The sequence below is a fragment of the Phragmites australis genome, chromosome 20 (assembly GCF_958298935.1).
Source record: "Phragmites australis chromosome 20, lpPhrAust1.1, whole genome shotgun sequence".
NCBI lineage: Eukaryota > Viridiplantae > Streptophyta > Magnoliopsida > Poales > Poaceae > Phragmites > Phragmites australis.
The window spans coordinates 4,271,177-4,415,355 of NC_084940.1; the positions used below are offsets into that span (position 1 = coordinate 4,271,177).

The 144,179-nt window shown below is 44.6% G+C and overlaps 7 protein-coding genes across 8 annotated transcripts; 2 read left to right on the forward strand and 5 right to left on the reverse strand.

Moving 5' to 3' along the window:
* Window positions 1-11,159: 11,159 nt before the first annotated feature.
* Window positions 11,160-12,541, forward strand: LOC133901729 (uncharacterized). The gene is made up of 2 exons (XM_062343187.1): window positions 11,160-11,629; window positions 11,746-12,541. Exon 1 carries the CDS (start codon window positions 11,270-11,272, stop codon window positions 11,612-11,614), a length of 345 nt encoding a protein of 114 aa, XP_062199171.1. The 5' UTR covers window positions 11,160-11,269; the 3' UTR covers window positions 11,615-11,629; window positions 11,746-12,541.
* A 20,407-nt stretch (window positions 12,542-32,948) lies between these two features.
* Window positions 32,949-38,083, forward strand: LOC133901840 (uncharacterized). Of its 2 annotated transcripts, none has more exons than XM_062343354.1 (8): window positions 32,949-33,110; window positions 34,581-35,659; window positions 35,761-36,055; window positions 36,194-36,400; window positions 36,487-36,660; window positions 36,824-37,024; window positions 37,111-37,224; window positions 37,359-38,083. In XM_062343354.1, exons 2-8 carry the CDS (start codon window positions 34,617-34,619, stop codon window positions 37,707-37,709), a joined length of 2,385 nt encoding a protein of 794 aa, XP_062199338.1. In that variant the 5' UTR covers window positions 32,949-33,110; window positions 34,581-34,616; the 3' UTR covers window positions 37,710-38,083. The 2 variants fall into 2 exon arrangements, with proteins under 2 accessions (XP_062199338.1, XP_062199339.1); XM_062343355.1 differs by lacking the exon at window positions 32,949-33,110 and adding an exon at window positions 33,166-33,233.
* A 23,189-nt stretch (window positions 38,084-61,272) lies between these two features.
* Window positions 61,273-62,861, reverse strand: LOC133902015 (serine/threonine-protein kinase UCNL-like). The gene has a single exon (XM_062343586.1). The coding sequence runs from the start codon at window positions 62,782-62,784 to the stop codon at window positions 61,465-61,467; it is 1,320 nt and encodes a 439-aa protein (XP_062199570.1). The 5' UTR covers window positions 62,785-62,861; the 3' UTR covers window positions 61,273-61,464.
* Window positions 62,862-83,296: 20,435 nt separating this feature from the next.
* On the reverse strand, window positions 83,297-84,120 carry LOC133901810 (zinc finger A20 and AN1 domain-containing stress-associated protein 1-like). Its single transcript, XM_062343317.1, has one exon. The coding sequence runs from the start codon at window positions 83,939-83,941 to the stop codon at window positions 83,435-83,437; it is 507 nt and encodes a 168-aa protein (XP_062199301.1). The 5' UTR covers window positions 83,942-84,120; the 3' UTR covers window positions 83,297-83,434.
* A 2,368-nt stretch (window positions 84,121-86,488) lies between these two features.
* Window positions 86,489-88,052, reverse strand: LOC133902371 (uncharacterized). The gene is made up of 2 exons (XM_062343957.1): window positions 87,982-88,052; window positions 86,489-87,697 (listed from the first exon to the last, which is right to left on the reverse strand). Exons 1-2 carry the CDS (start codon window positions 88,050-88,052, stop codon window positions 87,190-87,192), a joined length of 579 nt encoding a protein of 192 aa, XP_062199941.1. The 3' UTR covers window positions 86,489-87,189.
* A 5,545-nt stretch (window positions 88,053-93,597) lies between these two features.
* LOC133902175 (zinc finger protein WIP2-like) lies at window positions 93,598-97,243 on the reverse strand. The gene is made up of 2 exons (XM_062343771.1): window positions 96,355-97,243; window positions 93,598-94,256 (listed from the first exon to the last, which is right to left on the reverse strand). Exons 1-2 carry the CDS (start codon window positions 97,066-97,068, stop codon window positions 93,804-93,806), a joined length of 1,167 nt encoding a protein of 388 aa, XP_062199755.1. The 5' UTR covers window positions 97,069-97,243; the 3' UTR covers window positions 93,598-93,803.
* Window positions 97,244-117,800: 20,557 nt separating this feature from the next.
* LOC133902033 (tonoplast dicarboxylate transporter-like) lies at window positions 117,801-120,466 on the reverse strand. The gene is made up of 6 exons (XM_062343605.1): window positions 119,947-120,466; window positions 119,362-119,851; window positions 119,007-119,050; window positions 118,787-118,882; window positions 118,182-118,692; window positions 117,801-118,084 (listed from the first exon to the last, which is right to left on the reverse strand). The coding sequence occupies exons 1-6, from the start codon at window positions 120,379-120,381 to the stop codon at window positions 118,053-118,055; spliced, it is 1,608 nt and encodes a 535-aa protein (XP_062199589.1). The 5' UTR covers window positions 120,382-120,466; the 3' UTR covers window positions 117,801-118,052.
* Between the last annotated feature and the right edge of the window lie 23,713 nt (window positions 120,467-144,179).

Here is a 144,179-nt window from a genome sequence, read left to right on the forward strand (position 1 = left end):
CTTCCCCAACCCCCTCATTCTCCTTGCCTCCTTCCCGCCACTTTGCGACTCCGTTGCCTCCCCCCCCCCCGCGCACCCTCCAGGCCCATTGTCGCCGCCTCCCCGCTGATGTCACTCATCTCCTCCTCCATCACCACAACCCTGACTGGCCTGCCACTGCTTCGCAGCCATCTCCCTCCCGGGACTCCTTCTAGAGCCCTGCCGCATCTCCAAATGGTTCTTTCGAACCCTTTTTTTTCCCCACTATATTTGCCTCTTTGATTTGTTTGGTGGTGATGGTGAGGCTTATGTGAGTTGTTTGGATGTAGCAATAAGACGAAGGCACGGATGGCGTCTGCGCGGATGAAGCTATTACAAAATCGGCATAATGCGTAGGTGCGCCAGATGCGGCGTGACATCGCTTCACTCCTCTGCGATCGCTAGGAGGACACTGCCTATATACGGGTACGTATTGTTTCGCATGCATCAGACACTTTCGTTGAAATGTGGGGCTTCCTTGTGGTGGTGTGTTTCCTTCGTTTGGAGGAGTTGAGCCCTTTCCTGGGGGTGAGAGTTGAAGGGTTTTTGGTTTGAGGATTTCTGTGAGGAAGCTACGATCGTTGGAGTATCAATGGGCAGGGAAGGCGATATTGGCGTATAATGATGAATAGTCATTGATTTGGACAAAATGGCGAAACAAATTCATAATTTTATTTTCATCAAAAGAAAATCATGGTTTGATATCTCTGTTTTGGGAGAGATTAACTGCCTTGAATATGATGTTTTCTCTTTTACTTAGCATATAGTACATTTGAGATAAGGAAACTTCTTAAATATGCTTTAATTTTGAAGTAATTCGAGATTTTTATTTACATCCAACCAAAGTTAGCGGGTTTGCTATATAGTACAATCATGTAGACAAAATGGTTCTTTGGCTTATGAAGTTAATCAGTGATTACATTCCATGTTTAGCACTTTAGAATATATAAGATTGTTACCATTTAAGTGTTTAATTTAATCAAACACTGCAATTATTTCTCTTGTCAATTGTCTTTACACATTATAAATTTCCATGGTATTTCTTGAAAAAAAAATACATTCACATAGTGCAGACCATATTTCTCATGAAGCTATCTGGTTTCTTTTTGCAAGTTGAGCATGTCATTGATCTTTTTTGTGAACTGATTGTTACATGCCTTCCCATAATTGCAAAGCAGAAGTCTGTACTTTGCAATCTGTCCATGCTTTCAATTTGGGGCATTTAATTTTTTGTCATTGGGCCTATATGTGAGTGACACGATTTTTTTTTTTTTTTGCTCATTTCCCACTCTTATCAGGGATAGAGTGGCAAATTGTTAATTTCTCAAATTTTGTCTGTTCTGGAAACTAGGTTCTAATCTTGTGCTGTCAAATTATTTTTTAGGGAATGCCCAACATACTTAAAAGAAGGTATTTACAGTTTGATTTTTGCTGCTACAAGATGCTTAGAACTCCCTGAACTTGGTCGGATGCGCGATCTTTTTGAAAAGAAGTATGACAAATATTTTGTTTCTGCTGCAGTTGACCTACAACCAAATGCTTGTGTTAATAACCTTGTAAGTTTCAATATTTGTTTTGTTCGAATTATTCAATTGCGACCATCGCATGTTCATTCTTTTAACAACTGAACTTAATGCCCTTCTGAAGCTAATTGAAAAGCTGTCGGTTAAGAAGCCTTCTGGGCAAACTAAGCTGAAAGTTCTTAAGGAGATTGCTAAGGAGCATCAGATCAATTGGGATGTGATTGAGACTGAGCAGAAACTTCTCAAACCTCCTGAAGAGCTGATTGTATATGCTGCTAAAACTCTTTTGTTCATACTTCTATAAAATTGCAGAGTTATCCCTATTTTTCAAATTTCAAATTGTATTTTGTTATTTTCCTTCTCTATAAACGCATTTTGTCATTTATTTTTAAGCATATACCAACGACTACTTTTGCTTTAAGGCATAGCTCCTTGAGTTGACAAATTGTTTTTTCTGTTCTGAGAAGGAATATTATGGACGAAAGAAAACATCTTATAGTAGACCGTATTTAGGATTCTATGCTAATTTCTTAAAAGCATATTTAGATGGTGTTTGGTTCTTCAAAAAGGATTACAACAAAGAAAGTAACAGGTGGAATTCTTAACATAAATTTCTTTTTCTGTCAAAATATCATTGTTGTGCTCTTTTCAAATTTCTTGGCTCTATTTCAGATCATAGGTACTCTACTATGCAAATGAATCTGCTTGTCTATTCAAAAAAAAAAAAAAAAATTCAAATTCTTATGCCTATGCAAATGAATATGCTTGTCTATGCAAATGAATTATAGGCGTGGGCAGAAGTCCTTGTCGGCCCACGAATCTGGCAGTGGCGTAGGCGGAGACCCTCTTCAACATGGGAGATCGGCGATGGTGCAGCCCTTGTCGGCTCGGGAGATTAGCGACGGCGTAGCCCTCATCGGCTCGGGAGATTGGCAGCGGCGTGGGCGCAACGACGCTTCCTCATCATGCCTCCGCTCATCACGCGATCTTCGGTAAAAAACCAAAAGTCAAAAACAAGACACACGAATGTAGCGAGCCAAACCTGCAATAATCATCTCATTCTCTCTCTCTGTTTCTCTATCTTGATCGCTTGAAAGTCATATTTCATCATTCATTTGTTCATCATTACATGAATGCCCCTGTCTCTCGGAGCCCTCGAAGCCCCCGAAGCCACAGCCTCCTAGAGCCCTTGTCACCCAGAGCCCTCGACGCTCCCGGAGCCATAGCCTCCCAAAGCTCTTGTCTCCCGGAGCCCTCGACGCCCCTGGAGCCATAGCCTCCCGGAGCCCTCGACGCCCCTGGAGCCATAGCCTCCCGGAGCCCCTGTCTCCCGGAGCCCTCGACGCCCCTGGAGCCATAGCCTCCCGGAGCTCTTGTCTCCCGGAGCCCTCGACACCCCGGGAGCCATAGCCTCCCGGAGTTCCTGTCTCCCAAAGCCCTTGACACCCCTGAAGCCACGACTTTTCGAAGTTCGTGTCTCCCAGAGCCCTCAACGCCCCCGAAGCCACAACCTTCCGAAGCCCCTGTCTCTAGAAACCCTCGACGCCCACGAAGCCACGGCCTTCCAAAGCCCTTTGTCTCTCGGGGCCTGGGTAGGCTCCCTCGGAATCCGGAGGGAGGGGCCATCTTATCTTAGAGAAAGATCAACCAAAGAGAGCCCACCACCTATCCTCCTTCAGCAAGGAAGTGACCGGCATTCAATGCGATGTATGTGGGAGCCGTCCTGACATCCCAAATGCAAGTCAGGGCCAGACTGACACCTTAGACAATGCGGCGCCGCAATAGGCGACTAGATGGGTGCCACGTCCCTAGAGCCACTTGCACTAACGTATCGCTATGGTAGATAATATCTTCTGGTTAGGGGTAACATATATCCTACCTAGACCCATGCTGAGTGATTCGACCAGTTGTAGTTCCCTGCGGGATAACGATGGTTTGTATCGCTATCTCTGTAAGGGTATATTTGTACATTTACACCTTGCATGTCGCTATAAATACAGACCCTTAGTCATCAGACCAAGAAACCGATCCTTCTTGACCATCACATATCTGATGTTCCTCCCTCTCAACTTCTTCTCCAAGCTTGAGCACACTCATGTGAGTGTACTCTCACCGTATTTGTTCGTGCAAGACATATCCTTGTGCCAACAACGCACCTTCCGTGGGGAGCTAAACATAGAAGTACCAAGGGAGGTAGGACACCACCAAAAAACACCAATGCGCTAACCATAGCGGCCGTTCTTCACCGCCACACCCATGAAAAAATATGCATGTGTAGCATCTAGGCCCCTAGGTAAGAGGTAAGAGTTTCGGTGATTAATGACAACCGTATCATTGTGACTAACGTATGCGCTTTGAACAGTATAAAAGAAAAAGAAAAACATAATTGACAATGATGTCTTGATACTCTTGCCCTTTAAAGAGCTTATATGGATGATCAAAGGACCGGTACATGAAGGATAAGGATCTTTTAGTTCTAAGTGTCACAAGGAGATGAAGGACACTTAGAGTAGTATAGGTTCTATTTCTTTTTATTCTTTTGACCGTACTATAAAGAGGGGTTAAGAGTTGTAGCTTGACCTAGGTGAGTCTAGACATAGTTGATGCACACTTGTGACTTTCTATTGCTAGGTTGGCCATAAAAGCTTTTGGTTCAGTATCCAAGAAGTTAGAACTCAAGACGGCTTTGAATTAGATAAATTCAGCGAAAATTCAACTCACCGGATGATCCTCTGTAGAAAGAGTGATCTCACCGGAGCAATTTCCTAAGAGTTCTGACTTGAAAATTTGTTGAAGACCACGCCGGATAGTCCGGTGTTCGAGTGGTGAGATCACCGGAGAAATATTCGCAGTGAAGTCTCGGATTAAGTCTACACGCCGGATGGTCCGGCGTAGAAAAGAGTAATCACCGGATGATTTTATACAGAGATGTTGCAAACTATCATCTGGCCTGTTTCAATGCACCGGATGATCCGGCGTAAGTCCTGATTAATCACCGGAGCTTTAACGGCTAATGGAATAGTTAACGGCTATTTTGTCAGGGGTATTAGCACTGGATATTCCGATGTGAAGTGAGTTATTCACACCGGATCTTCCGGCGTTAAGAAAAATTCTGGGTTGTTAGGCAACGGCTAATTCTTGATCCTTAGCCTATAAATACCCACTCATTTGGACTTCTCAGTACCTCTTGCAACCCTGTAGCAGCTCATACAATTGGTGTGTCATTTAGAAGCAAGAGAGAGCACTTGTGTTAATTCCAAGTTCTTAGTTGAAGATTAGAGACTTCTTTAAGTGCTTGAAGAGTAACAAGTGTGAATCTAGCTATTGTCTAGGCTTGATCTTTGTCAAGTGAAGCTTGAGGCTTGTTACTCTTGGTGGTTGGCAACACTTAGACGGTCTTGGTGATCGGAGGTTCTCTCGGTGAGCTCTTGGAGGACTTGTGGGAGCCCTGGGAAGAGATGATGTACTTGATTTGATGCCCGTCAATCCGGAGATGGAGAAGGGGCAATCAAGAGAGAGCACTTGAGTCTTAGTGACTCAAGGGAGAGCTACATCCTTGGTGGATGCTCCAACGAGGACTAGGGAGAAGTGCCAACTTCTCGAAACCTTGGAAAAAAAATCGGTGTTCTCTTCTCCAACTATTTACTTTCCCGCATTTTACTTTGAGTATCTTTGCTATTGCGAGTCCTTCTTTAAAATTCTCTCTCTTGGCTATCTTGCTTGTTTAGTTGCCTTGTCCTAGTTTAAATCACGTAGTCACATTCTTTTTATCTAGGCTAAGGTTTTATTTGTTTAAGCGGTAGAAGTTTTAATTAGCGCCCAATTCACCCCCCCTCTTGGGTCATTCGATCCTTTCAGCATGGCAGCTGCGACCAAGCATACCATGTGCCCCCAAAAGCTTTGCGGCTAGGCGAAACATTGACTCTCCGAACCACACCGACCCAATAGCTTGGGATGGCATGGAGATCTAGGCTGACACGAAGGTCTTCTAGCAGTGGCACGACGAGAACCTCGCTGCACCCCAAGAGGGTATGCCCGAGGCCACAGCCAGGTAGGTCGCCCTCAAATGGTTCTGGGCACTCACACTTGGTCCTAGCCCCAAGGTGTCTCTTTTGACGATGCCCAAAGCACATTTATCGAGCCGACATCTTCGGAGAGTTTAGTTGTCCGACAACCTCCTCGGCCCCCTCCAGCGGAACGAGGCTCCGAGAAGGCCTAAGATCCCGGGGTGCACAGACCCCGCCTGCGCCGTCGACACGGCGGTCGCAACATTGACCACGTGCAAGGGGCTCCAAATCCACCATGGTCTCGAAGGAATAGCCAGGACCACTCAGGCTCCGGGGGCTTGGTTGCCTGGTAGTCGCATCAGCCTCCCCTGGTGGAAAAGGGACCCGGGAGGACCACAGGCTCTGGTATGTGCAGCCCTCGCCAGCGTCTATGGCACCAACCACAGGCTTTGGCACCACTAGAGGGGTACTAGTGCATTTTCATGGGACTGGACGTGGCCACAACACAGATGGTTGTCGAACCCTCACAACTTTCTAGGAGGAATACTTCGGGAGATAGGTAGGACACTTGATGGGGGAAAAAGCCGATAACAGGTGATCTAGGGGTTGTGAAACTGGAGCAGGCTGTAGGTTAGGTCTTTCAGCCTCCTTGAACCCCCTCGGTCAGCTATGCCACCGTCGACTCCACCATCGATACAATACCCCAGCGATGAGGACTGAGTCACACCAATAGCCCAACCTCAGTGGAGCCTGATAGGTCTCCCACATAGGGGGCCATGCCCTAAACTTCGGATGATCGAAGCCCTCGGTGATCCTTTCGGTAAAAGGATGTTGGGCCCTGGCCGGAAGGTCCAAGGTGCTCTGGAGGTCTGTAGCCAAAATCCTCCGGGGGCTGACCCAGGCCTCCAGATCCTCTGGAGCCTAATGGGCTCCGGAGACTTCATAGATCAGAAGGATCAGCCCTTCTCCCGCTACGGGCTATGAGGGCCTTCGGGCCTTTGACTCCACCAACGATGCCTCATTTTGACAAAGGTACACCTATAACCTCCTAGTAATAGCTTGCCTAGCTGACTAATCTTTCATATAGTAAGATCAGCGCACATAAAAGGTAGCAAGCCTAGATGTTGAAAGCCCTTACAGCCGATAACAACCAGTGAAACCCGTAGACAGTAAAACCGAAGTTATATCAGAGTTCGATAGTAGTGTATTAAACTTGGTTCAAATTGTGCCCTTGCTCGCAAATGCCATGTAGCACACAGCCGGCAAGGCCCTCCGACAAGTTAAAGGCATAAGCCTCGACGTCAGAGGTACATAAACTTAACTTAAAGATATATCTCTAATCAGTAGTAGACAACAAGACTTAAGTTATATCTTAGTTTGGCATGTGCTAGGAATAGCCGTCCGACCTAGCTATAACTTATGCTGTAACTAGCTTTTCACTTACAATAGTAGACTATCAAACTTAAGCTATATCCTTGCTCAAATAGTACACAACACTGGAGACACCCACATACCCATAGGTATAGCATGCCTATGTCACTTGGAAGGCATCGAGCCTAGGTTTCCTGGAGAGCATAGCATATCCTCGGTAGGCAGTGGACTGGAGACGCTCACGTACCCGTAGGCATAACATAACTAGGTCACCTGCAAGGCATCGAGCTTAGATCTCTTGAAAGGCATTGCATAGCCTTGGTAGGCAGTGAAGCCTACACACCTGCAGGTATAATATGCCTAGGTCACCTAGAAGATAGAGTATATCTAGGTTTCCTAGAAGGCATAACATAGCCTCGATAGTGTGGATGCCACACATCGGAGGGACATCCTCGGTAGCGGAGATGCGTTGCATCCGAGAGACATCCTTGGGTGGCGTATACGCCCACATACCAATAGGCATAGCATGCCTAGGTCACCTAGAAGATATCGAGCCTATGTCTCTTAGAAGACATTGCATAGCATCGGTAGTGGAGCTTACACACCTATAGGCACAACATGTCTAGGTCAATTGGAAGGCAGAGTATGCCTAGGTTTCTTAGAAGGTATAGCATAGTCTTGGTAGTATGGATGCCATACACCGAAGGGACATCCTCAGTAGCGGAGATATGTCGCACCCGAGGGACATCCTTGGGTGGCGGATACGTCCACGCACTGATAGGTATAGCATACCTAGGTCACCTAGAAGGTATCAAGCCTAAGTCTTATAGAAGGCATTGCATAGCCTCCGTAGGCAGTGGAGCCTATACACCTGCAGGCATAGCATGCCTAGGTCACCTAGAAGGTAGAATATACCTAGGTTTTCTGGAAGGCATAGCATAGCCTCAGTAGTGTGGATACCACGTACCGGAGGGACATCCTCAGTAGCGGATATGCGTCACACCCGAGGGACATCTTCGGGTGGCATATACGCCCACGGATCGATAGGCATAGCATTCCATACATCAAGTTTCTCGGAACTACCAAAATTTTTTTTTGAAGATATTGAACATCAATCATGCTAATGTCGGGTACTGGACAATTGCAATAATGAAGTGTATGTGTCAAGATGACAAGAGACAGTACTATCCGGATTCAAAGATGAGCATATGAGCAATATACAGATGGTCAACTGTATGTGCCAAGATGACAAGAGCAAGCAAAAATGACATTCATAATCAGTTACTGAAATTTGAGAATACATGTGCATATGGACATCACTGTTCGCTAGATCTGGGATTCAAGAGCACATGATCACCAATTCGTCACACATTCATCCATTTTTTTTAATTTGGATGCTGGATTTGTTCATGGTACTGATGAACTACAGATTAGTTCCCCAAATACATCAATTTCAGCCATCTTGGTAAGAGCATTTTGCTCACGTGGGCTGCAATTTCAGCAGATTTGAAGTATACGTAACAAGATCTAGTGCTAGTTAGGCCTCGTACAACAAGAAGTATTATTCGAATGGATTTTCACAATGCATCACCTGATCGGTTCCAACATGTGTGAACTCATTAGTTGATACAAGAAAAGAATGGATAGATCTAGGAGAGGGTGACCTCACCTTGCTGGCGGCGTGGATGACTTGGTATGGGCGGCCGGCGAGCTACGATGGGGTTGTGGCGACATGGGACTAGCGACAACTTCCGCCTAGCTATGATTGGATGGTGGGATCTGGAACCGGCAGATTGCCGAGGCAGGGGCAGGGCGGCGGTGCCGTCTGGGGCTCCTGCGGCCTTAGTAGGGGCTTCGTGCGATGTCCTTGTCACTAATGAGATTGCTCGATCCCTCACTGAATGGATCAGAAATCACTCCCTTCCTCTGTCAATCCGTCGGCACGACGTTCTAGCGCTTGTACAGGGCATCACCCTATCACCAAGAACGTCGGGAGAGATGGCCGGAGGAACTCGAAAACACGGAATTTATCAGTCTATGGAAGAACATGAGTATTCACAAATAACAATAAAAATTATCAACTTAGCCATGGGTAGCCTGATCTGTGCCCCCAAAAGTGCACAAAACTGGATTGGGATCCTCTCCGACGGTGCATGCACGGAGCCACGGAGGAGATCGGATCGAGACGACGTCCGGCGGGGGCAGAGCGGAGCATGTTCGGTTGCGGAGAAAACAATCGATGGGGGATTGGGGAGGGGGGGGGGTCTGCGGGATAATAGGTAATGGACACGGTGCTACTCAGCTTGTGCATCGTGCATGCTTAGTGGTTAGCGCCTGAGCCGAGTGGAGCGGGAATCAGAGCTGAGCCGGGAGAGGGGTGTGGACGTGGAGGCACGACATAGGAGTATGAAATCAAATTTTTAACTAGTAGGAATTTAACATTTTTATTAGAAATCTCTATTTTTACTATTTAAAAAAATACATAGCGATTTTCATGAGAAATCTGTATTCAGGTGTGTTTAAAAATACTAACTGTCACTGATCAGTAACTGTTGATCAGGTTTTATCTATTCTCAGCACAAAAAAGTGATGATCAGTTGTACTTCTCACCATCCATCATCTGTTGTTATTAGCAGACGCTGAGAACGTATAGTTTTGATTATGATCTTGACATCTTGCCGAATGGGAAATGCGATAGTTGTATAGTTTGTTTCTTAAACTACATACTCTCAAAGGCTTAGTTACTTCGACAGATTTAATAAATTGGATTGGTGGGTCAGTGGATAATATTGTTCAGCCATGGACACCTTTGACTGTAGCTCTTTCTTATTTGAGGATATAGCACTCTCATGTCACCTTCAGCAGAGGTAACTGCTCTTACAAAACTTTTTAATCTACTCAAGTAGACTACAGAAAACAGATGAAGGTCATTTTAGGCAAAACAATGAGTAGACTTGACAATTCTATTTGCCATCTCTTTGATGTTGCTTGATGCAGTCATGCAACATATCCGCAAGGCTCTTGTGTACCATTGTATTCACAATTGACTGGACAATGTCACCTTCCATGATTTAATTTGGCATCTCTCACTCAGTACCAGATGAGCAAGTTTGTCATTACAAATAGTGCATCTCTATGCTTTCGATAATTCACTCATCACACCATACCCTGTCCTCCAGAACTTACCAACAAACCTAAAAGGAAGTATGTATTGTCATTCCTAACAATTAGGGCCGTATCGAACCTCTGTACCTGGCCTAACTTATTTCTTTTAAACACCTTAGCCCAAGTTCAAAACTTTTACCTTATCCATGTTACTTTATCCAATTTCGTGCACTTTTATGCTTTGCTGTGAAAGAATGAAAAATTGAACTACTCTTTAAAAATACTAGGAATTGGAGTCAAGAATTTGGATTTCATATCTGGTCCAATTGTTGTGAACTTGGAAGAAAAATTGGATTGGTGGGAAGTAAAACAATATTGCATATGTAGGATAGGGGTGCTAGAATTAGGATCCGTTACAACACACGAGCATTTAACTAGTGTACTATTAAGGTGAGCATTTTCAAAGTAAAGCTCTGAATTCTGAGCTCTGGTTGTTCTGAGAATCTCTTTATTTTGAACTTGTTTCGATCTGTATCTGTTTATTCTTCTGTTTAGATCCTGCTGGTTCCGGAAAATGCTGCAAAGTTTAGGAAAATGAGTTTGATAAAGCCCCAAAACCTGAAGACCCAGTTGAGGACTCAGTGGATAAGAACACATAATTGTGCAATAGGTGTTTTCGAATGCAGTACTTTTTTATAGGAATTTTGTGTATGGAAACAATTCTGACTAAAACCCCATTTGGAAACCCTACTTTTTTCAAAGTTGCAATGAAAAAAGAGAAGAAAGGGAGACAGAGAATGATTGAATTCATTTGAAAGGAAAATGTATTTTTTTTAAACAGTCCCCTTCTGGACTTGAGAGTGAATACGATCATCTTTTCATTAACTTGATACACTTATATACAATATCAATAGACGTCCCATTCGTTGGAGACATCCCATGCCAACGGACGGGCATAACCGCCAATACAGTTGCTTTGATCATTCCGTTCATAACAATCCAAATAAACCAAAACCTCCCTTCCAGCCCATTGATGCCACCCACTTCTGTCAAGCCCAGCCCATACCAGCCCAGCCCAGCCACCCTCGACCAAAGCCCAGCCCATTCACAGCACTTCCTGCAAGGCTGCAACCGGGATACCGGCCACCCCCGCAGCCTCGTCTACTCCACGCTTCAACAGCGCAGGAAACCGAGTTCCCAAATCGACGACCTCTCTCTGATCTCCACGCGCACCAACCGGGCTCGATGCGGGCGATCTCGTCGGCGGCGGGTGGGATGCTGCGGGCGCAGCTGCGCGGGGCGGCGCGCGTCCGCGGCGGTGGCGAGGGGGCCGGACGCTGGACGACGCCGGGGCACGAGGGGCGGCCCAAGGGGTACCTCTTCAGCCGGCCGCCGCCGCCGCCGGGGGAGTCGCGGAAGTGGGAGGACTGGGAGCTGCCCTGCTACGTCACCTCCTTCCTCACCGTCGTCATCCTCGGCGTCGGGCTCAACGCCAAGCCCGACCTCACCCTCGAGACCTGGGCGCACCAGAAGGCGCTCGAGCGCCTCCAGCAGCAGGAGCTCGCCGCCGCCGCCGCCCACGCCGAGTGATACCACGCTGCTCAGGTCACCTCGAACCCTAGACTGCTTCTATTTTTCTTCCAATAAGATGGTTGGGATCTGCGGCCCTGAATTTCTGATGCGGCTGGAGCACGGACTGAACACCATGCTGTTGTTTCCAGTTTCGTTTTGGAATTTACCCAATGAAGATGGCGAATGCACAAAACATTTTGAAATGTTTCACGGTTGTATTTGTTGAGAAATTCTTGAATTTTAATGTTACTTTGGGCTCATTTTTTCTTTGGACCGGCCGGCCCACTTGCTTCACTGTGGGCCGAGCCCATGTACTGATGTATACTAGAGGCATGGATCTGCTAGGGTTGAGGATTGAGTTGGAAAACTTGCATGCGGATGAAGGAGAGGTAGGGTTGGCGGCTGGTGGTATGGTGGCGGCGCAACCGCCTCCGGTTCCTTTGGGAGCGTGGGGATGGAGGGCGCCGTCTTCGCAGCTATTTGAGGTCGGCTTCCTCTCCAAGGTCGATGCAGAGAAAATATACATCCCCATCAGTTTCGAATTCCTCTCTCTGATTTGGTTCATCGCATGGTGATCGGCTTTGGCCTTCTGTGCGTCGGTGCCTGGTGAATTGAGTGGAGGAGCTTCTGATTTGGGGGCTGATTGGAGCTGTGTTCGCCGAGATTCGCCTGTACTTGTAGTGACAGTACAATTGAGGCATTGTATCTCCGTCTTCCTTCTCGCTGGCGGCAACTGGCGGACGATTGAATTTCTGGGACAGCGGCTAGTGAGACGTGTCTTGCCTCGTTTACTTTTGCTTTTAAGCAACTCTCACTGTGAGCATTTCATTTTACTTTTTTTCTTCTCTTTGTGGTTCTGGACAATATGGAGTAACATGCTCGATGATGATGTATTGGTTTGAAACTGGGCTAGATTGTTGAGTACAATAGACAAAACTTGAAGTATTTCTCTAGTTATCTTACTAGGTAGTGGCTGATCCGTGTGACATGAAAGTCTTTGATCTGATTCTTCATTTCGAGCTTTGAGAATTTGTTGCATTCTCTGAGCATTGCCTAGTAGGCTGAATTCCTAGATTAGGGCTACAGAGTTGTGGTCTCTGTAGATTATGATAGCTTATGCTCAATTTGTTTGTAGGTCTGTAGCTCAATTTACACAGACCTTGTTTCTTTCTATCAGTCTGTTTGTTTTGTAGCCTTGTCCAGGAATACATGTTGAATTTCAGAGAATAAGTGTCATGTTCTATGTCTAGGTGTGATCTCAAGATCTTTGCCTAGTTTTTGATGTGTTCAGTTATAAGTTAGGGAGCAGAACATTAACTTATGGGGCCAGCTATAGCAAAATATCTGAGAGCAATCTCAATTTTACATTTTCTTGCTGTCAAGTACTACTGTTATCCATATATGGTGGTGGTTGTTGTTGTTGTTTCGGTACTGATATCACAGTATTTCAATATATCAACGTGTTGTTCAGTTCTATCTTTTATATACATGATGAATGATCTTGTTGTCGATGCATTTGTGGTTCATTCTTGTAAGTTCATGTATATACTATATGTTCTGTTGAGTTCTTGTATGTTCTTGTTGTCGATGCATTTGCAGTCCGTAGTGAGATGGATTCGATCATCACTAACGGAACTTGGGAATTAGCAGACCTCCCAGTTGACTGCAAATAGATCTTGAAGAGAAAGGGTAGACCCGATGGTACTATAGAAAAGTACAAGGTCTGATTGGTGGCTAAGGGTTTTATGCAAAAGGAAGGAGAAGACTACTTTGATACGTATTCTCCTGTTGCCAGGTTACCCACTATCCGAGTTCTGTTAGCACTGGTTGCTTCATATAATCTTCTTGTCCATCAGATGGATGTCAAAACCACTTTCCTCGATGGAGAGTTGGATGAGGAGATTTATATGCAGCAACTAGATAGATTCATGATAACAGGACAGGAGAGTAAAGTATATAGGTTAATCAAATCCTTGTATGGTCTCAAATAAGCCCCTAAGTAATGATATGAAAAATTTGATATTATACTAACCTCGGTCACTCCTCGAAATAGTGAGATGGATCTCAGATATTATCGCTATGGTGGGGACGAGGTGTCATCCTATGTTTATATATGGATGACATTGCTGTTTGGGACGGATCTGGAAATGATTAACCAAACTAAGTCTTTCCTATCTCATAACTTCGATATGAAGGACCTAGGAAAAGCTGATGTAATTTTAAACATCAAGCTGCTAAAGGGCGAGAATGAGATAACATTAAGTCAATCCCATTATGTGGACAAGGTGTTTACACGTTTTGGAATGACAAACTGTAAGCTTGTAGCCACGCCTTATGATCCAAATGCTAAACTGAAGAAAAATGTAGGCTATAGGAAAGACCAGTTAAAATGTTTATAGGTTATAGGTTCCCTCATGTACTTGTCAGTGCAACTAGGCCTGACATCTCATATGCAATATGCAGGTTGAGTCGTTGTACGTCCAACCTAGGAGATAATTATTGGATAGCACTGGAGAGGATTCTTAAGTACGTGTAGGGGACAAAAAACTTAGGGATTCAATTTTTTGGCCATCCCGCAATCATAGAAGGATTCAATGACTCTAACTGGATCAGTGACTCGGATGATATGAAGGCCACAAGTGGATATATTTTCACTCTAGCAGGCGGAGTAGTGTCTTAGAGGTCATCTAAATAGACTATCCTTACTCGTTTCACGATGGAGGCTGAGCTAGTGGTGCCAGACTCAGCAACCATAGAGGCAGAATGGATCAGAGAACTCCTTTCTGACCTGCCGATATTGGATAAGTCAATTCCGGCTGTTTTCACCTACTGCGATAACCAAACCGTTCTGGTTAAGGTGAAGAGTAGGAAGGACAACATGAAGTCTTCGAAGCATATAAAACGACGACTCAAGTCGTTGAGGCATGCAGTAGAGACGGGTATAATCGCTGTGGATTATATTCAGTCTGAAAGGAATCTTGCAAATCCTTTCACAAAAGGAATGGCTAGAACAATCATTTAGGTAGCGTCAAGAAGAATGAGATTAATACCCATTGATAAGGTTCACACCGGCAGTAACCTAACCTAGGAGATCCGAGATCCCATGAACTAGGCTCTAGGAAAACAAGTTGTGTGGACATAAGAGCAAATCTATCCCATTTATTGCTTCGCTCTTCTATAGGAGAGGGTGAGCCATTGACACTTAATGAATTCAATGTCGTATGGTAATAAATGTCGTCCGACAAGATATTTAGGAGAATTCACTTATGTGAGTGTGATTGTGTGGTCGCAAGAGAAGTCGGATATTTCTCTAGGTGACACTCATGAATTAAGGTACATAGACACGACCGTAAAGTTCAACCTGAGAGCTATGACAAAAGCAGCTTAGTACAGGGCGTTGTATCTGAGGAGGCTCTCACAACAAGGCTAAGGATCAAGGTGTAGTCCTCATCCTGTGTGAGCCAATTCATATGCAACTAGGTAATTTGTTCAAATCTGAAAGGTACTTGTTACTCAAACCCTGTATATCAAATCGATAACTCCAACATTAAAATTTGGTGGGGATTGTTGAGAAATTCTTGAATTTTAATGTTACTTTGGGCTCATTTTTCCTTTGGACCGGCCGGCCCATTTGCTCCACTATGGGCCGAGCCCATGTACGGATTTATACCAGAGGCATCAGTCTGCTAGGGTTGAGGATTGAGTTGGAAAACTTGCATGTGGATGAAGGAGAGGCAGGACTGGAGGCCGGTGGTGCGGTAGCGGCACAATCGCCTCCGGTTCCTTCGGGAGCGTGGGGATGGAGGGTGCCGTCTTTGCAGCTATTTGACGTCGGCTTCCTCTCCCTGGTCGATGCAGAGAAAATATACATCCCCATCTGTTTCGAAGTCCTCTCTCTCTAATTTGGTTCGTCGCATTGATGTGAGCCGAGTGGCGATCGGCTTTGGCCTTATGTGCGTCGGTGCCTGGTGAACTGAGTGGAGGAGCTTTTGATTTGGGGGCTGATTGGAGTTGTGTTCGCGGAGACTCATCATACTTGAAGTGGTAGTACGGTTGAGGCATTGTATCTCTGTCTTTCTTCTCGCTGGCGGCAATTGGCGGGTGATTGGATTTCTGGGACAGCGGCTAGTGAGACGTTCCTTGCCTTGTTTACTTTTTGCTTTTAAGCAACTCTCACTATGAGTATTTCATCTTACTCTTTTTCTTCTCTCTGTGGTTCTGGACAGTATGGAGTAACATGCTCGATGATGATGTAAGGTCTGAAACTGGGCTATATTGTTGAGTACAATAGACAGAACTTGAAGTTTTCTCTAGTTATCTTGCTAGGCAGTGGGTGATGCGTGTGACATGAAAGTCTTTGATCTGATTATTCATTTCGAGTTTTGAGAAATTGTTGCATTCTCTGAGCATTGCCTGGTAGGCTAAATTCCTGGATTAGGGTTGCAAAGTTGTGGTCTCTGTAGATTATGATAGCTTCTGCTCAATTTGTTTATAGGTCTGTTGCTCAATTTACACAGACCTTGTTTCTTTCTATCAGTCTGTTTGTTCTGTAGCCTTGTCCAAGAATACATGTTGAATTTCAGAGAATAAGTGTCATGTTCTATGCCTAGGTGTGATCTCAAGATCTTTGCCCAGTTTTTTATGTGTTCAGTGATAAGTTAGGGAGCAAAACTTAATGTTCTGGGGCCAACTATAGCAAAACATCTGAGAGCAATCTCAATTTTACATTTTCTTGCTGTCAAGTACTACTGTTATCCATATACGGTGGTTGTTGTTTTTGTTTCGGCACTGATATCACAATATTTCAATATATCAACATGCTGTTCAGTACTATCTTTTATATGCTGTTGATGCATTTGTTGTTCATTCTTGCAAGTTCATGTATATACTATATGTTCTGTTCAGCTCTTGTTACGTTCTTTACGGAATATGGATATATATGCTCTTATTATCGCACATACTACATCAGTATTATACACTTCATCCTTCACTTGTATTACATGAGCATGCTTAGGTTTGTACTTGTCTATCTCTTCTTCAGATAACCCTGTTGTGAAATATTTCTTATGTTGTTTCAGAGCCTCGGGCGTGGACACGTGGCTCAGTAAGCATTTTACATAGAGAAATTAGTTTTTAAGTGTTAGAAGAATATCATTCATAATCTGTTACTTAAGTAAATGTGTTGAGCCATGGGTATAGCCATAGGCCTGTTTGGTTCATGACTAATTTAGCCACATATTGCTGCCTAAGTTTAGTCTTGCCACACTTTTGTGGCAAGAAAATTGACTAACCTACCTTAGGTAAACTTTGGCAAAATATTGTGTCTATGGAAAGCGGGTCGTGAGGCTAAAAAGTTAGGTGGCAGCAACCAAACACTGTCTTACAAAACTGAAGCTGACTAAACTTAGTCGTGGCAAATATAGTTGCAATCCAAACAGGCCCAAAATATTTAGATCACTGCATAAGACGCGAGTCTAAGCTTCAAAGGTAGCTTAGCCCTTTATGACATTAAATAAAACAGAAGATGGTTTGTGATGGTTTGTCGTGAAACTGGTCATGCATTGCTCATATATCTTGAAAAATATAGCGTTTTAAGTGGGGGGAGGAGAGGACTCTGTACTGTGGTACTGATGTTACTTTTACTGTTAACATTTTCTTTGATTTATATTGCGTTAATTGGCCTATCCTTTTGTCGAGTACAACTCTAGTATGTATGCACACTATCACTACCAAGAGCATACCATCAACTCTGAGTACTATTTGTCATTACTGGTATTAAGTTTATTTTCGTAGTCACAAGCATACTCAGGGCTCAGGGGTCATTAGTTTTACCACAATATTTGGTCGGCTTTTCGAGCATGCTTACTAGTCATATGTTTTGGAAGCTTTTTTTTTTCTATTCTGAAAAAAAGTGGTGCAGTTATGCTTTGCCATCTTTTCATCTTCATCCACGAGCAATTCTAGACATGACAGCAGGGAGATAAGTGTTTTTAAATAGTGAAATTACTGTTCGTGATACTGTACCAATAAAATTGAAGATGAGAATAACAAGCATAGTAGAACTTAATTGTAGTGATTGCTGTGCCTAAGCTAACATTGAAAATTGAGATATAACCACTGTTGTCACTGATGGTTAGCGCCTTAGCGGCCCCACCTGTAAGTGCCTCTACAGTTTAGCACCTTGATATGCAGGCAGAGGAGCTGGGCTACCTTGAACACCTTGGGGTTCATGTATGCTAGAAGCAAGCGGCTAATATGTGATATACCAGAAAAATTAGCTTCTGTATTTGCTTAAAACCACTGAATGATTCTACTATAAGGAATACATGAAAAATCAGCTTCTGTTTTTTATCTAAATCCAGCAAAGGTTTCATTACCATTAAGGGAGCTTGTATAATGTATATATTAAAGACACTATAGCGCATGTAAATGTGCAGCAGGCTATGGGTTAAGTAACTCATGAAGTATGGATGACTATTTTTCAGAGGGAGAAATTCAAAGAAATCTGAAACTTCTCAGGAGAAAGTGATTTTGAGCGCATGCCTCCTAGACTTTTTCCAATCTGTTATATTGGCAGTGTGATTAGCAGTCCTAGGAATAAGTTTTTAAACTATGCTCTAGGTATAAGTTTGATTTTGGAAAAATAGTTGACTTGGTTGAACTTGGGACGAAATTTGACTTGGTTGAAGGTTCAGTATTCTCCAGCAGACAGTGATGAGTAAATCCAGACTGTTGCGGTCTAGTCGATAGTAACGTGCAATTGGACGAAAAACCTTGCACTTGGAAGTTTCCTCGCAGGAATACCTAGTTTAATTACATATAGCTTTGGAAATGCCTGTGTTGTATTAAAGCAGCTCTTGGATAGGAGATGTCCTACAAATTTTACTACTTTTCTGATGCACAAACTAGGCTTGAAGCTTAAGCTAATGTTATGATTGTTGAACATAATACAATTTTAAGCTCATCTTCTATATGCATATACTTGTACCAGTAGTCCCATGATACCCTGGGTCAGATTTTTGTGAAACAATTTCAGCCAAGTTAAGCTTTACAAAAATGAGGGTATTGAGGGACCTATTGATAGTTCAGGCCTAGATAGTCTGCACGCAAGAGGTAAGAGTTACGCATATTCTGTGTCTAAAATGTGGAATGGCTGGTTGACTAGGTAGCCCAAAACTACAGTTCTTTATCCCAAGCACCATCAGTTATGCTTGGTGTCGAAATGTTATCCAGTTGAGGACTGTTTAATTGGTCAGTGCACCTTCTTCACGAGTTTGCTGCAGTCACTTGCTCATGCTGCCTTGGCCAAAGCTGGATGGTAGCTGCCTAGAAAAGAATCACCTACTTATGCAGTCAGGCCATACGGTACAGTATTGACGCTTCATGTTTGATTTGTAACTGTCAATACTGCTAAGCTATAAAATTAATTTGGCAGCGATATCATTTGCAACATTCTTCACTTAATTGTTTTGTTGTTTCTCATAACTTTCTAAGGGCCTTCTCGTCAGATATCCGTTAGCCCTCGAAACATTTTTTTTCCATCAGCTTTGTGGTCTTCAAATTAGAACTGTGATGTCCTGCAACAGAAAAGCATACTCTGGAACTCTAGATTTGAAGTCCTTTATTTCTTTTAAGGGCATTACTTCTCTTAGACTTCTACTATCTGACCATGCATTTGCCGTTGCTAATAGTGAACCTGATTTGTGTAGACTCTAGATACCATTACCGCTGGAGCTTCCTTCACACAAACTTCTTGCCATGTTCACAGTAACCTTTGTACATTCTTACTGCATTCTTCCTTTATTATAATTTTCGAATTCCTTTTATATTATGTACACAGTAGGGTAGTTTCCAACACTTTTTCCCTTTTAAAATGAGTATTTTTCATGGATGCTACTTAAAATTGACTTGTCAAAAATGTTACTTTTAGCTAAACCAGGATTCTAATTCTTATGGAGGCTTGAGAACATGGTATAAACTGAACTAAAAACTAAGCAGAAGAGGAGTGAGACATGGATATAGAAGCCACACTGATTGTCATCAAATCTTTTACTTCTCACTAAACAAAGCATTGAACTCGGACTGCAAACATGTACATGATGCTTCTGTCTCCTTCCAATATTTTAGGTTTGAGCAGCTATCCCAGATTAGAACGCACTAGATATCTTTTATCTGATGGACAATACTGTCAATTAGTGCTGCAGGTGAAACCGTAGGCTATTCATGTGGACCAAGTGAAGATGTCTGCTTTGAACGTTTGTTCTTAATTTGATAGCTCCAATCATGAATCTTCTGAGCAGTTTGTTGGTCACTACTTTGGTGCAGATTTATTCTGCTTGCTTTGTTTTTCATCAAATGCATCTACATACAACAGTATGAGCTTTCGGGTTGGAGGTATATATAGTGTATGTTTGTTTTAGCTGTAGATTGTGAAAATCAGCTTGTAGATTGTGAATTGTAAAAAATTAAATTGTAAGAAGCTGGTTTGTACAATCTGCATAAGCTGGTGGAATCCGGATTACTGGATTGTTACCATCAAAGGATTGGATCGTTACCAACAAACAATTGTAAGAGCTTGTTTGTTCTATAGTCTACAAGCTGAAACAAACAGGATCATAGTGTAACCTGCATAGAAGTGCAAATGCTAACTTTTGCATAGGTCCAAAGCTATAGCATGTCTTTCTCGCGCTTTAGAACGGAACTGGGTTCCGCTTGTTATGTTTGACTTTACTGACGCGCATAAGCTTCTAAAGCTGGGTATGCCAGTAATTTATCATTCTGCAGTATGGTAGTTTATTATAAAGTTCTGCCCCATGCTTTTTAGTTGTGGCACAAGCATCTGGTCTGATGATAGCTATCTAAAGATGCTTCACTTGCCAGATCTGCTATAGCAATTCAAATGCCATCTTTAGTTTATGGGTAGAGCTTCATTTTTTCTTATATTTCACTGTGCTACCATTGGCTCTTGCAAATATACGATTGCAAGCATGAGATCAGGCTTAGCCTTCTCTCTTGTTCAGTTCTTATTTCATAGAGAACGATTATTATCGCATCCCAGATGCCCTTTTATTGTGGTCAGATATGTTGGATGTGCAGATGCAGAAACACTGGCCGATGGCTGGCAGTGCTGCAATTGCTAGCCAACCACCTTCCATTCTCTGACATGGATAGTCCTTTCCCGTAGCTCGTCATATGCCCCACTGGACCCTGGAGGTATGATTGCAAGCAAATGAATTGGTTGCTTTGCGTCTGTCTATCCTATCCTTCTCTCTTTATTTTTTTTCGTTAGGCAACTGCAGATTAAAAAATATTCGAAGATTCTCTATTGGTATGCTTTCAATTTTATTGTTCTGACGTGATCTGTTGAGACGTTGGGCCATTTCGTGAAGCAGCACAGACGCACGCACAGTGGTGTCGGTAGCATGTCCGTGTTGAGGGTAGTCGCCATCTTCGACCGAAATTCTTTGTCCGTAAGCTGTAATTGTCGCGGCAAATCTTTTAATCCAATAAAGCTTGTGCAAGGCGTCTCTCCCTATTAGACTACGATCAAATATAAAACTCTTGTTTCATGAACATTCCATTCCACCGTCCATGTGCCCGTTGAGGATTCTACTACAATAAAAAAACTTTTTAACTGACATGTGGGGCCTTTGTGCAGAGGTTCCTGACAGGACCAGGTGGACGGTAGTGATTACAGCTTAATTATGCTTTGGCCTCTTGTATTGGCAGGTAACCATCCGTGCGATGCGTCCATGCACTAGAGACCAGGCGGTGGTGTTCCGTACGTGTACAAGCGGTTGCTCTTTTTTTTTTAGAGCACAAGCGGTTGCCCTTGCTCACGCTGTGATGTACTACTGGTCCCAATAATTTCGTGCTAATCTCCAAAAAACAACATGAACAATAGGGGCTGAAGGGCCGAAGGCATATGACTCCACTATGGCATGTAGTGAATGTATTAAGCGTTTCCCCCCAATATTTTGTCTATTGAAGAAATAGAGATAAACACAGGGTTTGTCATATTGCTGGAAATGACTTAGAGACGATTTTTTCCTCAAATTTCATTTCAAGCCCCCCTTTTCTAGAGGAATCGAGGCCTGTTTGGATGAAGAGAAAATCAACATGATTTACAATCCTATTAGAATATTTAAGACATATAGTGTACATGTTTTAACTATAATATCGGGGAGGGTGGCTGGCTGGCTGGCTGGCTCGCTCCTCTCTTTTCCTCTAATATCTTTTATGTGCAGTTCTTTCATTTATTTGGTTTTTTCTTTTTTTTTTCTTATAGACCTAAACAGACTATGGTTTTTGATAATAGAAATAGATGGTGCCACCCCTACCTTGCCTAACAAATTACAAGCCAATCAAGCGTCGGAACATAATTGTAGTTTTGTCGGTTTGTGTTCGCATAGATGTATGGAAATTTCTAAATGCGCATCGAACTTATTGGAATGCCAATGGAAAAGACAATTTGTATGCTCCTCAATGATTGGAGAGGTCCCACTCAGCCAGCTGTTAGTAGATCTACATTTTGGTGGTTGTTGGACGAATTTTTTTAAATAATATTATTTATTGAAAAATTATAAAAATAATAACTAAAATTTGATAATTATATAAATAGGTATCCGTCGGTATGTTGAGTGTCGATCAGGAACCGGAGGCTTGTTGGCACTTCGTGTGCCGATATGTCCTATATCCCACAGATGATATTTAATAAAAAAAATTATACCTTTTTCATTTGATCTTGGATGAAAATGATATTTATATGAAAATTATGGCTCTTGATAAGATCTATAACTTTGTAGTTGAACACTTTTCCATTTGAATCCGTTTAGATGCCCAAAAATGGTTATACATTTCAGATCTGAAAAGCTATATCTGTAACTTCTAGCCACCTTCTGTGTATCTAAATGTATTCAAATAAAAAAGTGTTCAACTGAAAAGTTATAGATCTCGTTGATAGGTACAATTTTTATATAAATATTATCTTCATCTGAGATCATATAAAAAAGTTATTAATTTTTTAATATCGTCTACAGGACACATGACATGTCGATATGCGGAGTGCTAACAGACTGCCAAGTTCACCGCCAGGTAGGGTGTCAGTGTGAGAGTACCATCTGACCTATCGGCACGCCTATAAATATCATATTTTAATTATTATTTTTACAATTTTTTAATAAAATAATAATATTTTAAAAAAGCTCGTTGTTGGAGAACCCATGTGGACAATATGAAACCATACAAAACGAAGGTATATTTCGAAAGAAAAAAAGGCACAAGCTGACAAACATATGTACAGAAAAAGTCTCGCAGGCGTCCATGCTAGCACTAGTGGTACTTGTTGAAGATCATGCTAGCCAAACTAGAGCCGTCATCTCCTCCCTCAGATCCAGTAGAAAGTGCCGTCATCGCGTGCTCGTCCTCGCAGCTCGATGAGCAAATCGGGTGCCTCCTTTCACCCTGAGCTCCTTCTCTACCTTCCTCATGTTTTGTCCCACTAAATCGCAAGGGCAATGCCCCTTCTTCCTTCGTGTCGACGCGCTACTTCCGCCGCTAGCCCTCACCGGTGCCTAGTCGACCTGAGGCATCACCGATCAATTCGCCGTTCATGCACGATCTCTAGCATCGCATCAAGCCCCCCCAAAGTCCCGGAGGTGAGCCCTCACCGTGCGTCTGCTTCGACCACCGCTACCCATCATCGCACTGCTGCTAGAAGAGGTTGCCCTGCCACCGGCCAGAATCCACTGCCCACTGGCCAAATCAGAGCCATCCTGGCCTTGTGTTGCGATCTAAGCACGAAGGCGAGGTGCACACCATTGTGGTGGGCAGAAGGCAGCAAGGGCCTCGGCGACGTCCTGCTTGAGTTCGACGACAACCTCTTGGAAGCTTTTGTGCACATCGACGAGGCGAAGGAAGGCGTCGCAGAGGTGGCCGTTGCTGCTGATGGAGGCGCCAGAGAGCGCGACCCAAGCCTCAGGGAGGTTGAGGAGGTCGCCGCTCCCCTCCCTCCTATCCCACCCTCACCATCGCCTCCCACGCACCATCTCCTACTCTACCACTCCCCGTTCACCTCCCCGTGGGCTGGCCTAACTCCTCTCCTCCTCCCAGCTGCTGAAGCACCCCGGGTCATCCCCAATGCTTAAAACCTTTATTATACTAGTCTCTAGATCAGTCGCTGGTAAATAAGAGTCTTACAACAAGTAAAACCATAGTCATACAACAAAGAGAGTGGTAAAATAACTCCACTAAACTAATAAAACATACAACACTAAGCAACAGTCCACGACATCAGATTGTACAACAGGGACAACATGATGAACACGCCACTCCATAGGAAACTCAGTGCGAACATGACCAAGACTACTCGTCAGCCTCACCGTCTGAGTCGTTGAAGTTCAGATTGTCCTCTGAAAGCACAATCAAGGGTGAATACAAATGTACTCAGCAAGTCCCAATCCTCTCCCTACATCAAGGGGTATAAATACATGCATATGAAATAAGGTGGTTAAAGCTGTAGGGTTAACTTTTGCGGAAAAGCTGAGTTTACACATCCAAGGTTCATTTTATAAGGTGGGGTTTATGAAAACAACATATCATTGAGTGAAGGAGGTTTTCTGGATGTCGTGGAAGTCACCAAGGCCCAAATTTTAATGTTGTTAGACGCTTTATCCACAATAACTCACAGCACACTGTCAGACCTATTCTCCCAAAAATGGGCACACACTGCCCACTCACACTCAAGGGTACACATGCAACCCATGCTAGTTATTGTGACCGAACCGTAGTTTGTCCATGACCACAAATATGGTTATTCGAATAGTTTTATCTTTGCATAGTGGTACACTTTACCCACAAACTGGGTTTGGTAACATACCACCATCGTCGCAGTGCGACTCAACAAAACCATTACCCCACCCAAGCATCATATCACTAGCTGCCTATGGGAGCTAACCAAGGGTTTCTGACCTTTAACCAGGCCTCCAACCAGATCAACAAGTCTGCACCTACTTGCATCTAGTCCATGGTCATTGGACACCTACCTGCCTTCGAACGACCAGTAGACTAGCTGACGGGGTTTAGACTAAGCACAGTCACATACAGGGTCGAGTGACTGTACTGTAAAGACTAGGTAGGATATCACATCAACTCGGTCCTTAATTGAGCCAAGGCAAACATCTCCACATTGAGCCTGCCACACAAGCAGGGCCCAAAACTCCTAAGGAATTCCTCACGAGAACCCTAATTTGACCTAGCTCTAATCAGTTCTCAGTTGCTATCATTAACCGGTGGACATTCCCATCCCAACAACTCACACAACATAGAGCACAAGTTTTTACCTATTTTGTAAAGCTAATTGTAATTAAGCATGAAGTAAAAGTAACAATTACAGTACTAAGCATACTAGTATCAAGGGACTCGTCTTAATGTAATCAATATTGCCAAGACGGATATCTAGAAGTTATGGTCATCATGATGTCCTTGCTGTGGAGTGGCATGTTCATCATGATGTCCTTGTTGTGCACTATAATGTCGTAGACTATGCTGTTTGTGCATTGTTTCTTAGTGTTGTATGTCTTATTAGTTCGATGGAGTTATTTCACCACTCCCTTTGTTCTATGACTATGGTTCCACCTATTGTAAAACTCTTTTTTACCGGTGACTGATCCAGAGACTGGTATAATAAAGGTTTTAAGCATTAGATATGACCCAGAGCGCTTTAGGTGGTATTAGAGCCATACGTGGCTGCAGGACGAGACCTTACACTGTACGTGTTAAATTCTTAAAAACTATGTTACAAAGCTTCTTGCTCTTTTCCCTTCTATTGAAAAAAAAAAATCCTTTTTGACGAGCATCATCTTTCTCTCTCTAGATGGAAGATCAAGGTTGGGTAACCGAGTATTGCTTGCACACCCCTATTTTCTCTCTCTAGATGGAAGATCAAGACCGGCTGGAAAAGAAATGACAGATGGGTTGGACTAAGAGAAAGGGATGGGTTGAGCCCAAGAAGAGAAGAAAAGATTTGATAGTTGGAAATTGGTTTGAAAATGTTTTTAACTGATTAGTTTTGAACAAATTTTGAAATTTGATTTTGGGCTAAAAGATGGGATGTTACGGTTGTTTACCCCTTCCCTCATTTTCCTTCTCTGCTCCACGTCACGTAGCACACCGTGCTGAGCTCCATTCTCCCTAAGCAGTGCAGCTACTGCCCATATTTGTCGCCGACACCGTTTCCGTCGTCACCTAGCTGCGTGGAGCTCAGAGAAGGATCGTCGAGGTCTTCCCCACCCGTTCCCCTCCTTCCGTCGTTTCCTTCCTAGATCTAACTTCCCTGGCCCCCTCTTCACCAACTCCGACACCGAGGGAGGGGAGCATTGGAGGAGAGGAGGGAGGCAGAGCAGCGCAGGAGGTATCTTGGACCCAGCAGCCACTGACATGCGGTCCCAGTGCCCATCCCCGCTTGTGTGGCAAAACCAACGTAGTGAGGCGAAAACCACATGCGAAACCAGGCTAAGGGGTTAAGTAAATGGTTTTACAAAGTTTAAGGTCCATAATATCTAATTTTGTAGTTTAGGGTTTTAAGTATACACTAGTCAATAGTTGAAGGGTTATATGGACTTTTTATGCGTATATATAATCAAAGAGACCAAAGGGACTGCATAAACAAGAGGAGACCTTTTAGCTGGCCTTTTTTGCAGAGTAGTTTTCTAGTGTTCACAAGAGAATCATGACATTTTTTTATTATTACAAGGTCCGACCGGAGGTTTCTCCCAAATTACCCGGGACTTCAGCCGACTACGGTGTGCATGCCCACAACCACCCTTTTTAAATATATGTTCTACCAATAGATCCTTGTAAAAACAATTTCAAAAAATGGACCCTTTTGCATGGCATCATGACATTTGACACCATGGTTGATTAGTGCGATGCCATGATATTTGACGTCGTGCTTCCGATCTTCTATTTTGGACTTGAAAGATCATACATGGTAGCTACCGCAACATTAATTATTACTACATAGTGCTATTTTGAACCACGACACCGTAAAAGTCTATTTTTTTGACAGGAGAACAAACTCTACTTCTATTGAAAGCAATATTATAGATACAACCACTAGGTTCCTAGGAAAGTCTTCGAAGGAATCAAGGCAAAAATATTTACATATACAACAATGATAGCTAGGATAACACTCCACGAGCTAGGTTAACATTCTAGGACATGCTACAGCTCAAAGACATCAGAAATGGAGATCGAACTTGACTGGAAGTTGTTGCACCACTCCACGATCTGTTCTGCGGCTGGATCAATTTTCTCCCTGTCGCCCTCCTTGAGTAGGATTTTCCAACTCTGTAAGTAAGAGAGAACTTTGAGTATAGAAACAATTAGCTTGTTAGGGAAGGCCTTTTCAATCGTCATCTTGTTACGAACACATCAAATTGCCCAGCTAAGACCTGCAAAAAAGAAGAGACACAAATTTGCGGGTAGATTTAGAATCTGATTCAACCAGCTAGGAGAAAAGTTTTTTAAGGTCCTGGGTTGCTCAGACCCACATAGGAAACAATACTCACTGCCCTTCTAGTCTCTCTTCTTTAGAGTGGTGGCAGTTTGGAGTATATCGTTGAACATTTGCCAGAGAAAAATCTTTATCTTCTATGAGATTTTGAATTTCTAAATTTTCTCACTGATCTTACTTTGTATCCCACCATCGAGAATAAAGTGGTAAAGAGATTCATGGTGAATTTTCTGGACTTCTCCAGAGCCCAGTGGACTTCATCATCCAGATCATCCAAATTAATGGAGTTAAATAGAGTCTTCAACTCCTCATATCTCCTAGATTCTGAGGGAGTCAAAGCTCTTCTGAAGCTGATGCGGAAGGTACCATCCTCAAAACAATCAGCCACCTTGGCTATTGTATCTGAGGTCATTTTGTATAGATCAAGGAACTAAATCTTTATGGGAGTACTCTGGATCAGGTGTCTGTCCAAAATCTATCCTTTTCCCATTATACAATGTGTAGATAGCCCCCCACAAGAATAAATATTTAACTTTATGTAGCCCTTGCTAGAATTGTGAGGAACCTTTGCTCTTAGAGCCAAAGAAATCCCTGTCTCTCATATATTTTGATCTTAACAATCTGCACCAGAGCGAGTCCCTATCTTTGAGGATTTTCCAAATCCATTTCACCATTAATCATTGATTCATGATCTGTGTATTTATGATGTCCAGACATTCTTGGTCTTTTGGTCTGCAAGCTGCCTCCCACCTTATCATATGATATTTGAATTTATCATGTGCCCCTCTCCAGAAAAATATGGAACGAATCGAGTCCATCTTGACATGGGTTCCAGCATGGAGGAGATAGAAGCCCATAATATACACGGGGAGACTGCTCAAGCAAGTGTTGGTCAGAACAAGCCTTCCCCCTGAAGACGTGGTTTTCCCTTTCTAAGGATCTAGTCTCTTCTGAAGCTTTTGCACCAAAGGGTCAAAAGTGGTCAACCCTATACGCTAATCATCAATTGGGATTCTGAGGTATTTGATAGGCAGAACCCCTAATTTACAATTGAGCATATTAGTGCATTTCTCTTTAGCTGCTTGGTCCACCCCAAAAACAAAACCCTCGCTTTTGTGAAAATTGATTTTGAGACCTGATAACCATTCAAAGCAGTACACGATAATCTTTAGGTTCAAAATGGTAGCCTCTGAACAATCCGTCATAATCACGACATCATCAGCATACTTCACATGAGTAATCCCCCTTGGGATAAGGTGGTCCATCAGTCCTGAGATTAGGTTTGTGTTCCTAGTCTTATTCATCACTGACCCTAAAACCTCGGCCACAATATTGAATAAGATTGAAGACATGGGATCTCCCTATCTTAGGTCTCAGAAGGTTTTGAAGTATGAGCCCCTTTGGCCATTCACATTAATGCAAACATGTCCACCATGAACGGTTTGCATAACCCAGTTCACCCATCTTTGAGGAAAGCCTTTTATGATCACGACTTCCGTAAGAAAATATCATCTCACCTTGGCTTTTTCGAAGTCAATCTTGAGAAGGAGTCCCTGCTTCTTAGAGCGTCTTAGCTCATTTAAGGTTTCGTGAACAATGACCACTCATTCTAATATATTTCTCCCCTTGATAAAGGCCGTACTGGCATTCATAAATCACCCTGTCTATTACAGGGCTCAGCCTATCAGTTATTGTCTTGGTAAAGAATTTGTAGTCTACATTTAGAAGGCATATGAGTCTATATTGCTTAATATTATTGGCCGCTTCTATTTTTGGAATCAAGGTTATAACACCATAGTTAAGTCTCTTGATATCCAAATTGTCTTCATGGAAGTTATTTAGCATGACATACATATCACCCTTGATAGCATGCTAAATTTTTTGAGAAAAGGAGACATTGAACCCATTAAGCAGAGGTGCCGAATTAACTTCCATAAATTGGGTTGCCTCATCTAAATCCCCTATCCCAAAGGGGTGTTGCAAAGACTCCTTATCTAGAAGGGAAACCTGCTCATTCTGACTTTAGAAGTTTTGTTTTAGATGCAAACTTTTATTTAGTCAGAAGTCCAAGAGTTGTTTGTAGAAATCTATAATATGGTTCATAATGTCCTCCTGTTCTCTCACTACCTCTGTTTCAGTCTGCAGCTGTCTAATATTATTTTTCCTTTTTTTCTTCCATTAGCACAGAGGTGGAAAAACTTGGTATTCAAGTCACGATGAAGAATCTAGTCATATCCACCTCTCATCTTCTAGTATATTTCTTCTATGAGATAATTTTTTTTAAAATCAAGTTCAATTTGATATCTAGCTTTTCATTCTTCAGCAACTAGTCAAGTACTGTATTCTGTGTGGCCTTGTACAGTATCTGTACGCTCGGTTGTGTACATGTAGGTATGGGACCCGAGGGCAATTGTCGGCGCCCAGCTGCTGGCTGGCAGGTTCAGCGCAGCTCCGACGAGCGATTTCAATAAACCAGCTAATGAGGAAAGTATGTCAATTTGTGGCCGGATTAATCCGCCTAATCCGATTCTATGACGTCAATTGGTTACCTTGCCACCACCGACAGCCTCTGCCGGTCACCCATGGCACGGTACGGGCTGCGGATCCCGAGTGCGCGCACCACTCTTTTTTGTGTCTGAACACAGCGGACGGATTCAATCCAAAAATTTGTATTGTTGGAACCGTGGAAAACTTTTGGTGTGTGGCTACTGAACTTGCTCTTCTCAATATTGCTCATAATCATGTCTACAAATATAGAACATGTACAAAGCGATGTGGATGGCGTCCCCTACCGCCCAATTGTAGCAGGGCGATAGACAAGTCCAGTGGAGGAATAGTGACCGAGAAGGAGGAAGAAAGGTTGGTGACTGATCCAACGGCGGGAAGAGCAATGGATACAGGGAAGAAGAAGGCGACTACAGGAAGCTGGCTGTGGAGAATAGCACGAACATTAGAGTAATTTCGTATATTCATAGGAGATTGATCTTTCGCTGTCATGCGACTGACAAACCAACAACCTAAAAAATTAACACTTAACCAACAACCTAAAAAATTAACACTTATTTGATTGTCGTCAAAAGTTCAATGAGCACAAGTTTCAATAGTACACTATCACGTACATTTTTGGCTATCCAAAATCCAAATTGTAGGTTCTCTACCCACTAGTCTTTGGCTTGGGCGAGTAGTAGAGGTGTTTTATCTCTACTTATTAGAAATTAAATCTCATATTTATTTCTTATATATCTCATTAAAATAGAAGTTTCTTTTAGTAGCGGGTGATGCATCTGTCGATAACGAGATGTCTATGATAAGTTATTGATCTCTAAGCCCTATATCTTTAGTCTTCGGTAAGCGTTGTACGAGTACATATACGAAGTGGTGTAAGTGGGTGGGATGCGTGTTGTACTAGGATTTAAAAAAATCCAAATTGTATGGAACCTAGTTGGGTCACGATCCAAATTACTGTTTCCTGACGTCATAAGAATTTTTGCTTTTAAATTCAATGGTTTTTTTGCTCTTATCATTGTAGACCATACCACATAAATTTGCACGACGTTTTAGGAAGAATATGCAACGAACGATCAAAATCAAAGCTTGTAACGGTAACACTTGCATTCATACAGCACAAATTCCTTTAGTGTGTGTTTGCAATTATGTCATGTGGTCACTTTGTGTCTAACGCCTGAGTCAGGACAGATGTGTTGTCATATCATGGTTAAAGCTGAGTCGTGTGATCACTTCGTGTCTAAAAATCTGATTCACGATAGAGGTGTTGTCATTTCGTACTTAAAGCTCTGTCGTGTGGTCACTTCGTGTTTAAAGTCTGATTCACGACAAAGATGCTGTGCTGGCAGCAGAGTGTTGTCATTTCATGCCTAAAGCTGAATCGTGTGGTCACTTCATGTCTAAAACCTGATTCACAATAGAGGTGTTGTGCTGGCAGCAGGGTGTGGTTGCAGTAGTGTGTGTTTGCAATAGATACTGTCAACGACTATAAAAGACAATGCTGAACTGTGTATGTTATCCCTGCCTCAAACACAAGGTGAAGTACAGAGATGTTGAGCTCTGGTATGCCTACATTTGCTATACCACCGCCGTTGTGCAAGTGCGGTACCGCATGCGAAATGAAGGTATCCCATGAGCTTGAAACCTGTGAGAGGAGATTCTTTCGGTATTCAAACATTGATCCTTTGTCCGTGTGTCATGGGGTATTTAATTTATTTCATATTTCGTATGATCTATCAGCTTTTGTTTCGGATAGACACTAAATCGCGCGTACAGTCGTCCATTAGGCTTTGTGACTTCATAACGTGGATTGACTTCGACATCAAAGTCGAGAACAAAGAATGGGTGAACTTGTTGAAGAAATGGGATATGGAAGACCTTGAGATGAAGCAGTAAGCGGATGAGATGAAAGAGAGGTTGAAGAAAATGAGTGAGGAATTTGCGAGGTGGGAGGCGGAGAAAGAAAAGTCGTCTGATGAGAAGGGTGGTTCAACAAGTGCATACCATTGAATTTGTTATCGCCAATGTATTTCACGTAAGACATTCGTGTGCCATATGCTACATGTATCGTACTATCATAGTTGCAGTTTATGAGAGTGTTAATTCATGTTATGCAATTGAATGAATTGTGCAAGTCATGGATAGTAGTTACTACTGTTTCATTTAATGTAACCTAAATTGTGTATATCTTCTTGATAACATATATCATGGTTTGAACCTAAGAACATTAATGTTATCAATTGCCAATTTTTGATAAAATTAGAAATTATTTGCTAATTTAAATGTACATTTCAAAATTCCTAATTCACCTTATAGTTTCAAAGGCTGAGTAGCCTCAACACTTAGCCAGGTTTGAATTTAAAGTGTAATAGTCTTCCGAAAAATCATGCGTATGGTTCAGTTAAAATATTTTCTAAACTATCTATGTAACAAATTTGGTAAGATTTAGACCCCAAATGATAATTCTTTTTGCCTCCCCAAGTCACTAAGTATTACTGTTATAATACAAATGGTAAGAGATACCAACATTTGAAATTAAATAATTCAAATTCTATAACTCTATTAGATGTGCATGTTTGCAAATTGGATATGTACATGTTGCATTAAGCGCTAGAAAAATTTAGAGGAAAATTGAATATAATTGCTAATTATTTAGAGGGTGTTTACAAAGCTAAATAATATGAAATGATAAAAATGCATATAAATACAACATTGCAAAGGAAATCACTTTTCAAGTAAACTAGGGTCAGAAATAATTTTAAAAATTATTACGCTATATGAGAAAATATTAGTGAATTTTATTAGATTTTTAGAAATTTATTTAAAGCCTTTAAAATTGTTAGAAGTTCTAAAATAATTTTTTTAGAGTTTTTTTATTTTGAAATCTACATAGATGGAGTTTGAGGTGAATCTTTTAAAACGGATTCATCATTAATTATAGGACTTGAAAAAGAGTTTTATGAATTTTGGAATATAACAACCTACTGTCTAAATAGAGAAGGAAGAAGTAAAAAAATTAGAATCTATATGGTACTGTTCATCCGACGGTATTGTTCATCCTCAGTAACGATAAACCATTTGGTGTGAATATGATACCACGTCGGATTCATGTGTAAAGGTGTCAGAGTGAATATTAGTGTAGCCAAATTATTCACGCCATATATATTGGTGTGTTGAGGAGTCATGTCAAAAAATTTGGCGTGTTACAAAGAAAAATTCCTAAAATTTAGTTTTCCACGTGCTATTAATAATTTAGTAGTAAAAAACTAAAATAAGCCCCCCCCCCTCCCCCGGGCCCACACGGACGCGGTGGCACTGCCAGTGGCGACGCCTGCCTTGCCGTAGCCCGCCCCGCCGCATCAGCCAAGTCCCCTCCCGCGCGGCACCGCTCCGCACCAACATTCCTGGAGAAAAGAAAAAAGAGGGGGGGGGGGGGGGGGGGGAGTCCGCGTCCGTCGCAGGAACTGAAGCGGCGCGGCAACCGCCAGAACCCGGGTGAGCACCACTGACTTCTGCGTCCTCGCCGTTTCCCTCCTCCTTAATCCGTCAACCCTCGTAATCTTGTTGTTGTACATTAGGGGAGATTCCTTCGCCCTCGTATTCGATTCAAGTTTGGCGGTTGGTTTCCTTTTGCCGTCTTGTGTTCTTCCTTGTCTTCTCTTGGTGCCACCGCGTTTCGTTGCCGAAACTAGTAGGGGATCTTGGTCCGACGAGCTCTGCATTTAGCGAGTGAACTTGTAGATTGGTCGTAGCATCTGATCAGCATTCGCGGTCTGAAGCAGCCGAGTTGGTGATTTGTTGGGGTGCGGGGTGCCTAGTCAATTCTTTCCTGTTCTTGTTCTTGCTCCCGTGACGTGTGAGCATTTTCTTGCAATAGCAGATATCTGATCATTTCAACAAGGATCAGGCATCTTCAGACTGAATTTTAGTCCACTGTTTTTTGTTAGCTGTCTGATAATTCATGTTTTCTGCACTTTCTTGGACCTTTTTTGTGCTGAAATTGCTGCGGCCATTTGTTGCAGCAATAGAAATCGAAGTACTGTACCTGCCTATTTGGTTGCCTTTTCTGGTGACCGGTAATTTCGAGTAATGACTAGGGCATCGATTCTTGTGGAATCAAGTACTGGTCATGCTCACCAGCACCGTGTTTACATTCATCATGGATCGTTATTACCTTTGCCGTATCAGCTGCTTGTCAGATCTCTCTGTACTCCGGTTATGGTACATTTTTATGTCTGGGGCTCTTTCGTCGCCCAGGCGCATCGTAGTCCAAGATCAGCTAGAGTCCCACCGCCATGTGCCCCCCAACTACTTTCTGCCCAAGCGAATTACTTACCAGTCCTGTGAGACTATGTGTATCAAATTCGCTTGTTAAGTTGTTAGAGCATTCATTTTGTTTTGCTTGTGATGTTTCTTAAGGTGGAATTTTTTGCTTAGCTGTCCGGTCCTTGAGGGTTCCTGCAGCGCAGCTATTGATTTAATGTCCTTGTTTTATGATTTGAACATCTGCATCTAAGTATGCCAGTCAGGACTTAAGGATTCAGGAACAGACTGTCATGCTCTATAGTGAATGTCTTATTGTAAGCTGCATTAATTTTTTACTTAGGGTGCAGAGGATTGATCTAAGTATGTCTTATTGGAAGCTGCATCTAAGTATGCTAGTCAGTATTCAGGAACTGACCATCATGCTCCATTGTGTATTCTTACTGGAAGCTGCATTTTTTAACTTGGGGTGCAGAGGACATTACCTGTCGGTTCTGAACTTGCAATGCACCCTTTTTATTTTCTTTAGTACTAGTAGCAACTTATGTGCTACTTGTTGTTTTTTCATTTGCCTTTTGCCATGGCAAAATGATTTGGGATTTGTTGGATCATCTTGGAAATCCCTCTTGCTATATTGCCTAGTGACCTGCGCAAGCTGCAAACTTTGCTCGTGTTGCTTATTTTTTTTGGTGGTCTGGCCAGGTATCAAACTTCTAGGACATTGTAAGGGATACTGAAATGGGTGCCAAAGAGAACGGGGAAGAGAGAGATGACCATTCAAGCGATGTGGAACGAGATGGTAAACAAGGGAAGGAAACTGAATCAGACTATGAACCGGCTAGAGATTCCCTATCATATCAAGGTGAGGCTACCAGCTACGAAGATACTAAAGTGAAAAGAGTCTCAAGGGTTCCAAAGAAGCTAGCAAAGAAAGAGTCAAAGGAAAACAGCCCACGGTCGGCTAGAAGTAATTCCAATCGTCAAATCCACACAAAGCTACAATATATATCGTCGAACAATACTCAGAACAAATCTCCAAAACAAAACAAAGCGGCTAATGGTGCTAAAACTGTTGAGGTGAAGAAGCCGGAGCCGGTGAAAGCTCCTTCTTGTTCTTCATCTGAGGTGTCTGAGGAAACAGATGATAAAACTATTGAGGGTAGAGCCACAGTTGATAAAGCTGTTGAGGGCACAGCCAAGGATGATAGGGCCTTTGAGGACAGAAGCAAGGATGAGAAGGCCAGTGAGAACAGAACCAAGGATGATAAGGCCATTGAGGACAGAACCAAGGATGAAAAGGCCATTGAAGGTATAATAACTGATGATAAACCCATAGAGAGCAAAGTAATCGATGATGAGGTCATTGAGGGCAGAGAGACTGATGATAAAACTGTTGAAGAGGCAAAGGAGATCGATGTATTGGATGAAGCTCCAAAATGTGATCAGAGTACTGGTACTGACGATGAAATTGCTGATACGGAAGAAACAAAAGTTGACGATGGAAAATCAATTGCTTATGAAAAGAATGGTGAATTTGATTCAAAAATTGAGAAGTTTGAGCAGGAGCTACGTGAAGTTGCTGCGCTCGAGGTTTCTCTCTACTCTGTAGTGCCAGAGCACGGTTGTTCATCGCATAAGTTGCATACACCAGCTCGCCGTCTGTCTAGGCTGTATATTCATGCATCAAAGTTTTGGTCCTCAGATAAGAAATCATCTGTTGCGAAAAATTCTGTCTCTGGGCTTGTGCTTGTTGCAAAGTCTTGTGGCAATGATGTTTCAAGGTAAATGAGGACTACACTATACCTTTTATTTCAGCTCATTGTTGTTAGCATCAACTCCTTCAGATCAAGATTTAAGATGTAAGAATCTAACTTTGATGTAGGTTGACATTCTGGCTATCAAACACAGTTGTCCTAAGAGAAATCATTGCACAAACCTTTGGCATTTCACGAAAAATAAGTCCAGTTATGAAGGCTTTCGTCACAAACGGTAATGCAAAGAAGCCTGACAGGAATTTCACTCCAATGCGATGGAAAAGTAACTCCAATGGCAAGCATGATAGACCCAATATCATGCAGCTGCCAGATGATTGGCGGGAAACTGGCACACTCTTGGCTGCATTGGAGAAGATTGAATCTTGGATCTTTTCTCGGATTGTCGAGTCTGTGTGGTGGCAGGTAAAAGTTTGCCCTACTAATATCTTGGCACTTTCCAGAGAGTTGAGTATGATTTTGCTTCTGTAAAACAGTGATAGTGAAAATCTATTGCCGATTCATTCATGTTGCAGTTTTCTGAAAGGATTTTTGTTACTCCAGGCAATGACACCTCACATGCAAACCCCAGTGGAAGATTTATCAACTCCAAAGATCGGGAGGTTGTTAGGGCCTTCTTTGGGAGATCAGCAACATGGGAATTTTCCTATTGATCTCTGGAAAAATGTATTTCGGGATGCCTTCAGCAGAATCTGTCCTCTTCGTGCTGGTGGACACGAGTGCGGATGCTTACCAGTATTGGCAAAATTGGTACGCTTTGAGATTTTTTTTATTATTATTTGAAAATAATTATATCTTTTGTGAAGTCTAATCATGAATTGTTCTGTTATTACCAGGTGATGGAGCACTGTGTAGCCCGTTTAGACGTTGCTATGTTTAATGCCATCCTTCGTGAATCGGCGAATGAGATACCTTCTGATCCTATATCTGACCCAATCATGGACTCAAGAGTTCTGCCGATTCCTGCTGGGGACTTAAGATTTGGATCAGGCGCACGGCTGAAGAACTCTGTATGTACTTAAACTGCAAAGAACTACATCCATAGATTAAAACAACTTTACTTTGAAATGATGCTTGCAATTGCATGACGAACAAACAAACAAACTAGAATAGAGATTTGCATGTCTTCCTTGCAAACACTACTGATTATTAGCGTATGAAATGCTTCTGTAGGTTGGGAATTGGTCGAAATGGTTGACATATACGTTTGGCATGGATATTGCTGAATCTGAAAAGGATGGTCAAGATGAAGAAGATAATGGCGATGACAGAAGAGATGCAGCTGAATCAAATTGTTTTAAGTTACTCAATGAGCTGAGTGATCTCCTGATGCTCCCGAAGGATATGCTTCTCGAAAAATCCATCAGGAAAGAGGTAAGTATTCGTTCACAGTTCCTTTCTCATTTCCAAGTCCTAAGATGCACTTTTGTTAAAGTTTTGAGCTTCCTGTTTTCTCTTAGGTATGCCCTTCCATTGGCCTTCCACTAGTAACAAGAATACTCTGCAACTTCACTCCGGACGAGTTCTGCCCTGATCCTGTTCCTGGCACGGTTCTTGAGGAGCTGAATTCTGAGGTATGGTTTCTCTTTGCTATAATCGATTGCCTTATGATGTAGCGCTATAAAATGTAAACATATCCTGCTACAATAAACATCTGAAGAATCAAATATACTTATATCAATTGATGCTTGTGACTAATGTCATGCAGAGCTTGCTGGAGCGCTTCACAGAGAAAGATGTGATCAGCACGTTCCCAGTTATTGCTGCTCCAGTTGTGTACTGTCCCCCTTCACTGGAGGATGTTGCGGAGAAAGTGGCAGGCACCGGTTGCGGCAATTGTGAGTTGGATCGGAGGGCCTCAATGGTGCAGAGAAGAGGGTACACCAGCGACGACGATCTGGATGAACTCTACTCCCCCCTGGCGTCTCTATACAATAAGAGCGCTCCCCCCTCGCCGTGCAACAACAACGGTGTTGCGCATTTCAGCAGTCGGCAAGGAGTTTCCATGGCGAATGTCAGATACGAGCTGCTGAGAGAAGTATGGTCGGAGCGGCGGTGATCGAGCATCCTGTGAAGCCTCTTTGATTTCTACCTTGTAGAAAGGGTGGGATGACACTGAAGCTACTTCTTTGCATGTTGCAAAACCGATGCTGAAAGGTCAGGAGTGATGGCCAATGTTGCTTGCTTAGGTCCTTCAGATTTCTTTATGGCAAAATGCTAGTACCTTTTTTTCTTGTATATTCGTTCCTCATTGAGTCCGTGCATTGGTTATATTTTTAGCATACATGAAATTTGGAAGTGAAGGAATATAGCCCCTTCGTTATCTTCCATTGTATGATAGTGGTATATGACTGTTATTCAACATTGGTATGGATGTGATGATTAAAAATTGGGAGAAGTATCATACTGGCACACATTGCCGTTCAACCTTCATTATTATGTGCGTCCTTTTGTTTTTTTTTAAGATTTCTTCTGTCTGTCACCAGTGCCCTTGAACGTGACTGATCGATTGATTTCTTCTCTTCATCGACAGTTCGGTCACAAGGCCACTTGTGCGTGAGCTGTTTCCACTTTTCTTGTCGTGCTCTGTTCCTATCATTGGCCGCGGTCATGGTATGCCAGCGAAAAGCAACCATCCAAGGCGCCGACGAGGCGACGGTGAACGCTACTGACGTTCTACCGGCCATGGATCTTGGATCACCTCAGCTGATTTGGAGCCGTGACGATAGGCGATAGCCAGCCGCCGTTTCACTCGAAGCGCACCGTTCCCATGGAGGAAAGAAATCGAACGTGTCTCAACAGCGTCCATGCGGCGGGCGCTCGCTAGTCGGGACACGGAACGGTTGGTCTCCTGCACCTGCTGGAACAGACTCCCACGGCGCGAACGGCGGGATAATTGCGACGCGAAAACAACGATCTCGCGCATCACATCGGGTGCGCACCGTGGCGCTGCCCCTGTGCCACCGGCAAAAAAACGAGGAACCGCACGGTCGGCCTACATGGTCCAACCCGCTGACGCGGTACGCCGGCCCGCACGGGCGCAGCTAGCCGAGCCTCTCAGCAGCTGGACCGAAACCCAAAGCGCACAGAAAAACTCGTTGGGAACGGCCTCTCCGCCCGTACTCGTCGCGCCGGCGCAACGAAAAGCGGGTGCTCGCGCGGCGCCCGGACTCGCCGTGCGGTCGTGTCGTGCCGACGGATCAAAGCCCAGCTCCCCCCCCCCCCCCCAACCGTTGCCGCGATTGCGAGTTGTGCACCCCGTGCGGTGCGGCGGCGGCGGCGGATCCCTGGCACCCCGCAGATTTGTTTGGGTTGGCCCGCTTTCTCCCATGCGCGCCGCGTGCTGTGCCCCAGCCACTCCGCCGAGCACACGGCCCACTCCCAACTTGCCCGGCGGTACGGCACCGTCGATGTGTTAGAACTTAATCACCCTAATACATTACTACCCATCAAAACCGAACCCTCGTAACATCAATAGAAGCATGAATATATACCGAAGCCAAACAATGCTATTAGGTGCTTGAAGACGACTCATGGTAGATGGTGGTGTAGTGTGATTAGGCAAAGTAGTGGATGCTGGTGTGAGGAAGAGGTCGACGGTATGGAGTTGCTGATCATCGTAGATGAATCTGTTACCGACTGTGTAGAAGCTACTGGTGGCGATGGTGACGACAGCGGTCTTCACCCCGTTACGACACCCTTATGATTGGTTAGGGTTGTTAGGGGGTGGCTAAGGCTTACGGGAATTGGTCATCCTCAGCGCCAAACCCTCTGTTCTATTTTATAGCCATCGTATGGGATGAGACTGCAACCAGCTAAGATTGATTGTACCCCTGATCAGGACACGTAGGTGGGACTTACTCTCCCTTAGGACTTGGTCCTAGATTGACTCACGATGGAGCCAAGATCAAAACACCAACATCCTCCTCATTAATCGTAAGGCTAACATTATGAGCTCACTCTCGATGAAATAGCTCACTAAGGTAAAGCGTTGCAGCAGTTAATAAAATACCACTGAAATCCAATAACCTATAGCATACTACCTCATCTCAAAATGGATATTCATTATACTTAGTGGGAGTTGGTTTACTTTATAGTCCTCTTATTCAGAATCATTGGCTTTCCAATAACCACATGACAATAACATAATCAAAAAACATATGGGGTAGTAAGCCTTTAGTGAGTGACATCACAAACATTAACTCAGTATTTATGTGCTTGACATTAATAATTTGATTCTAAATTCTATATTTTACAACATAATACTTAATGTCAATATGTTTGGCATTATCACTAGACTTAGAAAAGGGAAAATCTACGTAAGTGGTCTTAAAATATTGTCTAACTTTTTTAATTCTAGGACAACATAAGTTCTTTAGTCATACAGTTTGCTCAGTAGCTTCATAACATGCTATAAACTCATATTGTATCGTTGATAATGCCGTAAGTGTCTGTTTGGAGTCTTTCCACAAGATAACTCCTATGATGAGGGTGAGGATATAACATGTTATGGTTTTCTTAGTATCCACATACCTCGCAAATGGATTCTTAAACATGAGCATGTAGTATTTAGTGCCTTGCGAATAGTGAAGGATTTTCTCAATAGCTTTCCAGCGGTATAGTCCTGGGTTTAACTAATGTCTGCCAAGTATCCAAGTTAAAAAACCAAATCAGGACACATACATAATGCTTCTGACAGCTGAAGCATAAGGAACCGATTTTATTTGATCAGCTTCATAATGGTTTCTCGAATATTGCATATTAAAATATCCCAAACTTTTTATCCTTAACAAAAGGAGCAGGTGAGACAGAGCACTTATGCATATTATATTTCATTAGTACTATGTCAATGTATGTCTTTGGACATCTCAATGAATATCATTAAAAAGGACATAAGAAGCTTCACTGATCCTTCTTATGATTAAGATTGTGAATTTTCCCCTTCTAAATTTTACTTAAATAAAAAATCAGTAGTCAAGCTTTATTATTGTAAATCCATTCTCTTTGAGTGTTGCTTTGTACCTTTTAATGTTTTCTTTAGAGTCATGTTTTGTTTTGTAGACCCATTTATAGCATACTGTTTTGGCTCTGTCGGGAGTTTCTACTAAGTCTCATTCATCATTATCGCTCATAGATTTTAACTGATCTTTCATGGCATTAAGCTACTCAGACGAACATTCTTTATACAAGTTGAGATCTTCTAGGACTGCTGAGGCTCATCATTAGGTGTTTCATTAGAAGTTTCAGAAACCTCAACAACACCTCCTCAACCTATGCAATGATTACAATCAAAGAAAGAAGCCTATCAAGGTATGTATGTGGTACTCACACGTTCCTTAGCTCCTAAGCTCCTCATCTATCTAATTCATTTGCATTTCCAAAAGGTTTCGAGCCATTCTTGATTTGTTTTGGTGTTCTTGGTTGAAGCACAAGGAGCACTGGCGTTCTTCCACTTCCCGAGCATTTCCACCATCCCCCGACAATCACCAACCTCAGCAAAGCATCTTGGGTGAGTCTCCTAGGCTCCCATGGCAAGGATACATGTTTTGGTTGGATAAATTCCGAGTTTGGAGCTTCAGTCGCGAAGGTGCAACATTTTTCATGTTCTTGATGCTTAGGAGCGATTTCGAGGCTTTGGATGAGTTTAAGTCATGGAATCGAGTTGCTGTGTTGGTAGATAAAGTTTAGAGTCCATAAACTAGTGCAAAACTTTTTCTCTTTGGATCGAGGAATCTTGCAAATCAAATTGGTCATTTCTCCCCATGAAGAAATGCTCTCTACAGCAACTCGGATAGTCCAAGTAGAACCCGAAGGTTCCGGGTAGCCCAGTGAAACCCCTGCTGAATTGTCCTCGGAAATTGTTAGGATTTGGGGTGTGTTTTGGGTCTAGAAACCTTTGTATAGTGTATATCCATGTCTATGTATGATAGATTCAACATGCGAGTCGAATCAGCCGTGGAAAACCATCAAGAAGTTCAAGTCGTCCCAACCGGATATTCCAGGTTAAACCCAGAGGGTCCGGGTAATCCATAGTGCTTTTAACCAATCACCCTCGCTCGGAGCCTAACCCGGAAAGTCAGACCCACCCAGAAGTTCCGAGTATCACCTTGAAGTTCTAGGTTACTTAGATTTAGATTTGGCAAAGAACCCCGTTCGAAGCCCCACCCGAACATTCCGGTCTAACCCGAAGGTTCCAGACTCAGCTCGAAACTTTTGAGTTAATCCAAAAATGGCTAACCGAGAACCCCTGTCAGGAGTATACCTCGGAGGTTCTGGAACCTGGATGTTCCGAGTTCAACCTGGAATCTCTAGTCTCTTGTTAGTTTTTCGTCGTTGTTTAGATCGTAAAGTTTGTTATTCTTTCGCATATTTTGCACTCTTAACATGTTATTATGCATATTATAGCATACATTGTTACATCTTATTCATGCTCATCATTGCATGTATTCTTCTTTAGTGAATGAAGAATCGGAGCGTGACGCGAGCGTGAGCGAATGCGACACCAATCTACTAGAATTATACGAGTGTTACGTGGGTAGCATTAGGCGGTCACCAGAGCAACAAGGCAAGAATCTAACCATATTGCACCATTTGGTTCAAATCGAATGAAGTCTAAATTGATAAATTACTGCCTATGTATGGTTGCATATTCAGTGAGTCGATGTCGGGCTTATATAGGTAGAACCTATGTTGATGGCATCACCTCTACCTTGAGTTGTTGTTTATCTATATCCTTATAGCCTTGATAACATTGTTGATGTCTAATTACAAGTTTGTTCAATATGCTTAACAATGCATAGGTCATCGATAGAAGTTGAGCAATGGTCCAAACATTGTTCGTGAGCTTAGAATTACTTATTGTTCACAAATACATTGATGATATTGAGATGTGAAGCTAAGACGAGATGTGGGTGGTGCTAGGGGTAATTCGGGAGAGGAGCACAAATGTTGTAGACCGCTTGCATCAGTTAAGCACCGTTCGTTGGTGTCGTTAGTTTTAGCACTTTTCTGTACTTACCACATACTCGGATATGGGACGGGTAAGCCAAGTATCGTAAGTCGCCGTGTTCATTCGACCTATGCATTGAGATGTGAGCAGGAATGCTATTAGGGGTACTTGAGATTGTGCCGGTAAGTCGTGGTACGCACGGGATCTAGGTGCCCTTCACATTACTCGACATGGGAACAAAGGTTCGGGGTGGGTACATGAACGGTTGATACGCGAATCATCACTCGCAACCGACGGATTGTATAGGTGGTGGTCTCGTTTCCTGTGGGTCCAGGAGTACTCCCCTGCAGGGTGTAACATCAATTCGAATTGTCACGCTCTTAGTTATGATCATGCTTCTGTTCATCCGCATAGGTCGTAAAGTCATGAATGAGGTGTGATGGTTTGGTATGTTAGGTTACAGTTGAGATGGTTCTGTTTTCTTATATATTTTTATTATGTTTCCAGTTACATTTATGCTTCAGTTGGTGTTTACCGAAAAAGACAGAGGTTGTTTGGTTAAGTATAGGTGCTTACACATAGGTCTTAAGATTGCTACCGCATATGAAATTACTTAACCTTGTGGCCTATTCTTGCTAAATACCCAAATGCATAATCCTTGAAGTCAGGTTATTATATGTACCATATATGGATTGAGTCTTGCGAGTACTTTCGTACTCAGGCTATTTCAGGTTGCTGGTGAGGAAATATTAGCTTCTGGCTACTTCATGTTTGCCGATACCGACGGCGGGCAAGAGTAGTTTTGTCTACTCGTGTGGTGAGGTTTTAGGTGGAGCCTAAGCGCATATGGCTCCACCAGTCTTTTTGTTGTTGTTAGGTCTTAATTCTTTCGCTGCGTAGTTTATCTCTTTTGATGTAAATTATTATAAATAGTTGAATGCTTAAGAATTTATAATATAATATTTATTACTCGCTCTTTCTGGAGCTTTATTGTGATGTTATATGTTGGAAAGACATGCGTTTCGATCTTGGGCATAAAACACGTAGCGGGACTATCGGGATAATATTCTGATTAATCATTATAGTTATGATTATGTAAATGGTTGACTTAATGATTAATTAGAATACTGTTTAGACGGTTACTCACAATAATAAAGGTCTAGAACGCCAAGGACAACCGATACTTTAGTTTTCCAAGCTGAAAAGTTATTTTCCATGAGCTGCTCTATAGCATCAATTGTGACAACAATAGTGAAAGCGTTAAGAGTTGAAGAAAAATTTGGGGTAGATTAGAACATTATTCATGAAGAAATATTTGCACGAAAATAACTGTACGCTAGTCTGATTAAAATCATGCAAAATTCACAAAAAATTAATTACAGTCCGTATCACCGTTGGGCAAAAAATAGAAAAGTTTTTTAAATACATAAATGGCACATAATTACAATCCACATTGGTCAAAAATTAATTATGGACGTAAAAAAATAGTCATAAATTTTTTTGCACATGATCGCAAATAACGTTAGTTAGCATGCAACCATGGAAAAATTACATCAAAATTCTCTAAATAAATTTTTCCATTGTTTCTAATCTGTCTAGAGAAATATTCATAAAATTTGATGCATAAATGTCATTATTTGGGCCATAATCATTAAGCATTCCAGTGTATAAATGGAAAAACATTAAAAACCACTTGAAAAGTCATTTTTAGAGAAATAATCATGAATTTTTTACATTAAATATTATTTAATTGGGAAATATTCATTAGTAAATCCAGTGCATAAAAGAAAATGCATTATAAATCACTAGAAAATTCCTAAGAAAAAGTAAAACCCCAAAATACGACCTTTTGGCCTCGAAAATGTGCGCCGGCTCATAACTGGTGGCATAGCCTAAGTGCGGGCGCGTGCTCGTGTGTAGCCTAACAACACGGGTCCTGACCCAGTGCACCCACACAGTCGGTCTCCTTAGCACCAGCCTAGCCTTTCTTGCGTTGGCCCAGTTCCTCTATGCGCGCTTCAATCCACAACGTCGGCCGGAGCCGAACACATGCACATCATCAGCCGTCAGATTCAATACAATGATTCACCGCTGAGACTAGCAGAATAAAACCCCACCAACTTCGGGCTAAACCCTAACCCTAAAACATTCGCCTTCTCCACCCTCCGAAAAACACGCGCAACAGAGAGAGAAAGCGACAACGGCAGCCACACGTGTGAGAGCTCCGGTGAGGCAACCCAGCTAGCAAAAGAGAGAGAAGAGAGAGAGAGAGAGAGAGAGAGAGAGAGAGAGAGAGAGAGAGATAGAAGGATAGAGTGGCATTGCAGTGGGCCTACTTGCCGAAGCACGCGCTTGACGATGATTGCGGGCGGCTCCATCGGTTAAGTCTATGGTGGTTCCTATGATGATGGCGCACGCGGTGAGAGGAGATGTACGATGATAGAGCTCTAGCACACACATGCAAGGAGGTGCCGATGACTGAGGGAACCCGAGCGCAACCATGGCGGAGGAGTATCCACCGAAGAGGGGTACGAGAACCGGCTCCGGTGGCATCAACAATGGCAAGAACACGTAAGCTTTGCCTCCCCTTTAGATTAGGGTTTGATTTGGGGATGTGGTTCGGATTTGGGCTCAAAATTTGGGGAATTACCCTTAAGGGTTTCAATTTAGGACAAGAAAATAGGGCATTTTAGGGTTTCAAATAGGAGAATTAGGGACTTTCTTTAGAATTAGCATTAGGATTTTTTCAGATTTCCCCAATTTCCCTCCTTAATGCTACCCGAGGCTAATTCTTTTTCTAAAGCCCTTAATCCGAGCCCATTAGCACACAAGAACACATAAAACACGCACAAGCTACATCTAATCCGAGCCGAATACACATAAAACATTAAACCAGAGCATAAATACCCAAAATATGAATAAGTGGACACTTTAATTACATCAATCTAGTCTAAAACCAACTAATCTTAATCAAATTTGCATCAATTAGGGTAAAAATACATTTGTCCACCACTAATTCACCCTAATCCTATGCTGATAGCACTAAAACATGGTCAATTAACATTAATTCAAAACATAAAGACCCTAATTATGAATGAATGCGCATAAAGTGGTCTAATTGCATTAACCCAAGCCTAATTGAAATTAAAACACATAATTGATCATTAATCAACCTAAATTGATCACTAATTATCATCATCTAGTTATAAACCAAACTAATTAAGTATAATTAGGTTTGATTAAGGGCTAGTTATGGCTCTAATATTAAATGTTAGAACTTAATCACCCTAATACATGACCACTATCCTTCAAAACTGAATACTCATAACATTAGCGAAAGCGTGAACACATACTAAAGCCGAACAATGCCATTAGGTGCTTGATGACGGCTTGGAGTAGATGGTGGAGTAGTGCGATCATGCAAAGTAGTGGATGACAGTGTGAGGAAGAGGTCGTCAGTGTTGTGTTGCTAATCGTCGTGGTTGAATCTGTTGTTGGTTGTGCAAATGCTGTTGGTGATGATAGCGGCGGTCTTCACCCCGTTATGACACCCTTATGATCGGTTAGGGTTGTTAGGGAGGCTAAGGCCTACGTGAGTTGGTCCTCCTCAGCGCCAAACTCCTATTCTATTTTAGTCATCGTACGGGATGAAATCATAGCTAGCTGAGATTAGTTATGCCCCCGATCAAAACGTATAGGTGAGCTTTTCTCCCCTTTAAGACTCAGTCCCTAGTGTCATATGATGAGGCCCAGATCAAAACACCGACACAATATGTCAGCACAAGCTTGTTTCGTGTCTTCTATCTTTTTTTTTATAGACGAAGCAATAGTTTTCAAACATTCCGTCTGCAGGGTTTAAGCCTTGCTAGCTCGTGCTTTACAAATCAACAGTTATATATCCGTGCATTGCAATGAAAATATAAATATTAGATACAGTAACATTAAGTATAAAATCAAGCTATAGAAACATTGCCGAATGAATATATCAAGAGTGATACTATAGTTTTATTTAAGATGAGATTCAGAAAAGAGGAGTATATTATCTACTAATTTCCCTGCATAATTTCATAATTTTTTTATTAGTGAAATAGGCTCATATGCATAACCGATAACGAGACGGGAAGAGGATGATAAAAATAAATAAATTATTCAAATTTTAAAAAAATTTATTAGATGTGAGAAAAGTAAGAAAAAAAGATCATGTAAAAATCAACACATATTTTATACCGTTGAAACTATCACTGTATGCTTGAGCAGTATTTCAGTCGACTCATAAACAGTACATAGGCCCTAAAATTACATTGTCACAAGCTTTTCCGACTTGTCACCGCACGTCGCCGTCGGCTGACCGTAACCTTGTCCACTCCCTCGTGAGCAAGAGCAATTGAGCAAACACCACATCAAGGAGGACCTAGACTAGCGACAGGCGCCCATTACTCTCTCCAGCTACTACGCAGAGTACGCCGGTCAAAACGCACAGTATTTCGATCGCATCTCGGCGCTCTTTTGTTCCTGTCTCCTGATAGCTAGCCGCACGATCGAACAGATCGATCGATCTGTCCGGTAAACTTACTGGTTAACGTGCATGCGATGCGAAGCTATGCAAAGCTAGCTTGTACCTTGCTGCAGCGAATTGTCACTGTCCTAAGCTTTCTTTTCGCATGCTTGTTGCGTGTGAGATTGTGAGATAAATTCATCACCAGTTGCCTCACTCTGATTATTCTCCATTAATCCACCATGTACGTGTAATCGTGTACATGCCATTCCATTCATAGGGGCGCGTTGCAGGAGACAAAAGTTTGAGTTGCGTGCAGGCGTGGGAACTATAGCTACCGATCTACCACTTCCATGCATGCACATATGTGATATGGATGTGTACACAGGGCCGGTTCGGAGGGATCAAGCGGTGCGACCGTGCTGAACCTTAAAATCTAAAGATCTTATATGTATATGTATACTGTATATATCAGTTAAAAATAAATTGAAAAAATTAAATTTGAACGATTTATATCTAATAATAGAATATCATTTTTAATCTCGTTCTAAACCACCGAAATATCAAAATCAAACTTATGTGTACAAGCAGTACACGATACTCGAACGACCAGGTATAGTTTTTACGCCATTCCCCCTTTCCCAAAAAAGCACATGCGGAGCTTGCAGGTATAGGGTTATAGTTAGTCCGGTGATCCGGTCTACTCGAATACTAATAGCCACATGATGTGTAGCGTCGAAGCTAGCATGCATTCGTTCCAAAAAGAAAAGGAAAAGAATAAAAGAAAGAAGCTATCATGACGACGAAATAACCCATGCATGGCTGCGTCGCGTAGTATGTGGTATGGTATGATCAGGGCGGATCAGGGGCTCCACCCCTCACTACTAAAAAGCTATTTTTTGAGATACTTAAATTTTATTTATATATATAATTTAATAATAAATCGTTTGAGTACTAAGCTGTGATTATGTGTAGTTTTGAATTACCTGTGAAAACTAATTTCTACATACGGTTCATTATGTGAACCGCATATGGTAATATCTCTATAAATAGTGTCTGTCTGCGGGTAGCTTAATTCAGATCGAGCTCACTGTTGTTCGAACAATACAGCTCAAAAGGCAGTCGCAAAATTTAAAAATAGAGGGGGAAAGTTTTGTTTTTGAATTCTTTGAAGGAGACATCTAAAGTAAGAGTGTCTCATCTCTAGGTAGCATATTTTTAAAGTATAGATTTAGATTTATGGCTTATTTAGGGTTTGAATATGTTTTAGAGTGCCTATGGTTCTAGCCATTTAGATCTTTGAATTAGCTAAAATTTGTAACAATGTTGATTCAATTGTAAAGATTTACAGGATTCTTGCATTATATTTCAAAAATGTAGCTTCAATTAATATTTTTTAGTCTCTAGGAGGTTTTATCATGAATGAGGATTTTTTTTAGATCTAGATCATCTAGATGTAGAGGGAGAGAGTAATGAATCCACATTGTTTTGAGCCATAAATTTGAGCCAATATAGATTCAATTATGTAGACATATTATAATCATAACATGCCCAATTTTTCTATATTTTTAAAAAAATATTTTTTAATTATGATTTTATTATTAATTAATTAATTTGTGTATCTAAGTTTGTTGTTGAAGTTAAAGATGGACAGAGCATGGATGTACGATGCGCCAAGACATAGAGAAATATAAAAAAAAAGGATTTTCTGCTTTTATTGAAGCCACCGAGAAGGACGCTTTGACTAAGAAGACAAAGGAAATATATTGTCCATATTATGACTGCAAGAACCAGAAATTATGGGTCAAATCAAGCATAATCAAATCACACTTAATCTTGAGAGGTTTTGTCGAGGATTACACATGTTGGTCCAATCACGACGAACAATGTACAAGCGAACTAAATGCCAACAACGCTACTGATCAAGTGGATGGTGATGATGAGGGAGGGAGTCAAAGGTAACACTGATGTTATGGTGAATGATGATACTGATTTTGATCTGGAGGAAATGTTGCGCTATGTAGAACCGTATGTTTTACGGGACACAAGTGGTTTAGATTATTTTGAGGTGTTACAGAAGGCATCGAAGAAACTTTTGTATGAAGAATCGAAGGGCTGTGATAAGGAGTTCACGGTGTTGCATTCAGTGTTTGAACTTCTAAGGTTGAATGCCTGCAATGGAGAGTCCGACAAGAGTTTCTCAGATTTGTTGAGTCTCTTGGCAAACATACTTTCGAAGCCTAACTCCTTGCCCACCACCACTTATTAGGCGAAGAAGCTTATATGCCTGTTGTCATTGGATGTAAAAAAAACTACACCCGTGTCCGAACTATTGTATCCTCTATCGTAAAGAGTATGAAGCCATGGATAGATGCCCAGTATGTAATGTAAGTCAGCACAAGAGGAATGATGATTGTGAGGACGAAGATGCTTCCGTGAACGCGAAGAAGAAGAAGAGTAATGCTGGTCGTGACGAAGAAGACACTTCTTCCGATGCGAAGAAGAAGAGAAAAAATCCTGCCATGGTGATGTGGTACCTACCAGTGATCTTCCGCTTGCAGTGTTTGTACTCGAACCCTAGGGACTCTAAGCTGATGCGTTGGTATTTCGATAAGCGCAAGAAGGATGGAACGAAGCTTCAACACCCCGCTGATACTAGCAAATGGAGAAAGTTCGATGTCATGTATCCAGATTTCACTGAAGAACCAAGGAATGTAAGGTTCGCGTTGAGTACCGATGGAATGAATCCTTTTGGTGACATGAACACCTCACATAGCACTTGGCCAGTGGTCTTGGCCATCTACAACCTTCCTCCATAGATATGCATAAAGCGGAAGTACCTTATGCTATAAATTCTTATTCAAGGACCGAAACAACCTAGCAACGATATAGATATATTTTTGGAACCATTGATGGAAGATATGGTGAAACTGTGGAACGATGGGGTCCAGGTGTGGGATGAGTTCCGACGATAGTACTTCACGCTGAAAGCCATGATTTTCGTTACCATCAGTGATTATCTCGCCCTTTTTTCCCTATTGGGACAGGTTAAAGGGAAGCAAGGATGTGTAGTGTGCTTGGATGAAATAGCGTATGTGTACCTTCCGTACTCACAGAAGGTAGTGTACACATGACATCGATGATTCTTACTCAAATACCCACAGATACCGCAAGATGAAGAAACATTTTGACAACACGATTGAGCAAGGTACTAGCTCAAAACCTCGCAGCGGGGCACTAGTGTTTGAAATGGTCAGGAGTATCAAAGCTGTTTTTGGGAAGCCGCCGAAGGGTAAAAAGAGGAAGAAAAGTGAGACGCCAACCGGCATGCTGTGGAAGAAGATGTCGATTTTTTTTAAGTATTTACCATACTAGAAGGACTTAGACGTTCGCCACAGCATCGATGTCATGCACGTTGTGAAGAATGTTTGTTATAGCATCCATGTCCTCTTACTGGACATAACGGGCAAGACAAAGGATGGAATCAAGTCACGTAAGGACTTGGTGTATTTTGGAATCAAGCCAGAGCTACACCCTAAAGACACACCAAATGAGAAACATTATCTTCGTCCAGCTAGCTACTCTCTGACACCTGAGGAGAAAAAGGTATTGTGTAAGTGCTTATGTGCGGTGAGAGTCCCGACTGGTTACTCATCCAACATCAAGAAATTAGTCTCGATGAAAGATTCGAAGCTAATCAGCATGAAGTCTCATGATTATCATGTGATGATGACGCAGATGCTCCCTGTTGAAATCAGGTGTATCAAGCCAGGATACATAAAGGTGGTCATCAGACAGTTGTGTCACTTCTTCAACGTAATTGCTCAAAAAGTGATCGATGCTGAAAAACTGGGTGCTCTACATAGTTACATGGTAGAGACTATGTGCCAACTTAAGATGTGCTTCCCTCCATCCTTTTTCGATGTTATGGTACACCTCTTGGTTCACATCATGAATGAGATAATTGCACTTGTCCCTGTATTCTTACATCAGATGTATGCGTTTGAGCGGTACATGGGCATTCTCAAGGGCTATGTACGAAATCGTGCTCACCCAGAGGGTTCTATGATCGAGGGCTATAGTACCGAGGAAGTCGTTGAGTATTGCATCGATTACATGAAAAATGCTAAACCGATTAGTGTGCTTGTATCTCGACATGAGGGAAGGTTGTCTGAAAGAGGGACCACAGTAAAGAAAATATTCATCGATCATGATTACAAAGCAGTTGAAGAAGCACATTTCACCATCTTGCAGTAGCTCTAGATCGTTGTGTCGTACATCGAGAAACACCTGAATGAACTTCACACAGGAAATCAAGGCCGCTCATATGATTGGATTTTGAAAGAGCACAAGTGTCGCTTCACTACATAGTTCAAGAACCAAAACTTTTCAGATGATGAACCCGTAGATAAAAAAAATGTGAAAATGTTGACTTGTGGCCCTTCAAGTTTAGTTCCGTCATGGCAAGCGTATGACATTAATGTGTACATATTTTATACCAAAGCAAAGGACAAGAAGAGCACAGCCCAAAACATCGGCGTTCGGATAGAAGCCTATGACACAGTAGGGGAAAAGATCACCTACTATGGGTTCATAGATGAAATCTGGAAACTCGACTATGGAGTGAATCTGTAGATCCCTGTCTTTCAGTACAAATGGGTCAAACACCCAAATAGCGTGGTGGTGAACAACTACGGGTTCACAATTGTCGACATCAATATTGTATGCCACAAAGATGACTTGTGGGTACTCGTTTATCACGTCGCAGAGGTTTTCTATATAAACGACCTCGTGAATGAAAAGAAGTACATAGTTGTTGACAGAAAACAAAGAATTGTCAAAGTTGAGAATGTAGAGGATGAAGAAGAATACAATTAGTTCGACGGCGTGCTGCTTTTCAGAGATCTAGAAAAGATCAAACTTGTCAAATCAACCATCGATAGATCTGTGATGCCCTGCATGCGCCTTGATAGTGTAGGAAAAACAGTTCAAGATAAATAGTGCTATGTTAGGTAACTTAGTTTCTAATATGATTTTCATGTTATGTAACTTAATTTCTAATGTGATTATTGATTCCCAAAAGTGACAAAAATGATAATATTTAGTAGAATTATCTAAAATATTTTATTGAAAATCATTTTCACACGCGGTTCGTTAAGTCAACCGCCTGTGAAAATCATTTCCACAGGCAGTTTGTTAAGTCAACCGTTTGTAGAAATGATTTACGTAGGCGGTTTGTTAAGCCAACTGCCTGTGAAAATTATTCCACAAGCAGCTCGTTAAGTAAACCACCTGTGTAAATGGATTTTAACAGGAGGTTTACTTAAAGAACCGCCTGCAAAAATTGATTTCTATATATAGGTTGCGCACAGCCCTAAAACCCTAGCCCATTGAGGAATACCCACAATGCCGTCAGGCTACCCTCCTGAAACCCTAGCACCCATTGCCGCCTCCTCCCCCTACTTTGGCCACCTCCTCCCCTGCCGGTGCTCCTCACCGGCAACAACCGCCTCCTCCCCAGCCTGCGCTCCTCCCCAATATCGGCCGCCTCCTCCCCGACTCCGGTTGCGCTCATAGCCTCCTCGACAATGACCGCCTCTTCCCCGACGACGATCGCCTCCTCCCCGACCGCGCTCCTCCTCGACTCCGGCCACCTCGCACACCTGTTACGCTCCTATCCTCCCCGACGACGACCGTTGAAGCCCCAAACGACTCTCCTCCCCAACTCTGGCCACCTCCTCCCTCCCTAGCTACCTCGCACCCCAGCTGCGCTCCTCCCTGACGATGACCACCGAAGCCATGGTGAGTAGTCATCCCGCTTCCGGCTGAGTCATCGTAGCCGGTGCTCCAGCCGAGCCGTGTCCCCATGTCCTTTCTTCTCTATGTGATGCTCAGCCGTTGAACCACTATAAGTTGGTGTTGAGATTTTGTATTCAATTGAAACCCTGCATTTTTTTTTGCAGCCACTTAAGCGTTGCTTAACATTTTCGGTTGGTCACTAATGAACCAATCTCCAAGATGACCAATAGCCTTTACATACTCAAGAAATTACTGTAATTTGGATGGGTAATTGAGAACTCAATGTGTCTCTTCTTTCCATCAGCCACTTGTTTGCCCAACCGGACAGCTCTTGACATTTAAGTGTAATTTATGATTTTTGGTTATAATGGTTGTCAAATTATTTTTTAATAGTCATTCTGCCAAGGACAAATGGGTTGTCAGCCTAACAAATTAACATGCTAATTTGGACTGGTTTATATTGGGCTTGACAATGGAATGACTAAGTTGGCTGTGCTTTCTCCGTCATGAAAGGGCTGAAATGGGTTGGGCAAGGCATAAATTTGTAGTATGATATCACTAATGAACTGGCAACACACAACGAATTTTTTGATCCAGTTACCTAATGGCAGTTCAAAATTTAGCATTAGAGTTAAAGAGCTTTTTCTTTTATCTGTTATTGTTCTATCATTCCAAAATATTAGTGATGTTTCAATAATTAAGTGAGTTCTGCTTGATGTACTGCCTGTGAATTTACAAATCTTGGTAACAACAGTTGATTACTTCATGGTTAGATGCATAGTTCGAACTTTTCTTTACAGAAAAGTTATGCCATATCCTTCCGAACAACTTAGTGTTTATCTCCATAGTTCCAATTTCTCTACCAGGGAGCATAATGTCTTAAACTCTTAGCAGCATTTTCTCTTTAGCATAATAAATGTTTATCTTTCCATACACAATGTAGGGTGCAGAATCAGTGTCATATGCTTATTTTCATTTTTTGTTAAGTTTATCAACAATAACAAAGACCTAGCTAAAAAAACTACTGTCACAGAAAAAATATATATAGATGTGCTCACAAAAAGTTTAAAAAAACATACCTTAATTCATTTTCTTTCCTCTAAAATAATATTACCCATTGCAATTTGATCTTTATTGCATCTTGCTTCACAATGGCATATTGGAACGAGAAATTTCATTCAGTGATGTCCAAGCTGTAATTTACATTAACTTATAGATTAGAGCCATGCAAATCCCCCCCCCCCCCCCCCAAAAAAAGAAATGCATGATGGGAATAAAACAAGACTTGCCGCAAAGAAGTTAAAAAAAGAAAAGACTTGCTGCAAAGGAAACCGCAGAAGTGGGACCTCAACACACAATTGTTTGGATGAATTGCTCATGAACTGTTTGCATGAACAAGTACAGTTTACCTGTCTGATAATTTAATATACCATACGAAAAGTTTAAAACGCATACCTTGATTCCTTTTCTTTCCTCTAAAATAATATTACTTATTGTAATTTCATCTTTATTGCATCTTGCTTCATAATGGCATATTGGAATGAGAAATTTCATTGATGAACTATTGCATACTTGTCAGTTTTTTCTAGGCAACAATAATCCAGTGGTCGAGTAAGTACCATAGGGCAGGAGAGGACATTTAACCCTAAGAAACCAGAAGGAAGCAGGAGGTCGGATAGGAGCCCAAGCCCGCTCACAATAGAGGGTGCCCTAATACAGAGGACGCTTGCAATAGAGGCCTCCCTGGCACAGAGGCCGCTCACAATAGAGGGTGCCCTGGTACAGAAGACACTCGCAATAGAGGCCTCCCTGGCACAGAGGCCGCTCCCAATAAAGGGCGCCCTGGCACAAGATAGGGCGGATGCAAGCAGGAGGTCGGATAGAACCCTAAGCCCACACCAGTCCTCCTCCTCCGATAACAGCGAAAGCTCGGGCTCGTAACAACCCGAGCCCTGTTCCGTGTGATTGGGAGAGCCTACGTAGGAAAAGTGACAATGACTACAGTCCCGCTGAAGAGTTATTTAGCTGAGTTAATGCATTTTATACTTCTTAAATGGAGGAATATTTTTTTGTTTATGTCAACTCTTCTTTTTTTCTCTCTAGAGGGTGAGGGTGCAAATATCTTCGTGTCGATCATCTGCTTCACAACCTTCTGCTCCCTCTGTGCCCGAAATTTTGGGTCCCTCTGGGGTACACTAAAATGAAGACAGGGCGAAAGAACCAGAAACAAGTTGTCGTCTGCACTTATACAATAACGCAAGTTGGTGTTGAATGTTGCACCTCGTGAGGCATGCGTCAAATTTCGCAACAGTTGTAGATTTCTTGTCAAGGAGTACGTCCCAATCACAATAACTGATTGGCAGTTGCTGCCGGATGAGATGAAGGAGTTCCTGTGGGCAAGATTGCAGAGAACCATCTGATTCCCCTCGGGAACAGAGGAAGCCACCAAACAGAATGCATTGAAAACTATGGGAAAGGTCTTCCGGAGCTGGAAGAGTGAGCTGAATAAGGACTTCGTGAAGAAGAACTTGGTACCCTTTAATAAATACGAAAATATTACACCAGACCAATAGGCAGAATTTGTTAGGCAGAAGACCACACCTGAGGCCATCAAACTGGGTGAATCGTTCAAACATCTTGCGAAGAAAAACAAGTACCACCATCACTTGGACTCGTCTAGGTACGCCCCCAAAATTTTTGAATGGAGGATACAAGAAGAGGTTGCCCGGGTTGAGAAACCCAACCCTTTGGAAAATTGTGATAAGCGAAGCAGGAACTGGGTCTACGCTCGGTTAGAACAAACTGAGTCTGGGGACTTAGCCTTCAAAAGCCCCAAGACTATGGAAGTGACATAGACCATTCAAGGGATTGCTAATGAAGGGTCTCTAGAGCCCGAGAGAGATAATGATCTGCTTACCAAGGCCCTGGGGAACAAAGAACACCCGGGTCCCACTCGAGGCATCGGATCAAAAGTGGGCTAGAAGCGTGGGTTCTAAGACGTCGTGGGCCAGTATAAGACCCGTAATAGATATAAGAAGACCCTAGCGGAAGAAATACAAGAACAAGTTAAGATCCAGTTCATGAAAATGTGGAATGAAAATGAGAAGGAAATGGCGGCATTAGTGATGATAGAGCAACCAACTAGCCCGGGCTTTCGAAGTAGCATCAGATCCATGCAGGTCAATAACCAGAGATATCATGTAGATGATATCACAGAGGCTACCCCTTGCATGCTACATGTTTTGGTTGGCAAGGGAGACTTCACTGTCGAGGCTGCCACGAGCTAGGCCATTCCAGGCCGTATATTTCACAATCAAGACATTCCAGCCGGTTATGCCATGGTACAAGTGGACTCTGTACAACCACTTTTTATGAAGTACAAGCTAGACATCAGCACACCTGAGGGTATCAAGATTCTCAATGAGGCTGTTGGCAACTTCATTCTGTGAACCAGACGGAATATCATCTTCAGCCATCAGAAGTCACAATCGCCAGCGTTAGGGCCGCACCCGCGCCCAGCATCTCTGCCTCAGGCACCTTCGCCCCAGAGCCAAGCCTCTCCACCTCAGGCACCTCCACCCCACGCCCATTATCTCCTCCTTAGGCATCTTCACATCGTGCTTCACCGTCCGTGACTGCGGCACCTTTGCCACCAGCGTCTGCGACTCCGAAATCTCCACCTCCAGCATCTGCGCCTCCGGCACCTTCACCTGAGCATCGGAGAGTCTCTATGATGGTTACCCAATACAAAAAGACTCTAACATCTCCAGTGAAGAGGTGGCTTCTGTCCTTCAAAGCAAAGTCATCATCTACTCTGAAATCTCCAGCGAAGAGTAATCTCGCGAAAGAGACCAGCAAAATATTAAGTACACGTCAGTTGGATTTCTTGCCTATACTGGATATTCCTAAGAAATATGAGAATGGTAAGCCATTTCTGCCATTGTTTCAACTCCAAGAAGGTCCATAGGAGATGAGGAGATTCCACAGATGGTACATGAGGGCATGTCGTGCGAGGTTCCCCATAATCATTGCTTTTGTCCTTGCTAATGTTTTTGTAAGCAGAGACTCCTATCTCATGGTGGATTTTAAGGACATGTACGCTTTGTTCCGCCGTGAAAAACTCGACATCAATCTCATAAGCGTTTAGTGCTTGTAAGTGCATACGATCTACCCCTATATTCGTATATCTACCAATATATGCTATAGAAGCTAATGGCTAGTGACTTATTCTATAGAATGCAATTTAACAATGCGGAAAATTTGAAGGTACCAATCGGATTAATTAAATTGCAACAAATTTTCTAGCCCAACTTGGTCATGAAGTTGAGGACCGATGACCCCCAGATTAAGGAGAAGAGTAACAAGAAGAGAGCAAGGGTCATAAGAGAAATAAGCAAATCACACAGGCTTGACATGTCAACCTACATAGGAAGGGCTATACTAGAAATGCAAGATAAAGACTACATCATGGCTCTCTACAACTTTAAGTAAGTGTGATACGTCCAGAACCTAACATAAGTATTCAGTTTAATTGGTCGATCAAGAACCTAACATAAAGATTCATGTAGCGATCATTTTATTTGTATAATGCTGATGCCAAAGTCGAGCAGACTCGTAGTTCTTGACTCAGTCAATCTCTCCCAAAAATCTTACCAAGATCTCATCGACGTTATACAGAGGTAAAGAAAATCCCCATACAGAAAATTCTTATAAATAATTTATGAACTGATAATTACTTATTGGCATTCGAATAGTGCATACACGATACAACCAAGCTGGATGCGATGACGGTTTGTACACACTTTTCGGTAATAACACACTTCTAATACTTGTATCTCACTATTTATGACTAAGAGTCTTATTGAACAAATACGTTATGTTTTTATTTGAAGTGCTACAAGTAAGGTTTCGATACCGTTCTTTGTGGATATTATGTTTGTCAGTTTCTTAGGGTAAACGGGAGGTACATCGAACCCGAGGACGTAAGTCATCATTGCACTTGCACATTCTTATTTGGTTCTATTTTCATTATCAGTAGTGTTGTGGCTCTTTTAGTTGTGTTTTCATTTCAGACACAGATGATCGAATGTACCCACACCTCACTTAAAGACGAAGATATCAAAAACATCGAACGTGACATATGTCGGTTCATCATGCACGAAGTCATTCACAAGAGTGGCAGGTTCTTTGACTTTGGAGGTGAATTAGCTAGCCATCCAAGGCTTTGTGAGTGGAAGATGAAAGAATACGTGTGTTGAATATTTGGCTTGTAATGTAAATTGACTTATGATGTAAAAATATTGTACTTGTGAATATTATTGTTTTTGTGTTAAATATTGAACTTGTGTTGATTCAAATGTTGTTGAAATCTGTGATGTTGAAATTTATCTTGAAATGTGTTGAAATCTAGAGGGAATAAAATATTTTCTCATTATTAATTTTTAAATGAAATACATAGTACAGACGGGTCCTTAAGTGAACCACATGTGAAAATCTATCTATCTAAATGCGCCGCCTGTAGAAATCTATTTCCGCATGCGGTTCACTTAAGGAGCCGCATGTTCCACAGACGATCTATTTTACGCTGAAAATCGTTCATTTTCACAGGCCTTCGATTACAGACGGTTGCGCTAAACGCTTTTGAAAACCGCTTACAAATCGTCTCTGAAAATAGTTTCTATAGTAGTGCCTACCGCGCTTCACGGTTAATGGAGCTCTCCAAACTCGTTTTAATAATTTTTTACTATAGATATGAAAGATGATGAAAAAAAGAGAGTAGAAGGAGGAGGAGAAAGAGGAAGAATAATAGAGAGGTGTATAAGTCTACTACCAGAGTATCTAGCTCCTCTACGTCTCTCATTGGGTATGATAGTCACGCGTCTTGTTCATATGGAGTAGATGCGAGGTGATCTATCGCCGTTGACCATCCATTAGTGCGTGCATGCCAAGCTAGCTGCATCTGCATGCATGGTGATCTGATCCATGGCCACACCTTTCACCGAACGAATCCGGTGTTCTTATCGTGCAGGACAAAGCAGTCGTCACCCGGGCGGGCACCTCTCGTGCGCGACGTGCATGAGGGTAACGAACGTGCAGCTAGCTAGTACAATTGTATGCCGGTCGGGCATGACCGTAAGATCTCTCACGGATAACTGTTTATTTTACTGTTTATGGATAACTTTCTAAGTTAGAGGATCTGGTACCGGCGGCATGGCCATATATGCGTGGTTCGTATATCCCATGTTCCCCATCCATGAATCTTACGTCAATCTGCGTAAATTATCGTGCTAGTAAGTTTAGACGTTTAGTGATCACCAAAAAAGGGCAAATTTGTTTTGATCATTGGAAAACTTCACGTGCAGTTCATTACACAGAAAAGAATAGTGATCCTGCGTGTTTGCCATGGTGTTGGACACCATTTCACGGCATATATAGCCAAAAAAAATTAAAGTATCAGGTGCAAAGAAATAATTTGAGAAAAATCGTTAGTTGTTAGCCGTGAGTATCCAGTGAGATCTTTAGTAGATACTGTGTTAGTACGTTTGTGTGATGATGTTAGTAAGGACAAAATCATATTAGTCTATACGAGTGCAAATACACCTATGACAAGATAAAAATTCAGTCGTCTCTATCCTATTTTTACTATAAATACGCCTATAACTTAAAATCATACACCTACAGGTATAGCCGCTCCGGATGACAAGCCCAGTAACTAGCCTATAAAATAATGCATCTCTTCTATTTTTCTCTAACTTCGTCATTGGATATAAGTATGTGTGTTATGAGTTATACTAGTATGTTCTTTAAAGCTAGTGGGTTCTGTATCGTCAGTTTGCTTACGCTGTGAAACAAAGAGACTAGACAAAATAGTCCATTAGAAAATATATCTAACCGGCGGCCCGTGTATGCAATACTACACGTCAATTTCTGCGCATGAAAGCAAGCTCTGCTCCAATGTCTCCTGATCCTCGAGCACTCTCCATCAAACCCTCCCCATCTTGTCCAGTAGATTGCGTGGTTAAAAGGGACGTTCTCTTAGGTTTAAGTTGCGTTGTCGCCTCTGATGGTGAACAGGCTGATATAAACAAGCCGGCTGTAAGTGCCCACGCACATTGTTATATATCTACTAGCTCAAGTAGTACCGGTCGGTCGCTAAGCTCCAGCATTAAGGAATTAAGTAGACCTTTGATCAATGGTGTCCTGTCAGCAAACGCATGGTTAAGCCCTGGAAGTAGATCACCTAATTATATCGGCTATATTCGCTAATGTCTGAGACGAGTAATGCATACGATTAGCATACATATTTATTTCCAGATCAGATATAGGTTTTTTTCCGAGACAAATAGTGTTAAGAAACTTGTAAGTTACTCAATCGAGTTGAAGTACAATGACACTAACCGAGTAATATTATGAATTTTGATCAGAAATGAAGGGCTAGAAGTAAACTGAAGGTCTGATGAAAACCATTGGTTGTGTTCGCTGACGATCAAGATGGTAGGATTACACATCAATTTTCATAGCGCACAAACACTGGTTATATACACTACCTCTAATCGCAAATAAGTACCATTTTAAATATCAACACGATTCTTAAAATACATCTTTGATTATTATTATTTTATTATGTTTATAGAATATAATAAAGTTATATTATTATAAAGCTACTTTTTAAACAAATCTACATATATTATTTTTAAATATTCAAACTCAACATGTGAAGAGTAATTTATAATAAAAAATTAAAATATTAATTACATGTAATTCAAAATGATAATTATTTATGATAAGAAGGAGTAGCGTACGAAGAGCCATCGTAATATACCTAAGAGTACGGCATGGCCGGCAGCTAACCATTGACAGATTAATTGAGTACGTACACAAATGTAGAGCAGTACAAGCGAGGGATTGAATGGCACATACATACGTACAAGGTAAAATATTCAGAGATGGGAGTTAATTCATGGTCCAACGAAGTAATTGACCACTCTGCTCCGTCAAGAGATGCTTCTCTGAAGATCCATCCGTACTAGTACGAATTGTAATTGATCTGCAGCATTTCGGCCAATCTAAATTGAATTGTCACGTAAAGTAAAAGAACCGAAATAAAATTCAGACGTATATGGTTTGCACCAGAAATTCGTAATCGTGCATAGCACTTTCAGTTTGAGTAGTAAACTGAAGAGAGCCTTGATTCACAGAGCCGCCACGGGCTCTCCCATGATTTCAGTGTATCCTCAATTCACAGAGCCCAGAGCCGCCCCGGGCTCTCTCATGATTCAACACCATCTCCTCTTATTTACGGGATTTGTTCAGTTGCTACTAATGTAACTATATTTAAATAAAATATCACTCCTCTCTCACTCTCACTAACATATAAAATCACATATGCCAACATATAGGCCAAAATATCAAATCTTCGAAATGCATTTAAATTAATAGCATACCAGCAATTTTCCCTTTATGTACAAATATAGTTGACACCCCTCGTTACAAGGTGTAGTGATTTTCAAGGGCGCAAAACGGAAAACACGGGGAGAAGAAATATAGAGTGAAAGTGTTAAACAACCGACGTCAGAACTCCGGCAAGAGCTCTTCCTCTGGGGAGTGCTCCGCGGGCGACGGTGGAGGATGGTAAAGCTTACTGAAGTAGTCCACCACGCTGAACCCCGTGCAGGTGACAATGTCATCGACCGGAGGGGGGATGTACGGCGGCCGGGACACGTCCCCGAGCAGGTCCCACGCCACCCCGGCGAAGAACGGGTGGGCCCGGACCTCGTCGGCGCCGCCAGCAAAGCCCAGCCGCCTCGCGGGCTTCTTCTCCAACAGCCGCGATATGAGGTCGGTGAGCTCCGGCCACCGCCGCCGCGAGTCGGCGGATAACTCCGGCTCCCGGAACAGCACGTTCCAGAACGTCTCCCTCCGGCTCCGGCCCCGGAAAGGCGTCTTCCCGTAGGCCATCTCGTACACGAGAATCCCGAGCGCCCACCAATCGACGGCGAACTCGTGTCCGTCGCCCCGGACCACCTCCGGCGCCACGTACTCCTCCGTGCCCACGAACGAGAACGACCTCTCGCCCGCGCCGCCGGTCGCTGCGGCCGAGCAGAAGCTCACGCGCTTCTTGCTGCGTTCCATTGGCGACACCCTCGCCGACTTCGCCTTCTTGACCTGGTCAACCCCTCCGTCCCTTCTGTTGACGTACCAGACCAGGTTGTGCTGCTCCTCCGGCCTGGACCTTATCGCGACCACCGAGGACTCGTTCCTCTTGAAGATGCGCTTCAGGTGGCGGTACTGGCTCCTGCCGTGGTTTTGGAGATGAGGCGGCGGCGAGGACGTCGCCGAGCCCGACGATGAGGTGGACGTGGACGCTTCGGGGGACTTGGGCGGGAGCAGGCGGGAGAGATCAAAGTCGGTCAACGTGACGTGACCGTCGGCGCGGAGGAGGACGTTCTCGGGCTTGAGGTCGCGGTACGCGATGCCGGCGGCGTGGAGCTCGGCGAGCGCGGAGACGACCTCGGCGACGTAGAACCTGATGGCCGCGGGGGAGAACACGCGGTCGGGCTGCGCGTGGCGCAGCTCGTTGAGGTCACCGCCAGGGCAGTAGGGCATGGCCCACGCCATCAGGTCGGGCGTCTCGGCGCGACCGAGCAGGGTGGGCAGGTGCGGGTGCGCGAGGCGGGACAGCACGGACACCTCCCACCGCGCGCGGCACGCCGCGTCGCCCTCGGGCGGCCTGAACGCCGCCGCGGGGGAGCGCTTGTCGAAGACCTTGAGCGCATAGGTCCCCTGCTCCCCCTCCCCGCCGCCGTCCACGAGGAAGACCGTGCCCATGGCTCCGCGGCCCAGCACGCGCACCGCGCGCACGGCGTCCAGGTCGATCTCCACGGGTGGCATTGAGCCGAGCTGAGCCGAGGTCGCGCTCCCGACCTAGTGGACTAGAGCGCGCGCGGGGGGGCTGTGCTATGTCGTGGCGTTTCGCATTGCGTTACCAACGGCGAGGACGTGGAGCGCGGTGATATAAAGGGAGGAAGGCAGGTAGGGGCCGCCTAATCATAACTTGGCAGCTTAACTGGTTCGCTTGTCTTGTCTGATTTCCCAAGAAAGAAAACAAATCAAGTGGCGTTGCCACTTAGAATTATATTGCGGCCTGGCCTTGGCGTTTCTCTGAAAACTATAGTTGTGTTTGTTTACCGGATTAGGTTTTATAAGTAAATATGTCTAAATGGATTATGCCTGTTGGACCGGCTAGAGCATGGACGGCACGATCAGCACGCGAAAGCATGTGGGGGCACAGCTAGTTAACGGTTAAATTGGCTACGTCCGGTCTATTTAACTCGGTATTTTTGAATTTTGTAATCATTTTGTGACCATTTAAGCTTCAAAAAATTCAAAAGTTTTTGCAAAAAGTCATCATTTTTCACCTATAAACAGAGCACAACTATTTCATTTCACATCAACAGTACTATTTTCTCTCTTATTTCCTCCTCTCATTCGTGTCTCAAAGTTCTTGCGAATTTGTGAAATTTAGCACAATTAGGTTGAATTATTGCCAAAAATCCGAGAAATTTTAACATCGTCATTCTGCTATCTTGAAGAAATCTTGTTGATTTTTTTTATCGTTATTCTTTGTTGTTTCTTTCAAATTCCGATCTTTGTTTTATTATTTGATTATTTTTAACTCTAAATATTTGAATTATTTGTAGTGCTATTCGATATTGATCATAGATGTTGGTGATCATGATGATACATCCATCAATCATAATTTTTTTCTTTAAGGACTCTCAGGAGACTATGACAACTTTGATACTAGTGCTACATATGAAGAAGGACCCGATAGTGAACTTCTAGCTAGTTCACATGCAACAGCACCTTCATTGTCAAGCTCTACAAGTGCACACACGTCATCAAGCACCGACTCTAAAAGATCAAGAGCCACTACTTTCGAAGTTTGGCAAGACTTTGAAAAGATCTACAGAGAGGAAGACGGGGTAAGTATCAGGTATGCTAAGTGTTATATTTGTAAATATGAAGTATCTGCAAAGTCCTCAGGGGGAACAGAACACTTGAAGCGGCACGTCACAACTTGCAACGAAAGAGTGGAGCAGTCACGAAACAAACGGTTCTGCAGTACAATCCCGATGGCGCTGTTCTTCATTAGGAGTATGACTCCGCCAACGCTCGAAAAGAGCTATGCCGCTTCATTGCAAGAGTGAATCTACCGCTCAATATCGGTGAGTCTGCTGCATTTGAATATTATATTAAACAATCTCATAATATTAGGTTCACGCATGTTTCTAGATAGACAACTACTAGTGTTATGATAATATACTACAATACGTACCGTAGCAATCTTAAAGAAATGTTGCGAACATGTATATTTTTAGTTGCTTTGACCTCAGACATATGGACAAGTAGGGCTAGAGAGGATTATCTTAGTGTGATTGCTCATTCTGTTAATAATGACTAGGAACTAGAAAAAAGAATAATATGTTTTCGGTTGATTTATAATGCGCATACCGGTGAAAATATTGCTGAAAAATATCTCAAATAGTTAAAGACTTTGGGCTCACAAATAAACTATTTTCTATCACTTTAGATAATTCCCGTGCAAACTCTAGAGTAATAGATATTCTTGTGCCATTGTTTAGTATATATGTTGAATTTTTCTTGTTACATCAATGTTGTCTTTATTATATTATCAATCTTATAGTAAAATATGTTTTGAAAAGGTTGGAGTAATACCTAAACGATATTTGTACTGCAATATCCTTTGTGAACTCTTCTGACCAATGAATTGCAGCATATAAGCAGCATTACGTTGCAATGGGCATGCGTCCATGTAAGTTTGTTGTGAACATACCGGTAAGGTGGAACTCTACTTTCTTGATGCTCAAAAATATTCTACCATATAAGAGCATATTTGGTGTGTTTATTCATGTACACTATCATCAGCATAGGGGTCAGACTTTACACAGAAGCACATTGGTATGTTACCGAAAGGATACTTGAGTTTTTTAAATTTTTTTATGATGCAACTGTGAATTTATCAAAAATTTATTATCCAACATCTTGTTAGTAGTGCATAATATTGTTGAAATTGCTACTCATTTAAACAATTATGAAAATAACAATCTTTTAAGAGATTGTGTAGTTTCTATAAAATCTAAATTTTTAAAATATTAGAAAGAAATTCCTTTATTGTATGTATTTTACTTTATTTTAGATCTTAGAGCAAAATTTACAGGTTTATGTAGAGTTCTCACAATTCTAAGTGATGCTCTTGGTCACGATTATTCTACTTATTATACTAATATTTGTTCTAAGTTATTTGATATTTATAGTAAATATGAAAAAAAAAAAGTATACCGGAGTTCACCTGCAACGACCTCCACTGGCCCCCACAACAAGTAAAAAGACGACAATATGGGAAAAAATATTTGGAGGGGGTTCGTCATTAAGAAGTTCAAACTCTTCATCATGATCGTCTATGAACGCCGAAATTCTAGCATCTGAAGGAGAGCTGACAACTTTCATCGACAGCGACATTATCAGCCATTAGCAAGAAAATTTCAACATACTACAATAATAGTACGACCATAAGACAAATTCCCAAAGACTTTTCGATGGTCAATATCACAAAACGGAGGACACGTGTGTAGCATTTAGGCCCCTAGGTAAGTGGTAAGTGTTTCGGTGATTAATGACAACCATATTACTGTGACTAACAATTTGTTTTGAAGGGAATCAAAAATTCAGTATACAATGACATTTGGTTAATCTTGGTCCCTAAAGTGCTTATATGGACAATCAAAGGACATATGCTTTAAGACTAAGGATCTTCTAGTTCTAAGTGTCACAAAGGAGATAGAGGATACTTAGAGTAGTATAGATCTCCTTTTCTTTTTGTCTTTTGACCGTACTATAAAGGGGGGCTAAAAGTAGTAGCTTGACTTAGTGAGTCTAGACGTAGATGATGCACACTTGTTAAATTCTAGCACTAGGTAGAGCATACAAGTCCATGGTGAAGCTGTCAAGAAATTAGAGCTCAAAGAGAGTTGAATTGGACAAGCTCACAAAACATTTATTCACCGGATTATCCTCTGATGGATGTCTAATACTCACCGGATAAACACTAATTGAGGCATCCGAATTATATGAAAAATTTCAGAAGTGTTACACCGGAATATCCGGTGATGAAAGTCCGGTGACCACCGGAGCTTTTCCAGCAGAGAAAATTTTCGGAGAAAAACAATTTTGTACCCACCGGATTATCCGGTGAATGCATAATATGAACACCGGACTATTTCTTGCAGAGAGCATTGCTTCGGGCCACAGTGGAAAATTACGTTCACAGGATTATCCGGTGACTTAGCTGGCAGACCACCGGAGAAATATTGTGAAGAAACTCAGACAAATTGAACTCACCGGATTATCCGGTGCTAGCAAAAATATCACCGGAGTATTTCTTGCAGAAGGTTCTGAAATTCGAAGGGTCGGGTGAGTTGTACTCACCGGATTATCCGGTGTTGACTGTTGTTCACCGGAGTTTATCACCGGACAAATGTTGCCGTGCAACGGCTAGTGACAGCTGGCTCTGGGTTTGAACCCACCGGACTATCCGGTGATCTTAAGGATATAGCCAGCGGATTATCCGGTGATTGCAGTAAAATGAGAGTGGTTAGCCAACGGCTAATTTTTGATCTCTAGGCTATAAATACCCACTCAGTTGGTTTCAACAGTTGCTCTTGCGACCCTGTAGCAGCTCATACACTTGGTGTGTCATTTAGAGGCAAGAGAGGGAGCACTTGTGTCCATTTTAAGTTCTTAGTTGAGGATTAAGGACTTCTTTGAGTGCTTGGAGAGTAACAAGTGTGCATCTAGCTGTTGTCTAGGCTTGGTCTTTGTCAAGTGAAGCTTGAGGCTTGTTACTCTTGGTGGTTGGCAACACCTAGACGGTCTTGGTGATCGGAGGATTTCTCGGTGAGCTCTTGGAGCAATTGTGGGAGCCCCGGAAAAAGAGGATGTACTTGGTTTGATACCCGCCAATCCGGAGATGGAGAAGGGGTAATCAAGAGGGAGCACTTGAGCCTTGGTGACTCAAGGGGGAGCGACATCCTTGGTGGATGCTCCAACGAGGACTAGGGGGAAGTGCCAACTTCTCGAAACCTCGGAAAAAAAATCGGTGTTGTCTTCTCCAACTTTTTACTTTCTTGCATCTTATTTTGAGCTTTGTTATTATTGCAAGTTCTTCTTAGGAATTGTCTTTCTTAGTTAATTCTTGCATGGTAGCTATCTTGTGCTAGTTAAAATTCCTTACTTGCGTTTCTTATAAGTTTTATTTGGTCAAGCAGTAGTTAATTAAAATAATAATAATATCCCAATTCACCCCCCCTCTTGGGCTATTCGATCCTTTCACACGTGTCAATATTGGAAGACTTACTTGAGGTCAAAGCAAGCAGCTGTGAATCACGCCTTAGGAAGCGTGTGAGCCGGTTCCCCGATTTGGCCATAAAACCACGAGCGGATGGAGCGCACGTGGTATCATCGTGAAACTTGCATCGAGGCAAAGCTAAGTTATGAAGGCACCATGGTTGTCTGATGGATGGATGAGAAAATAGACCAAAATACCCCCGATTATAAGTATAAATATACTATAAGAGAGGGGTATTTTGGGAACAGTTAAAGAAACTTAGTGGTCAAGTTTACTAGGTTATAAATAGAGGGGTATGGCTGGCTAGGAAGGGTGTCCTTTGAGCTATCTATATGAGAGCCTTTTGCTAGGGTTTTAGAGGAGAGATGGGAGTACTTAGCATATCTATAGGTGAGAGTTTTGATGGATAAATCTTTGTAATCCACCTAAACTAAAGCCGACCTCTTTGAATAATGAAGTTTAAGTTTTTGCATATGTTTAAGTTCTCCTCCTTCTAGTTTCCTTCTATCTGTTCCTTTACAAGTTTGCAAGTTCTCGATGTTCTATTGTAGATTTTCGTTTTTTTTTCCTCTTGGGCTGAAATTTTAACTCCTTGAGAAGTTCTTCTTCTTGATATTAGAGACATAGAATTCACATACACATTCATATAAGATAGGATCTTGAATTCCCTTACCTCTAGACCCTCGTCTTGGAGAAGTTACTTGCTCGGTGATCTTATCTTTGTTTTGTCCATATTCAAAGTTGCGAGCTTTTTGGCACAAAGACATATAGAATAATTTTGAATGAAACATATGGTTTATATTTTATCTGTGGAGTCATATTGCCTTGAAACTTTTCATCTTGTTTTGTCTCTCTGAGTATTTAGCTTCCGCTGAAGGCTTGAAATGCGTTACGTGATTATAATAGGAGAAAGTCATCTATTTCACAAGAAATTATTGAAGCACCTATTTATCCCCTCTAGTTGCCACTCTCGATCCTATAGCAACAAACTGCAGAGAACACTGAGCTTGAACATTCATTCAAAATTTTGTATCTAGATATTGATGAGAACGTGTAATTTTTTATTTTCTGAGCCAAGTTGTACTCTTTTTCCCTTTGCTATCAATAAATCTCATTTTTAGAATTAATTATGTGTCCTTATTATTTTTTATTTCTTTATTTTTTTAAAAAAAGTGACTCGCAACCACTCACAAACTCATCTCTCTAACTCTCTCCCTATTATTTCCTATTTCTTTTATTTTTTTCAAAAACGACCCATCGTCACTCACCTTTCATCTTAGCCTATAAATAGTCACCATCTTAATTCCTAAACTTCCAAAGTTCTGGTTATCACATCGGTCACCCATCTCTCTTTTTCTACTTTTTAGCCAAAGTCACTTGCCCACTTCAACAAATCAATTCCATATTTTCATTCATGGATCAAGACGCAGAGAACTCACATGTATGGTCATTTGTGTGGTAATATTTTGAAAAGATCTTTAAAGAAATTAACGGGAAAAAGATAAAATTTACTAAGTGTAATATATTCAACAATGAAATAGGTACCAAATCTACACATGGAATGGGGCATTTGAGGAGGTATGTTAAATATTACAAGCAAATTTCTGGGGTTTCGAGTGAAATCATATAATTTGTGAGCATAGGTTGTATTTTTTTTTCTTCTAATAGAAAGGTTTTTAACGAGGCAATCAATCTATAAAACTCATTTTTATCTATTTTCAATATCCATTTTTAAGAATTTTATAGCTATTATTTTTATTTTTTTTCTATTTTTAATCTTTTCCATACCCCACTGCGGCACTGCCCTGTGCCCGTGGCTTGGCTCCACCCCACCTGTGACCCCTCCACCGTGCTCGTGCATGGCTTCCTGCCTCCACCTGTGACCCCTCCATCATGCCCAGACCAGCCATGCCGCCATGTCAGGCCGGCCCGACAGACTCATTTGGACAACATTAGACAGAAGCGAACTTAGTGGAATCATATTGTAGAAAAGAATAGTGTTTGATTGGTTGTATCTGTGTAGACAAGTTGAGCTGATTTTATATTTAGTTGGCTGAATCTGAAGTCGCGTGAGTAGATGCAAGAGTTGATATTATGATTAGTTACTTACATGAAGATAATTTTTTGACACTGACAAATGAGTCTGACTGCATGAGCGGTCGAAACAGGCTGCAGAGTGAAGCTTAAATCCAATATCACTTCCGGACCAGACCGAAACAGTAGAGACGAACAATCAAACATATTTGTCCTTAATATTATACGCATCTAACAAACTCATTAAAATAAATTTAAACAATCAAACACACCCTATAACTACACTTAAATGAAAAAACCTCGCAACAAGAGTGATGCAGAAGTGTTTAAAGTCGGCGAATTTGAAAGAGTTGTACTAGTAGTTTCGAAGCCGTTTACACTTCAAGAGAATTACAATGGGTGCCGTCGTGCCGTCATCCTTGTAATAGAGAAAAAAAAGGATTACACTGGTTTTGGCCTACGTGTGGCTGGTACAAATAAATCAATTGAACCTGCTCGTATGATCATTTCAGTGGGTGGTTTGACAAGCAATGATTCTTGCACCGGTTATTCGGTTGCTCGATTAAAAATATAATTATGCTAACGAGGGAGACATTGGGCGTGGAGCTCAAGGCGGGAAAAGCTAAACCATACACGTGTGGACAGTAGCAGGAATCGGAGAAATTCTATTTTCAGGCATTCAGGGACGCTTCAAACGAGTATTGAAATGATCGAAAACAAAGATGATTAGTCATCAATCATGCGATGCAGTGGGACGGGCATATTCCAATTCGGATATCGTACGGGCTAAATGAGGGGCTAAATCAAATCAAAGCTTTGCAAATTGCACACGACAAAAAGATGATGATTTCGCTTGGGATGCGGCTCGTGCTTTGTTTTCTTCTTCGTGTACCGTGCTCCCGATGAATCTGAAAATGGAATGCACAAGCCGAACCTGAAAATACACAACAAAGTCATCCTTCAGTAGAGTTCGATGGAATGTACGACCCCAACTATGCAGCAACCATCGTGCATACTCTAATAGGGCTTCTATTATATTACTGCCTCTTGTACAACTTAATTTAGCTAGTGTGTTTGGCGCCTGTCTCCTGCGGTTGCAACAACCAGATCATGTTGGCTTTTGCTCAAAACATGTCAAATGGAATCCCAATTCAGCTTGATATATACTTCTCTCGTAGAGTTTTTTTACATGGAAATTTCCTTTACCTTATAACAGTTTCCTTTGTTTACAAGCACTTGTGGCAGCATATATGACACTGTCCAGTATGATCACTTGCTGCAGATAATGGGCCCAAGATCAATGATTCAGGTATGTGTTGTGACCAACTAATTTTAGCTCGCATGCTAGAGTGCCACAGTCTACCAGTAACAATGTAAATGTATATTAGTTCAGCTGTGAATTTGTCATGTGATAAACAGGGCACTCACTTTTTTTTTAAAATACACTTCTTTGCTCAAGAAAAGACAGTGCAATGCAGGCCCTACCTATATAAGAGTATCCATCATGAAACAGGAGACATCCAAAAGTGGCCTGTAATCCAGCATCAAGTTGCAACATGTTGAAATGGCCAAGTTGGGAGATTCAAATTTTCAGCCAAGTTTCTTAACTACAAAAAAATTCAATCATATCGAGGGAGTAGTTCGTAGTACAAGGGTGTACTTGTTTGAAAACCTTGTGTGGAGTTACCGAGTTATGTTGAAGTTAAGTGTCATCAACTCGACTATACTTTTGCTCTCAATTTGAGGGGACGTTTGATCGCTAATGATTGCTAATTTGGATGGGGGATCGGAGCAGATTATTCAATTTCTGTCTCTTCTGGAGACTTGGAAAATTGTTCGTGGAGCCCAGCCTGAATTTAAGGGCACTGGACAGCCTTAGCGGCACAGATTATTAGTATCTATTATCTTAATATTTAAAGAGAAAATTGTTCATTTTTAAGGTCACTAAATTATCATGTTATTAATCTGAAAAAATAATAATCTAGACCACTCATTGTTATCATTATTGTGGACATCTAACAGTCTAGATTTAACTAGAGAGTCTATATCAAACACAATTTATAATTAGATAATTTCGAAATTAAAAGATATGAAAGATTAATGGTTCAATTTACATACAGATTAGAAAGCAAAATATCTAAAAAATGAGTACAAATTAAATAAAATAAATAATAATTGAAACTGGGTTAGAATAGAAAAAAAATATCCATATCAAATATAGTTTTAGAAAAAAAAATCAAATTATTATAAAACTCATACATAAATAAAGAGTTCATGTAAAATAGAATTATTAAATATTATCATGATAAGATATCACAGTGAGACTAGACACATTATTATCTCAAAGGCTTTAATTGAAGTAAAAAGAAAAAAACTCACACCGTTTATTGGTGAGTCCAAATTATAATGGTTGTGATTGATTTGCTATACATGGCATTAGACGTGAAATACAACTCTAATCTGAGATAGTTTGTATAGCGATGAAATACAATTCCAACAATAATGATGCATATTTAGTATACTTCCTAGATCAGTAAAACTTCCATGATTTAAGATAAATATACGTAAAACCTACCATGGCCCCATACTAGGGTTGTTCTTTTCGTTGGTTTTGTCTCAATTTGATGGATCACCAACTCGCCATCTAATTCCAATTCCCATCATTCTTGAAGGTCTCAACGTTGCCGATGACAACATCGGACAACGCAAAGATCACATTGATCGGGTCATTGATATCGTTGTGAGAGGCGATGGCGCTCTGAGAGAGATGCAGATGTTAGAATAGAAGAAAATTTTATATGACTATATTCAGAAAAAATCATATAAGATCTTATCTACACCATTTATTTTCTGATCTAACGGCTGAACTAAGAAAGAGAAGGAATAGACATATATCATCATAAGAAAAAGATTTTTTTTAAATCAGATTCTATAAAATTTATTTTACTCAAAGGTGCCGTGTGACCAGGTCAACGGCTTGGCGATCTGCAACCGTGCAACCAGAGCAGTAGCAGCAATGGCTTCCCAATGGAGTAGATTCAATTGCATTGCATCGCTGCTTCCTTGGTCATGGCACGGGCGTCGGCCAGCCACGACCACTGGCTCCGGCGAGGGGCCGTGCACTCCCCAGGCGCATCGACCGGCTGCAATCCGCCGCACTTTAGCCGCGTACTATCAGCTGGGACAACGAAGCGTATGGATCGTCGCGACTATGCCACATGCAGGAAACTGGATAGCAGCGACAGGAGGTCGCCATCAGCGTCGTCCACTTCGATCATGTTCGATGAGATAGGAGGTATTCGTCAACTGATCAAAGAGCTAAGTAGTTGCCGCCGTGAGCCTTCGTCACGCGAGACCCTCAAGTCGATGCTTGATGCCTAGCATGTCATGGTGGAAGCGTCGCTGGTGAGGAAGCCGTGCGCAGCGCGTGTCAGCAGCAACCAGGACTTGCCTCGTGGCGTAGAGCGTGGCCTCGGCACGGGCCAAAGCGCATCCTCTGTTCTCGAGTGGCCTTTGCCGTAGTGCCAGACCGCGGGAGAAGAGCGCGTCGGCGAGCGCCGTGGTTAACGAGAAGACGACTACTTCTCGAGCACATCGTCGTTCAAGGCCACAAACGAGAGTAGCAGCACAAGGTAGCGGAGAGACGCAACAGTGCGGCACACCGCCGCAAATCTGGACATGGACTCGCCGAATGACTGTTCAGGTACGTGCGATTGGCACTGCAACAACACAAGTGGACGCGATGGTGCCCAATAGCCTCCGGTAGAGTGATGAGCAGTTGCTGTTATTACATTTCATCGTCTCCGATAGTGTAATGCAAGCTTTTGCCATCAAAAAAATAAACTTTATATTTTATCAGCGTGCATTTTTGTAGAAAGATTTATGTAACAAGTGTCTTAGATATATTTCCTAACTACTCCGTATTATTTGTTCTCTAAATATTCGTCATCTAGGAAGCACAAATATTCCCCACAAATGTTTCTAGTATTGAACTTGAAGCCTAACATATATACAATATAAGTGTTTATAAAAATGTTATTTGTCAACTTCTAAAAAAGTTTGTTAGCATGATTTCAACTTTTCTAAAACTAGAGTACAATTACGTTGACAATAAATCATTATGGAATGCCTAAAGAATTTTTCTTCAAATATAGGTGCATAAAGTCAACAACAAAAGTTTGTAAACACTTAAAGTTCCAATCAAAACATAATGATATAAATAGTATTGTTAAAAAAATCTAGCCGCATAGATGTGCGAGGACCTTACCAGTCCAGTAGAAGCCAAAAAACTGTCCTAAATTGTCCAGTTGCGTGTGACATTTCAACCTCCAACCAAGCCCTATTGGTGTTAGAATATATTCTCGTACGGCAAGACCATTCTAGATAGTATACAATCACTGAGGTACTATTTTTTTTCTAATTATAGATTCTACTCTAAAAGTAAAAATAAAATAAAAAGCAAACGGTCATAATATGATTATACCCATAGGGATAATGGCTTTATCTATCCTCGATCCCATCACAATTCACAAGTCAAATTATACTATAAAATCTTATAATTCACAATCTGATGAAAAGAAGCTTTCATGAATTCTACTTACTGAACTGTAATCTCGTAATCTAAAGCTAAAAAACATAACTTTAAAACTTATAGTTCCGATGTTATAATAGTCTCTTTAAATTGGTCTCCAGTAGATGGACCTGGAAGTCCATCATGATTTGTATGCAATACGGTTCCTTTCATATCTCTAGTACTTTGTCATTTGTATGTACTATATATAATTTGTATTTTAAAATTGAGACGATACAGGGCACTTGTGCTTGGCTAAGAGGGACCATTATTGGGCAGGATCAGGCCCCGGTCTAGTCAAGGCTACGCCTCGTTTGGTGGTCGCCGGCCATTAGCACTCTGATGAGCCGAAACCTTGTTTGTTTCGTTCCTGAAACAATGATTACGCGAAACAGGGTTGGAGAACGTGGTTAAGCTTGGCGTGTTTTGTACGTGCCACGCACCTGCACCTGCAGGACTCCAGAATCACTTCGCTGCTCGCTAGCTAGCTTCATGCTATATTCGCCGAATTGAGCCTTTCACGTCGCAGCCACCCTACGCCATTACTGAAGCTCTCTTGGTGCTTCGGCACGTTCTTGCTTCTGTGTGGCGAGTACTTGTTATATACGGACTCAACTGTGGTTAAAGACCTTATCGTCATATATGGATGGAATTCTAAGCTTGGGATCATGAGTTCACTATGTTTCGAGTTTTTCCTATTAGATGAGGATTATGTTTTGTTTTTGGTTTTTTTTTTCCTTTTAGGCTGTGTGTATTTTGGTTATGCGAGAGTGAATTTTTATTAAGTTATATATTATTGTTATGATGATAAGAGCTAATAAAGTTTTATTTATAAAAAAAATCAAGAGTGGAATGCTGAGGTCTTAAACGCTTGAAGCTAGGTAGCGAGTGTCAAACAAGCTAACCCACCACCAACGCACGCACGGGTTAGAGGCTTAGAGAAATCACAGATAAATTAACTTCTGGTTCTTTTTGTATACCGGCTTGGTCGGCCATTTACACTGCAAGCGTTCTGACTTATCGGTAAAGGGTGCTAATAAGCTAGCTAACAATTTGAGCACTATTTGTGCAATGAAACGGTTCCTGGTTGGGTACAGGACGAGAAGGCTTTTGATTTCTTCGTTTGCCCTTGTCTACTCTTGGTCTGTGATGAGCGGACGATTAGGGAGGCCTAATCAGGGATTTTTTTAATATTATTTTTTACAAAAAAAATAAAAATATTATATGAATTCAAAAAATTACAAAAATAACTTACTGTCGCTAGATGGTTCCGCAAAAATCAGTTTTTGTGAGTTGGAGTAACGAAAATATATATTTTCGTTGATTGATTTAACGAAAAATAAATTTTCACGGTTTGAAAGTGCGAAAATCTTTTCACGTCTTGAGAGCACGGAAATACGAAATTTGTTGTGAGGTCGAATGCGAAAACTAGTTTTCTGAAGACAGGCAAGCGAAAACTGCCAGTTTTCGCAAAAAGTTAAATTTAATTTTTTTCTTTGTAATATTATTTTAGATTTAAGGTTTAATTATAGATAAAAAAATTAGATTATATTGTTTCATTATATATATATATATGTAAGATTACGAGTTAGAAAGAAGAATTATATATGTTACATTTTAGGTTATGAAGATTTAATTCTTGTATAGAAATTAGGTTATGAAGATTTTTATTTGTAATTAATGGTAAAATAAGTTGATAATTTGTTTTGATGTATTTTTTCACGTTGTAGTTATGTCAAACCCTATAAGCATTCGTGCTACTTTTTTTGCAAGCGTTGGAGCTCTCATACGAGTTTTTGGACCGTTCATTGGACTAGCGTCGCCGTGGCATCTTACAGACCATGCGTGGCCCAACGAACGTTACTGTGTTGGCGGTTCATGTACCTTTAAGGGCTTGACGATTTCACCTCTAGTGGTTTAGCAGTTTTTATGCGTAGTTCAATTTACCATCAATTTATTAAATTTTTTATCTTAGCTAATTAATTCATGTATTGCAGGTTGGTATTTTTGCACTCTCAAGACTCGAAAATATTTTCGCACTTTCAAACTATAAAAATTAAAATTTTATTAGACAAATTTGTGAGAATATATATTTTCGTTACTTCAACTTGTGAAAATTAATTTTCGTGCGTAACCATCTCGCGGCAATGAATTATTTTTATATTTTCTTTTCGATTTAGTACAATATTTTTAAAATTATCGTAAAAGATAATATAAAAAATCGCCTAATCGGCAGCGCCTGTGACCTTTGGCACCGCGACAGAGGAGAAAGCCATCGAGGCCCTTGTCTTCTCTACGCGTCAATCAACCCGGGAAAAAACCATTTTGGCCCATGGGGATTAGTGATTAATCTGGGTTCTGTCATGTCAGTTACTGATGAACCTTTGGCACCGTGACTAATTTAACACTGTTATGTAGGAATACATAGAAGCAACGACTGAACGACGGTTGCTGCACCGACCGATGCATACTTAGGCGATTTTTTTCATTCACTAGTGAAATATCATACATTGTAATTAAAACTAAAAAATTATATATGATAATATTATTGACTCCTCTAAAACCACTCATCATCCTCTAAAATTAGGATGAGCGTAATTTAGTAAAGTAGGATAGGTGTAACCGCAGGCGTGAGTTAAAAAAGAGGGCAGAACGTAGGGAAAGACAGGATATAAAGACAGGACATATGAACGTATAGAAACCACTATGTATTTTTTTTAAATAGTAGCGACAAAAATATATTCCTTTTACCAGTACGAACATATCTGTTATTAAGATGGCTTTGTACAAATAAGAGCAGGCTCAAATACCAGAGAAAGGCACTTATTAGTTGTTACAAACTTGTTCTATTTCAAAAAACTTAGCGATGCAGAATTGAATACAACAAATGCACACAAGCATGTTTATGCAGATACAAATAGAACCATCTATTCTGCCATATAAAGAAAATGTACCTTGCCCTCTCTATGGTAGAATAAGGTTCGCATCTGAATCTATAGATCTATCGTTTGCTAATGGGGCGGTTAAAACAGCGGGAAATTCCTCACTTCCCAATTCATTGGGCAGCTCAAACTTAGCAAAGCAGAACGCTTGTTAGGCTGCTTTCCCTACATTAGTGAAATGTCAAGTGGACTACTGAGGAAGATACATTTCCTATGCCACTAGGCATCAAGCTCTTTTATTTAGAGAGAATCAAGCCTGAGGCTCCCATCTTGGAACCTGAAAGAATCATCCACATTATAGAAGCTCATGCCATCACAGCTTCTCTGTTAACCGAATCATGAAAGAACTGACAGCAACAATGTCCATAACAACCCATGATGACTACATATCATGGAAATAGTCTGCACCGATTATATACAGAATCAACTGCGGTTAAAGACCTTATCATCATATATGAATGGAGTTTTAAGCTTCAGATCATGAGTTTACCATCATAGTGTTGTATGTTTCGAGTTTTATCTATTAGATGAGGATTTTGTTTTGTTTTTTATTGTTTTTTTTTGTCTTTTAGGCTGTGTGTATTTTGGTTATACAGATGTCAAGAGTGAATTTTTATATAGTTGTATATTCTTGTTACAATGATAAGAGCTAATAAAGTTTCATTTATAAAAAAAATCAAGAGTGGAATGCTGAGGTCTTAAAGGCTTGAAGCTAGGTAGCGAGTGTCAAACATGCTAACCCACCACCAACGCACGCACGAGTTAGAGGCTTACAGCAATCACAGAGAAATTAACTTCTGGTTCTTTTTGGATACCGGCTTGGTCGGCCATTTACACTGCAAGCGTTCTGACTTGTCGGTAAAGGGTGCTAATAAGCTAGCTAACAATTTGAGCACTATTTGTGCAATGAAACGGTTCCTGGTTGGGTACAGGACGAGAAGGCTTTTGATCTCTTCGTTTGCCCTTGTCTACTCTTGGTCTGTGATGAGCGGACGATTAGGGAGGCCTAATCGGGGATTTTTTAATATTATTTTTGAAAAAAAATAAAAATATTACACGAATAAAAAAAATTGCAGAAATAACCTGCTGTCGCGAGATGGTTTCACGAAAATCAATTTTCGTGAGTTGGAGTAAAGAAAATATATATTTTCACAGATTGATTTAACAAAAATTAAATTTTTACGGTTTGAAAGTGTGAAAATCTTATCGCATCTTGAGAGCACGAAAATACGAAATTTGTTGCGGGACCGAAATGCGAAAACTATTTTTCCCGCGATGGGCGCAGGAAAACTAATTTTCCCGAGACAGGCAAGCGAAAACTACCAGTTTTCGCAAAAAGTTAAATTTGATTTTTTTAATAATGTTTTAGATTTAAGATTTATTATAGATTAAAAAAGAAGTTTGATTATATTGTTTTATTATATATATGTAAGATTATGAATTAGAAAGAATAATTGTAGGTTACATTTTAGGTTAAGAACATTTTAAAAAAATAATTTAGATTATATCGTCTTCGTCTGCCTCCGCCTCAGCCTCCGGTTTCAGCCTCTCGATGTGCCCACCTCCGCCTCCGGCTCTGTCTCCCTCGACATGCTCCCAGCCACCCGTCCCTCCTTCTTCTCGCCTCCTGTGACTCTCAGCGTGCTCGCCCCCGCCCCACCCTCCTCCATCGTCTCCGAGGGCTCCTCACCACCGGATCCGCCGCCGCCGCCCGTCGCCACGCTAACTTGGCATTGTCAGGCTATTGCTTTCACACCCCCACCCTCCACCTTCGCCTCGCCAGCCACCCCCCCCCCCCCCCTCAACCTCCTCTAGACCCGTCGACTTGGGTCATCGTCCCCCGAACCTTGAACCCAAACCCTGAGTGGGTCACGCTTGGGCTGTCAAGTGGGCCGTGACTTCCCAAGTCAGGGGTGCCCATAAAACAAAATCTTTAGTGTGTGGGCACACCTGTTGGCGCACGAGAGCAGTGGATGAAGGCGAAACACGGAACGGGATGCGGGACGAGAGGAGGCACTATTGTCTTTTTTAAGTAGGAGTGATTTCATTCCCTCCCTGATTTCTCTTCTAGTTTATTTTTCTATTTTTCTTTATCTCCAATAGCTTCTTTTTGAATGAATTTGTGAAGGAAAATGAGAGGAAATCCTGAGTTGAAAAGAATGGTCTTGAAAATCCCTTTCGTGAAAGAAACCGCGAAGAAAAACTGTTGGAGCGTTGAAGGGAACAATAATCTCTTCGCAAAAGGAAGGAGACTCAGTGAAGGAAAATAATTAGAGATGGTCTTAAGGACGACCATCACTGTGCTGCTACTTTTGCCGATAGTTGCCTCCACTGATACAGTGCACTATAATGTGCTACAATATGCAGCGGTAGCAAATTTGCTGACGGACATAGGAGGTCGTAACACTATTTATAGAGGATGAATGTGGACTTAAAAGGAGGGAAGTAATGTATCATAGAAAATATGATAGTTGCTAGAGATGAAAAAAAAATAGTATTATAATAATATTAAGGGATGTTGTAATAGTGTTATTAGGGATGGATTTTTAGAGTATCTGTTGGATGGCCTAACTCGAGTATTTAGGTCTGCAGTCTATGTAGCCAATACCTATTCACTGAGGGTGTGATTGTTTGTCTATATAGGTCTTGCCTGCTTGGATTGTATATACTGTCTGAAGGGAAACAAGCTGAATGGAATCATATTTATTGAAGAAAAAAAAGATTGTTTGGTTACTTGTATCTATCTGGACAGGTTGGATTGAGTTTCTATTTGGTTGATCGAATCTGAGACCGAGGATGTAAGAGTTGAAATTGTGATTAATTGTTTCATATGAAGATGATTTCTATAACACTGGTAAATAGACTCGCTTATATAAACGGATACAGAGCCTTCTTCCATCGGATCAGGCTACGAAGGGAACCAAACACACTTATTGATATTATACATATCCGTCGAACCCGATTACTCTCGTACGGGCACCCCTTTAGATTTGCATGAGACAGTTTGCATGGGCCGTGGGCTACGCGGCCCAGTCCATGCACAATTTGTTCTGCTGAAAATCGGCTCGTTCGGTCGTGGTCGCACGGAGCTCATAGGCATAGGTGCATGGGAGCCCAGCGCTACTGTAAGATTTACAGCCCAAGAGGAGCGATCAACCGAGCTGGAAAAGGCTTGGCATGGATCGTGGACTCGAGATGTGGCGACGTCTTCCATAGGTCTCTCGAGCCGTTCGCGACTTCGGGGTCCCGAGAGATCGTGGGCTAAACGTGCGCCCATCGGAGCCATGGGCTTCGGCCTCCACACGGTGAGATTGAGTTGATGAGCTCCCACGCAGCGAACTGACTGACCGTGATAGTCCTGGTCCGTGCGGGAGCTCACTTTCCTGGGCTTCGTACCTCACTCGCGGCGGCCCACGCCATCTGGCACGCAGAGTCAAACACGTACCGAGTCAGCGGTTGACTCGTACAGCTGGGCTTGGACCCTTCTAAAACAACGACGACGTGTTCGCCCGTGCTCGGCTTGGATCCTTTGGAAAGCTGCAACACGTCACCATGTCAACGATGATTCTTTCTTTTGGCCCTGCCCTCGTAGAGGATGATTTCTTTCGGCAAAGGCTCCCTCAGTTGCAGCCCTCCACAGCATGGTGGAGCTACTGAGTAGTCCGGTAAGCTCAAGGACTCCCTGTGATTTCGGCCCCTTTTTTTAAGAGTTCCCAGCTCAGGCCAACCAAGCAAGAAAAGGCATAGCTCCCGTTGTTGTGAATTCGTGATCATGATTAGTCGGTCCCAAAACCAGAAATCTCCATCGCCCATCTCGGGATTCCGCCGCCGCCAACCCGCCGAGGCCTAACCCGTGCTCGCAGGACCTCGGAGAACCTCACCCGCGGGCCGCGGTGTGGCACCGACAGGACATCTCGGGTTAGCTTCTATTTGTTTTGGTTATGGAGCTTCAGAGTTTCACTCAGCGATTTGAGAAACTTAGATGAGTCGTCATCAATTACAAGGGTACGCAGAGAATAGCCATCGAGGTACTCGATGGAGGAGATTAAATCTTTAAAACTTGCATCACCCTTCGTGAGGTTGAGCTTGTAAATGACAAGCTTCCTTAGGTCCGTCAGATGATGGAGGTCATCTGATCCCCAACGATCTCAATCCCTGACAGTATGCGCAGGCCCTTCATCTTCTTCTTTGTCAAATCTTCAGGAAGCTTCAATGCCTTGCGTGTTCTTTTATTCCAAACCTGCTATTTTTTCCCCTTACGACTTAGGAGATGTGGCAGGTTATCTTCAGCTATACAACTTTATCAAACTATCAATTTTGTACACATTCAGATATGCATTTGTACTGTTAACAATACTAATTCATAAGTTCTTCCCCTACTTAGGTGGGATATTCTGTTGTTCTATATGTCCATAAGTGTTAATGATATGATGCATGTGATTGTTGATGAATCAGATTAAGTTTCTTTAAGATGAATCAGATTATGTTGATTGCGGCACAAAGAAAAATGCAAATGATCCCCTTAGGCTGCAGCTTTCTAGATTTGAGATTTTTTTTATATTGTAATATAGTCAAAATATAATATTGTAATTTCTGAAATTCGATAATACTCAAGTCCCGACTTAGTTTTACTTATGAATTTATATTTTTACTATAATATAGTTTTCGCACATTTCAAATTTATTTGTTGAATTTACTATGTTAAGAACTTTTAATATATTTATATTGTATTTTTAGCTAATTTTTTACTTATATATTGGATCGAAATTTTTCAACTGGCACATGTAATGATCAAATCTTAGCTCCGCCATTGAACACAAGAGGTATTGACTTAGTGATTGATTGTTTCAGTTGGAGATTGTAAAAAACAGTTGGAGATTGTAAAAAACATTTTGTAGATTGTGAATTGTAAGAAGCTGGATTATACAATTTGTATAAGCTGCTGGAAGACAGATTATTATATTGTTATAATATATAGTTGGATTGTTAAAAGCTAAAGTGCACAATCTACCCATTTATTTTAGCTTGCAGATTATGATCACAATTTACAATCTGCAAGCTAGAGCGTCACTCGGATAAGGATTTAGGTCATGTGTTGTTGTGCCTGGATTGTCATAATATGGATTCTATGAAGATTTTTTTTAACAGACTATGAATTGTAGAATTTTGTAGTACAATATAGATTATGAATTGTGAGAATCAGCTTTAGATTACGATCAATTCTGATTATAGATTTTAACTTCAAAAACAAAAGAAAAACAAATAATCCTAATTCAAAAGATGATTCTTTGATTTACAAGCTAAATTATACTATAAAAATCTCATAATCCATAATTTGATGAGAAAAATCTTTTTCACATAATAAATGAGCTGCACGTTTTTTTTTTTCAAATTTCCTCTCCATGAAATATGATGCAAAGGATATTATTTTTGAAACTTTTTTCACAAAAGGTCTTAGAATTGTCTAGTTTTTTTAAGAACTTTTTATGATTTTTTTAAATTTTTTTGAATTTTTAGAGATGTTTTTACAACTAAACTAAACATTTAAAGGTTTTTTTCAACAAAACAATTTTTAGGGGAAAAGTCAAAATCCAAATAACTTTTGAGGTTTTGCATTTTTCCCAAACAAATAAGACCTTAGTAGCGACGTGCCAGTTCTGTTTTTTTTTTTAAGTAGCATGCCATGGAGTTTTTGTAAAAAAGAAAGTAGAACAACGAGCTGGTCCAACGAATGCGTTGATCCGTTGACCATTGCTGTTCATCAAGCAGCCAAAGGAACCTACTTCTCGAAGCATCGACAAGAGCACAATTTGCCAACCATCACCAATAATTTATCAGCGGCTTAAGCAGATTAGTACGACGAAATTAACTAAGGACGGACAGGGCGAGCGGGCGGAGAACGAGTCCGCCCGATGAGTCAGAGAGACGCGACGGAAACTGCGAGGAAAAAGACGGCCGGCCAGCCATCACGAGCGGAAAGGAGACGGAGGAAGGTGGCGTGCGTCTCCGCTGCGATCGAACCATGTGGCGTCCGCGACAGCGACCGCCGACGCGTGACACGGCCGGTGACGACGGGACGGCCCCCAGAGAAGATGGTGGCTGGTGCTGCCGACTGCGGTGCGATAATGCGGTTGACTCCATCATGGAGCATTTGGGACCCGCGGACGTATCATTCTGCTGCGGAAAGGGCTACCTTCTCGGGGAGAAATGCGAAAGATGAAGAGAGAGAAATACGGCATCGGCAGAGATGAACCGATTGGTTCATGAGCCTGAATAATTGAGCAATCATCATGCTGGTATTGTGTCTGAAAATATAGAGAAATGCACAGAAAGTTGTGTGACAAATCGATATTACAGACCCAATCCATTTGTCCTCGTATCCCCCCCCCCCCCACCGCTGCTGCATCACCATCATTAATACACTATTCCTTTTCCACCTCCATCCTCTCATTTCCATTAGAAAAATTAAAAGGAGATTAAAATCATACACTTTCAAGAACAGCATAACAGCACCCACACCTTTCATTTCCAACTTTTTTCCCCATGAGAAACCCTCTCCGTCGTCGATCAGAACCTAACGATCTTGGCGGCGCGCACCACCGGGTTCTCCCTGGCGATGGCGTCCCTAGCGGCGCCCTTGTAGTCGTAGCTGCAGCCGTGCTGGTCCGAGTACCGGTGCTCGCCGCAGAACATCTCGCCGCACCGGCAACGGAACCCCGTCAGCCCCACCCGCTTCCGGCAGCTCGAGCACCGGTTCACCGACGTCCTCGCCACTTTCACCTCCGCAGCCGGAGCCACCGCCGCAGCAGGACGGTCAACGGCTGCAGCCGGAGAAGGCACCTCCACCGGCGCGTCCACCAGCGCCGGCCTCGGCTGCGACATCGCGGCCGGCGCAGAAATAGAAGAAGAGGCAGGGGACGACGGCGACGACACCGACGCCGTGGCCGCCAAGAAGCAGCTCTGGCAGAGGTTCTGCGTGGCCGGGTTCCCGGGGAAGCCGCAGCTGTTGGCGCAGAGCGTGATCTCCGGCGCCCGGAGCTCCGTGGTCTCCTCCTTCTTGTCGCGCTGCGCCATGCGTGCACACCTTAGCCAAGGAACCTGGACAACCGTGCCTGCGTGAGCGGTGCGTGCGGGAGCTTGCTTTTCGGGGGAGAGACCGGGAGGCGGAGGAGCGAATTGGGAGGCGGGTTTGATCGGCGAGCGAGGAATGAGCGAGAGGCGAAGGCTTTTTATCGCGGAGGAGACGGGGACGCGGACGCGCAAGCGCAGTGGCAAAGGCAACAGCGACCCGTCCGCCCGCCCGCCCCGCGTGTTATTTCCGGTCGTTGCCTCGTTGGCGCGGCGCGGCGCGGCGCGTGTCAAATTGCCGACGCTGCCCTTGCCTCCGGTTCGGTTCTGGCTGTCCACCTAGTGGAACCGAGGCCGTTGGGCTCGCGCCAGCCCGCGAACGGCAAGGGAACGTGAACAGCATGCCACGCGTGGACGTGGCGCGCCGCAGGCCACGGTTCGGTCCCGATCGGTAGGCTAAACCAGAAAGGTGCCGTAGTAGACGAGTGCTAGAGGTGGTCCACGCCTGGCGGTTGAGGGCTAGAACGGCCAGGTGGGTGGGCTAGTACTATTTTTATGATGCGGTCACACGGGCGGGTCGTGCGCTGGTTAGTCCGGGAGACGCGCAACCGGAGGCGATAAGAGAAACCAGCCGAAGGAACGGCGAAGCAAACTATAGGCGCGCCCGCAGCGCCCGCCTCGGGTTGGCGTACGCTGGGGGCCTGTAGGGACTCGGAAGCCGTCGCCATAGGCCCCGTCACGGAAGCTATAATGAAAGATTCGGAACTGAAAATCTGACGAATTAGATTAAAATAAAGAGTTCATATAAATATGATTAATAAATAGCTAAATTAAAAATTAAAAATTATGAAAAAATAGTAGTTGGATTTTTATACGATTTGAGAAGAAATATATATAAATAAAGAGTCCAAATAAAATAAAATAAAAATAATTGGAATTATGGTTAGCAAAGAAAAAAGAAGAATCTATAGCAATATAGTCTTAGAAAAAATCATATTATTATAAAATTAAATATCTAAATAAAGAGGTCATGTAAAATACAATTAATTAAAATAAAATATTATAACGAATTGAGGCTACATTATTAATGTAAGCACTAGCTAGCTAAGCTAATTTCGCCGCGCTTGGCGTCACTTTCGGACGCTGAGCTGTCCGGATTAGCACGACCATTCCTTTTCCCTCGTCGCCCCTGTCCATCTCTGTCTACATACCACCCCTCTGACACTAGCACCAACTTGCTAAAAGATGAGAGTATTAGGTGTTGTTTAGTTGGTGAATGAAGTTAAATGAGATATAATGGTTTTAGATAAGATGGTGCTGGATATAATGGTATTAGATATGATAATATAAGCATGTTGTTTGGTTGATATATGAGGTAATAATAGAATATATTTGGTTGGTTCTATAGAATGAGATAATTTGATGCAAGATCTAGTTTCATTGTCTGAATGAATCGATACTAGATGGGTTATATCATATAATAAAAATACATATAAGTGAAGTATTGTAAAAGAACTTTTCTTTCATTATATAATTCAGGACTAAAAATAATTTTAAAAATTAGTCTATCATATAAGAAGAATATTAGTGATTTTTATATTTTTAAAATTTTATTTGAGATCTAACAATTATTTAAGCTTATAAAAATAGTTTTTTTAAAGAATTTTAGTTTCAATTCTACCTAACTTTTTTAAGTGAATCTAATTAAAATAGGTTACATATGAATTATAAAACACGTCAAAAAGTTTAAATTTTTTGAAACAACAGAGCACCACTATTTTAAGTTTTGGGGAATTTCTGGTACTGTTCACGGGCGATTTTACCGTTCGCACGGACGAGTCGGACTGGACGGCTTCTTTCAACCAAATTCACCGAACCATCTGATTTTGAAAGAATATTATTCGAATCTGAATAACCTCATCCTGTATCAATCGGTACCATCTATCGATCCAAACAGGTGGATAGCCTCATCCAGCATCGGTACCTGGAGGCTGATTCAATTTCCATGTCGACATGAGGAACTCATGGCCCCGGCCCACACCATTTTCTGTTCTGTGCATGACTGGCCAGCACCCAGCTGGATGTGGGCCAATTCGAGCAGAAAAGTACGAACCCATTAGGTAAGTCATTTCATGGCGAACAAGGCGGTTTCCTTCGGAATTAACTAGGTGGCCAATCGGGGACGTAGGACAGGCGCGCACGAGAGCGATCGCCGATCGGGATAAACAGATGCCCTCTCGCGGGAGAGAAGACGCCACGACAGGAAGAACGGCAGCGCCGCTCGCGAAGCAGCTTTTCCCCAGCTCGGGTCGCAGGCGGCAGTCGCGCAGCTGCCAACTCCCTACCATCCCTGAACACGAGACCCCGATTGATACGCGAGGAAAGCATGTGGCTGTAGTCAGACCACGCGCGAGGCAAGCCAACAGAGCGCGGAGGTTGGGAGACGGTCGCGATCACGATCGCGCGGCTGAGTGAGTGCGCGCGCTGCCTACAGCGGACAGATCGACCGGCCTGCAGCTACAGAGCGCAGCAGAAAACGCAAGGCTGGTCGGCCGGTCCATTGCTCGAAAGGATAAGCTCGAGCACCGCTCAAGTGATCTGACAGTCGGGCAGCTAGCCAGATAGTAGCAAGATAGCGTACTTTTTTGTAGGTTGTCTTTGTCGACGAACAATCCTCAGCTCGGGAGCCTGAGAGCCAAGAAGGCCATATCCGGCGAGATAATATTTGGATCGTTAGCCCAACGACACATCGCCAAGTTGTACATGCCACCGGAAGCAGATCAGTCAGACACTTAGATGGTTGGGGCAGATAGCAGATAGCTATCCGGGACACTTGGAATCACGAACTGTTGGTGCTGCTTTCTGTTTTTTTAACCGAACTGGTGCTGCTTTCTGGCATACAGTGTGCTCGATGTGTACATGATCTTTTTTTAGACGATTTGTAGGTTGATCCAAAATACACTCAGCCTGTCAGACAGCCTTTCCAACTTCAGAAATTTGAACAGAATTTCGTGCTAGATACATGCCACCGGGTATCGAGCTAGATGTGCTGCACAGTACGCGCTCTTCAGCAAAGTCGGCATACAAGAACGCTGTCAACTTACACGTTCGAGCAAATGATTTGAACAGGGAAGATTGGGAATTTTCACTTCTTATTCACGTGGAGTAATTACAATTATCACCTACTCTGCACACACGAAACACTGACAAACATCAGCATTCGCAAGAACCGCGCTTGATCAACGTTCCGCTTTCTACCTCGGTCTGCGAACCGAGTTCTGCTCTGCGAGGTCATCGCAGATCCTCTCCACGACCTCCCGCCCATTGGCCGCATTCTGTGCGAACCTCTCCGCGCAGCGCCGCTCCACAAGCTCGGCCACCCTGGCCGCCACGGCTGCCAGCGGCGCGCACCGGATGCTCGTCTCTTGCCGGAACAGCGTCCACTCGTCGGGCCGCTCCGGGTGGGGAGCGTAGCTGCACCGTTCCTCCACGTCCACGAGCCCCCGGAGGTTCGCGTTGCGGGAGACCACCAGCATGTCGCGCGCGGGCGCGTCCACGTCGGTGCGCCCGACGCAGAGTACCACGTCGCCGAAGCCGGCGGCGAGGCGGTGCCCGGCCCGCGTTGGCGCGCACGGTGGGAGGCGACCCAACTCGTGGCGTTCAATATGAAGGCCGCGGTTTGTGCTTTTGGGCCTGCAAGCCTCGCATGGTCCAGCATCATAAAGCACTCGCGTTCGTGGCACTTGGGATTTGGCGGGCGCACTTTATTAATTCCTCCAAGAACAATGAAGAGCGATTAGTAAGCTCACGCGGCGTGGCAATCGGCATTCGGCAAAGCAGCCGAGCAGGGGACCAGTCACCAGTGGCTGCGCGCCAGCCGTTTCGCGGAGCCGGGCCGGGCCGGGCCGATCGGCTCGTGTCAGTTTTCCTTCTCGTCTCCGGTGTCCCCTCCCGTCCCAGCTACTGTTGCTTCACAGCGCACTTGGTCTCGGCATTTACGGCCACGCCAAGTGTTCGAGGGACCGAGAGTACTGGCGCTCATTTACTTCGCTCCCTTCTGCCGCTCCTCCCGATCGGTACTGTCTATTGTGCGGCCGATCGCGCTCGCTGGATCCATGCCGGGGGACCGAGGACAGAGCTCTGCAGCCTAGCTTGGAAGTTGCACGGCAGGAATACGCGTTCAATTGCGCGGATCCAGCGGTACTTTCTGCAGGACGGACAGAAATATGTAACATAAGATTGGTTATTTATAGCGATCACTCTAAGGATGATTGGTTTTCGATCAATGAAAAATATTCATGATCAGTGAACAGTACCTTTGATCAGTGAACAATGTCTAATGAACAGTAATTTTGATCAGTGAACGTAGTTAAATAGAAGAAAACCGAAATGCAATAAATAGCATTCAAATAGATATATGAAAGTTTACGTGGTGAAATAAAAAAGATATACTAGTTATAGAATGTCTGGAAATCAGATGGCACAATCGAATCATACCTGTAAGTCTGACTCGGTTTGAATTAAGAATCATGATCTCTTATGGCGAAGACATATTACCCTTTACATATTAGATGGTCGTGACCAATTGATAGAATCAAACAATCATAAAAAATACAATTGCATCTATCTTTATACCTAGCTTACGTAGTCATGTCTCTTTTTCTTCTTCCTCCTGTTGCTATTCGTTCTTGATCTCGATGATCAAGGATAACTCGTTGACTGACCGTGCCCTGACGGGTTCCCTCCCTGGTGCGATTAATTGACGAAGATTCATCACCATAGTGTCAGATTAGGCTTTTTAAGAGCTGCTCGCTAGGTTAGTTATCCTTTGTTGGTTTACGCGTAGTGTTGCGAATTGCACACAAAGTGCTCGTGTGTTGACACAAGGATCCCTATTTTTGTTCCAACACACTTTTTTTGGCAAATCCGCTGGAGAATCGACTTCTTCAGCCATGACGTAATATGGATCCGAGATCATCGCCAACAACATCGTCACGCCATCTATTTACATCAAGCCAGAGTTGTGTAAGTACTGTGCAAGGATTATAAGGTAGTAATGACACCATTTTTTGTCCATTCTTCAGCCACAAGCTCTCTGTTTCATCCAACAAATGCACACATGCATAGTAGCATTTGACAGTCTGCCCAATAGGTTTCTAAGGGCTGGTCAATACTAGATTGTTATGAACAGCATTGAATGTAGGGTGAAGTTCTCTCGTTTGTATGCATCTCATACCTGCACACCATTGTTCCACAGTACTACAAGATCTTTCATTGATGGTTTTAGTAGACATCGATATCATTGCCAAGTTGCCTTGGTCCTGGTATCAGCACCAACATCATAATATAATTCCGCTTTATACACAACTAACGAGGAAGGTTGTAAATATATAGTCATATGCCAAGTGCTATGACTACTGCTCATGTTGTCGAATGGATTCATTTCATCTATACTCAACCCAAATCTTATATTCCTCACATTTTCTGCAAAGAGCTCCTTGTATTTTCTATCAATGTTTCTTCACTGTGTAGAATCAGCGAGGTGTCTCAGCATTCCATCATCCTTGCGTTTCTTGGTGTACCATCGTACCAGTACGACATACCTTTTGTTCGCGAATAAACGCTCCAAATAGAGGACCACAGGAAAATACCACATCACCTTGATGGGAGGCCTTTTCTTCTTTCCTTCACCATCGATTTCATCACCGTCACGCTTGTACCGTGCTACACCACAGATGAGACACGCTTCCAAGTCTGCATGCTCTTTGTGATACAATATACAATCGTTTGGACATACGTGTATTTTCTGTACTTGTAGCCCTAATGGGCACATAACCTGCTTAGGCTGATATGTATTTTCTAGCAGTAAATTTCCCTTTGAAAGTAATTTCTTCAAGAACAGTAACAATTATGTGAAGCTTGTATCGAACCACCCATTGCTTGCCTTCAATTGTAGTAGAGAAAGTACGGTACGCAACTTTGTATGCACCTTTTCGTAGCCCAGGAACAACGATGTTTTAGAGTCCTCTATCATACACTTAAACTTTTGAAATTCTCTTTCATTGGTAAAGTTTTCCTCCCCATTGTGCAACATCTGCTCCAGATCATCGGCATCAGCATCGACCAACATCTCCTCTAAATCATCATCGACCAACGTATCTCCAGCAGGCGGTATATTGGTATATTCGTTGGCCAGCATATCGATGCACAAGTCTTCGTCTTCTCTGCCCAAAGTATTGCCCTTCATGTACGATAATAGCTTCACCGTGCTCGGTCCAACAGGTATAGCCAGGCATAAAGCCTCGTGGCATCAAATTGGAATATGTCTGCTGGGTGGTGAAAACTGCTTCTTGTTCTCGCAATCGGCACATAGACAACACATGTATTGAGACTGCGTATTTGACTTGTGAGCCGCGGCTACTACCAGAAAACACTCCACGTCGTTCTTGTACTCTGCGTTCACACGGCTTGCATCGTATATTCATCTTCTGTCCATTTACAATTATATTATTATTGTACATTCAAATTCATAATATCCAGAAGATTTTGCAATCACCAATAAATAAATTACCTCATCATCTTCTACAGGCAATGGACCCGAGTTAGAGGAGCTGCTTTTTGTATGCTTTTACGACCGCTTTCGATGAGTGTTTGTTGTTGTCATCCCTAGAAACTTTTATTATTATTCAACTCTTATGTATGACTAATTAAGTAGAAATAAAAAATAAATACGCTCATAAATAAAGTTTGATGTTGGAGCTCGCTAATTAAATAAAATATAAAAAATATATAATTGTATCTTGCTACATATCTAAATATCATGGCAAAATTTTCTAGTTCATTAAAAATAAAAATAAATACGCTCAGACCTAAAGTTACCATATTGGAGCATGCTAATTAATTAAAATATAAAAAAAATATAATTGGAGCTTACTACACACCGAAATATCATGGCTGAATTTTCTAATTCATTAAAAATCAACCATAAATATGCTCATACCTAAAATTTCTATATTGGAGCTTGCTAATTAATTAAAATATAAAAAATATAATTAGAGTTTGCTATATACCTTAATATCATGGCTAAATTTTGTAATTCATTAAAAAACAAAAATAAATATGCTCATACATATAGCTAATGTAAATCAATAATAAAGACACTCTACACCATAAGCTACTAATTGAAGCTTCCATATCATAAATTAGGTATAATTGCATCTATATTGTCTCAAAACATCATGGACATAGGTTCATCTCCATCATTTCAAAATCTAGAGCAATTTAGTAAATAAAATTCAACTAGAAATGGTTTGGAGATGAACTTATATACCTTGAAAAACTTAGGGCATGAGGATTCCTCAAAATTTTGAAGCCACTAAGAACTTGGTGACAAACAATGATCACCACTGACCAAGAATGGAGCTCCTCTCTGCTGTGCTCGAGCTTGTGGAAGGAGAGAATGACTTTTATATAGCCAAGACACCATTGCCGGCTTATATAAACAGCCAGCAGTGATGTCATGCTATCACTGCTGGACAACTAAAACAGTGATGAGGGAGCTGGGCATCACTGCCGGCTCAAGCCATCGACCGACAATGATGATCCTTATTATTGCTAGTTTCATAAGCCATGATTACTGATTCTTCTTGCGTGGCTTATGAACCAGCAGTGATACCCCATCACTGTCAGCCCATTAGGAGCCGGTTGTGATAGGACAACATAAAAGGCTAGTTCTCTAGTAGTGGTTGGTTCCTAAGCTGGCAGTGATATTATCACTGTCACCTAAAAAAATCGGCAATAAAGCCAATTATGAGCCGATAATGATCACCTGTTTTAAAGTAGTGCAGGCAACTTACAAACGGCAAGAGTGAAAAGTATATTAGCACTAAAGAACAGATAATTTATATACCTTGATGAACTGGGGGTGCATGAGCAGGACACAACTTTAACTACTAATTTTTGTTGTAATATATTTATTAAAATAGCGAAAGTATTATAGCGAAAATGATTCTATTAGACTATGATTATAATTTTGGTGATTAATAATAATATAGTCAATAGGACTAACATGTTTGTCAAGAATATATATTAGTATGTCTCATAGATGCGGTACATGAAGAAGCCATTGTAGCCAGAACAAAGTTAGAGTGAATTAGAGAAATCCTAAGAAGATTTATCTCACTGGATGGTCAGGTGCTCTGTGTGTTGAACTCATCGAAGCATATTTAGTAAAGGGAAGAGAGGACTGAAGACCTCACCGGAAGATCCGGTGATCAGAGAAGATACACACCGGAGCATTTTATTCAGAGAAGATTGCAGCCATTGAAGTTGAAGATCAAAGCACCGGACGGTCTGGTGATCAATGTGTTGCACACACCAAACAATGAACATTGTAAAGAGGCAGAACGAAGTTCAAGGCATCGATGGTCCGGTGATGAAGACTGTGCACACCAGAGCATTATTTCCAAAGAGGGTTGTATTGACTAGGTTGGCTGAAGTCAACTCATCGGATAGTCCGGTGATGAAGTGATGTGTACCGGATGCTTTCACCGGAGTAATTTACACAGAAAATAAAGAAATGCTCGGATGGCTTAGGATAACTCACCGGATAGTCCGGTGATGGAGATGAAGTGTGCACTGAAATGTCTGGTGTTCACAGAGGCTTGAGTGGGGTTACAACGGTTAGTTTGTGAGAGTGTACTCACCGGATGATACGGTGTTAGTACTAGTATTCTCACCGGATCATCCGGTGTTGATAACTTTTCTAAACCATTGGGTTAACGACTAGTGCGCGGGTTTGAGACTATAAATACCCCTCCACTCAGTCATTTGAATGAGTGATATGCTGCTGGAGTTTAGAGAAGTTCATGTACACTTGAGAAGACATCTTAGCCACCAAAGTGCTTAATATGATTATCTAAGTAGATTAGGTATAAGATTAGTGAGTGATTAGTGCTTATAGGCCTAGAGAGAGTTTTACTAGTTGATTGCTGCCTAGAGAGTGGATTAAAGAGTGATCCAACCTTGTATCAAGTGGTACGCCGGCACCTTAGAGTCTTGGTGATTAGCCAGCAAGCTTGTTGACCCTCCAACTTAGTATGACGGTTGCCCTGGTGGCTCAGTTCAAAAGTGATCACGGCGGCAAGAAACCAGAAAAGAGACTAGTGGTGAGACTTTACCTTGGTCTTGTAGTGACTCATCCGGGTGGAGACCTTGTCTTTGTGACTTAGTGGCTCATCCGGGTGGAGACCTTGTCTTTGTGACTTAGTGACTCAAGAATCGTGACCGGGTGCCGATCGAGAGCATATCTTTTATAGAGCTCCAACGTGTACTATGTGTGGTCTGAAAGCCATCGATACTACGAGAAAAAAAATTCTTATGTCAAGTTTTCTCTCTCTGCATTATTTACGTTTCCGCATTTACATTCTTGTAATTTATCTTCTTAGATAGGTTACAAGCATTTTGATCGATATAGTAGACACACTTGATAAATCTAGAACGCATCTAGATAGAATTTAATATACATTTATCTTGTATTATTTTTGAGCTAAAATAATTTTAAATATCCTAATTCACCCATTTTAGGACGTCACCGATCTCTTTAAATATATTATTATTAAACTACTTTAAAAAAAACTATCTATATTATTTTCAAATATACAAACTCGACACATAAAAAATAATATATAACCAAAGTTTAAAATAATTAACTACACACAACCAAAACAACATTTATACGTGACTACACGGGGAGTGCAGCACATATTGTTCAGCACGTACGCACGTGCACCGGCCGGCTATCGATCATATGGTCTTTGTACATATAAGATCGATATCTGCAGGTGAGAGAGCTCGATCGATCGGTCCATCACAGCGACCTAGCCGCCGTGGCGCCGTCGTGTTCGATGTCGGAGATGGCGCCGTCGTCGTCCTCGTCGAGGCCGCCGCACCCGCCGACGGCGCCGTGGCCGTGTCCGAAGGCGCGTGAGTGGTCCTTGAGCGAGCGTTTGTGCTTGAACTCGGAGCCGCAGAGGCAGTACCAGAGCCTGCCGCAGTTCTTCTCGTGCGTGCGCCAGTCGCCCTTGACGGCGAAGGCCTTGCTGCAGCGGCGGCACAGGAAGGGCTTCAGCCCGTGCTTGCGCTTGTAGTGCGTCTGCAGCGTGCGGAAGTCTTTGAGCGGCTTTGCGCGCGGGTGGTCGATGTTGTTGCGGCACCCCGGCGCGCAGCAGTAGCACGGCAGCCGCAGCATCGCCGTCGGCTGGATGCCGCGCAGCGACTCGGGACCCTTCCGGTACTGCGACCCGTGACCCCACATGTGCATCTGCAGGTATAATCACGTCGTACATGTATATGTACGCACGATCAATAGCACAACGAATCATCAGCACACGTACACTTGTACAGTTTAATGATACTACAAGTACTACAAGGCAGCAACATGCATCATAACTTAATCCAGTGATAATTAGTCAGTAATTTCTGTACATGCTAACATGGCATAGCTTACATGATCATATGCTGCAATTCCAGGTACGTAGGACGCTCACGTGATCATGCATGAGGTACAACTAGCTACTATACTCCAGTACCGTTCATTTACTTGATATCATGTATAGGATTAGTATGCTATCTTTGAATGCGTTGCTCATTTCGAGAGGCATATGGATTATGGACATCTTTGACATTGGTTGCTTATGATCAGAGGAGACAGCTGGTCGCCTCAAACAGTAGTATTCTCTTTTTCCCTAGCAGCATGCAGCAGCGGGTCAGTGCTGAAACCGGAGAAGCCGCATGAGTGCAGAGGCCTGGCTAGCTTTTGAAAGCGAGGGCTATAGCTAGCTTCCAGACTAGAGCTAGGCCATTGCTTGCGTGTGTTGTTCCTTTGGCCTTTGGAGGATTGCGTGTGTGCACAGTGTGTGTGGCAGGGACGGCATAGCTAAGCTACAGCAAAGAGCACTGCAGATCTCTTGCAGTTCTCGGGAGATGTGAACGAAGATGGCAGCGAATCGTAAGTCAATGCTTGATTAGCTTGTAGTGAAAATATCAACGAAGAAAGTTAAGTTTGTTGTCCTGAGCTCCTGATCAATCATCCTATCTGGACAAAGCTCATCATACTACAGGATCAGTGGTGAGGAATGGTAGGGGACTGGAAGATCAGGTCAGCAGTGTAGAAGAAAGTGGCTGGTCATGGCCTGCAGCAGCAAATTCGCATCAGGTATTCAGATCAGGCACGCACTATCTGATGACCAAGCTGTCTGCCTGCATGCATGTTCATCTCTCTCCATAGCCGGATACACCAAGCATCTGATGATCAAGCTGCATGCATACACTTCCGTAGGAAGGACACAAAGAGAGAGATCAGCAAAGGCGAAGAGAGATCTTCACTGGGATCTCCACAGTACCACCCACATACTCGCCTGCACGCATGCGTTTCCAAAGGAAAGAGGAACTACCGGAAAACCCAACGCCTCTAAGAAAAGCATGAAAGTTGCGTGCATGCATGGCTTCTCCTGGCCATGATTGTTTTGTTCAATCACATGAAAAGGCGGCCACTGCGGCCTTCTGAGCTTCATCTCCGGTCAGGGTCCGGCCAGAGTCAAGAGCACGTGTATGTATTGGATCCTTATTTTCACATTAGTAGGAGTAAGGGTAAGTTGGAAGAAGCTAAAATGCACAATTTGGATAAGCTGGAATACAGATGGTTGAATTGTTACCATCTAAGCATTAGATTATTAAAAGTTAGACTGTACAATTAACTTATTTGTTTTAGCTTATATATTACGACAATAACCAATAATATACCGGCCAGAACAAATAGGGCCTAAATATTAATAGTTTCAGATTTTCATTGACAGATCGATGCTACAGGACTATAGGTGCTAGGAACAGCATACGGTAAAAGGGTGATCAAGTTAGAACTAAGAGCAAATGAGACGTGCGCTGTTCACTTTGTCCCGATTCCAGACAAAGGAACCGCAACTATTTACAGCACCAAGCTGTTAATTCGTTCATAGATCTTACTGTTAAGTTCCTTTGTGTTTCACAACTGTACAAACTTTATTTAACCTACTGCCACATCGTTTATTGTTAGGTAATTTCAATTATTGGATCGACATATATAGTCTGGTCGCCGAAGAAACTAGCAACCCCAAATTATTTCGTGTTAAACAGACAAAAAGAAGGCAATCAATCACGCACAATTTATTGGTCACGACCGAAATGAACCCAAGCGGAAAACTGAGGATCATGCACCAGTTCAGTTTGTTAATCGATCGTAATTGTCTAAGAGAAAATCACTTCAGTTTGTTAGTAGTTCAAAGCAAAATCCAATGAAAAAATAGGATAGAAGGTTTGTAATTAGATGCATGAGGCAAGAAGAGCGGCAACAGTGAATTAATGAACGTGGCTCAACTGCTCACCTGCATGTTGTTGTATCGGTTGAAGGTCTTGAAGCAGACGGGGCAGGAGAACTGAGTTGGGCCGATGAGGATCTGCGACGGCGTCGGGATCCAGTACTGCCCCTTGTTCAGGCGCCCGATCTGCGTCGACGGGAACCCTAACGGCGCCGCCTCCTCCCTGTCGCCGCTCTCCCTATTATTGCTCCCGCCGTCGTCATCCTCCTCCTCTTCGAAGTCGCACTGCCTCTGGGCGCCTGAAAGTCCAGAGACGAGGTCGGCCGCGCCCGCGCTAGTGGGCAGGCCGATGCGCAGCGCCACCGTCACGTCGCCAGCTGAGCACTCGCCGCCGGCCTCCGCGTCCATCGGGTCGCCTGCCTTGGCGTTCAAGTCCGCGAAGAGCTCTGCCACGCGCTGCTGGCCGGGGTTACCGCTCGCGGAGCCCGCCTCCTCCTTCTCCTCCTCCTCCTCCTCCTCCTCTCCCTCCTCGCCGCCGTCGTCGTCTGAGTCTGCCGCTTCCCTGCCGCCCAGCTGTTCCTCCCGCGACGCCGGGGCGAGCGAGAGGAGGGGCAGGGCTTCCCGGAGCGGAGGCGAGGACGGGGCTGGAGGCGGCGGTGTAGGGAAGAAGGGCAGGGAGTAGGCGGCGTGCGGGGGTGGCGCCGGCGCCGTTGCGTGGTGGTAGTAGTAGCGGTGGCGGTGGGCATGGTTCTTGAATAAGCTCGCGTAGGGGTTCTCCATGGCGGCAGCTGCTAGTAGCTTGCAACTTTTGTGTGGTGTGGCTCCGTGTGGCGCGAGGTGTTTGGCGAGGGGTTATTATAGGGTTCGTGCGTGCGCGCGTGAGGGGACGGGTATTCACAGCAGGAGCTGGAAGAGGAACTTCGTTCGCTTGTACTGTGAGCGTGCCCTTGTTCCTTTGACAGGATTGTGTGTCAGTGCGTGTTCCATTTTGATCGAAGGCACTACATGTATATATCTGCCCATTCATTCTCACAATCTGTTATTTTAGCGGTTTATATGTTATGAAAGCACTTGCTTTATTTGGTAGGGATAAGGAAAAATTTTAACCGTCCATAGACAAATAATACATAAAGCCATATATCCCAGCGTGAAAAAGGGGAGATTACTTTGAGAAATTATTATAAGCCTGATAACTAGCAAAGCCAAATCAAATTGACCTTGAAACAACATATATCCAAACAATATCTTTACTTTGGCATCTAGGTTGATCAAGCTGATACTACTTTCACATCACTACTTAAAAAAATATATCATTCCTGACGTTAATAATAGCCGGCAAAGATAATATATCACTGCCGGTTCTTAAACTCCAAACGCACATAAAAAACTGAGCCAGTACTAACCGATAATGATAATCAAATTATCAATACCGATTCTTAAAAAGACATACATAAAAAGATGTATTTTTAATAACCGGCAGTGATAATATTTATCTCAACTAGTTTGTATTCCAAACCGACAGTAATAATATTTATCACTATTTGTTCATAATTCAAATTGATGAAGTAATAATTAACAAAAATGAATCGACGGTGCTAATTATTATCACTGTCGATTTGTATTTCAAACCGGCAATGATAATTATTCTATAAATAGAACTTATCACCGTTCACAACACCCATCTCATTTTGCTTTCTCCGAAGCCGTTTCAGAGGGATAGTAGCGGTCGAAGTGGAGCAATGGTCAATGTTCGTCTCCACTACAGCCGCCTCTACCCCTCATGCCCGGTTTCAACACCACTCACACGAGCTCCTCACCATAACCACCTCATGTTCACCAAGCTCGTCGTCTCCCAAGCCAACGCGCGATCGCGCGTCTTCCCCCATCTCCTCTCCATGCGATCTCCTCATCTCCTCTTACCTTCTCCACTACAAACGTCCGCCATCATTCGAGTTGTAGCCACCTCGCATATGTTCGTTGAGCCTGTCATCGGGCTAACATGTGGTCGCGCTCCTTCCCCATCTCCACTGCGCGCGCGGATGTTGTGTGAATATGATTGTAGCAATAGGTAGATCTAAACAAATGGCAAAATACACATTCGCTCCTAGCTAAGTTTTAAGTGTTATAGATTGTGCTTTTACCGTTCGTTTAAACTTATTATTATCACTCGAATAGTATTATCACTCGAATAGCCCAAGATGTATAACGGATGACACAATGCTATTGTATCTGGTACAATAACTTTGTAATATTTGTTCCTATTTTTAGATTAAGTATAAAATACTCTACCATAAACATTTCGGTATAGAGTTTCGGTCTTAAGTTTGAGATCAAATTTAAGACAAATCCCCATGACGAAGAGTTCAGGGTAGATTATTCTTGCACATGTAGAAGGATTACAATTGCTGGTTCGATGTATGAATCGACAGTAATATATAGTTAGGTTGTCACTACCAATTCATAGGCCGACAGTGGTAATTATGAATTATCACTACTGCTAATTCACTGTCGGTTTTTTAACCGTCGGTGATAATCTTTTATGTAGTAGTGTATGTACTCTCAAATATTATTTTTGACACAGATATGGTCTCTGAATCCAAATTTGACCACTAAGTTTTATTGCAGAATTTTGAAACCTAGTAAATCATAGTATTAGGAAAGATATGTTGGAGAAATCCATGCACATTACTTTTATACGTTAAAAACTAAAACATATCTTTATATATATCAAAACAATATTGGCTCGTTCCTTGAGTAAGCATGATATATATCTGATGTCCAAATTCCTAACATTAATTTTTCTAATTATCTCGGGAGCTTTGACGATCACTTAAGGAGGAGGTGGACGTCAGGCCTGGTAGGCATGGTGCTCGACAGTAGCCTCTTATAACCGAGCACTGGTCCCATGTCATAACAATGCCTTTACACAATTTTACAAGATGTGAAGAAACGAGTAATTGAAGAAACATATTCGAGATAGTCAATGGTACTCTAAGAAAAACACAAATTTTGAGGAAAATTAAGCGAGTACCTATCCGAGATGGAAATTCATCCATGTTTCCGGGAACAATATGTGGTACACATATACTGTCCAATGTTTGGTTGGTGTCCAGTTAAAAAAATTTGATGGAGAAGCCGGGGTTCTGTTTCTCGTTTTCGTCCTCTGCGCGGCAGGTTGATTCATGTACACATCAGCGTGTTGCAACTTGCAGGCTGCAGCTTGCCACCTCGTTTTCTCAGGTGAGGGCCCACCAGTCACGGATTAACGACGGTGCTATCTGGCGTTTTTAATCAGGACACCGACAAGTAGAGCGCAGCTTTAAATGGACGAAAATATAGTATTATATATAGTATTACCTTGGACTTAAAATAGATGATATTTTAGAGTTGAATATAAATATTAAGTAAGAGATAAAATAATCATTTTATTTTATTTTAATATTATTTATTGCGTGAAAACAATAACTTGCATTAGTAAGGAAGTTACTTAATGAAGAAATAAGATTAAAAATTTTGAGTTAAATTTATCTCAAAATTGTAGAACGACGTATATTTTAAATATTATAAAAGAAACTAAAACGCTATAAGGAAGTAGTTCAGAACCCAACCAAAACCTTGGTTTAAGGTTAGTGAAGATAGTTGTATCTTTATTTATCTGAGATCAAATATTATATTTATTTTTTATATGTCTTATTAATGCATAATTTTTTTAATGATATACGATATATCTTTTGATAACAAAGCGTACGCGTTATGTCAGTATGCACGTCGTAGTGCGAGTGTGTGCGTCCGGTGCATCCCATAAATTGCCATACCAATTTGTGCAGAGATTAGGAGCTATACTTCCACTGTCTTTTAAAGAAAACCTACTGTTGCAGCCCTGCGCAATAATCGAACACAGGGTTAATTAATTTACGCATTGTCTACGAGGTTAACGAATATAACCCTTCATGTGATCTAGCACTAGTAATTATACAAGGTTAATTGATCTTAGTAGATCGTTGAAAAAAAATTATAATATTATTTTATTAAAAAATTGTAAAAATAATAGTTAAATTTATAAAATTGTAAAAATATGTACATGTCGGCATCTAGAGTGCTGGCTAGTGACTTATCAGCATTCCATATGCCAACATCCTTCATAGTAGTGAGCCTAGGGTCTTGTCGGCGTGCATGTGGGGCCAAAAAAGCATGTCGGTACTCTGCGTGCTGACAGATCCCCGGTTGGACACCAATTTGTCTATCGGACCAGACCATAGCTGATAGGGATGTTGGTATTTAAAGTACCGACATTCATGTCAGTATACAAAGTACAAACAAGCCTCTCGGCAAATGAAGTGTCGATAGGTTGCAGTTCAGTATTTTTTATTTTTTATAATATTATTTGTTAATTTGGGAAGTGAGGCATATCCAGAGCCAAAGAGCACCCAAAGGTCTGGTTAGCATATGTCGGCACTAAACATTACCGCTTTTAATGTTAGAATATTGAAGTTCACGAAGCACCACATGCCATACACTGACTCTAACAGAGATAGCATATAACGATGATAAACCTAACATGTCTTTCAGAATTTAAATAAGACACATATAGAAAGTAAGACGACATTGACATATACGGTACAACTTTGAAAGTACCCTAGACATGTACGGATTCTAAACTTAACATACCTTAGGGAATTAAAACTAGCTGATTATTACTGACACTCTATTAAGTGCAGCGTGGGTACATTCCTATTCTTGCCGCCTCAGATCTAGCTTCACAAAGCCGACGTGCCCACTTGCGCTTCTGCTCCCTATCTACCTCACACGCCTCTGCTTTGAGATGTTTATACTCTTCTCTCCTCTTCTACTCTTTCTCTTATAGCCATATGACTCAACAATGGACGCTACCCATACAGTGTCACACCTCGACAAGAATTCATGGATTCGCCACGTGCAACCTTCAGTTAAACATTTCACGTCGTATGTCCGAGGATGAAAAATTACCACCTTGAACTCCCTCTTCTCCGAGAAACACAATCTCTTCACTTCATGCTACAGATGAACCTTGTCATGAAACACATGACCTTTGGTCATCAGGATGGAATCATACTGGTATGAGGACTCATGTCCATCGTTTGTCGTCAACTTCTCCAATGTAAAATTCAATCATTCCTCTATAATTCCAGCACCTAAGTCCACAAATATACGAAACTCATCGTCATCTGCCTGCATCTGGTCCATAAGTGCCTTGTACCGCTCTCCTTGATCAGTAAGCATCATGACCCGATTATCTTCCCCGTCATTACATTCTTCTATTGTTATCTCTACATCAACCACTGTAGTAGTCGGCAAGGGGACCTCTGGATCCACAATCTCATGCTATTCCTCATTGATAACATTTTCACCAACGGCTTATATTGTGCCAGGGCTGGCTTTTATCGAACCAAGATCGCTCACTTCTATAAGGATGCAGTGGGAAAAACCTCGTCTTAACCCTAATGACATAAATTGCTGCCATTACTTTAAACATGTAAGCTCCCAAAGCTCTCACTGTCACCCGTTTCACGACATCTAAAAATTAGAACCTTCACAATCAGCTGTTGATACGTCGGACTAACTTCTAGCAGATTATACGTCCAGCCTAACACTTGGGCAACTAATCTATCTCGGACTATTTAATTATGTGTCAACATACTAGAAGTTACTCAAAATTCATCCATGGTCACAATGCATGGTATATCCAAGGCTGTAAAAAACACTAAACTCTAATACGATCGACATCACTGATTCAATAACCATACTATACTCCACCAGGTTAAATAATTGTAATAAACATACAACATCTACGACAACAAAATCTATTCAACATCAACATCGTGTGCCGATAGCCCATTCGCACCACAAACAACCTACGTGGCACCCCTTAGCTAGGCCCACCACATGTCGATATTTCACATGCTGCTATGTCCTTAGATCCACTACCACATAGAAAGTCAGCATATGTAGTGCCAACAATCCCTTATAGGCACGTCACATACCGAAAGGTATCTATTTTTTAATCTTATAAATTTTGTTATTATTTTTTACAATTTATTAATAAAATAGTATTATTTAAAAAAATCATCGCTTGAGATGGGAGACACAGGTGACAGGTTGCTGCTTGGACCAGCACCTGCCTCTGCCCTCTGCGTTCGTGTGTCACGGTCAGGGCTGGTCTGATCAGGTCGGGGGTCGGGTTCGAGATGCCGCCAAGCCAACCAGGTGCCCCCAAGTACCCATCGACCCGAACGACATCGACATGACGGGTGCCGGCCGACGGCTCGGCGCGGAGGGAGGAGCGAGGAGTACACGACACACCGCGGAGAGCAGCAGAGGCCGACCGTATTAGGTTGGGAGACAGCGTGCATGCCGTAGAGATCGAAGTCGAACCACAGTCCACAGGTGAATGTGCTTATTGCCGTCTGAAAATTAGGCAAATGGTGGTTCTTGAGAGCAATAAACATGGACCATGCATCGTTATGGTAGTAAATGACGCATGTGGTCACCTGTAGCTACAGACATAAATGTCACGCATATTTTCCCTTTTTTATATATGCTAAAAAATTAATTATTCTCTCTTATCGTAAATATGAGCCCATTAGAGCATCGATACGATCTTTAATATTGTAATTTTACTAATAGTACATATAAAAATATATTATTTAAAATAGAAAAAAGTTAAATGTATTTTTTATGAATTTATTAACATCAACCTTATATTGTTAATTTATATGTTTTAGTTATTGATGATCAAATCTAAAAATATTTAACTTATAATAAATCTAAATCAACTTATATGTGGGATCAGATGGATGGTGTATGATGCAACCAGATTCGTTTCCTGTAGCTTAAAAAAAACAAAGCTTGATAACGACTGGATCAATGATCCCTGTTCTAATTTTCACGTTCGGCAGTCTATAACATGACACTGTGGTGTTCTTCTGCCGGGTACCTAGTACCTCAGAGTTTTGTGAAAATATATGTAGTTGCTTTCGACATCATTCTGCATACAATGCATGTTGATCCAACGACAGTGCACCGATCGACCTGCAGCCACATATGTGTACGGCCCACATTAGTAATGCGTTGTGTGGCATTTTTGTCAAATGTCCGGCCGGGGACTTCTGTATTAATCCAGGTCACGTACATATATGCACAATTCAACCGCAGTACCGGCCCAACCGATCTGTGTTGAGTTTACTGTGTGTCCTAGCTGGCTAGGATTGGTATATGCTATTTGATCGATGCATGGTCAGCATGCAAGACTTTGCTAGCTCCGATCAGGTTAGTTTCCATCTTGTATAAACTTCATTAGCACAACAAACGTGACCACTAATAGCGTTTCTTCATGCAACATGTGCATTCATGCGAACGCAGCTTATGAAAAATTTCCCTCTCCAGAGGACAAACTGTGAGATCAGGCAATAACCGCCAGGAGTAGCTAGTGGAGAATTTGCATCATGTGTAATTAATTATACTGGATATTGGAGACCGATCGAGCGCTTACTCGATTGGTAGGTGTCCTCGAGCAACACGCCAGCCCGGGATTGTGTCTTAGTTACTCCCTCCGATTACAAATATAGATCGTTTTAGATTTATACATAAAGATTAAGAAATTAGATCAAATGAACTTATTATCTCTTATTTATTTTGCATTAAAAAAGATAACTTATTTATTTGTGAGAGTGATAGTATTTATTAAATAAGTGTAAAAAAAAAGAAAAAATATATAGAAGTTTGAGAATGATTTATATTTAGAGAATAGTTGAGGATGCTAAAATGACCTACATTTATAATCAGATGGAGTACTTTTTTATTAAGTGAACGCCAGAGTTCCTGACATAATTTGAAGAAAAAAAGATTATATATATCGATCATTACTCCCTCAGTTTATAAACAGGAGACATATTTGTTTTGAACCCGATCTTTAAAGTTAGATTTTAACTAATTTTTTTTTACAAAATATATCATTTATAGCTATAAAGTATGAAACTATTTTAAATTATAAATCTAGCTATATATTTTTTATATATTAGATATTTTTATAATTTAATTAAAATGTATAAAATTCAATTTAAAAAAAAGTTATATCTATTATTTTTGAACGAACAGAGGACGTACCAAGATCGCTCGGCCTTTTTCTGCATCCACAATGATGCGCGCATTAACACCTCAGAGGAAAATGTGGTCAATAATTGTAGTTTATTCAAACCAGGCATTAAAAGCTTGAATAGTACCTGTAGAGGCGGCCGGCCTTTACCAGCGAGACGCTGTTCTGATTAATTAGATGGTCCGTTCGATTCCTGTAGAATGATGGAGATCTAGCATAAGGGCTGGGGAATCTTGGAACAAGCCATCCATCTATCTATTTGATCTACAGGTAGGACAGCTAGCCAGGTGCTAATAGTAGAAGCATAGTGGTCTTTACATAATTATTCTACATGCATTGATCAACGATTAGAAGTGTCTTAATTATGCCTATTGCTATGTAGGCTGGTGTAAATTACTATTATTCATACATGATGCCACTTGCTAGATATAAATTAAGTGTTGAGCATTTCAGATTTAGAGGTACTACAGTACATTTTTACACCTTAATTGTCCTTCTAAGCAAGCAGCAGGGTTAGTGTTACAATTAATAAATGTAATATATTTAAGAAGGAATTGCTCTCTTGATTGCAAATATATACTCCCTCCAGTAACAAAATATTATAACTATGGTATATTTTGCATACATTTTATATTAAAAATTAGAGTCAAAGTGATATATTGGTTACCTTCTCAATATACAGGACGACACTTTTTTGTCATTGGACGAGGGAGTGTAAGGTTGTTTGACACAGCTCGGTGTCTAAACTTGAACTTTAACAATTTGCATTGCATTTTAGAGTTAATGCATGTCAATGTCGGCACTCTTTATTACATAAAAAAAACATAAAGTAGTCATGAAAAAAATATTCACGCAATCTAGTAAAGAACAAAGTTCAGGCTTAGTAGTAAAAAGCATGATGTTCTCAATATGCTCAGCTCTGCAGACTGAGCACTGTGGGTTGGGGCTGTGGATATTTTAAGGGGTCGTTTGGTAGGGTTTTGAGAGTTGATTTCGTTTTAGAATTGGTGGGAACTCTATCAAATACCCTGTTGCAAAATCGATTCTGCGGTAGAATCAGAGAGAACCACTCCCACGTATTGTACTGCGAGGTGGGAGCCGAAAAATCTAGCTTCCATCGATTCTCGGCTGATTCTCCTCAATTTCAACACAATCTTCTCTCAGGAATCACTTCTACCACTAACAGACCAAACGATTTCACAAACATAATCATTTTCACCGTAGAATCTACTTCTACCACAGAATCAGGAGGTTGGAGAGCTCTAACAAACGGGACATAAGATCTGTTTGGTAGAGCTCTCATAGCAGCTTCTCAGTTGAAATTAGAGAAGTTCTACCAAATAGCAGCTTTTACCTCTTGAGTGAAATCCGTATGAGTGATTCTTTGGGATGAACTAGAAGCTAGGGAGTTGAAAAAAAAACAATTTCTCCTGATTCACTTCTAGCATAGAATCAATTCCTCTATATAGTTTATTTTAGAGAATCACTTTCAGCCACAAAATCACTTTCACCAAAAAATTACTCTCCGCAGAGAATTTAAATCAGAAAAAACTCTACCAAACAGACCCTATCACCTCTGTTTTCAGAATGGAGCCGGGAGAAATACATAATCGATCCCCCCCCCCTAAAAGGCAGGGGATTATATTAAAATGTTAGCACAATACATCCCCAAATTATACAAAGGACCCTAGAGAAAAATAAAATTACAAAAAAAATCTTTGAGGATCTTGTTCATCTTTCTTCATTCTCTCCCGATGCATAAAGCACCCAAATCCAATCCTCTTGCTCCATTGATTGGGGAACTCCAAACATTGGAAAGCCGCAACATACAGCGCCTTGGAAACACCCAAGATGCATCTATGTAGATCAACGTCCATCGGCCATCCCACATCCGATAGAAACAAACAAAACAACCATGATCTTCCTCCTCTATGACGCCTTCCGTCGCGCATGCCACCACCGCAGATGGACGCAAAACAAAAGAAGGAAAGAACCATCTCCGCGGCCATTGGCACCCAGACCGACTCAGCAACACCAACCTCCGCAGCCCTGGCACATAGATCGACGATCCAGCAACAACCACCACAAAGGAGATGAAACACAAACACCCCACCTTTCGCCACCAAAACAAACAGCACAAACCACCAGACTTCACCGATGAAACATACACATACCTCTCACAAGTGTAGCTAGAGACGACGTCGACTACAGCAATCGCACCGGAGACAGCAAGAAGAAACAAAATCCGGCATGAAACCGCCGCCAACAACACCATCATATCCCTACTTATATATCTAAATCTACAAACCCAACACCTACTAACTAAGCTATAAGCTACCCCAACGTCGATCCACCCGAACCCCTCCTTCACCGGCATTGGGGAGGCCACTGGAGAAGAGAGGCATGGGAGATCGACGCCAAAAAATGAGAATCGCCTCTGAGTCGCTTTTTGCTACTGTAGAGAGGAGAACGGGTCTTTCACGCTTTGCGAGTCCACCAATACATCACCGATATTGGTGGCATGTGATCCCCATGCTGAAGGACTGGGTGCTGCTTTGCCCGATGAGCAAATTGGAGAGCTTCTATTAGTTAGTTAGCGCATTGGAGGAGGTGGTGTCGAGACCAGAAAGACTGATGCAGAGGATGGGAGCTGGATGGAGTGCAGTTTGGTGCTAAAGCCATGTTCATGGACTGGAGAGACGAATGAGGTTGTACACCCACGGTGTGTTTGGTGAGAGGGTGGAATAGACGGGACATGAACATCTTGTTTTTTATATATTTATTCAAGTTGTCTGTTTGGTTGGTTTCATATGATAGAGTTAGTTTTTTTAGTTGGAGGGACGAAGTAGATATGATAAGAGTAATTAACTAAATTATATCTTTTAATTTTAAAAATGATAGTTAATCACATATTAATCAACATACACTAACACTTATCAATACTAATTTTATCATAATATTTACTAATTAATAATAAAATATGCTAATTATCACAGATCATACTCTAATCGATACACTACTAGTATACTAATAAACACATTAATACTTAACAACTATAATATCATAGTGATAAATACTAATTAGCAATATAATATACTAATTATTTTACTAATGATCATAATTAATCAAGGTGGATTGTCTCATCCGACTAAACTAAATGGATCACTCTATTCAGCATATTTGAGAATTATTTCAAAAAATTGGATGGTTGCACCCATCCGTTCTTCAAATAAATGTCTCAAAAATATAGATGACTATCTCCTTATTCAAACTTACCCCACCAACCAAACACGGTCTTAAAGTAGTTTTTTTTTGACTCTTCACCACTTAATACAGCTGTAGTATCTGAACATGAACGCGCGCGCACTCACCCCTCACACATGCACCCACTCCACGCACACCTAACGCACGCACATGCTAGCCCTACAACTACACACAGCTTGAAGAAAGCGTTCATCCAAAGATCACCAGGACCTATCAAGAATCCCGTAGACGACGAGCACGTCGTAATCCTTTCTGTAGCACCACGCCGGAGAAACTGGAGAAATCCGAAATAAATCGGAACTCCCGTGCGACAGCCGGACTTGAAGCCCGGCTAGGTTCGGCACAACGCCGGTGCCTTACCATCGTGCTGAAGGCACGTTCGCCGGTCTTAAAGTAGTTGATAGACTATGAAATTTTGATGTAAACCCTATGATACTGTGTTGCAAACGTTTGGTGATTTTTACAAAGCAATACGAACTGGGACTTTGTCCGTAGAAATCTAAAAACAAATGTAGCCCGTAAAACAAATGTGATTTTCGAGACAAATCTGCACGTCTAATCCAATCGTACGTCCGATCTCAAGTTCACAACATTCAAAGAAATATACATGACCAACATTTTAACTTGAAAGCTTGACTTCACTCGTAACAAGAGACACTCGATCTCTTGTGACTAGCTATATTAGCCTATCTCTTTGAATAGTTGCATCTAAGAATGCCAATAGAAGAGTGCGTAGGGATCATATCGATCAAAGGGTGCCCTCAACTTTAATTAGTTTGTGCACGGTACAGCGTGTAAGGGCGTGTTTGGATGCATGCACGCCCGTCGGCCTGGCTCCGCGCGTGCAGGCGCGGTCCGTTTGCTCTGTGTTTGGTTGCTGGTACTGCCGCGCGAGATTGCATCCATCCATGCATGCGCATCCGCTCATCCTGGCTCCGCGCGTACGCCGAAATCGGGCGTACGCACCGGGCCTGCTCACCCGGTGCAAAAATACTATTTTTTTATTTAACTTCAGACTTTATTTAAGGATACAAGAGTGGTCCAAAAATTCTAAATATTTTCGTGAGTATACTAGAGCTAACTAGCAACCCATTTTAATAGTTTGATTAAAAATCCTAAGTTAACATTTAATTAAAATTCTCTAAAAATTATAAAAAAATTCACTAATATTCTTATCCTGTGATATACTAATTTATAAAATATTTTCAACCTTATGTTATTTGGTAAAAAAGTGAGTTTTTTTAATACAATATATACTCATGCGGGCAACCAAACACAATCTCTTCTCAACCAGGCTGACTACATGCAGCCAACCAAACAGACCTTACTGTATCTCTCCAGCCTGTCTCAACTCAGCCTGCATGACTCATACGAGTCAAGCTGAACGCATACGGGTAACCAAACATCCCCTAAGTGGCCCCGGCGGCTAGCCATCCTTCCTCCCCGCTGTTCCACAATTAATTTGACAGTTGGATGCGATCACTGTACCTAGCGGCCCGGTGGGGATTTGAGGTGTAATTGAGCCGGATCGGTCGAGGCGGCCGGACCTCGATCGATCCCAGTTGCACTACCAGCTCGCTCCTAATTAACCCTAAGCCTAAGTGTCCGGGCGGCCGCGCCCACCAGCCCCAACCAAAAGGAGGTCGCGTGATCAATCGAGCATTCATAGCTCGATTGGCTCGCCGGCCAGCATCATCTGCGATCGCGATGTGCATGCGTGCGTTTCTCCTCCTCCGGCGGGCCTGCACGTACTCCGTCTAATTATTTAACTCGCGCGACATTTCAGCTGCCGTTCCTTCATCTTCGCCGTCGTCCAACAACGTGTTTGACGTAGTGTAGCTAGCTAGCTAGCCGTGGACCTACACCTACGGCCGCCCAGCCTCAGCTTTTTGTCCATCTAGAAAACTTTGAAAGAAATAGATTGTGGGTACTCTGCCAAGTTTGTCTCATGGCCAGACCCAGGAGATGGAGATCGATTTGAATATGCATGTATGATGAGCGAGTGTAGAGGATCCGAGCGATGGAGCCGACAGAGTGGGTGCAAGGTATAAACAATAACTCCCCAACAGTAAGGGGCATTGAATGGGAAATAGTGGCCAGAGAACAAGGGCGTGGTGGTGTGATGCGCACAACAGTGATGTGGTTGGGTTTGCACGACAGGACAAGGGGAAGACCGGATGCATTTAATCACGGACACATGGAAAAGGAGAGCCCGAGGTCCATGCCGCGTCCGTCCCAATCCCACCACCTTCCAACCTAGAGGAGAGGGCGCCGCTCCCAACATCTCTCTCTTCCCCGATTCCTCAGCTGAGCCCAGGCCCCACCTAGATCATGTGGTAGGATGGGTCTTTTTCCTAAATTTAATTAGGATTCCTGCAAGACTGCAAGTAGTCCTACTGCACCATTAAGAGTAAAGATACAGCAGGTAAGGGCGCTAGTTGTTTCACAGTGCCGACATAAAATTACAAGCGCCAAAACATAGTTGCTTCGGTCCAAACTAGTTGTGGCCGAGCAATTGCTCGGTTGGCAGGCCGTGCCCAGGAGCACTCGGCATACCGGCCCAGGCGGCTCGAACCTGACATCCACCAACTTAACCGCAGCCAGAGTTCTTGATATGATTTTTTTTCGAATAAAAGTTAATGTTTTTTGCAGCAAGTTGCAAGGCTTTGACTTGGCAGGTACGAAACTAGAGAATGTTCTGTGCCTAATCATGCATGACACTTAGAGAGTCAACTGCTTAGTTTTTTCCAGGTATCGTAGTCCGCGGAGACTAGAGTTCTAGACTATACTACCCAGCTAGCAAGCACTTGATATGACCGAATAAGCTATCTATAGGTAGATATAGTAGCTATGAAGGACGAATATACGAAACGAGTACTAGACCATCTCAAACTATATATATTTTTTTTTTCTGATTTCTCCCCGTTTCATTTTTTTATTTTCTCTCACCTTCAATAGATTTTTAAAAAAGATTTGTAAAGATAAAACAAAAAGAATCCTGTTCTATATGTAATAATTTTGATAATTTCTTCGTGATTGAAACCTTAAAAAAACTATTATAACACTAAAGAAAACGAGAATTCATTAAGGAAGAGATTCTCGATCATAAAGAGAAATCTTAGACCATCCTTAACTATATTCCCTTCATTCGTTCCCTTTCTGATTCTTTTTCCCGTTCCTATTCCTTTTATTTTCTCTTATCTCCAACAGCTTATCTTCGAAGGGAATCGCGAAGGAAAATGAGAGAATCCCGTCTTAAAAGAATGACCCTAGGAATCTTGTCGTGAAGAGAACCGTGAAAAGAAATCATTGGAGCGCTGAAGGAAAAAAAATTCCTTCACGATAGAATTTTGATCTCCGAAAGAAATCCGTTGAGGCTAGCCTTAGAATGCCCTTGCAAATCTGGTTCGAATTTGATAGACTGGTCTGATGCTGTAGTGGTGTTATTCAGTCAGAGTAGAGTCTTAGGGCGAAATGGCACATCAAGGAACATGCTCGTCTGATGCCAGGCAAAATCCTCCCCGGCCCATCATATCATATTCCTTGTACCCTTCTTCCACAACTCCTTTTTCTGCATGTCTAGGAGAAAAATGTCAAACGGCCAGCAGCATGGGACGGTGGGAAAATCAGAACATCTCACCAAATTCAACGCTCATAGCTCCCGAACAGCTAGCTTTCTAGAAGTGCTAGAGAGTCATGCAAATAGTCATGAAATAGTTGGTCTCCATCCAGTTATCCAGTTGCTGCCGCAAATCTTGCAAGCTCTGGTTTATCAATTGAGCACCGAAAGACATTACAGGGGGCAGTCAGCGGTTATTCGGACAGGACGAAAGGGCAACAATCACAATCCGAACAGAAGTACTCCGAAATGCAATTACACACCAGACCAGAAATACAACTCAACATGTATTTATGAACTGTATGATCCATCTCGTATGTTCATTTCATCCATCTAATATTCATATATTTTTTTATTATCTCATTTACTCCATAATTCTATTACATATCCTTTTATCATAAATATAAACACAGATAAACAGTCTGATAAGACATGCGTCTATATAAACTAGTGAAAATTTCTCTTTTTACAACTCGATCAATGGATCTCAGGCATGTAAGGTAAGTTTGGTTTAGAGCCCCAATTAACTCTATTAATATTTTAGCACATCCTAAATAATTGACTGTCGTTTGGATAGCTCTACCTTTTGGCACGCCCAAAAACACTCGAGCATTTCAGCATGTCAGTTATGCACGGATTTCAAAACCCATATATTAGCGAGTTCAAAATTACTATATCTATTGAATAGTATATTCAAATTACGATGTGATTGCATTGTTATATCCATTACAATTAAATTTATAAAATAAGATCTCCTTTAGTACATTTTGTCAGAAAAATAAATAATGACACGTGATCTCACATGTCATTCTAATTCTTAAGAATTAGCACGTTTGAAATCCGAACATCATTTTTTTTCTGTGTTTTGACATTACCATAAATTGGTAAGGCTACAATTCAAACAACAGTTTTTTATCCGTATTTTAACATGCCTAAGTTTTGATAATAATAAAATTTTGATGAGGCTAGTCAGGAGCTCAAACCAAAAAGCCCGTACATTCCCATCCGAGTTTATGCCCTGTTTGTTTCAGCTTCGGATTCTGGCTTTCAGCTTTTATAATCCGAAGCTGAAACAAACAGACAGCTTTTGGTTATAGCTTTTTAAAATCTGCTGGTTGGATTGTGAAAATCTGAGAAGTTGGTTTTCCTCAGCTTTTGATAGATTGTAAAAGTCTATTTTACTAAACTGTTCATTAATTTTTTTTAGAATCTACAGTCTAAAAGCCTTTCAAAATTCAGCTTTTTACAATCTAGTTTTTATAAGCTGTTTTTTAGAATCTCTAACCGAAACAAATAGTCCCTTAAGACCGTAGCCAGCAAGCCTGCGCTGCCCATGTCATGCCCATAACAGGGCATGTGTGCTGTTTTCTGTGCTCCTCCCATGTACAGTCTCGAAAGCGAACACGGAGGCGACCCCGACGGGCGCGCCATCAATAGAAGAACGCCCGATTCGACACGCCGCCGCCGACGCCGACGCCCGACGAGTTACGCGCCTGCAGCTCGACCGGCCGAGCTAGCCCGCCGCCTGCGTCGCTGTGCGCGCGTCGATCGCCCCCCGCCCCCCCCCCTCACCACGCGCATCAAATTATGCATGGGCCGGTGCATGCATGGTTGATCTACACTCGTATCAGCAGACCAATGGAACAACGGCGAGTACGTACGAATACAGACCAATGTGCCTTGCTCCTCTTGCCTTTCATGTTGAATAATCAACGTCTTAACATTGTATATGTTACTTTCTCCAATGGGCCGGTGCATGCATGGTCGATATACACTCGTATCAGCTAGTAAATCGATGACCCAAACACACGCATCAAGCCATCAATTATAGATGGCTCGATCTGGAGATTTTTTTTATTCTAGCTCTTTTTAACTAATATTTTAAAAACAACACATGTAAAGGAATCGGTGCCATCTTAAGAGGAGACGAATTATGATACTTAAAACTATTTTGGTTCTAAAAATAATATCAAATAAACATATATTAATTTTTTATTTAAATGTGCTTTAGGTTTATTTAGTATGTATAATCTACCGATCAAAACACTTACAACCTATCTAAAAAGTAAATTGTAAGAATGTAAATACAAAAATATAAATAAAGTAGAGATAATAAATTCGACACAAAGATTTTACATGTACAGAGCTCAATCGTGAGCAACAGAGTGACCTACAAAGTAAATGTGGCCGTAACAGCAGGTGTGTGTGCGCCATACGATTAGTTCTAGAGTAAGGCCTTCTCCAATGGAGACCGGAAAGCTTGTACTTTTGCCGCTCTATGCTCCTGTTTTCCACTCCAACGGAGATTTCAAAGCTGATTTGCCACTCGCTATAGGAAAACATGATCCGGCTTCTAGTAGCAAAGTTGCAGTTGGATATAGGAGCCCCTATCACTGTTATGTGAGTATACGTGTGGGTCCGAGAGGAGGAAGAGAGTAATGTAAGGTAAGAAATAGGTGACTGTTGGAGATGAAAAAAATAGAGAATGTTATAATAGTGTTATAGAGGATGAATTTTTAGAGTTTCTGTTAGAGATGACTTAATTGAACCATGCAACGATACCGCTGACTAATTCTTTTTTTTTTCAGTGGAAAACAGATTCCATTAAATCCAGACTCATCTAAATAGTTGGCACACCTGGTTATAAAATCTGAGAAATAATTCAATGATAGATGATGACCATCCCTATCTAGATTAGTACCATACTTTGCTAAAACATCTGCTATCGAATAACAATCACAGGTATTGTTAAATACTTAATAAAATACCTGGCTTTGGTGAAGTGTATCGGTATCATACTTCACGCTTCTATCGCTAAAACCTCTAGAGGAGAAAGACCAAAAGTAATTCTCTTGAGAGCAGCAACAAGATTCGATGCATTAGACTCGAGAACAACTCTGATCATACCCCAGACGCTCGCCTAACAAAAAGCTACCAACATTTCTAGTTCCACATGCAGGATATTGCTAACTCATTTGATTTTCATACACCTGCTACTTGGATCTCGTCTCATCACATACTACAAAGCCTCATCCTCCTTATTTGTTTTTCTCGTTAAAGAAGCCATCAATATTTATTTTCAATACCAATGTGGTGCTTTCCATCTTGCTTTTAGCTTCTCTGTTACGCTCGAACTTCTTTTTCAGCGGATCAGAATCTAATAAAAGACTGGCAATATGATAGCTGATCGCATTATTATTCCTACTACCAGAGCCACAACAAGAGTGCTGAGTGCTGACTAATTCAGGTCGCTAACAATATGCCCGAAACTCAGGATGGAAAAAACGAGAAAACCCGATCCGGTCCGGTCCGGATTACACAGAATGGGCTGGCATTCTAACTTTAATAGCTACTATCAGCCCGGCAGCAATGGAAGTAGGACTTTCCTGACCAACTGGTAGCGTTGGGCTGGTCCCAGCCATCTCAAGTCAAATTCACCAAATGGGTCAGCCGGTGAGCACAGTTGGGCCTAGAACTTCGGCCTTCTCATGCATGTTTCATCTTCAAGATGTTCAATGTCACAGTACTACTCCTCGCACTCGAAATTTTTAAATCCAAGCTGAATTCTCTGCACGGAAGTCAGCTAATACGTTTCCATGCGGAGTAGATAAGGTTTACTATCTGATGCTCACTGTTACGCAGGATAAGCTTCATGCCATTTCTGGCGTTGGTAAGCTGACACGGAAAGGTTCCAATTGATAAGGCGTTGCTTGGATCATCCTGCACTTTGCTCCTCGTCTTGCAAATTGTTTATTTAGAGAGAGCAATCAACAGAACTTTCGGAAAGGAAAGCAATCAATACGGGTCGGCAGGCAGCACCCACCTCTATCACTGCTGTTGCCTTGGGGTTCCACCGTTCCGGTCATTCTTCAGATGAAACAAGTTTCATAAAAACTAGAGAAGTGGCCCACGCACATCTAGAGTTTGACATAAGTATGACTTATTAAAGTAAAGCACTATTGCCAGATTCCACCTTCCTATTTTGGTTCTTCTTACTGGTAATTTCTTATGTCATGGTTCTTCTTACTGGTATACTACTCCCTCGTTCACCGTCACTGTCTCTGAGGACCAGCACCCTGACGCCAAGGAGTCTACCATCTCCACCCTAACGAGCACCTCGACGCCGAAGAGCTCGCGCTGCCGTGCCCTACGCTCTCATCCACCGTCGCTATCGCCATGGACGACCACCCCGACGTCGAAGTAGGCCTCTCGGCTCTCCCTCTGACTCCTCCCCTCCGATTCTTAGTGTTTAAGGACAAGTTTGTACTGATTCATAATCGACTGCTTGTGTGTTCAAATGATAAGAACATATACTTATTGTGATTCTTTTGTGTGTTCAAATGATAAGAAAATATGTTGCTTATGGTCTTTTTGTGTGTTCAAATAATAAGAACAGATGCTGATTGTGGTCCTTTTGTGTGTTCAAATGATAAAAAAAAATGTTATCTTGGTCATTTTGTGTGTTTATATGATAAGAACATATGTTGCATCAGTCCTTTTGTGTGTTCAAATGATGCTTGTGAGTATTTCCCCTTTTCTGTTATAGACAATACTGATATATATTCCCTTTACTTGATGATAAATTGATATTTACTAAGTACAATAGTTTATATCTGTGATTTTCTAGTTGTTTGATATTTATTGTAGCCACTGGTGAGACTTGTTGATGATTTTTGCTGGTCTGTACTTATATACCGAGACATATTTCTTGTATTGTCTCCGCAGTAAGCTATCTATTATAATTTGATTCTTGGATAGCGTGCTACTATAAATTCAGTGAATGATTAGAATATCAGATTCTGGATAAGTAAGTTGATTCATCTTTTTTCTGTCATTACTTGTTTGAATCCTACTGTTCAGTCTTTATTTCTGTCTCGGCAATAAATTGCTTGTCCTTTTCAGAATCTGTGCTTTTTGATTTGGTACAACAGCATTGTCCATGATGATATTGTGCACTGCGGAGGAGCAAGAAGCAGCGTCTCATAAGCGTGCCCAGAAGGAGGACGAGAGGCTGACCCGTCAGTGTGCTGCAAATGAGCATGAGAGGGTGGCCCGTCAGTGCGCTACGGAGGAAGCTGAAGGTTCAAACCGTCGTGGCATTCAGGCGTCCGACTTTGACGTCTTTGACATGCCGACGAGCCTAGAGCATAGGCGACGCTACAGTCGATCAAGCGTGGCCGGGTCCTCCGTTCCACAACCATCGACCCCCCGGCGTCCCCGGACGTATACACGCCATTCGTCGTCTGTGCGGAGATGCGGTCCTCATCACAGGAGAGGTAGAGGAATACTGGACTGGCTCAACTCGATCGACTTTTTAGGAGTGATATTTGAGAACTATTAGGTATATATGTGTGTTTGTTGATACCCAGCACACTTATTGTATGACATGAATTACTATGTATTAATGAATGTGCTTTTATTATTAATTCATATTAAATATATGTCTTATTATATGCATGTATTGAGAGGGAGATAGACGAAAAGATCGAGGAGAGAGAGGGAGGACAAAGAGAGGGAGGAGAGGGGAGGGAGGCCGAAGAGGAAAAATACTACCGGTTGAAGGATTTAGCCGACAGTAATGTCTTGGGAATCACTGCTAGCTGAAACCATCAGTCGACGGTGATTTCTAGGCATCCTGCCTGCTGGAGCCTTTAGCCGGCAGTGAAAACATCTTTCACTATCAGTCCTCCACACCGACAGTGATAGTCTTTGACTATCACTGCCTGTTACGCACTGTCAGCTCCAAAACTAAGAGTGAAGGGGGCTTTAAAGCCGTCAATGATAAATGTTCTGCAGTAGTGCTCATGCATCGTCCCTTTGTTCCCAGTCTCATCGTTTTCTCCTGCTACGAATTGTCTCGCGCCTCCTTGTGTTCCTCTGCCTTTCATCGATCTGCTTTGTCACTTCACCCCTGGTCTCACCGATTTCTCCCGCAATGCATCTTCCTCTCCATCGCCTCAACATCGCTTCACTCTTGGTCTCATTGTTTTCTCCCATGATGAATTATGTAGTGTTATATATGTACGTTTCTTATCTCATTTCTTCTATCTTTTATTCTATTTAAATATGCATACTTACTAAAACTGTATACAAGTTGTAGTCCCATATCTCTATTTCTTTTGATTTGACCTGCCTTACTGGTAACAGATGACATCTTGTTTCATTGCAATGTCGTAGAATGTCTTTTTATTTGATTATAGAATTCTCACATGTTTATTTTTTCGTAACGACAATAGTGGGTAAAAGAGAAGAGATATAAGAGTATTTTGGGTTTATTTTTTCATAATGACAGTGGTGGTTAATAGAGAAGCATATGTGAGAGTATTTTAGGTTTATTTTTTCAATGGTAACGACGAGTAATTTATAAAAATGTATATAGGTATTTTATTTTCTTTTTTCTCTGATTAACGTAGTAATTTCTAAGGAACGAAAGATGAGGCTTTTTTTCTTCCAATTAATAATATAGTAGATTGGCATAGATTCAAATTACAGCAGAGATAAGTTCGAAATCTCTTACGAAATCAATCGGTACAGATCTCTATCCTATCTCCAAAATGGAACAAAGAATACTACCCCGTATCCTTCATGGGGCAATGCCGCAACAATGGCACCGACGAACTGTGCGGCTTGGACACGTACTTCTAGACTATCTCTAGACATCCTACAGTCTACAGGCTGAAACGTTCCACAACATCTGTGTCTTGTGCACGTCCCTAAAATTTATGATCCACGCCAAAAACCAGGGAGCTCCTAAAACTTATCCACGCCAAAAACCAGGGAGCCTGCATCACAGCCAGATGAGGAAAAGGATAAGTACCTAATGATTAAATGACTACACTGTCTGAATTTCTGGTAGTGCTGGAGTTCCCAGTTAATTACCTAATGTAGGCAGTAGGATTGTAAGAGCTGCAATGCCGACGACTCCCAGTGGCATTCCGGTAATCACCATGTCCTTGATGGAGATGTAGCCGGTGCCAAACCCGACGACGTTTGGCGGCGACGCCGTGGGCAGCAGGAAAGACAGCTGCGCGCCGACCGTGCCGGGGATCATGAGCAGCAGCGGGTGCACGCCGATGGACTTGCTCAGCTCGGCGAGCAGCGGCAGCACCAGCGTGGTGGTGGCGTCGTCGGAGGTGAACTCCGTGATGACGCCACTAAAAATGCAGGTCACGGGTGCGATGACCAGAGCCGGTGCGCCTTTCAGGAATCCCAGGCCCTCGGAGAGGATGTCGGTCAGGCCGCTCGCCTTGAACCCGTCGGCGATGGCGAAGCCCGCTCCGAGGAGCAGGATGATGTTCCACTGCAGCTTCCGGCACTTGCCCCAGTCCATGAGCCTCTCGCCGTCGTTCTTGCCGCTCGGGATGATGAACAGCAGCGTCGCCATCATGATCTAAGTACAGTTTTGCAAGTTGCTCTCCGGTGAGCTCACGCGTCAAATTGTCACTGGAAAATAGTCAAACGATGTGGATTCTGTATGCACTCACAGTGACGGTTCCATCCCCAACTTTGCCGTCGAAGAGGATTGCCCACCCAGGGATGTCGTCTGTCAGGCTCCTGGTCATCCATAGGGCAATGAGAGCCTGCAGGAATTAGCCATTGACCAATCGAGCTTTGTTAGCTACATAAGCCATAGAGGATGTTTCTAGGTTCAGATACAAGCTGGCTAAAATCTGAACTTGCACAGAAAGCACAAACGCAACTTACCCCAAACACGGCCAAAATCATCTTCTCTGCAAATGACATCGGGCCTGTCACAAACCAAGATAGAGAGTACATCAGAAAAGTAGAACACCCATAAGAACTATTCTTAGGTTTCAGTAACTGTAAAAGAAACAATTCAAGCCAAAACGTGGTTCATTTCAGGGTATTCCAAAACTATTTGCCACTCCAAATAGTTAAATATCTCTCCAAAACTAGTCTTAGGTTTCAGTAACTGTCAGGTTCAGGAAGGCAGAGCACTAACTATTGACCAGATTGTTAGTGAACATGCTAGCCATTGCCTTCAAGTTATTTTTGTTTTTTTTAAAGAAAAAAGAAAAGATGAAGAAGCGTAACCTACCCAGCAAGCTGAGCTCCCTCCTGAGATGGCTCCGGTCCAGGTAGGCAGAGAGCGCCCTCCCGGTGTTCTTGGAGCAGTACATGAGGCAGAGCGTGGCCCAGAGCGCCATGAACAGGACAAGCGCCATGGGGAGCCCGAAGGACATCCACTTGCTGAAGGTGATGGGGTCCTGCTCCGGGAAGTACGTGGACCACATACCTACAAGGATGATGTTCGCGCCCGTGCCCGTCAACGTCGCCATCCCGCCGATCGTCGACGCGTACACGACGCCGAGCACCAACGCCTTGGAGAACCGCTGGACCTCCCGTGCGTTGGCGACGCCCTCCAATTCGTCGCGCGGGAACCGCTGAAGGATCCCCGTCGCCACCGGCAGCATCATGACGGTGGACGGCGCATTGTGGATCCACATGCTGATGAACATGGTCGTGCCGCAGATGCCAAGGAGCAGCAGGTGTGGCTTCACCGGGTCACCGCAGAACAGCGACGTGATCTGCGCGTCGGAACGAGCTGCATAACGTTAGTTTTTTTTCACGGTTTTGACGCGTTCTTAGTTTGAAAGGTTCGATCGCGCGCGTGCGCACGTACGTTGAGAGCGAGGCGGCGGTGGATGCTATAGTGCTCGATGGCGAGCGCGAGGATGAAGCTGCCGAGGACGAGGGAGATGACGTCCTCCATGTAGGCCTTGGCGACGGCGTCGGAAGAGGCGATGCCGAACAGGGGGAAGAGGAACAGCGGCGCCATGGACGCGACGGCGAGCGGCACGGCATCCGTGATCCACCAGAGGAACACCCAGGCCAGCACGCCGAGCATGTTGCGCGCCGCGGGGTGCCCGCCGAGGTCCCCGAGGGTGCAGATCACCGCGCACGCCAGCGGCCCGGACGCCACCGCCAGGTACTTGTTGGCGAGAACTGACTTGAGCGGGGAGCAGGAGCGTCCCGTCGGCCCGTCCTCCTGCACTGGCAGCAGCGGCCTCGTGACGTCCTCCGACGAGCTCTCCCAGCAGGCGCGTCGCGGATCCATGGCCTACGGAATCGCAGTAACAAAACCGTGCTTATGCTTTGCAGCTGTCACGTTCGATTGCTTCTTGAAGTGCGGTGTCCAAAAGGCTTGTCTGCTTTATAGGCGCGGAACACAGAACTATTGAAAAACAAAACGTACGTATTACGATTTTGAGTCCATCTGGCCATTTACACGTAGGCAAAATGGCTAGAAAACTCCTGTCAAAAAAATGCTAGAAAATAGAGAGAGAGATGAGAGAAAACAATAGCTGGCCCAAGTGGAACGTTCTCAGTTGTGACGCGTCACATCGAAGTGCCACGTCAGATAATATCTAACTGCTTCATTTGCGTGATCTGAGCTTCTTTTCCTGGCTACCAAGCCACCACCAAGTGAACATTAACAATCCGGTGCACATTTGGCGTACAGATAAGCACGGCCCCACTCACAAACCGGATAAGACTCTTCACCACGCCGACGTGTCCGCTAGCTTCTGACCCGGCCCTTGAAAACCCGAAGAGCTGACTGCGGTTGGTGCACGGGGCGACCAGCCAGCGCGCGGCCGCGACGACGAGCAGATCGATCCACGGCGTGGCACGGACTTTTCCGTATCTCTATGCACGCTACGACGTGCCGTACGTTGAGATTTCCGGGCCCCGACAAGAACGGCGATCGGTTGCGGCGGGGCCGATCTGGATCGGGCGAGCGATTGGGCGAGCGGCGGGAGGAGGTTGGCTTGGTTCATCAAATGCGCCGAATGCAGCCACGGCAGGTGCAGGCGGCGCGTCGCACTCGGGCGGATGCAGGCGGCGCCTCCCTGAGATGCAACCGCACGCGCGGCGGGGGAGCACTGTGTTGGGAAAGAGATTTGCTTTGACGTCTCGCGCGCGGGTGGCGCCTCACGGAGATGCAACCGCGCGCCCGGCCGCGGGGCAGAGCGCTGCGTTTCACGTAGTCCATCCATGCGCGACCCCACTCGAGGAGAACCAGCGGATTTCGAAGCTGCTCCCCGGTCTGACACGAGCGAGCAGCTTTTTCTCTGACCGACTGGGTCAAAACGCATCTGCTCTTGACGGGGTTGAGTTCGTCGATCGTGCCGTGGCTTGATACGTTATGTTTCCTGGTCGTGGCAGGCTGTTATTGGTTGCTTGCCAGCGTGTTATCTCTAAAAAATTTTCGTCAGGGATCAAAATACATTTATGAAGAAATTTTTGTTTTCTTTAATGTTTTAACGATTTTTTTTTATAATTCTCGTCACAAAAGAATTTTAAGATCATTCTTTTTAGGATAAGATTTTCTCATTTCTCTTCATAAATCTATTAAAAATAAACTGTTAGAGATAAAAAAAATAAAAGAAATAAAAACGGAGAGAGAGAGAATTCGGGAAGGAAACGAGATGAGAATACGATCGGAGATAATCTCACGCCGTACGAAAGCCCTCCTATGTTGCGTAGCGTAACGGCTCGCGGTTGCTGCCTTGGAAATATCAAGTGCTAACGTTGCTCGAGTTGATTAGTTTGTACTGCTCGTAGGTTTGTAGCCTTGTACACGTTAGAAGAAGCTTGACTTGTTCACTACTCCTACCTTGGAGATTCATGCACGCCGCAAGCAAGTTGCTGACTCCAGCCAACGGGTTGCTTGCCTACTGCATGACGTCAAATGGAAGCAGGCGCCGTTTCTCTTTCTTGGCAGTCAATTCCAACGTAGGTATCTTTCGTTTCCTTCGTGTTCCTCTCTTGGCAGTCGATTCCAGCCGATGTATCTTTCGATTCCTTCGTGTTCTTGAGAGAGGCGGCACTGAAGTACTGGAAGGTTCCAAATTCTCTGCCACGATCTTTATGTTGACTGAATACGGTACGTTCTGTCCGAAAGATTGGTGAGCCCTTTGTCTCTTTGCTCATTGCTGTCCCGCCTTCTTGCCACAAGCTCACAGGCAGAGTCGTTCAAATAGTCACAACCACGGGTCCACGGCGTCTTATCCTGGCACGTCGTAGTGCAGTTCTCAGGCATTGTGTCCAGCCGTCTGGCGTGAGGTTCTGAAGAAAAAATCGCTAAGAACGTTCCATCTGTTGCATATAGTAGCTTCTCGCCTTCTCCCAGCCTTCGGTGCATGTAAGCGCTGTAGATGCCACGTAGACTCGCTGAAATTATCTCATAGCTTTGACATGAGCTAGGAGCCTAGAACACAATAAGAATGCACGGTATAACACGTAAATCAAATGATCGATGGGATCATGGGATGTTGTGAGCCGAGGTTTGCGACAGCTCGCTGCGAGAGGACGTCTTGGCCGGTCGCAGTCGACGTTGGCCGGTGCAATTATGCTGGCCACGAGAGGTCCGGTTCGCCCGTCTGCTACTCTGCTTCTGGAGGCCACATACGGCCTGCCCAAGTCGCACCCGCGAGAGCGATCGAAACGGCGAGCAAATTGGCTACGAGAAGTACAAAGGCGGTCGTGGGTCCCACGCGTGGCAGGGACAGCGGCTCCCACGCATGACAGGGACAGCTGCTCGTGGATCGGTCCTGTCTCTACCGGCTTATCTTTAAGATATTATATTATAATTATATGTATAAGTTATTTTATCTTTAAGATATTATATTATAATTATATGTATATGTTATTTTTGTTATTTTATCCTTTTAAACATCACGTTGTAACTGAGATATTATGATATCTATAATAATATCATAGTGTGTCGTTTTTTTAGGTTAGGACGTTCTACCAACAGTACCCCTCATTCGCTAGCTTCAAGGTACTGAGGGGCGAGCGGATAAATCAAAGAACTAACTCTAGCCCTATCTCAGAGTCAGGATATCCTGAACAGTTTCCCATCCTTATAGAACCTTTCAGTGATGGCCGCTAGCGGTGACGGCGAGGTTAGATGGAGGTGACCAGGTCCGGGGCTCTGTGACGATGCTTGACAGAGGCAAGACCGGCCAGAGCATCGCAGTGAATCTAGAGACGAAGTCAAAGGCGGGGCTGAGGGGCGTGACAGAGGCAGAGCCGTCTGGAACCCCCAATAGCAAAAGTTGAAGGCGGAGTCGCTAACGAGGCTGAGCAGCCCGCTATAGTTGTGGATGCCGGAGGTGGAGTCGTCGGCGAGGCTAAGGGGGTGATGGAGGAAGAGCCGTCCGGAGCCCCCGGCGGTGGAAGCTAGAGATGGAGTCGACAACGCGACAGATGGGGGCAGTTTTCTACCCTCGCAGCAAGGGACGTGGAGCCGTCCGGAGCCCCCGGCGGTGGAAACCGGAGAAGGAGTCGACGACGCGGTCGAGGAGGGCAGTCTGCTACCCCTTCACGGTGGACGTGAAAAGGCTTGATGGAGGTGGAGCCCCTGGCGGCGAAAGTCGGAGGCAAAGTCGACGAAGTGGCTGGGGGCAGTCTGCTACCCCCTCAGCGGTGGATGCGGTGAGGCTAGACGAAGGCAGGGTCGTCTGGAACCTGGCAACATTTAGCTGGAGACGAAGTCGATGATGTGGGTGATAGAGGCGAGCCATCTGGAGCCCCCAACGGCGGAAGCCAGAGACGGAGTCGACAACGCGGCCGATGAGGCCAGCTTGCTACCCCCTCAGCGGTGGACACAGCGAGGCTCGATGGAGGCTGGGCCATCCGGAGCCTGATGGTGTGAACCGAAGATGGAGTCGACGATGTGGGTGACGGAGGCCGCGCCATCCGGAGCCCCCGATGGTGGAAACCGGAGACGAAGTCGATGATTCAGTCGATGGGGGCAGTCTGCTACCCCCTAGCGATAGCCGAAGGTGGAGCTGATGACGAGGCTGAGGGGGGCAGTCCGCCACCCCCTCAGCCATGGACGCGGTGGGCTCATCAGAGGATGGGCCATCCGGAGCCCCCCGTGGCTGTAGTCGGAGACGGGGTCGATCTCGATTCTTGCACCAGTCCTGTGCAGGATCGATCAAGTCTTTTAGAGCTAGTGAAACTCTGCAACATGTTCAAGATCGATCAAGCCTTTTGGCTTCTTGACTTCCCGGCCCCCTCGCGCTTTTCGGTTGTTAGTGAGCGGAGGGCGTGTTCTATTAGCGCTATTGTCATGGCTTTAGTAAGGGTACGGAAGCTCCTAGGACGGTTATAACACATGTGAGTATATGTTCATGTACGTATGTATGTATGTATACATGTAAGTAAGTATGTATGAATGTATGTGTATATGTATGTAAGTATGTATGATGTATGAATAACATTGTACTTTGCTGACTTCACCTTTTACCTTATAATTTTGGTCGCATCAACGCTTCTTTTGTCTCCCCTATCCCGATCCCCTAGCATTCTGCGGCTGCTAGCGGTCAGAGGGTGCGATTTTTTAAGGGTGCTTAGTTGCATTGGGTGTGAGGAGCTAAACTCTTCGCTGGCTAGTGGTTCGATGCGACCTCTCCGGTGCAGAGGCTATGCTTTCAATATGCCAGGGGTCCATACCTCTTATACTTGTAGCCAGAGGGTCCATACCTCTCTCACGTGGGGAGGCTTCACACCTCTTCGGCACATAGGCTAGGCCTTAAAAGATGATGGAGGGTCCATATCCTCGTCGGTATGGAGGCTATACCTTCAAGAAGTCGGTGGGTCCATACCGCTCTGGCACATAGGCAATACCTTAAAGATGCCAGAGGGTTCATGTCCACACCAGCACGGAGGCAATGCCTTCATGATGCCAGTGGGTTCATATCACTCCGGCACGTAGGCAACACCTTAAATATACCGAAGGGTTCATGTCCACGCCGACATGGAGGCTATGCCTTCAAGATGCCGATGGATTCATACCACTCTGACACGTAGACAATGCCTTAAAGATGACAGAGGGTCCATATCCACGCTGGCACAGAGGCTATGCCTTCACGATTGTCACGTCCCGAAATCCGTAATTGTGTGTTTTAATCCTAAAACATGCAATTTCAGCTTCATGTTCCAGTTTGGGTCACTGGAGCACCTCACTTTGAATCAATGAGGTGGGAGAAGGAAACTAAGAGAAATAAAGGAGCTAGAAGCAAGTCTGGACTTTTCCTCTAGGTAAATGGGGCCCACTTGGGTGGAAAATATCTCTCTATAGGTGGGCAACAACACTCTCTCTCTCCTCTCAACTTGCCCATACGTACTACTCACCCACTCCACCAGATAAGGCTTTTTGAGGAAGCAAGTTGGAGTTGGCTGTCTCTCACTCTCTCTCTTAGGCTCCCTTTTTTCCCCTTTGGATCCCTACCTCTGGGAGCAAGATCAAGGTACGTATGTGGTACTCACGTGACCACCAGCTCAAAGACTACTCGTCCATCCAATTCATTTTCAGTTTCCCCGAAGGAATTCGAGCTGATTCTGAACTTGTTTGGTGTTCTTTGGGAGAAGCAAGGAAGCAGCAGTTTTTCCTCTCTTCTCCAAGCCATTTTCCGTCGTTTCCTCCTTCAACTGGCGGTCACCAACCTCAGCAAAGGACATTGGGTGAGTCTGCTAGGCTCCCATAGCAAGTATGCTCATTTTGGTTGGATAGATCTTGAATCTGGAACTAGGGTTGCAAAATTCTTAAAGTTCTTCAGTCTGGGAACAAATGAGGATTTATGTGGATTTGAGTTAGGAATCATGTTGCTAGGCGGTTGAGCAAAGTCTAGACTCTGTACACCCTCCTAGGTATTTTTACTTTTGGTCTAGAGAGACTCCCAGGTTAGTTTAGCCCAGTTTTTTCCCTCGTAATGGCTACGGTTCTAGAGCTGCACGAGGCTTGAAGCACTGTAGCACTCCGGCTACTGTTCACCCAGCACTCCGGATACTGTTTATCCCCGGTACCCGAGTACTGTTCACCCGAGCACTTCGGATACTGTTCGTCTCGAGTACTGTAGCACCCAGGGCACTGTTCACCCCCCCAGCACTCGAGCACTGTTCATCCTGAACACTTCGGGTACTGTTCATCCGTACCCCCGAGCGCTGTAGCATTGGTCGCAGGACGGTTATCAAGTTTTTTTTGAAGCTGGTAGCTTGTAAAATTCATAGTTAATTCGTACGAACTCCAAACTTTATGAGACTAGTTGCGTTGGCTTCGTATGTACATGAACTACATGTTAAAAATGTTGAAACTCATTAAATACGTTCTGAGAATTTATTTATTAATTAAATGTATTTCAGCTTAGTTAAAGCACAAATAGTCAATGCCATGTTCAAAAGTTGTGAGACCAGTTGGAAAACTCTTGTTTTGGACAGTGCGATCTAGGAAAAATATTGTCATGTATTGTGGAGCATATTTTTCTTATATGGTCGTATTTCATATATGCTCATTACATTGCACGCGTTGATCTCTATAGTGAACGCCGATCCGTCGATCCCGGAGGCCGTGGGCGATCGTGAGGCGCCCCACCTTTCTGATCCAGGGCAGCAAGGCAAGCATCTATCATATTGCACCGTGTCAATTCAAAATCTAATATGTTATCTACGCTTATGTATACATTGTATGTGTCGGGTACCGAGTTGGGTAGAACCTATGCCGATGCATTCTCCCATTTCGGTCGCGTGTCATGTGTTATTCCTTGGAGCCTAGTGGTGTCGTCGAGGTCTAATTATAGTTCGCTATGCTTAGTGGTACTTAGGCTTTCCGGTAGAAGTCGACGACGGCGTCCACCGTTGTCGCGAGCCTAGGGCTTATTACTTGTTCACACTTATGGTTGTGTTGATGATGAGTTGGTTTGGTGAGTGGTGAGTTGAGTCGAGGTGTGGGCAGTGTTCGGGGTGTCATCTGCTCACGAGGAGTCCTCAGGCAGTTCGGGGAGGGAACCCGGATACCGTAGACCGCTTGTACCGGTTAAGCACCGATCGTCGATGTAGTCGGCTTTAGCACTTACCTTACTCACCACATGCTGATATAATGGTAGGCGAGCTGATTACCTTCGCAGACGTGGTCATGTGGGCCTCGTCATAGACGGTGTGAGTCCGGTTTGAGTCTGGGCTTTTAGCGGTATTAGTTTGCTCGGGGAGTAGTTCTAATACCGCCGTGCCGAGCTATGGTTGATCCACATGGTTGGGCCTGGTTGGGAAAGGTTGTCACGGGTACCCCCTTGTGTGCATCTTAGCGGGTGGCACAAGCCGTATGGTCCCTGTGTCGTGTGGGTCCAGGAGTATCCCCTGCAGGGTGTATAATCAGTTCGAACTGCCGCGCTCTCGGTCATGAGCATCGCTATCGCTTATCTCCACCGAGCGACCATGTTTTGGTCATAGAGTTTCGATGTGGGTTGTGGCATGGTTGGATTGGGGTGGTTTGGTCGGTGTGTGGTTGGTGGTTTGGTGGGAATGGTTTGCTTTTATACACTTGTTGTTCATATATCTGTTCTGATCAGTTGGTTGGCAGGGTTTGAGTCGGTGGTTGGTTAAGTCAGTTGCTTACACCCAGAGTCTAGGTTGCTTACCGCTTAATGAACATAAACATGTCTTAATCCTTGCTATAGCTTTAAATGCATGATCCTTGGAGTCGAGAATATATATACTCATACTGTGTAAGACTTTCTAGTACCTTCGTACTAAGGGGTGCTGCCCTTAAGTTGCTTTCAGATTCGCAGGTTGGCGAGGAAGAGGCAGTGTTCAGCTACTTTGTGCCTGCCGATCAGGGTGGCGGGCAGGAGTAGCAACTTCTACTCCGAACTCCGATGCTTTTGGTATGGAGCCTAAGGGCATACGGCTCCATACTCTTTTGTTGTATAGGTTTATCTTCCACTGCATAGTTGTTGTTGTTCCTCTTTTGTTGTAAATTGTGGAAGCAGCTGCATGTTTAAGTATTGTAATACAGCTTAATTACTTGCTCTCTATTAAACTGTGTTGTGATATTTGAGTTGGAAGGCACGTGCCGGGACTACCGGAATGGTATTCTGGTTAATCGTCGAGGTTGTGATTATGAATAATGATCCTCCTGATGATTAATTAGAATACTATTTGGACGGTTCCTCACAACAATGTCGGTGTTCCATACCACTCCGGCATGTAGGCTAGACCTTAAAGATGCTAGAGGGTCCATGTCTGCGGCGGCACAGAGCCTATGCCTTGAAGATAACAGTGGGTCCATACCACTCCAGCACGTAAGCTAGGTCTTAAAGATGCTAGACACGCCGGCACGGAGGCTATGCCTTCAAGATGTCGGTGGGTCCATACCACTCCGACACGTAGGCTAGGCCTTAAAGATGCCAGAGTATTTTTAAGACGTCTCCGTTCATGAATGTTTTTAATTGCTATGCACTATTTGAGCAAGGGTATAACTTACGTCTTACTGTAAATCACTTGATTAGATTCCCTCTTAAGTTAATGAAACAACTAGGTTAACAACTTGACTTACCTTCACTAGATAATCTTGCTAGTCTCTGTATATCAGTTTCGCGTAGCCAAGTATTGTTGTTAGTCTTTTCACTAGGTTAGCTTTCGTTGTTTTCCCAGTCAATCTTCCTTCGCTTTGGTGTTCTTTGGTTTTGTTATGATGTTCTTTTGCTTAGTTGTTGTGCGTTTTTCATCATTAATCTACGTAGGCTCAAAGTCAAGGTTCTAAGCAATAACGCGAGGAAGGAACCAAATGCAAGGTCCGATGATGAATAAGCCGGGAGACTCGAAAGACAAGACCAATCACGAATTGACATTCGTGAAGGCAAGTCATATCCCCTTGATAATATTGAACCTATGTTATCAGATAATCTACATGATCAACTAAAACTTAACTTATTATCGCATGTGCTATGTATTGCGCTTTTACAAACTACTTATAGTAGTTACTCCTATCAAACACTTGCCATGCCTTAAATATTATCATCCAGAATACATATCACCTTAGGATTTCCCTGTCATTATCTATATTAACTTTAGACGACGCCTTGATATCTAGCATGCTTAGGATTGAATACGTCTCCTCAAAGACGTCACTTTTAAAATATATCTCTTCAGAGATAATAATTTACTGTTATTAATGTTAACTCATATACCATGAATCCTTGATAGTTGTGACTTCCATGATAGTTGTGAAATCCTTGATGTTGTGTGGGATATGGAGGGTGATGCGTAAAAATGGGTGAAAATAGTTTTGGTGCGAGCAGGTAGAGTGGTCCTCCGGAGAGGATACTCTTGAGGGCTTGAGTTACCTGGTGGTATTCATTGCAAATGAACATGTCTGGCCCAGCCACTTAAGAACCGAGTCATTGCACCATCATGCTTAGCCACCTCAATACAACCATGCATTATTTATAGGCGGGACTTGACTTTTCTTTCATCGGACTAGGTTGAGCATCATACTAGGAGGCTGGGGAGCAGCGAGGGGTCAAATGACCATCTGTCCCTCTATTTGAATGTTTCAAGAACCGGCCAACGACTTAAAAAGAGGCCTGGCATTCAGTACAAGATCATTGGTACTTAGAGTATCTCGTAGAAAAACTTGGCAAGAAAGTGATTCAAATGTCTCGGTATGATTCGCTCCTCCGCTCGCAACAGATGCGGGCTGAGTATATCACGTGGATACAATGTACAACCTCTGCAGAGTGTAAAACTATTTGAATAGTCGTGTCCACGGTCATGGATATGTGAAAGTAGTAACCTTCTTGATTAAACTCTGGGTATGTGTGTCTTAATGAGCGAGTGTGTGGACTAGATGTCCATGTGATGAGGATGATGGCTCAATCCGTTAGGATCTGTGTGGTACTAGAGGTACACCATATGTGATGAGAGGGACTACGGAGTGAGGTGTAGCCTTACTAGGACCGAAAAACTCCTAGATATAACTAGTTACCCTATTTTCTAGAATTTAAATTGTTTTAAAGTCAATAGTGGAGGATACAACTGAATACCTGCATAAACTGCTTTATGCTTAAAACTAAACCGTAAAGGCTTATCCTTGAATCATCCATTATGTATCTATGGACCCCCTTGAAGTAGTATATGACTTGTTGAGTACCTTCTGTACTCAATCTTGTTACTTTTAGTTATTAAGATGGAGATCAACCTCAACCCAGACGAAGTTAAAGAAAAGAAGTCTAAGATCGCGTTCGCACCTGAGTTGCATGTGGCATTGGGTTGTTTTGCTTGTTTCGCTCTACTCCGTTGTAGGCTCTTCTGCCTGGCTGGTCTGCCGTGGATCCTTGTCCACAAGACTATCTTCTACCCCTTTCATATAATTATTTTATTTGAAGTATGTATTTGATATAATTCTGGAGAATTCCATGCGTATCAGCTACTTGATCCTGGGACAGATACATAAGGCACAAGGGAACGCGAGGTTGGTGACATGTAGTGCCCTGTCCCGTAGCATTAAATGTTACGGGATGGCCCTGCAGAACAATCAAACAAGTGGGATGGTCTCACAGGCGAGCGTGCGACTTATAGTGACGTGACAGCCTCACAGGTGAGTGTACGACGTGCGGTGATGGGACAATGCGTACCGGTCGAGCGGAGTATGACGAACCTGCCTACCCTTCATCATCATAGGCTAAGTGTAGTTGGCTCTGTTAGTGTTAGCCGATCTCAGTGTTTGACACGATCTGTTTGTATGTACCCCTCTCCTCTTACTATTTAAAGGGAGGAGGACTGGGCTTGTAAGGGACGAAACTTATTCTGTAACAAGTTCATCCAAGCCATGAGAAAATATATAAGATGTAGAGCTGTTATCCCATGGGAGGTCTGAACCTAGATAATTCTTTTTGTTCTTGATTTTTCTCGACACTCACGCGCGCACACACACATCCACTGAAAGCGTTGATCACACGTCTGCGGTACACCCCCGAAACATTGTCAGGGATTAACCCTCGACAGAAATAAAAATATCCCAACCGCTACATTGAAGGATATACTTATTAAATAGTTTTTGCTATGATGTAGACTCCATCTACCACATGGCCATAATTCTTCAACTAAGGAAAATAAATTATCAAATAGATAATGTCCAACAAAAAAAACATGTTCTATTGCTAAACCATCATCAATGCTTGGCAAAGATATCAATGACAATTGTCTCCAAAGGCAGCATGTGGTGTACATTTTGTCCTGCTCCTCCTCCATCTACAACAGTGCTCAGAACCATATCCAATGTGTGCCTTTGAAAATTACTTGCATAGAAGAGTGAATATTTCCTTTACCAAACACCACATCATTTCGACTGAGCCAAAATAATCAACAAATGGTATTTGTCCCAACCAAAATTTGTTTCTAATCTTTATTCTTTTTCTACTTAGCCATGATCCATATATATTGTATATTGTCGGTGTATCAGGAACCGGGGGTCCCTGAGTCCCGAGACCAGGCCGGCCGTCCGCCACGTGTCACCATCCCGCGAAGTCCCTCCTGCAGGATGAGGAAAATCTAAGTTCCGGGAGAAGGTGCTCGGAGCCACAGCCTCTGGTCCCCGAGCACCCCAGTTCCCTGATGACCCGCAGAGTCCAAGTACCGGGAAAAAGTGCTCGGGAAGGTGCCCGCTCGCCCCCGAGTACCATAGTCCCTCGATGGGCCGAACAGCTAAGTACTCGGGAGAGAGTGCTCGGGGCTGCACGTGGCAGCCCCCGAGCACTCGGTTCCCCGAAGGATCTACCCAAGTGCTCGGGAGAGAGTGCTCGGGGCTGCACGTAGCAGCCCCCGAGCACCCGGTTCCCCGAAGGATCTACTCAAGTGCTCGGGAGAGAGTGCTCGGGGCTGCACGTGGCGGCCCCCGAGCACTCGGTTCCCCGAAGGTTCTGCAGGAGTGCTCGGGAGAGAGTGCTCGGGGCTGCACGTGGCGGCCCCCGAGCACTCGGTTCCCTGAAGGTTCTACAAAAGTGCTCGGGAGAGAGTGCTCGGGGCTGCACGTGGCAGCCCCCGAGCACTCGGTTCCCCGAGGGTTCGCGCAAGATCACCCGACGACCCGGAAGGACCCGTCGGCGAGGTGTCAACCAGTCAAAGGTCCGAAGTCGCATTTAATGGGCATGCGCGGCCTGACATCCTGACATCCTGACATTCCCAACTGCCCACGCCGCAGTGTCAGTCCCTGCCATGCTTTGGCAGGGGGGTGTGGGTCCATTAATTGCACGGGTCCCGTCCCGTATCATCCGGGGCATCTCGTGATAACGTTGCCAGGATCAAAGCATTCCGCCTGCCACCCTGCCCTGGCAGAAGAACAAGACAGGGTGGGCGCACCGGGTGCCTCTGTGGTCGCCCGGTGGGCCCTCTCAACGGCGCCGGGACGTCCACAGTGACGGGTGGTCGGATGCGCACCGCGTTTTTCCACCGCCCCTGTCACTTCGCCCAGAGGGAATGATGACGCCTTTCTCCATGGTGTCTTGGAACTTGCGCCCCCTCTTTCCCGTTTAGGGTAAGTCGAGGTCGGCGTGTGTATAAAAGGAAGGGATGGATAACACAGGAAGATGGGGTAACAAAAAGACCTAGAGATCCGAGATAGAGTAACCCAGATCGATCCGAGATCAAGTAACCTGAGACGAAGAACACGACAAGCAATCTCGAGTAGGGCTAGAGCAAGGGAGCCTCAAGCTCTCTGTTAGACAATATACCCTTGTAACCAGACACATCCTTGAAGGATTCCCTTCAAGGAAGGATATTGCATCCACACAGGAGTAGGGTATTACACCCCCGTGCCGCCCGAACCTATCTAAACCCCGGTGCATTTATTTCTTTTTGCACTAGGTCGATCATCCCCCACCACCGGCCGTTGCATTTATTTCCGCTTCCCTTTATTTCCCCGACGAACTCGTTCAGGATCATCCCCCCGGTCGAATCTTTAAAAAGGGGTCTCTCGGGATCCCTGCGACAGGAGTTCATCCTCCGACAGCTGGCGCGCCAGGTAGGGGGGAATATCCCTGAATTTGTTCGTTTGCTTTCTTCCACAGGAAAAGATGGCCGGTGGGCACCGTCTCCAGCATTCCGGCTCCACTTCCAGTGACGGAGCGCTGCCCGACGCCCAAGAGGCCCCAGTCGCTGCTGCGTTCCAACCGCAGCCGCTATCCACGCGCGTGGTTTTTCCCTCCCAAGGGGACCAAGGCGCTGGGCCCAGCAGGGCCGCCGCCGCCGCCGCTGATGCACTTTCCGACCCCCAGCAGGAGGTCGAGACCCCGGCGGCCAGGTCCGCCTCTGGACAGCGCTGGGTGCAAATTCGGCGCAGACTCGCCTTTAGCGAGGCCAGCCCGGGGAGCGCGCTGCTTGCGGCGCATGCTCTCCTCAGGCTCCCGCCCGTCCAGGCCACGCCGAACACTCTGGAAGGCCGGTGGATCCAAGATGTCGTCGCCTTGGTCGGCACTGCTCACCGCCAGGTGCTGGCCGGGAGTCCTCGCACCACCACCCAGCGTGGCGCCACCAGAACTGGCTCATCAACGGGCAACGACCGCACGGGCCGGGGGGCCTCCAGGCGGAGTGCCGTCCCCTTGGCCGTGTCCGAAGCCCGGGACCTCCGCTTGCGTCTTAACGAGCGGAGGGGCCACGAGGACGCTCGTGTCACTCTCGAGCGCCAGCGGGAAACCCGACAGGAGGCCGAGGCAGAGGACCAGGCTTCCTCTTTCCCGGCCCACGATCACCGGGAATCTCCGGCTCGCCGGCATTCACCACCATGGACTCCCGCTCGCGCCGCGGGGTACGGCACCGGTTGCCGTGCCTTTGCCGCTGAGCTCCGTCGGGTCAAGTGGCCCTCCAAGTTCCGCCCCGAGCTGCCGGAGAAGTACGACGGGTCCATCGACCCCGTCGAGTTCCTCCAGATCTACACAACGGCCGTTCAAGCGGCCGGAGGCAGCGAAAAGGTGATGGCAAATTATTTTCATGTTGCCTTGAGGGGCTCTGCCCGTTCCTGGCTTATGAACTTACCCCCAGGGTCTATTAGCTCCTGGGATGACCTCTGCCACCAGTTTGTGGCCAACTTTCAGGGCACATTCACGCGCCCCGGCTTGGAGTGCGACCTCCACGCCGTCAAACAGCAGGATGGGGAGACGCTGCGGCGCTTTATACAGTGTTTCAGCCAAGTCCGCAATACCATCCCGCGGGTGGCCCCCCACGCTGTTATCGTCGCTTTCCGGCAGGGCGTCCGCGACGAGCAGATGCTCGAAAAGCTAGGTACGCATGAGATCGAGACCACTGCGGAGCTCTTCGCACTGGCCAATAAGTGCGCCAAGACTGCGGAGGCCAGGGCGTGGCATGCTCCTCGCCCCGCCGCCGACCAGCCAAGATCTTCCCGCTCCGACAAGCGGGAAAAGAAGAAGAGAAGGAAGCGCGAGGCCGCTCCCGTCGAGCCAGCCCAGGGCCCCGCCCATAGGCCGGCTCAAGAGCCCGACCGCCGGCAAGAGCACCGGGCGGGTGCCGATAGACGGCCCGCACCCGCAAGGGCCCCTGCCAGGGCCCCTCCTCGGGCCCCCATGCCCGTAAAGGCCCCGGCACCAGCTAGGGCACCAGCTCCCGCAAGAGCCCCGACCCCCGGCCGGGCTCCTGCTCCAGCGAGGGTCCCCGCTCCCGCGGGGCCCGAGCCAGGCAAATGGTGCCCCATACACCAGACCAGATGGCACGACCTCACGGAGTGTCGTACGGTCAAAGGACTCGTCGAGCAGCACCAGAGGGAGCGCGACGGGTCCCGCGGGGGAGGCGATGCTGAGGTCGCCCCCGACAACGCCGAGCTCGGTTTCCAGGAGCCCAAGCATGCCGTCGCCTTCATCGACGGAGGCGCCTACACGCCTTCCTCGCGCCGTGGCATCAAGGTTATGCGACGCGAGGTGTGCTCGGCAACCCCGAGCGAGGAGGCCGCCAGGCCCCTGAGGTGGTCGGACGCTCCAATCACGTTCAGCATGGCCGATCACCCCGCGAGTACTGCTGCCGTGGGGCGACTACCCCTGGTGGTGTCCCCCACTGTCTGCAATGTTAAGGTCGGCAGAGTGCTGATCGACGATGGTGCAGGCCTCAACCTCCTCTCCAAGGAGGCTTTTGAGAAGCTGCAGGTGTCCTCCAGGCGCCTAAGGCCGTCGCTCCCCTTCTGCGGAGTGACCCCCGGGCACTCCCTGCCCCTCGGGCAAGTCGAGTTGCCCGTGACCTTCGGGAGTCGGGACAACTTCCGCACGGAGTGCGTCCTCTTCGACGTCGCGGAGCTCCCTCTCCCCTACAACGCCATCCTCGGACGACCGGCGCTCGCCAAGTTCATGATGGCAGTGCACTACGCATATCTCACAGTTAAGATGCCGGGCCCCGCGGGCCCCATCTCCGTGATCGCCGACTCCGGCGGCGCCGTCTTCTGCGCTGAGCAGTCATACATGGCTCTGGTTTCAGCGCAGGCCGAGGTCGAAGGCTCTACAGGGGGCCCGGGACTCTCTTCATCCAAACCCCGACTCGCCGCTGACGCCTTTGTTCCGACGAAGGAGGTCGTGGTGGGCGAAGGCGCTACCCAGGTCGTCCGGATCGGCGGTGACCTGGGCAGCAAATAGGAAAGCGCGCTCGTCGCCTTCCTCCGGGCTAACGCAGACGTGTTTGCCTGGCAACCGTCCGACATGCCCGGGATCCCTAGGGAGGTGATCGAGCATCACTTGATGGTGCGTCCGGACGCCCGCCCGGTGAAGCAGAAGGTCCGGCGGCAGGCGCCTGAGCGCCAGGAGTTTATCCGAGAGCAAGTCAGCAAGCTCCTCGACGCAGGATTTATCCGAGAAGTCCTCCACCCCGACTGGCTGGCAAACCCAGTCATCGTCCCGAAGGCCAACGGCAAGCTCCGCATGTGCGTGGACTACACCGACCTAAATAAGGCTTGCCCTAAAGATCCCTTCCCCTTACCTCGCATTGATCAAATTGTAGATGCAACTGCGGGATGCGATCTTTTATGCTTTTTAGATGCAAACTCTGGATATCACCAGATTCGCATGGCCGTAGGGGACGAGGAAAAACTGCTTTTACCACTCCGGTGGGGACTTATTGCTATATGTCAATGCCTTTTGGCCCGCGCAACGCTGGATCCTCTTTCTAGCGTGCTATTCGTATTACCCTTGATTCACAGATTGGCCGCAAGGTCGAGGCTTACATCGACGATCTCGTGGTCAAAATCCGAGACCGCGCCACCCTGCTCGAGGACCTTGCCGAGACTTTCAACAGTCTCCGCACTACCCGCCTCAAGCTCAACACGGAGAAGTGTGTCTTTGGGGTGCCGATGGGTAAGCTCCTCGGTTTCTTGGTTTCTGACCGAGGAATCGAGGCCAATCCAGAGAAGATCTGGGCCATCGAGCAGATGCGACCCCCGGCTCGACTCAAAGAGGTCCAGCGTCTCACCGGCTGCATGGCGGCCCTCGGGCGCTTCATCTCCAAGCTCGGGGAGCGAGGGCTCCCCCTCTTCAAGCTTCTGAAGAAGACCGGTCGTTTCGACTGAACGCCGGAGGCCGGGCAGGCCTTCCGCGATCTGAAGAAGTACCTCACCTCGCCACCCGTGCTGGTGGCTCCCTCCAAAGGTGAGCCCCTGCTGCTCTACGTTTCGACCACTCCTCAGGTCGTGAGCATGGTGCTGGTGGTGGAGCGTGACGAGTGCCTGAGGCCAGGTGCTGGGTCCCAGCTCCCAGTGGCCCCCGAGCACTCACCCGTCCTCGCGGCTCCCCCTGAGCGAGGGGTCGAGCCCGAGCACACTGCTCCTCCCAATCAGGGAGTCGAGCTCGAGTATCCGGCCAGCCCCGACCATGCCGCCGAGCCTGGGGGCTGCAGCAGCCCCCCCGGGTAAAGCCATCGTCTGGGCCCGCCGGGTACAGCGACCGGTGTACTTCGTCAGTGAAGTCCTCCGGGAAGCCAAGACAAGATATCCCCAGGCCCAGAAGCTGCTCTACGCCGTGCTCGTCGCTTCCCGGAAGCTGCGCCACTACTTCCAGGCGCACAAGGTCTCGGAGGTTACCACGTATCCACTGGGACCCATTCTCCGGAACCGGGAAGGCACCGGGCGTGTTGTCAAGTGGGCGGTGGAGCTGGCGGAATTCGACCTGCACTTTGTCAGTCGCCAGGTGATCAAAAGCCAGGCGCTCTCTGACTTCATGGCAGAGTGGACACCCGTCCCCAACATCATCCCAGAAGAGATCTCTGCCTACCCCGGGCACAACGCGCTCGGGTACTGGGTCATGCACTTCAACGGCTCCCTCTCGCTGAAAGGCGCAGGGGCCGGAGTGGTTCTCACCTCCCCAACGGGTGAAGAGCTCCGGTACGTCGTGCAGTTGCAGTTCCACGCGTCCAACAACATGGCGGAATATGAAGGTCTCATCGCCGGCCTCCGGGCTGCGGTGGGGCTCGGGATTCGTCGCCTCCTGGTCAAAGGGGACTCCCAACTGGTGGTTAACCAGGTATCCAAGGAGTACCAGCGCACGGATCCTCAAATGGCGGCGTACGTGGCTGCGGTCAGGAAGCTGGAGAGGCGTTTCGATGGCCTAGAGTTGCGGCACATCCCTCGCCGCGACAACACTCTGGCCGACGAGCTCTCCCGCCTGGCCTCCTCCCGTGCGCGCGTCCCTGCCGGAGTCTTTGAAGAAAGACTCGCACGGCCTTCCGTCCTGCCTGCCGAACAGGACGAAGGGGAAACCTCGAACTCAATTCAGGGGACCCCGGCGGTGCCCTCAGTGGGAAGCCCCGTCAGGGCGCCGCCGTCCGACGAGTGTGCTGCACTCGCCGAATGTTCTCAAGATGCCTCGTGGATGTCTAACATCCGAGGGTACTTGAAGAAAAAGTTCCTTCTCAGGGATGAGGCGTCTGCCGAAAGAGTTGCTCGGCAGTCCAGACGCTATGCCATAGTAGATGGGGATCCCTACCGGCGTAGCGCAGGAGGTGTCCTCCTGAAATGCATCTCCCGGGCAGAAGGCGGCGATCTTCTCGCTGAGATCAACGAGAGCGAGTGCGGTGGCCATTCATCGTTCCGCACGCTGGTCGGGAAGGCCTTCCGGTAAGGTTTCTACTGGCCTACAGCTCTCCAGGATGCTTCCGAGCTGGTTCGGCGCTGCAGGGTGTGCCAATTCCACGCAAAGCAGATTCACCAGCCAGCTCAGGCTCTTCATACCATCCCCCTGTCATGGCCTTTCGCGGTCTGGGGGTTGGACATTCTGGGTCCATTCCCCCGAGCAATCGGGGGCTATGCGTACCTATATGTCGCCATCGACAAGTTCACCAAGTGGCCGGAGGCGGTCCCAGTGATCAAGGTGACCAAAAACACGGCGCTCCAGTTTATCCGCGGCGTCACCAGTCGCTTTGGCATCCCGAACCGGATCATCACTGACAATGGCACCCAGTTCACGAGTGCCCTGTTCGGGGACTATTGCGAAGACCTCGACATCAAGCTCTGCTTCGCCTCCGTCGCTCATCCTCGGAGTAACGGGCAAGTCGAGCGCGCCAACGCGGAGATACTGAAGGGCCTCAAAACCCGGACCTATAACGTGCTCGCTAAGCACGGGAAGGGATGGGTGGACGAGCTGCCCGCTGTGCTATGGGCTAATCGGACTACGCCAAGCCGCGCCACCGAGGAGACTCCGTTCTTCCTCGTCTACGGCGCTGAGGCGGTCCTCCCCTCCGAGCTCACTCTAGGCTCCCCTCGGGTGCATGCATATTCTGAGGGTGAGCAGGAGCAGCAAAGGCGCGACGACGTTGACTACCTGGAAGAGCGCCGGCGGCGTGCCGCCGTCCGGGCGGCTCGGTACCAGCAGAGTCTGCGGCGATATCATCTGCGCCATGTCCAGGCCCGATCTCTCGAGGTGGGGGACCTAGTTCTCCGACGCGTCCAGTCGCGCGAAGGAAAGAATAAGCTGTCCCCTATGTGGGAAGGTCCCTTCACCGTGATCGGGGTCCCGCGGGAAGGTTCTTTCAGGTTGGCGGCAGAGGATGGGCAGCCGCTCCCGAACCCGTGGAACATCGAGCACCTGCGCAGGTTCTACCCGTAGATGGCCATGCTCGCGGCTCAGGTCAACCAGGCCGGGGGCTTCCCCCCGCCCAAGTTGACCGGCGACTACCACCCATTGGGTAAGTCACCGTCGCCCAACCTTATAAAATTTGTAAATTCAATATCTCAATATGCAGTCGCTATGTCAAATTCATTTTTCTGGATTCCGTATGTTTTAATCTGTCTGGTGAGATGCTCGATTGTGCGAGAAAAAGTTCGCTCTCTCATTTTCCCCGCTGATAAAAGAATCCCAATCGGTATGCATGCGGGCAGTTGCCGCTGACTTACGTCCGGCATGGTAGGTTGTGGTGTTCGGTATCGTGGCAGGCTCCCGGGCACTACCGAGTTCCGGGGCACTCTGGGTAATCCTATCGCTCGAGCTGCTCGAGTAGTCCGGAGCTCAGGCCCCCGGAGCGGGCTGTCGGTGCTCGGTCTGGTCTGTCATACCCGGGCGCCACCGAACCATAGGACCTCTGGGTTATGCCTCTGTCCGCCCTCGTCCGCCGGTTTGGGTATTCAAGAGGTTTCGGGTCGAAAATGAGAGCAGTCTATAACAAGTACCGCACTGACAGAGCGCACCAGGTAAAGAATTTCCCTATTCTCTCTTAAGTCACAGGCCGATAATCAAGAGCAGCTCGACCGCGAGGGCTTCGATGCCCCGGTCGCTGGTCGGCCCCAAGGGTCCTCGGGTGGTCCTACCACTTAGGCATGAGTGGTCGAGATCACCCGACCCCGGGATCCTCGCGTGCCCCTGGGCGCTCGGGCACTCCGGCTGAAGGAACCAAGTCCCCGGGCACCCCGAGCTCGGAAGCACACACCCCTCCTGGATCGGTTGGCCGGAAGGCCGATAGCTGTCCGGTGAGTAGTTAAATTCAGACAAATTTGCGTTCAATAATTTTATATTCCCGAGTCATGCTCGGGGGCCCTCACATTTTAATCTGCTCGGCAAGATGATCTCCTCGCGCACAAAACCCTACCGTGTGTCTACTTTTTCCTGGAACGATAGAGCGGTTCGTAGAAAGGTGTACCGCGCGTACAGTAATGTCTGACCGAAGTCCTTCGGGGTGGTCGTGGTGTTCGGTCCGCTTTTAAGGACCCCGAGCACTACCGAGTCCTTGGGTGCCTTGGGTAATCCTATCGCTCGAGCTGCTCGAGTAGTCCGGAGCTCAGGCCTCAGGGGCGGGCTGTCAGTGCTCGGTCCGGTCCATCTTAAGTCCGGGCACCACCGGACCATGGGGACTCTTGGTCACATTTCCGCCCGCACGCATCTCCCGTCTACAAACTGAGTGGTCGCGAGGTGAAAAAGTGTTCACCGGTCACGGCGTGTTCCGTGCTGGATCGATCCATCTCCCGAGCAAGGAAGTTCGTGTCTTTGTCTTTCAACTTAGACGATGCGGACTCGCGAGGGCTCGAGGGCTGAACGTGCCAAGAACAGCGATCGGGACAACTTCGTTCTCGGGGATGGAAAGGTCGGGAACGGTCCGACTGAGTACTCCCCGGGGCTTCAAGGCAAAACATCGGAAGGAACACTAGGTACTCAAGAACACTGGAGTTGCGAGCCCAAAGAAAAGCTGCCATTATATTCACAAGGCAAATACAAGCATTTCTGAGGGATCACTCCCATATTTACATCCGTCAAGACAACAACAAAAGAAAGAAAAACGACTACAAAAAGCCTAGTCGGCGACGGAGGCGGTGTCCGAGTCATCTGAGTCATCCCCGGGGGCTGGCGGAGGCGGCACTTCCCGCCTAAAGCCGGCCGCCACTTCGGCAGCAGTACTCCGAACCGCTTCCCGGGCAGCCTCTCCCTTGGCTTCAACCACTCCTTCCCGCGTCGGCTCCAACGGGAAGTTCGGGTCTCTGCTTCGGTAGCAGGCCAGGACGTGCTCGGCCACCGCATGGGCCAAGCCGCGTCCCTCCCGGGCGGCGAGTTCTTGGATGGCCCAGGGCAGGGCCTCGAGGCGCTCGCAGACCTGCTGAAGCCCTAAGACTTGTCGTGTGGGGCTGTCACTCTTCTGGTCTTCAACGAGCCGTCCGAGACCGCCCTTCTCCACGGCCCGCCGCATCCGCCGGAGTATATCCTCCAACATGTGCTGCAGGTTGACCCGCGAGATGAACGCGGTCTTGAGCTTCTCCTTGGCAGCCCACAGCTGCGCCTCAAGTCCCTGGTCCCCTGCCGGGCCAGAAGAACCGCCGTCGGTTGCGGAGCTGGCAGCTTGCTTCGTCTGCGCCACCAGCTCGGACAAGGCGCGCTCACGGGCGGTTAATTCCGCCTCGTGCTTCGCGTTCTCCTCCTCCCTGGTGGCGGCGGCCGCTGCCGCCGTGGCAGCCTCGCCCTCTCGACGGCTCAGCTCCCCCTCCCGATGGGCCAGCACGTCCTTTTGGTGGGCCATCGAGTCCTCCCGGGCACCTAGATCCGCCGCCGTGATCTCATTGTCCACCTCCCGAAGGGAGATGTCCTCCTCCCAACGGCAGATACCTTCTCTGATCTTTCGGAGGTCGTCTTCCCAGCGTTGGAGGTCGGCGCGCGTCTGTTCGACCTCGCCCTCCCGACGGGTCAGCTCGGCCCGCAGCTCCTCCGCCGCCTTCTCGCGGACTGCGACGGCTGCCTCCTTCTCCTGCGCCTGCCCCATCCTGGCAAGGGCCTCGGCAGCCTGCTGCCTTGACGCCTCAGCTAGGCTGGCGGCGTCTTCTCGCTCCCGCGCGGCTTCCGCCCGCGCGGCCTTCAAAATCTCTTGTTCCCGCGCGACCTCCGCGCGGGTATCTTCCAGGAGTTTCTGCTCCCGCGCGGCCGCCGCGCGGGCCTCCTCCTGGGCGCTCGCGAGCTGCGCCCTCTCCGAAGTCAGCCGGGCGCGCTCAGCTTCGAGCTACCCCTCCTTCGCGTCCACTGCCGCGCCCAGCCGCCCAACCGCCACCTGGACGCCTTCGATCGCGGCCAGGAGGGGGTCGGCGGGCTGGCCGGGTGCCGGTGGAGCGTCAGCCTCCCCGCAGATCGTCTCCAGGGGGTCCGAGGTCTCCATGGGATGCCACACCACCATCCGCCCCGGGCTCTGCCTGCCCGGGGTAGGTTCCACCGGTGCCGAAGACTCGGGCGGTGGCCGTATTCCCGCCTCGGCCGCCGCGTCCGCCGGCACCGGCAAGGCCGCTGTCTCCACCGTCATCCGCCCCGGGCTCTGCATGCCCGGGGTAGGTTCCGCCGGCGCCGAGGGCTCGGACGACTGCTCCGTCCTCCTCTCGGCCGCCGCTTTCGCCGTCCTCCCCATGGCCTCCATGACCGTTGGCGCCCCCGCCGTCGCGGCGTCCGCCTGCGTCGACGCGGCCAGCGGGCTTGGCTCTGACCTCGGCGCCCGCGCCCCTCCAATCACGGTGGCGCCCGCTGTCGGCCTACGGGAGATAGACGAAGATTAAAATCGAAGCTCAGTTCGGGCAAGGAGCGCCCAAGAAAGAGCAAAGAAGGAAACTTACCCGGTCGTCGTCCCCTGATACTGCCATTTGGCCGCCGGGAGCCTGAAGTCCGGGTCCGGTGGCCCCGGCCCGGAGTCCTCCCGTCGCCTCTTCCGCTGGGGGCTCGACGGGGCCACCGCGTGACTCTCGGGCGCCGGGCCAGGCCCCATCCGCACGAGTCGCGGCTCCAAGACCGGGAACACCGCCGCTGCCGACGGCGACGGCGGGGAGTCCGGCACAGAGATGAGGACTCGGGGGCGCTTCCCCCGATCCCCCGGCGCCACCACCACTGCAGTGTCGGCGGCACCCTCCTCTCTGGCGCGGCGGCTGCTGCCCGCAGCGGCCCCGTCGCCAGCCCGCGCCGAGCTATTTGTAGCCTCCTCGCAGAGCAGCTCGTCCAACCCAGGGAGCTCGGAGGCCTCGGGCCTCCGGCTCCTCGGTCGGTCCACGAGCCCCTGGGCATCGAACTCCGGCAGCTGCGCCATGATCGCCACCCGATCGGGATTGGCGCAGAGCGCCATCTCCGGCCACGGGAGTTCCGCCCGGCTCATGTCTTCCACTCCGGTGATCACTCGGGTCATGCCCCTCAGCTCCGCTGGGCCCAGGTCCCAGCTTGCGCCGATTTGGGTCCGAGTGATGTCCTCCGGCCCGGTGTAGAACCAGCACAGCCGGGCCCGCTCCCGCAGGGGCGCCAGGCGATGGCGCAGGAAGTCCACCACCACCATGACCGAGGTCAGCCCGGAGTCGCGCAGAAGCCGGATGCGCTCAAACACCGGCTCCAACCTTGCGTCCTCTAGCGGCGGCACCTCCCACGTCGACCTCCGAGGTTCCGCCGTCGCTTCTGATAGATCAAGACGCTCATGGGGGTCGACGTCGACGAAGAACCAATCCCGTCGCCATTCCTCCCACTTGCTGCGTAGTACCTGGGGGATGTAGTGCTCCCCCAGGCCATCTCGTAGCCGAAGGCTGCAGCACCCCGCGACATCCGCCGTGGAGTGCCCTCTTTTCTTCCCCGCCGGCCGCAAGACGAAGAAGTGTCGTAGAAGCGTCGCCGAAGGCGTCACCCCCACGAACATTTCGCAGAGGTGCGCGAAGACCGCCAACACCACGACGGAGTTGGGGCTCAGGTGCACCAGCTGGATGCCGTAGGTCTCAAAAACTTGGAGGAAGAAGGTAGAGAATGGCGGCACCAACCCCGCCACCACGAAAGAGGTGAAGAGAACAATCCGCCCGGGAACGGTTGTCGCCGGCGTCAAGCTCGCCGGCGTCACCACCACGGCTCCCTCTTGCCCCTCGGGCACCAGCAACTTCCTAATCTTGGCCGCCGCCTCTTCGTTCCTCAGACGAGACTCCTGCAGAATGCTGTCCGGAGCCTTGTCGCGACGGCCTCTTCCGACTCTCGGCATCTCGGCAGGAGTGGAGGTGCTTTGGTGGTGGAGAAAGAGAAGGAGAAGTGCTCCGGTTGCCTGAAAGTTTTCTAAGGGCTTCGGAGCACGGAGGAGGCAAGAGCAGGAGTGCAAGAAGGCGTAAAGAGGGGGACGGAT

What these genes read in the sequence shown, in the direction of transcription:
- LOC133901729 (XM_062343187.1), top strand. Translation starts at nt 11,270, where the DNA reads ATGCGGGCGATCTCGTCGGCGGCGGGTGGGATGCTGCGGGCGCAGCTG.
- LOC133901840 (XM_062343354.1), top strand. Translation starts at nt 34,617, where the DNA reads ATGGGTGCCAAAGAGAACGGGGAAGAGAGAGATGACCATTCAAGCGAT. An exon ending in TACCAGTATTGGCAAAATTG is followed by an intron (nt 36,401 to 36,486) that starts GTACGCTTTGAG and finishes TGTTATTACCAG; the next exon opens with GTGATGGAGCACTGTGTAGC. An exon ending in AAAAATCCATCAGGAAAGAG is followed by an intron (nt 37,025 to 37,110) that starts GTAAGTATTCGT and finishes GTTTTCTCTTAG; the next exon opens with GTATGCCCTTCCATTGGCCT.
- LOC133902015 (XM_062343586.1), bottom strand. Translation starts at nt 62,784, where the DNA reads ATGCCACCCGTGGAGATCGACCTGGACGCCGTGCGCGCGGTGCGCGTG.
- LOC133901810 (XM_062343317.1), bottom strand. Translation starts at nt 83,941, where the DNA reads ATGGCGCAGCGCGACAAGAAGGAGGAGACCACGGAGCTCCGGGCGCCG.
- LOC133902371 (XM_062343957.1), bottom strand. Translation starts at nt 88,052, where the DNA reads ATGGATCCAGCGAGCGCGATCGGCCGCACAATAGACAGTACCGATCGG. An exon ending in GAGCGGCAGAAGGGAGCGAA is followed by an intron (nt 87,698 to 87,981) that starts GTAAATGAGCGC and finishes GAATTAATAAAG; the next exon opens with TGCGCCCGCCAAATCCCAAG.
- LOC133902175 (XM_062343771.1), bottom strand. Translation starts at nt 97,068, where the DNA reads ATGGAGAACCCCTACGCGAGCTTATTCAAGAACCATGCCCACCGCCAC. An exon ending in ACCGATACAACAACATGCAG is followed by an intron (nt 94,257 to 96,354) that starts GTGAGCAGTTGA and finishes TTATACCTGCAG; the next exon opens with ATGCACATGTGGGGTCACGG.
- LOC133902033 (XM_062343605.1), bottom strand. Translation starts at nt 120,381, where the DNA reads ATGGATCCGCGACGCGCCTGCTGGGAGAGCTCGTCGGAGGACGTCACG. An exon ending in ACCGCCGCCTCGCTCTCAAC is followed by an intron (nt 119,852 to 119,946) that starts GTACGTGCGCAC and finishes TCCGACGCGCAG; the next exon opens with ATCACGTCGCTGTTCTGCGG. An exon ending in GAGGGAGCTCAGCTTGCTGG is followed by an intron (nt 119,051 to 119,361) that starts GTAGGTTACGCT and finishes GGTTTGTGACAG; the next exon opens with GCCCGATGTCATTTGCAGAG.